At 40.8% G+C, this 124,656-nt stretch overlaps 1 protein-coding gene and 1 non-coding gene across 9 annotated transcripts; both read right to left on the bottom strand.

Moving 5' to 3' along the window:
* Positions 1-14,050: 14,050 nt before the first annotated feature.
* Positions 14,051-109,553, bottom strand: SCEL (sciellin). Of its 8 annotated transcripts, none has more exons than XM_068156862.1 (20): positions 109,353-109,553; positions 109,032-109,112; positions 76,145-76,446; positions 68,468-68,541; positions 65,460-65,577; positions 64,824-64,886; positions 64,436-64,507; positions 57,129-57,197; positions 54,371-54,436; positions 53,144-53,209; positions 51,097-51,129; positions 49,104-49,175; positions 32,062-32,121; positions 31,241-31,297; positions 29,756-29,815; positions 28,075-28,164; positions 22,305-22,379; positions 20,918-21,026; positions 17,788-17,890; positions 15,748-17,259 (listed from the first exon to the last, which is right to left on the bottom strand). In XM_068156862.1, the coding sequence occupies exons 4-20, from the start codon at positions 68,508-68,510 to the stop codon at positions 16,865-16,867; spliced, it is 1,551 nt and encodes a 516-aa protein (XP_068012963.1). In that variant the 5' UTR covers positions 68,511-68,541; positions 76,145-76,446; positions 109,032-109,112; positions 109,353-109,553; the 3' UTR covers positions 15,748-16,864. The 8 variants fall into 8 exon arrangements, with proteins under 8 accessions (XP_068013504.1, XP_068013409.1, XP_068012963.1 ...); XM_068157130.1 differs by lacking the exon at positions 109,032-109,112 and adding an exon at positions 104,550-104,626; XM_068157047.1 differs by lacking the exon at positions 109,032-109,112 and adding an exon at positions 90,873-91,006.
* Positions 64,284-64,356, bottom strand: TRNAV-UAC (transfer RNA valine (anticodon UAC)). The gene has a single exon. It is a non-coding gene; the product is annotated as a tRNA-Val (tRNA).
* Positions 109,554-124,656: the final 15,103 nt, after the last annotated feature.

The raw sequence follows: 124,656 nt of genomic DNA, 5'->3' as shown, positions 1-124,656 counted from the left end.
CACAAATAGATGCTTTGTTGGGCTTGAAGGGAACGAATTTAGCCAAAAGCAGCCGTTTGTGGAGTTGAAACGTGCTGATTGTAGGAGTTTTGATTTGTAGCAGGGAAAGTGGAGGATTGTTGAAGATAGGTTACTGGTGAAGCAAGAGAGCTGAACCAAGTGCAGCAGAGAAATACATCATTGTTTATGCTAGGAAAACCCCTGAGATCAAAGATGTCCTCGTACTGAAATTACTTCCTTTAATGATATGTGGATGGGTTTGTAACATTCAAGTCTTGAGACTTGAGGATAACATTACTTAAGGTAGTGTTTTCACATTGTCCTTCATTGATCGGTTTTGAAAGAAACCATTGCTTATGACCCTTCCTCCCACTTAGCAGGTGAGCAGAGATTCAGGGTTGCCAAGGCGCTTCTAGCTGTCACACAACTCTTGTTTTGTATATTTTGCCTAAATACAACTACAGAGGAAACTCTGAAGTCTCCTAAAGCTCTGATGTGAAATAAAGGACTTATCCCTAGGAGGCATGTAAGTTGCTTGGTCACCCACTAATAACTATGAGATGGTCACTGCCCAATTCTTGAGCAGCAGCTTTACATGGTTTCTAACGTGAGGAGGAACAGGCATGCATTCTCTGCTTAGGCCACAAGTCAACTTCAAAATCATCCAACCTGTAAGTTTTCTTTCTTGTTTATAGTGGAAACTTTTCTCTCTTGTTTATAGTGGAAACTTCTGCACATGCACGGGACAATGGCACTATTGTTTATCAGCCTTTTAGACACTTTAGCAGTGCAAGTAACAACTGGTACTACAAGAATGGCTGGAAAGGAAGATAGAGCACAGCATGAAGCATTGAATTCCAGATAATGTAACTTTTACCATTGAAGAAAACAAGTACAGCCCACAGTGTACTATGTTGGGACCAAGCAGAACTTAATCCAAAACTTCTGTTTGGTCTTCACCATCCATTTGGAAGAAGTGGGAAAATATTGAGAGTGTAGAAACTGTCTGGCTCTAATTCTGCCGTGCATTGTCAGAGTAAGTAACATAATCCTGTTTTCACTACTACAGATAACTGCAATCTTTATTCCCATGAGTAAAAGAAGGATTGAGTTTCTACATGGGGGACATGGACAGTGGCATTGAGTGCACCCTCAGCAAGTTTGCTGATGACACCAAGCTGTGTGGTGCAGCAGACACGCTGGAGGGAAGGGAGGCCATCCAGAGGGACCTTGACAGGCTGGAGAGGTGGGCACAAGCCAACCTCATGAAGTTCAGTAAGAGCAAGTGCAGGGTCCTGCATCTGGGTCGAGGCAATCCCAGGCACAAATACAGGCTGGGCAGTGACTGACTGGAAAGTAGCCCTGAGGAGAGAGACTTGGGGGTGCTGGTGGACAAAAAGCTCAACATGAGCTCTCAATGTGCTCTTGCAGCCCGCAAAGCCAATCAGATCCTGGGCTGCATCAGGAGAAGTGTGGCTAGCAGGTCGAGGGAGGTGATCCTCCCCCTCTACTCAGCCCTGGTGAGACCCCACCTGGAGTACTGCATCCAGTTCTGGAGCCCCTATTACAAGAGGGATGTGGAGGTGCTGGAACGTGTCCAGAGAAGGGCCACAAGGATGATCAGAGGGCTGGAGCACCTCTCCTATGAGGGCAGACTGAAGGAGTTGGGGCTGTTCAGTCTGCAGAAGAGAAGGCTCCGAGGTGACCTCATTGTGGCCTTCCAGTATCTGAAGGGGGCCTACAGGAAGGCTGGGGAGGGACTTCTCAGGATCTCAGGTAGTGATAGGACTAGGGGGAATGGAATGAAGCTGGAGGTGGGGAGATTCAGGCTAGATGTGAGGAGGAAGTTCTTCACCATGAGAGTGGTGAAACCTTGGAATGTGTTGTCCAGGGAGGTGGTCGAGGCCCCGTCCCTGGGGGTGTTTAAGAGCAGGCTGGATGAGGCTCTGTGCAGCCTGATCTAGTGTGGGGTGTCCCTGCCCATGTTGGAACTAGATGATCCGTGTGGTCCCTTCCAACCCTGAATGAAACTATGAAACTACATGGATAACCACAGGCAAAAGCCATACCTCTCAGGTTGTTATCCCTAATAATGGTACTAGCCTTAGTTCTTAGAAATGTATATGGTAAGATTGTAAAGAGATAGAAAGGATAATTCACAGCATATATAATATTGAGTTTATTAGACACCAGTAATAAACAATGGAAAAAAAAAAAAAGCCAAGAAGAGGTTTTTTGATAATATCAGTGCTGGAAAATGCAATGAGGCAGAGGAAATACTCAAAAGAGATTAAAAATGGAGGAATGACTTTTTCTCTTTGAAAAAGACAGCGTTATTTAGTGGGCCAACAGCAAAGCAGGAAATGGGTATCTGTTTTTTCAGACTGCCAGAACAGGAACATGGCAGTGTGGTGAGCATACTGCATCCTTAAAAATAAAATAAAATAATTAATGTAGACACAGTTTGGAGATACATCAAGAGACGTATTTGGAGACAACCTAGAGCATGTAGCATCATCTCGTAGAATTTTAAGTCACCATGGAAATGTTTGTCATCAATTATGAGTAAAAGTAGTTGAATATTTTCAGCTGCACTGTTGGTGCCACATACATAAATGCTGCATGCAGACACTTGTTTCTGAACAGTTCCTAAGAAGAAAAAGCTTAGGACTGAGCACAGTGCCCTAGGATGGCTACAAGAGCTTTTCCAGGTGTCTCAGTCCGGAGACACAGTTCTTTTAAATATTCCCGTGTTGTGAAATTAGAGGCACAAACGAGGCCAAAGTATCAACAGCTAGACTATTTATTGCATAAATAAAGTGGACATAAGAAGGGGAGAGGGAGAAAATAGAGAGGGAGAGAGAGAAGAGGAAAGGAATTATATTACCACACCCCTCAACCCCCCAAGACAGTTTGAATCTGTGGAGGAAAGGTGCTGCAGGAGATGTTGGGTTGGTACAGGAACAGTGCTGAGGTGCTGGCTGGAGAAGAGCTGTGGTCCTCTGGGCAGCCTGGGTCTGTAGAGAAAGGGTGCTGAGGCTTTGGCTGGAGAAGAGCTGTGGTCCTTTGGGCAGCCTCTTTTCTCCGGAGCAGCATTGTCCCGGCTTTCCCTTCTCAGCAGCATGGTCCGTCTCCTGTGTTCTCCTTCATCTCCTGCACTTTTCTTCTCTTAATCATCCAGTCCAGGGGACACAGTCCCCCACATTTTTCTTCTGCATTTTTCTTCTAAGTAGCCAGTAGTGGCTCCAGTCTTTTATACAGTTTTTAGTCCTTAGGTGTGTGTCCAAGTATTGTCCCTCAGGAATTCCAGGGACCAGGAAATCATCCTTAGGTAAATGTCCAGGTATCATTCCCCCAAAAATTTCTCTGTGCATTTCTGTGAGTTTGGTCAAGGAGGGTGGGGTTCTCCGCCTCCTCCATCCTCATGCAGACAAGCCCCCCACACTCATTACACATCAGGAAAACAGGTGGTGAATCCATTGTGTCACCCTTCCCAGGGTACTTGATGGGTGGAGATTATCTTGTCTCATGCATATTCCCGAAGGTGTCCTCGGTCCATTGTTGTCAGGCCAGCTGTGGCCCAGTGAGCAATGTTATCTTTGCCCCTTCCAAGAGTCGTTCCAGTGGCTCTGCGCAGCACCTATCAGCTATTGTCTGGGCAAGCAGCAAGTGATTTTATCTTTGTTGAGTCACACCAAGAGAGACAAACTTTTAGTCTCTCACACCGGGCAGTTCAGATTAGTTGATCACAGGCAGGATCAGCTCATTGCATCTAGTCTCTCCAAGATGGCCCAGAGGTTTGGTTCTTCATTAAGTGAGACTGCTTTGAGCAGTATGGGTAGAAAAGATTTTTAAACTTATGTGCACTTGAAATTCCCTGCTCACTGGCACTGTGAGACCCTGCCTTTTCTCCAGGCATCTCCTGGATAGGTGGATCTAGTAAGGGTAAAAATGTATTTCACTGTTGTATTTGTCGCTCTGTTTTAAATACACATGTAATTTCACTAATCGTGTAGAGGTGCTGGCAGGTAAGATGTGTGTTTATGAAGACTAGCTGATGAGTTGGATCATCCCAGATCTTCATCAGCTCTTTACAAAATGCAAGGAAGACTTGGTGTTTCCATGCCTTTTTTTGTTTTGTTTAAGGCGTCGATAAAATGTGTTTTAATGCCAACCCCAAGCAGCCCATGCAACCAGTTGTTCCTGGATCTGAGTAAAGCACCCTAAAGCAGTGGAGATCTACTACTGGATGGTACTTACATGGTATTTTGTAGTAGAAATTTGTGATTCCCTGTAGTTACTAATAGGTTCCCAATAAGAGAACAAAGAAGCAGGAAGTCTACAAATCCCATCTGCTCTTCTCTGATAATAAGCCTGTTGCTTTATGCTGCAATCGCTGCAGGCTGGACCTGCCTTTCAGGCAAGCCAGTAAAGAATTAATTGCAGTAATCCAGTCTGGGCTATACAAAAGATGTGTTACAATAAGGTCAGAGCATTGACAGTAAAGTCCCAAGTCTGGTGAGATTATTTTAAAGTGCAATTCCAGTCTGAAAAATTACTGTGAAAGTAGTTTTATAAAAATAGAGCCACTACTATGCCATCTAATCCAGTATTCTGTATTTAACAAAAGACCAATAGTAGCTTTGTAAGGAAAATATCTCAGAAACAATAAAAACATTGAGGGATTTTCTCCAGCTTTCAGAAATCACCAAAGTGAGACATCTGGACCATTTATTTTTGATAGCCACCAATGTGTAATAATATTACATTTGCCAAGCCCCCTTTTTAAATCATCTAAACATTAGGACTCTACAACACCCTGTAGCAATTAGCACTGCAATTTAATTATGTATTGTAAGAAAAACTACTTGCTATTATCTACTTTAAATCTGCTGCCTAGTAATTTAATTGGGTGTCCCTTAGTTCTGGTTTTCTGAGAAAGACAGAATGATTAATCATTCTCTATTCAGCTTCTCTTTGTCATTTATGACTACATAAAACTCAGTTACTTCTCTTCCGAGCTGACAAGCCCTAATTTATATAGCCTTGCCCCCAGAGAAGTCAGGCTGAACCTCTCATTGTTTCCTGTCTTCCTCCGTAATGAAAACTGAATTTTCTAACCCATTCTTTCCTTCTTATTGATAATGTTTTCTTATGTCATGGTAGCTCAGGGAAAGACTGTGACAAAAAAAAAAAAATCTTGTAAATCCAGATATACTCAGTTAAAGAAATCATCTTAACCAAAAGCATATTGGCTCCTTCAGAAACACTCACGTATTCATGAGCATACTTCACTTTAAAAAGGCTGTGTGGACTCTCCTCCAATATACTGCAGAAATCCAGATGACTCTGTCTTCTGTTGTTTATTATAATCTGTACAATTGGCTTGATAGAAAATCAGACTAACTGAAATGGAGCTCCCCAGAGCAGCTTTTATGTTTTTTCAAGAATAATGTCCCAGCTGATGCATCCAATTCATTTGGCACCAAGCCTGCAGTGAGTGACTGGGTAAATGTCTGTGAGAAGTTCGACAGTGTCATGCTTGGGCTGCTGTAGAGCTTTTGCAGAGGTACTATCTGGTCCTACCAATTTGTTATTGTTAAACTTACAATATTGCTTTACAATATTTGTACAATTAAACTCTTTCCAGAAAGTTATAGCATGGATTCTCCCTTTTCAATGTCTCTTGCAAACATTTTGACGTCCTAGCTGTTGCTAATTTCCTGCTAATTGATTTTCTTCTTTTTTTTTTTTTTTTTTTTGTTGTTTTCCTTTTTAAACTAATTAATATTAAATTGAAGTACATTGGAGTCACTATTAGAATGGATTTTCCATGGGATCAAATCCAAAACTGCATCGCTTTCTGTGAGCTCAAATGGCTCCAGAAAATCAGTGGTTATGGTATCCAAAGGTACTGTCTGTGCATTAATCTTAGGGTCTTCTGGTTTGATCCATCTGGACAGAACTACCCATGACAGCTCTAAGGTAATGGATTGTTGTTTTTTGCTTTATCAATTCCATATCAAATAACTCAGGCTTTCAAATCACAGAATCACAAAATAATAGGGGTTGGAAGGGGCCTCTGAAGATCATCTGGTCTAAGCCCTCTGCTAGCACAGTCTCACCTGTAGTAAATCACACAGGAATAAATACAGGCAGGTTTTGAATGTCTCCAGAAGCAAGAGTCCATAACCTCTGTGGGCAGCCTGTTCCAGTGCTCTGCCACCGTCAAAGTGAAGATTTTTTTCTTTTCTTATGTTAATGTGGAACCTCCTGTGTATTGCCCCTTGCCCTATCGCTGGACTCCACTGAAAAGAGTCTGCCGTCATCCTCCCCATACTAATCCAATCCCTTCCCTTCACTATAGACAGAAATCATCACTCCTAGCCTTACAAATCAGGGTGGGTTGTTTCTTGCTAATGAGTCTTCATTGAGAACAAAGACTAATTATGCTTTCAAAGAAGCTTGAACATTTGCATTGTCTCCAGTATGTAAGTGTATTGGAGAGTATAATTTGGTTCACAGAATATTACCACTAATGAATAAGAAGGAGAAGGTAGAGGGAGAGATTTGGAGTTCAAGGTTGTTAATAAATGAGCTGATCACGTTAAAGGTTTTGAGATAGGCTGTTTGAGTGTAAAATGACTGAAGTACAGCTTCTCTCCAGGAAGCTAAAAACGTGTGACACATCTTACCAGGAATCCAGATTTTACCTTGATTTGTCTTCAAGGAGCAATGGCCATCGACAGGGAAAAGTGCCTTATCTCATGATGACATTAATATACCGGTGGCTTCAACTAATTCTGTTTTGGTTTTGTGGTTTTGTTGAGGGTGGTGGGGGTGGTTGTTGCAGTATCACAGTATCACCAAGGTTGGAAGAGACCTCAAAGATCATCGAGTCCAACCTGTCACCACAGACCTCATGACTAGACCATGGCACCAACTGCCACATCCAGTCCCCTCTTGAACACCTCCAGGGACGGTGGGCACCTCCCACCTCCCTGGGCAGCCCATTCCAATGACGAATGACTCTCTCAGTGAAGAACTTTCTCCTCACCTCGAGCCTAAACTGCCCCTGGCACAGCTTGAGACTGTGTCCTCTTGTTCTGGTGCTGGTTGCTAGAGAGCTTCCTGGCTACAATCACCTTTCAGGTAGTTGTAGAGAGCAATGAGGTCACCCCTGAGCCTCCTCCTCTCCAGGCTAAACAATCCCAGCTCCCTCAGCCTCTCCTCATGGGGCTTGTGTTGGTTTGGTTGGTTGGGATTTTTTTTCCTTCTATCATGTTTAATTTTGTCTGCATACAGGTGGAGAAGCAGATTCAGGTGATTCATCAGCTTTGCAGTCAAGTGAAATAAAATGTTTACTGTCCATGTTAGCAACTCTGTCGTATGAGTAACTCAGTTTGCAAAATGTTGCTAAGTATAGGCCAACAGACTGAATGCTTTATGACACTGTAAAGTGATTTAGGAGCTACCATGTTGAAAAACTAAAGAGCAATATACTTAGCATGGGTGCTAAGTTGAAGTGTTATGCTTAGCATGTGAAAAATAAAATATTAACACGCACACACACAGCCCCCCTCAGTCCCACAGTAAATATGGTTTTTGAGAAGGCACATCAGTGTGGCACTGATGCCACAGCATGGAAAGTTTGCAGAGGGAATGGTTTCAAACATTCTTGTGGTGGAGTCACTGTCCCTGGAGGTGTTCAAAAAAGGATTGGACATGGCACTTGAAGCCATGGTTTAGTTAGTCATGAGGTGTTAGGTAATAGGTTGGACTTGATGATCTCTGAGGTCTTTTCCAACCTGGTTGATTCTATGATTTCTCCAAGTTTAGTTTGATCAGGCAAAAATCTTTGCTGAATAGCTGGAAGTGCCCATCTAACTTATTTGTGTGAATTCTATTTTCCCATTAGATGGGATCTGAAAAAAAGCCTAGTGTGCAAAAACCTATCTGTATCCCACCTGATCACAAAATATCCTGTAAGTGGCAAAGAGATCTAGAGGGAAATGTGGGTGCAGTTAGAAACCTAAATCCAAACTTGTTTTTCAGACCCTCTGTTCCATATGCTGTATAACCAGCAGAGTACTTGAGATCTTTCCTGCATTAAATCATTAGATCAGCATAAAAACCTTTGCCATTCCTCCTGCCATGCCAGGTCTCCTGAATCCAAGTAGTGATGAATCTATCAATCTTTGGGCCTCTGGGCCCCTCTGGAAGTGTGCAGTCAGTGTCAAACACACCTCCAAGACTGAAGGAGAGCTACTCCATAATCAGCCCTTTCTGGGACAGCCTGAAAACAGAAGAAATAGGTTGAGCAAAGGCACTTCTTGAGTACACTCCTTGGATCACTGACGAGTGTGTGAATTATGGGCTTACAAAAAGGGCTTACAAAACGAGGGCTTTTCCTTGTATTTGTTACAAGTCCATTATAAGAAGCAAAATCTCTCCTACCTCCACTCCCCTGTTTCGTTTATGTTCCCACTGAGGAGATACTGATTGTGAATTAGAAGGCAGGGGAGTTTTTAAACAGTTCTGGTGACCTCCAAGTTAAAAACCAGAAACAGTTCTCAAAGCATGAGTTCTCTGACTGCGTATCTGGGATGTCTTGCACGAGAGTGAAAGAGACAGAAAAATTACTGCTCCTTCCCTGCTTTCCTCCTCCAGCTTTCCACAGTTGTCTTTCATGTTAAAACTGATACTCTTGCTTCCATGGAGAATTTTGTTGTGAGAAAACTGATGTTTTGTTACAGAAGGCTTTACTATAACTTATCTGTTACTTCAGTAAATGGAATAACAGCAGTGTTCAAATGCACTATCAATTGGATAAAAAGATAGAGAAAAACAATGTTTAAATGCATTTTCAATCATATACTTCTGTAGGTTTTCCAAATATTAGTAATTTAAGTATTTGGATGTTTGAGGTTATAATGCCACAAGCACAGTTAGCTGGATTCTCATTCTTAATTCCAAGATTGGGAGAAGACTTGATGGGGTGCTTGGTGCCATGGTTTAGTTGATTAGATGGAGTTGGATGATGGGTTGGACACGATGATCTCAAAGGTCTCTTCCAGCATGGTCTGGTCTATTCTATTCTATTCTATTCTATTCTATTCTATTCTATTCTGTTCTGTTCTGTTCTGTTCTGTTCTATTGAGACACTTGAACGTGTCCAGAGAAGGGCAACAAGACTGGGGAGAGGCCTTGAACACAAGCCCTATGAGGAGAGGCTGAGGGAGCTGGGATTGTTTAGCCTGGAGAAGAGGAGGCTCAGGGGTGACCTCATTGCCCTCTACAACTACCTGAAAGGTGGTTGTAGCCAGGAAGGGGTTGGTCTCTTCTCTCTAGCAACCAGCACCAGAACAAGGGGACACAGTCTCAAGCTGCACCAGGGAGGTTTAGACTCGAGGTGAGGAGAAAGTTCTTCACCGAGCAAGTCGTTCGTCATTGGAATGGGCTGCCTGGGGAGGTGGTGGAGTCACCATCCCTGGAGGTGTTCAAGAGGGGATTGGACGTGGCACTTGGTGCCATGGTCTAGTCATGAGGTCTGTGATGACCGGTTGGACTCGATGATCCTCGATGTCTCTTCCAACCTTTGTGATACTGTGATATTCTATTCTATTCTATTCTATTCTATTCTATTCTATTCTATTCTATTCTATTCTATTCTATTCTATTCTATTCTATTCTATTCTATTCTACTCTATTCTGTTCTATTCTATCCTGTTCTATTTTAACGTGTGGTGGGTTGAAAATTCTCCCCAAACATTAAATTTGCCAGACCATCTCAGATTGGAAGCAAATGAAGCTGTATCAACAAGCAAAACTACAGTCTAAAATGAAATGCAGTGAGTATGTACAAAATATACAATATTTACAGGTATTTACAATTCATAAACAGCACAAGAACCCTCCTGGCCAAAAACCAGGGGAGATGCAACAGCTTCTCCCTTCCCTGTCCTCCCCCACCCCCCCCTACACAAAAAGGGACATGAGAAAGAGCAGAGTTGTTTTGTTAATACCAATCACAACAAATCAGTGCAGCCAAGGTCAAGCAGAAGCAAGTTAGACTCTTCCAGAGTGAAGAAGCAAAATAGAGAAAGATTGTTTTCATTACTATCTTAAGTCCATTACTCTCCAATGGAATTGTCTAGAATTATCATGATTTTACTTTTTACACCCAATAGTGATTTATTTACATTTAACTGCTTTCTGTTCAAGATCTGTGAAAAAAATTTAAAAGCATAGCCTAAAACTACCACAGAACTACATGTGAGGATAACATTATTAAAAGTTGGTCTTCATTTAGAGCAGACAGAAGCTCCTTTACCCCTCCCCAGAGAAGTGAAAGAAAAACGCTCCATGCAGGATTGAAGTGGAAATTTAAGCGGAAGCACTATTCACAACTATATACAACAGTGCAAAAACACACAAAATGCACAAATCCATAGGCACCCACAGCCCAGTTCTCCAATCTGGGCTTACCACAGAACCTTATTAGGCCAAAGCTTTCCACAAACCAGGCAAAATTCCAGGCCTCAACGCCCCAGGGCTTCCTCCTGCACTAGGCTGCATGATGCAGCCAGAGAATCATCTTGCCTGCACCAGGCCCCACTCCCCCACAAAGGGATAAGAGAGATAAGAGCCCACACATGCTGGGAGAAGAGATGGAGCAAAAGGCAGAACTGACTTTACAGTCAGTTTATATAGAAGATAAAGATGCAATATTATGAGATGGAATAACCTAATTTCCAGTGCCACCCCTCTTGGGACAGACAGACTGTCTAGTCCCCCAGGAGGACCTCTCTGTGGTGGGGCAGCTATTCCTTAACCCACAACAAAGTTCTATGGGTGGAAGTTATGACAGATTAACATTTTCTGGAATATGTATCTTACAGTCAAGTTTGAGCACTGATTTTAACAGCACCATTATTTATGGCAGCACTACTACTTTCTAAATTCGTATCCCCAGTTTTCAAAATCACCAACTCTACTTGTCCTTAATTGGCTTCTTTGCATAATATATTCACCTTTTTCTTTTCTTCTATTTCTGCTTCTTTTGGGTATTTTGACATGTGAACACTATTTTTGTTTCCCCCTCCTATTAGGAAGAATGTCTTTGAATGCCAGAAAAAAAATTTTGCCATTTCTTTCCAGAAATTATTTTACTTCTTTTTTTGTTGTTGTTCCTGAGTAGGTCATTTTGAAATGTTGATTGCCATTGTTTTGACCACAATAGCTGTATAAGCTTCCTAAACAGGTGTCTGATGACTGCATAGTAATGCCAAGACTCAGACCAGTGCGTTTGACAGGATTTTTCTCAGATACTGACTCTAACAGGACAAAACCAAACAGTTTTAAGTTTTGGCACAGGGTATGAGACTAGCTGTCAATTTATAACTGACATAGTTATAAAAACTGTGAGAAATGGTACCTTTACAAGTAGTCTGCTTGGAAAGGGGAATGAAATCTGCTTTTTTTAAAGCCAGTTATGCAGGTGCAGCAGTACCACCCAGAGGCCACTGCTGTGCTGGGCACTGCATACACAGTAGTTGCATTCCAAAACAGCTCAGAGATTGGAAAGGCAAAGAAAATACTCAGGTTTAGAAGAGATCATTACATGAAGGTATTTCTAGTACTCTCAAATGAAAAACCCCAGTCTTCCTCACCATCCTACTCCAACCAAATCTGAGTGCAGACAACTCTAATGTTGCTAGAAAGAAGCATTGTGTAAACACAGATAAACAGAGAATCATCCGAGCTACATTTAATCATGAATTCAGTCACTCAGATGAGATAAAGAAATTCCAGGATCTGTTCTTTGCTTCCAGGATTGTCTGTATGTTTTGTATTCAGCAGTCATTCCTGAAGCGACAATAGACGCACAATGAATGTGCAAGCAGTGCAACCTATTCTGTGGGCCACAAGGATCCACCCTGCATAGGTCTGGGAACACAACAAAAATGTTAATGGGAACATCTTGTTTATTCCATACACTAGCTTGTTCCACTGTGTTGTGCAACTTGGTTAAAATACAGCTACATTTGGGGAAGAAATTGAACTTGATCCACTTTCTGGGCCAGTAATCTGCTGAAAGAGAACACCACTACCACAATTTTAAAAGGTGGTAGTTAAAAGGAGATTTTTGAGGAGGTCTGATCCTAGCAGCGTGTGCCTAACACATTTTGAGAATATCTGCATGTTCATCTCCCTGACATGCAAAGAATGTTTCTAAGTCTCACTTTTACTAATGCAGGAGATTAGAGCCAAGTTGCTCAGACCAGCCAGAGCACAGTTGGCCTTTGAAGTCAGATAAGGAAATATCTCATGACTTTAAGACTTCAGTGATTCTGCATCTGTTGAGCAGATAAATGGAGTTAATTTTGTCATCATTTTCAGATTCAGCACATCAAAATCACCTAAGTATTAAGTATCTTTGTCCTTCTTTATGGAATGAAGGTTGTCTGTGCTGATACGCTGCTGTGGAGAAAAACAAGGTGTTCTGTTGCAAAAGAAGGGAGCAGAAGAGGCTACATCTCTCCCTTGTAGTTTGATCTCAACTGAACTGGAAGCTAAAACCAACTGCTGGTGTAACGGAGTAGGTATAATGAGCAGTATGCAAGTATGATCAGAAAACAAAACCAAACAGGAAAGTGAGTACTTTTCACTCTAAGCAACAGGACTCTGTTAGAATATCCAGGGGAGCCAGCAGGGAATGAGAGTTCTGACCTTTGTATATATTTTGAGTAACTAAATTAAACACATGAAATTATCCCAGCCTGATCTGCATCTCCATACCAAGGGGTAATGAACAGAATTGACCTCCTGAATAAAAGTAAAGTCCTTCTGATGTTGACCGGCTGTTTACAAGCCTAGCTAAGGAGGGTTCACCAAGTAAAGGAGAGCATGTCTTGCCATACTCACAGAGATGTTTATTTCAAGAGGATGTGGGGACAATGTTACAGGTGTTTGTCACCTTGTGCCAAGCACTGCTAGAGCGGTTGCTCAGGCTAAGTGCACTGTGAGACCCTACAGAATATATTAATACAAAAAAGCTGTTCTCGAGGCATTCCTTGTCCTTGTAAATATCAGTAGCTTTAAAGCCATCCACGAATTTAACTGCATCTGTATTATGTGCATTATTTCACTCTTTTCCTCTTATTTCTTGATTATTCCCTCTGTAGAGCTATGCCCCAGCTTTGTAAAATAAAGTATCCATTACACACTGAAAATATGGGCCTGATGAATCAAAACCCCCCACATAATTTGGTGCATCATCTCTCAGTACAGCTTTTCAGTCCAATTTAATGCTTTATGGAAGATAATGTGTTCATTAAAACAGCTGCCAGCAAACTGTTCATTCGGATTGTTCCAGGGAAGCACTAGTCAAAGACAAATAAAACACCACATGCTAATGATATGCAAAGAGGACAAAAACCCATTAAGTTTTTATACATTGGTATTGAGATGTTAATATGATTTTTTTAATGAGTACTGCCATGCCTGCTTTTACATGGTAAATATCAAGCACCATGTGGGGGGAAGATCTGAACTTTCTCTCACCATCACACTGTTTCTTTCCACCAAACTTGCAACATATAAAAAGAAAATAAATTATAAAAATGGCAAAATTACCAGGTCTGTTCAGCAAGGATGAATTAATGAGCACAGAATTATGATTTATTGTTTCTTCTTGCTACTTCTCTGTCAGCGAGCATTTAAGTAGCAGATATTTGGATCCAGACTTTGCTCCTGGGGTCTAGTGGAGTGAAATTAAATACCTCATCCTCTCAAGCACTAGGAAGCCCTGGATTCTAATGTACTGGCTTAAATGAATAGCTATCATCTTCTGTGGCAGCTGAGCCTGAGCAATAACTTGGCCTCTGAACAGGATGAAATTTGTGACCCCAGTATTAAAATGTTGCTGGTAATTTTCTCCACCTGTTTTGCAAGTGTCATTTTTTGTTTCTTGGTAAAATTTCCAGGGCAGTAATAAATATAGTTTGATTAGAATATGTGATCAGCAAGAGACATACACCAGAAAAAGTATCTATAATAACAGGTTTATTAAAGCTACTGCCATTAATTTATAAGACATTTTCATAAAATCAAGAAAAACTATCTACTGTTTCTTGGCTCCTTTGTGTATCAGTCTGAACATGTTTTAAGACAGGACAGAGAGATTACATCATTACTCAACTGCAGGCTCAATGGCTTCAAGTACACAGACATCCATACCTGCTCTATTCACTACTTGAATGTACCGACAAGGAGAGAAAGTTTGACTGGGACAGCCACTCAGCAGTCTAATATTAATCTATGGCTTTGATGCTTTTCACCTTTCTACGTTCTTGCTCAGGACCAGCAGTCTCTGAGCACTCTAATTCTGACTTGGTCCTATTCAAGATGTCCTTTCAAGAAGCGATGTAAGGGAGTAAAGTCCCTTCTGAATAACCACAATCTAAATCATCTCATGGAAGAAACTAGTAGCCAACATCCTTCTTTGTGCAGTAAACTATGGAACTATTTATTATTTTAGGCAAACAAGGCAAAATGTATTATGAGAAAGCATGAATTCTTCTTTCTGTTTTTATACTTCAGTGCAGAAACACGGTCCAAAAAGGGGAAAAAAATAAAAATTACCTTCACTGTAGTCTCAAAGGAAAGAGTTCCTCTGGCCTAATGTAGATGTCTAGAAATCTGAACTATTCACTCCAGGTAGCTTTGCAAAGCATTGGAAAGTATATTCAAAGCATGGTTCATGTCATGGTGTAATAGATGTTTGCAGTCTGACCAACTGAAACACTTCCTAAAAGTGTCTACTTCTCTATATAGTTATGAAGACAGAATAGAATAAGTAACTTGGAAGTAGGTGTCTATGCTGTAGATATTTAGGCAAGATGAATCCAGCCAAGGTGTTTAAATAGATTAATAAATTAGGAAAGATAAATACAACATAATGTCATACAAAGTTTGTGTTTCATGATTTCTTTGCAACTATTATGTGTGTACTTCATTAAGAAAATGATAATGCAATAGTTACCAGAGTTATGAACATGGAGTGGGATATTTCTAATTAAAACTCTCTATTAACTCTTGTCTAGAATCCCTCCACAGAAATAGGGATGCATTTTCCAAAATGATTTGTTCCATCTTATAGTTGTCGTTTAAGTTACTTGGGAAGAATCCTTCTCCAGAGACTGATGTCGTTCCTCAAAGTTACAGAGTGAATTCACCTCACTTTCTATGAAAACAGTAGTTTAAACTGAATAGCTGACTTTTAAATGACTAACCTGTGATGAGATTAGTCCCATTCATGCTATATAAAGATAACAGCTCTCAATATCTAAGGGGATGTGTTTTCAGTAAAGAGAATACAGCCCCTTCATGAGTGTGTGCAAGTATGTCCTGATGTTTGGAAGACGTCAATAAACTAGCAGTAGATTTCCACACAGTTTAACAGTTTCACAGATCTGATTGATATACTAAACAATATCTTGGTTTGCTTCCTGGAATGTGTGCATGAAAAGGCATCTAAATTCTCATGAAATTAATACCTTTGGGAACCATGCAGTAGGCCTTCATTTAAAGTATTTGTTCCTAGCAAAAACACTTAATAATTTTCCATAGTGGTTTGAATTAACAGGACAATTTACTTAGCTAAACACTAGTGGAACTTCTGTATCGTGCTTTCTGTATGTCAGAATTAGTAGATCCATTTTTCTGAAAGAGAAAAGATTAGTCAGAAATACCAAGTCAGTACTCTCTACATGTCACACAAGAAAACTTTAGATACATTTCTTTTTATTCTTTTTTTTCCCCAGAAAATCTACTGCAGTCAGTCTGGCAGTCTCCTCTTGTCATTTGCTGAAACAGGATATGTCAATTTATAATGCTTAATATATAGACCTTCAGTATGTCTTCTACAGTTTTATAACTGTCACAATGCCTTATTAATTTTATAGTCTTGATTTAATTGCAAAAAAATCACTCCTCCCACCAAATTTTGTAGTGACATCACACAAAATATTTTAACAAAACAAATCAATATGATTTTAGTTAACATGATCTTATCTTAGAAGTGCATAGGTAAAAAACAGCTTATCATAACATTTCATCACAGGATCACAGGGGTTGGAAGGGACCTCCAGAGATCATTTAGTCCAACCCCTCTGCCAGAGCAGGACCTTAGAATCTTATGCATCCAGATGGGTCTTGAAAGTCTCCAGAGAAGGAGACTCCACAACCTGGAGTGCCCGTTCCAGTGCTTTGTGACCCTTACAGTATAGTTCCTCATATTGAGGTGGAACCTCCTGTGCTGTAGTTTATATCCACTGCCCCTTGTCTTATCACAGGGTGCAATGGAGAAGAACCTGTCCCCTCCCTCTTGACACCCAGCCCTCAGATATTTGTAAACTTTTATTAAATCCCATCTCAGTCTTTTCTCCAGACTAAAAAGCCCCAGGTCTCTCAGCCTCTCCCCATAAGGCATGTATTTCAGTCTCTTAATAATCCTTGTAGCCCTCTGTTGGACTCTCTCAAGTAGATCCCTGTCCCTCCTGAAGTGGGGAGCCCAAAACTGGACACAGTATTCCAGGTGAGGTCTCACTAGGGCAGAGTAAGAGGGAGAGGAGAACCTCCCTCGATCTGCTGGACACACTCTTCTTAATGCACCCCAGGATCGCATTGGCCTTCTTGGCCTCAAGGACACATTGCTAACCCATGGATAATTTGTTGTCCGCCCGGACTCCCAGGTTCTTCTCCACAGGGCTGCTCTCTAGCAGATCACCTCTTAACCTGTACTGGTGCAGTTTATTATTCCTTCCCAGATGCGGCACTCTGCACTTATCCCCATTGAACCTCATGAAGTTCCTCTTTGCCCAGCTCTGCAGTCTGTCCAGGTCTCACTAAATGACTGCACAGCCTTCAGATGTAACAGCCAAGCCTCCCAGTTGGGTATCATCAACAAACTTGCTCCCCCCTCATCAATATCATTGATGAAGATGTTGAACAGCACCGGACCCAGCACTGATCCCTGGGGGACTCCACTAGTCACAGCTGTCCAGTTGGACTTCGTGCCATTAAGCACCACTCTTTGGACTCTATTTTGTAACCAGTTCTTAATCCATCTCACGGTCTGTTCTTCTATCCCACACTTCCTGAACATGCTCACAAGGATGTTATGGGAGCCATCTCTGTTTCCATTTGTCTTTATTTGGTATAAAGGTACTGATTTGTAGTATTGTGCCTTAATAACTGTCAGGAACAGAGAGGATTTAATATATAGCAACTCCTACACAAATTAATGAAACAAAACCTTTATTCTTTGCAGCCTTGCACATTTGGATACACACTGTGCTCCTCACAATAGTAAGAATGGCATTCACAGTGTATTTTAATTTAATAGATTTTGTACTTTTTCTTTATAACTAGATTAGGTGAAAATACCTCAAGAGCCCTTGTTATGAATTTCAGTAGAACAACATGGTTCTCATATGGCCTTGCAATTTATTTGTGTCCCTTTCAGGCAAGATGCCCTTGCCTTACTGCAGGTGTCTTCATTGACTGCACAAGTAGGATTCTACACTCATAGGTACTGAGTAATTATTTCATCTAAAGACTGGGGTCAGATGTCATCCTTAATCACCCAGTCTCAATGAGTGAAATACTTTGAAAATGTTTAAGAACACAGAAATAAGCAAAAGCAATAGCTGTGCTGTAATATATTGAAGTTATTGAATGAAGTTCTGCATATTGTTCAGTTCAATATATCTTGCATCTTACCTTTAACTTTGGAATAGCAAGGTTCACAATGCACAGTCTGTCTGTAGATCCAAATGCTATCTCCTGCTTTCAGATCCTCCAGTGGCCTTTTACATACTTCACACTTCACCATACAAGTAACAAGAAAAATTAAAATTAAGTGCTCCTTTAATATACATACCCAACATGCTGTCTTTAAAGAAGTAACCTCATACCAGACTAGGGGTTATAAGTACTGCAATATAATCAAATCTGAGCTCTGAATGAATAGCTTTGATGAACAGTGAAAATACAGCTTCTAAATAGGACTGCATTTTTTCTCTCTCTTTTCTACATAAGCTGTTAGTATTAAGGTACTAGTAAAAACAGACTGCTCTCTTCACCTCTTTTATGTTTCCTTGTATAAACCAGCAAAAAGATGGGCATCCTTTCAAAGCTTTGATAAGCAAGAATAGAAAGAATAGAACAAACCAGGTTGGAAGAGACCTTCAGGATCATTGCATCCAACCCATCATCCAACACCACCTAATCAACTAAACCATGCAACCAAGCACTCTATCAAGTCTCCTCCTAAACACCTCCAATGATGGTGACTCCACCACCTCCCTGGGCAACCCATTCCAATGGGCAATCACCTTCTCTATGAAGAATTTCTTCCTAACATCCAGTCTGAACCTCCCCTGGCACAGCTTGAGACTGTGTCCTCTTGTTCTGGTGCAGGTTACTTGGTAGAAGAGACCAGCCCCCACCTGGCTACAACTTCCCTTCAGGTAGTTGTAGAGAGCAATAAGGTCTGCCCTGAGACTCCTTTTCTCCAGGCTAAGCAACCCCAGCTCCCTCAGCCTCTCCTCATAGGGCTTGTATTCCAAACCCTTCACCAGCTTTGTTGCCCTTCTCTGGACACGTTCCACCAAGTCAACATCTTTCCTAAACTGAGGGGCCCAGAACTGGACACAGGACTCAAGGTGTGGCCTAACCAGTCCAGTGTACAGGGGGAGAATGACCTCCCTACTCCTGCTAGCCACACTGTTCCTGATACAGGCCAGGATGTCATTGGCCCTCTTGGCTGCCTGGGCACACTGCAGGCTCATGTTCAGCCTACCATCAACCAGTACCCCCAGGTCCCTCTCTGCCTGGTCGATCTCCAGCCACTCTGACCCCTGCCTGTAGCACTGCATGGGGTTGCTGTGGTCAAGGAAATAAGGACCTTATACTGCTGTCAGCTACATGCAAATCTCTAATGGATACAGGGCATTTGTAAGGAGCTAAATGAATATTAATGACATGAAATTGCACTACTTAGCTAAATACATAACTGCAAGCGTGAAGCACAGACCTACACTGGTTGTTTAATTTTCTGCCAGTGCTCTCATAATTGGGTGCCTATACAAAGCTTCAGCTCAATTTTGCTGGCTGGACTGGTTCCCACTTGGGAACAGGTAGCAAAAAGAATATAATCTAGAAAATAAGATAAAATACTTAACAGGTAGTTCAACCAATACTAATGTGATGCTGCAGTATATCTATCATAAGGAAATTGCATATTGTCTGGATCTTGGATCTAATCATGTTGGAATGGAATGGGATGGGATGGGATAGGATAGGATAGGATAGGATAGGATAGGATAGGATAGGATAGGATAGGATAGGATAGGATAGGATAGGATAGGATAGGATAGGATAGGATAGGATAGGATAGAACAGAACCAAACCGAACCAAACCAGGTTGGAAAAGACCTTTGAGATCATCGAGTCCAACCTATCAACCAACACTACCTAATCAACTAAACCATGGCACCAAGCGCCCCATCCAGTCTCTTTCTGAACACCTACAGTGATGGTGACTCCACCACATCCCTGGGCAGCCCATTCCAATGGCCAATCACTCTTTCCATGAAGAACTTCTTCCTAACATCCAGCCTAAAAAGGGCGCTAACCAACATCCTAAACACATAAAAAGCCCATTCCTCTTTATGTGGGATTATGTATCTGAGAAGAATGGAAACATACCAGAGATTGTATTTACTTTCAATAATTGAGGAAGTATTGCATAGTGATTTCCATGAAAATAAATAAATAAATAGCATTTCTAATGGTCACAAAGCTCAGAAAGTCCACATGAGATGAAAAGCATATATAACTTTCATAGATGTTAAGTACAATCTTACTGCTGTATTCTGCTTTGGGATACTTTCCATGCAATAATTGGGTAAAAGAACTGCTGTCATAAACAGAAGTAAAAGCTGTGCAAGACTGGGGAGAAGGATGAGCTAGGCTGATGCAGTGATTTTGCCAAGTATTGTTCATTAGAACAACAAACTCTGTGTGGAGATGCAAGCAGATTTAAGACAAATGAGGCAGAAAGAAAATAGAGTGAGTGCTGGTAGGTGTAGCCTGAGAAAAGTTTAAGAGCAAATTTTAGGCTGAGGGTTTGGAACGACAAGAAACAAAAATTTCTCATGTGCTTCCATTCTTACTGGAAACAGGAAAAGGGAAATAAAAGGTTTACATAATTTTTAATGAATAAGACTGAGGTAAAGATACCAACTTTCAACACTGTTTTATCCCACAGCAGAAACTATGCATAATATATACAGTTTAAAATCTTTCACATTAGTTGGTAAAATTATTTAACTTCTGTGGCTTAAATACTTCTTACTTATGTGTTTCAGTGTGGTTTCTGCACCAGCTATGGTTTTAGATGTCAGCTCATCAAGAACATGCACAAAACTTCATAAAATCACCAAACAAATCCAAACAGAATAAAATACTGCAATATGAAGAAAGTGTAAGCAGCATATAATTCACTATATCAGACTGGAAATCTGTATAACTGAAGGCTTATAAATGTGTGGGACATTCAGGATACATTCCAAGGCATCCTTTATCCTCCTGGTTGCAAAAGAGGAGAGGGGGAGGGAGAGTAGAGAAAGAGGGAGGGAGAAATATGGAAAGAAAGAGGAAAGAATTGTGTAGGGATAAAAGAGATTAGTATTTCCTACATTAATCTTCTCCTCTAGTGTGCAAGAATTCCTATTTTCTCATCTGGAGAAAGTATGAGGTCTAAATATTCTCTTATTATTATATGTGTAGTTCAATGCAAGCATTACCTTCAAATGATATTTCTTAGTAGCAGGTGAAATCTCCTTACCTTGAAGCAAGTTGAATGACAGCAAATCTGCAAGGCATCTAAGATCATTTTGGCATCTATGCCCAAGGGCTTCCTGCAGTATGTACATATATCTTTTCCAATTATACTCCTGTGTATAGAATGCAACATCAGCTGTCAGAAAAAGAGCTACCATTGAAATCTCAAGGAGAAAATTGATAAGCTCAGTGTGCTACATGGGAAAGAGATTTGTATACAATAAAATGGCCATAAATGGAAAAATGTTATGTATATATATTCCCTTCATTTTGGTTGACAGGTGTAATATACATGCTCCTGTGGTGGGCAAATTGCTGAGCATAATTCTCAAGTAGCAAGACTACCTTGATAGAAAGCTTGGCCTTCTTTGGTGAACTGAATTATTTCAAAGAGTAATGAGACTGTATTAAGCTGCTGAATGTCTGGGAGCATGTATACTAAATGGGGATGAAGTGGAAGGTAATGGTTTTAATGTTTTAATCACAAAATTAAATGGGTACTTGAATTTAATTATTTATTTCATTATTTAATCACTGTGGTACAGAATTCTCATCTATGTTGCTATAGTGCCTGAAAACATTTCTGATTTTCTTTGGAAAAGAAAACCATATTTTCATGGCAGTTATAGTGAGCACATGTATAGCACTGCCTACCTGATCATAGAATCAGTCAGGGTTGGAAGGGACCACAAGGATCATCTAGTTCCAATCCCCCTGCCATGGGCAGGGACACCCCACACTAGATCAGGCTGGCCAGAGCCTCATCCAGCCTGGTCTTAAACACCTCCACGGACAGGGCCTCAACCACCTCCCTGGACAACCCATTCCAGGGCTTCACCACTCTCATGAAGAGAGTGAAGAACTTCTTCCTCACATCCAGCCTGAACCTAGCCACCTCCAGCTTCACTCCATTCCCCCTAGTCCTATCACTACCTGAGATCCTGAGAAGTCCCTCCCCAGCCTTCTTGTAGGCCCCCTTCAGATACTGGAAGGCCACAATTAGGTCACCTTGGAGCCTTCTCTTCCTCCATATCTGTACTTAAAGTTGGTCATTACATTAACCATTCTCTCAAAGGAAGGAAAATCTGAAGGGTGGGCAGCTGCCTGAGGTAGAAACCTACAGAATCACAGTCAACTCTATCACTTAAAGCATTGTCGGTTGTTTCTATAGATATTTTTAAATGTCAGCTGGCGAGCCTAACATAGCATTAAGCTGCTGAACTGTGTTAATTATTTGATGGCAAGATCCCAGTGAAAGAGATCTCTATGAAATGTCATGTGATGAGCTTAATGGTGACATCCACTGTTATCTTTTTAGTCTGAACACTTGATCACTTATGCAAAATGTTTGTGTCCTTTGATTCTTGGCAATGCTGTTAATGTGTACTTACCGATCAGAAGTAGAGTAAACAGTTTTGATAGTATTTCCAGTAACATTTTCTTCATAGGCACCATAAGATGGTTTGCTGTGGAGCAGAGAGTGCAGAGCAATCACTAAACAGTACTTACTATTTTTAAAGGTTTCACTACACTGATGATAATATGCCAATTAAATTAATGTAACATGCTTGTAAAAACAAAAGCCATCGTACTTGGTGGTGAGGGGTTTTCTGTATTTTCACAACCATCAAGAAAAATATATCAAATAAAATAGCATCAATTAGAAATATAATGTCCTCAGGCTGTTGTTGAATGATTCTTCAATATTTCAAAATCAAATCCACAAGCCCATGAAGAAAACCCTACATGATGGTATTGGATTTGCCTGTGCTGATATCCGAGGCCGAACGATACGTGTCAGGAAACGGTGACACACTGCCTTCTCCTACATTTTCCCTTTCCTCCCCCTTTATTTCATTCCCTCAGAGAGCTGTCAAACAGCCAAACAAAATTGCAACATGTCCCCAGAAGTAAAGTGAGGGTCTTTATGATACAGGCTGTTCAGTCTGTGATTTGTCTTCGCTACAGTAACTGTATTGTTCCTTGTATCAGAGTAGGAAGGAACATACTGAATTTAACTATCAGGGAAATTGAATCTTCCTTTTTGTAACAGTCCCAGTTCTAGCTGCTTAACTGTCAGTTTTGATTGTATGGAAAGGAGGAGTATGTATGAGACAGCTGAAGAAGTGTTGTCATACATGTTTTGTGCATTTCTGAACTGATTTAATTATCCTATTCCTCTAAAAATTCATAAGCTGTATGGTAATTATTACTCGTTTCATTATCAATCTTGAATAATGCTTGGCAATGCTAGAAACAGTTTTTTTATAATCATTTTGTATTTGTAGAATATGTTTTTGCCAGGGCAAGTGTAACAGACGGATAACATGCATGTGGAAGGCGTTGCATAGCCCAGATACACTTTCTACATGCTTGTCTTTCATAATGTGTATATGTTGCCTTTGATTTGTAAGCAATGCCAGATATGCATTAAAACTGTGTAGTTACTGAGAAGCTCAAATGGTAAATGTTTTATTTGTGTGACTTGCTGGAACGAGTCCAGAGAAGGGCAACAAAGTTGGTGAGGGGCTTGGAACACAAGCCCTATGAGGAGAGGCTGAGGGAGCTGGGGCTGCTTAGCCTGGAGAGGAGGAGACTCAGGAGTGACCTTATTGCTCTCTACAAATACCTGAAGGGGGGTTGTAAACAGGCAGAGGTTGGTCTCTTCTCCCAGGCAGCCAGCACCAGAACAAGAGGACACAGTCTCAGGCTGCACCAGGGGAGGTTCAGGCTGGAGGTCAGGAGGAAGTTTTACACAGAGAGAGTGACTGCCCACTGGAATGGACTGCCCGGGGAGGTGGTGGATTCGCCATCACTGGAGGTGTTCAGGAGGAGACTTGACAGGGTGCTTGGTTACATGGGTTAGTTGGTTGGGTGGTGCTGGATGATAGGTTGGATTCGATGATCTTGAAGGTCTCTTCCAACCTGGTTTATTCTATTCTATTCTATTCTACATTTGTTATTTGATAGTAATGTAGCAAAGCTGGGTTTGCTCACCACAGAGAAAGTATCTCCTCTAATGAATACCCCAAAACTCCACTTACATTTCAGGCAAGATGCAAGAAAGCTTAGTAAGTAGGAAAGCAAACTGAAGCAAAACAAACTGAAGCAAAACAATCACCTTTTGAAAGAGTTTTTTGGCTATTTTTTCCCCAACCAAGCTTGACATTTGCACAACACACACCACAGAATGGAGTGTATTGATGATGCAAATGCCTAAATTTCTTGATATAGTGGAAAGTGGTATAGGAATATCACTTCTCTGTTCCAATGAAGTACGGCCCTGTCCTTCTTTTTGATGTTAAGCTTGTTCTTCCCAAATCTTCCATTTAACTCACTGTATTTAGCTGCAGAATCTGGAACTGAATCAGGCTGACATTTTAAACCATCTAGTTAAATCGGAATGGAATGGAATGGAATGGAATGGAATGGAATGGAATGGAATGGAATGGAATGGAATGGAATAGAATAGAATAGAATAGAATAGAATAGAATAGAATAGAATAGAATAGAATAGAATAGAATAGAATAGAATAGAATAGAATAGAATAGAATAGAATTAACCAGGTTGGAAAAGACCTTTGAGATCATCGAGTCCTATCATCCTACCTATCATCCAACACTATCTAATCAACTAAATCTGCTGGCCATGCTTCTTTGGATGCAGCCCAGGATGTAATTTGCCTTCTGGGCTGCAAGTGCACATTTTCAGCTCATGTCCAGCTTCTCATCCACCAGTATCCCCAAGTCCTTTTTGGCAGGTCTGCTCTCAATTTCATCATCCCCTAGCCTTTATAGATATTGAGGTTTGCCCTGACCTAGGTGCAGGACCTTGCACTTTGCCTTATTGAACCTCATGAGATCCTCAGCCCACTTCTCTAGCCTGTTGAGGTCCCTCTAGATGGCATCCTGTCCTTCACTCTTATCAACCACACCACTCAGCTTGATATCATCTTTAAAGTTGTTGAGGATGCACTCAGTCTTGCTGTCTGTATCATTGATGAAGATATTGAACAGCACTAGTTCCAATGCACATCCTAGATGGACACCACACATTACCCTTCTCCATCTGGACTTCAAGCTGTTGACCACTACCCTTTGTACACCATCATCCAACTAATTCCTTATCCACTGTGCAGACCACACATCAAATCCACATCTTTCCAGTTTAGAGTGAAGGATGTTGTGGGGGACTGTGTCAAAGACTTTACAAAACTCCAGACAGATGACATCTGTTGGTCTCCCCTTGTCTGCTGATGTAGTTACACCATCATAGAAAGCCACCAGGTTGGTCAGGCAGGACTTGCCCTTGGTGAAGCCATGCAGGCTATCTCTAATCCCCTCCCTGTCCTCCATTTCCTTTAGTATAGCCTCCAGGAAGATCAGTTGCATGGTCTTCCCAGGCACAGAAGTGAGGCTGACAGGTCAGTAAATTCCAGGGTCCTCTTTTTTACCCTTTTTAAAAATAGGTGCAATGTTTCCTTTCTTGCAGTCTCCAGGGACTTCACCTGACTGCCAGGAATTCTCAAATATCATGGAAAGTGGCTTTGCAACTCTGTCAACCAACTCCTTCAGAACTCTGCGATGCATCTCATCAGGTCCCATAGATTTATGTACATTCAGGTTCTTCAGATGGTGTTGAACTTGATCTTCCCTTACACTGGGAGGGACTTTACCCTGCTAGTCCACACCTAGTGGTCCATTGACTCAAGAGAGGGACAGACTAAGATTGCCTGTGCAGCCTGAGGCAAAAAATTTATTGAGTACCTCAGCCTTTTCATCTGTTAATACCAGATCTCCATTCTCACTCTTCAAAGGGGGCATGCTTTCTTTAACCTTTCCAGTCTGAAAGCTTGACAAGACACTAAGTTAAAACTGAGCCACAACACATCTTGAGAACTATGTATCTAATTAATTTATTCTTTCAGTTCATATCACCCACTCACTTGCTATGGTGTGACTTGTTTATACAGCAAACCACTCAACCATAAATACTTTAGAACCTGTTGCATAAATCCTCAGAGAATAACATGCAAAGACCATTGATTTAGTAAGCTTTTATGAATTAAACTGGGATTGGAGCTTCAGGCAGGGGGTACACATTTTATCAAGTGTAAGTTAACACTGTGTATGGAAACTCATTCTTTGTGTTTCAATTCTTGTATTATTCTGTATTTTAATTTTTCAAGACAATCTGACTATTACACCTCTGAAGATGTATGTCTGCAAAATGCTGCAAAACATTGGATTTTTTTTCCTGTTGAATATTCTTTTTGAGACCTGAAATTTATGCTGTTTGGATTTCCTTTTATTCTCAGATAATTTTTGTGCTTGGCCTTCAGGACCATGCAGAAGTTTCAGAACACATGAATTTCAATGACACTTCAACCTCCACCAGAACATGTATGAAAATGAGACATCAAAGACTCTGCCTCGTCCTACCCACACCAAGGCTCAGGTGTACAAAAGTTCAAGGACTGGGATACTGATGATAGTTCCCATAAAGTGATTGCTATTTCCCCTTTTCAAGTCATCAACCTCAACCCAGGCAGTTCACAACTGCTATACAGCAATATGACACCTTACTTACCAGACTATGTCTTTTAGCAATACTGTCTACATTAATCCACATAGATGGGTGGGTTGGTACTGAAGAGAGGTTTTCCTAATCCTAAAAGGTCTTTAATTCAAGAATTATACATTATATTTTTGTTGCCATAGTTCTTGAAAATACATTTTGACTCTGATGAAAAATATATGGTTTCCTCTCTGAAATTACATCTGAATACATCCCAGACCATGCTTTTAAATGAAAACCCTACCCTGCATAGCAAATGGAAAACATTGGAGATTTTTATTTTGAGCATGTTTTCTCCATATAAGAACTTTTTAATGACATATAGACATCAGTTATCCTTCTCTATCCCCAAAAGCTAGGAGATGGATAGGCTGACCCGGTGTTCAATTAGTTCTACTAAATATCCCTGCATTACATTTTTCATTGTGACAGAATGCATTCAGAGCAAGAGTACTGCAAAAGAAATAGAGTAGAATAGAATAGAATAGAATAGAATAGAATAGAATAGAATAGAATAGAATAGAATAGAATAGAATAGACCAGACCAGACCAGACCAGACCAGACCAGACCAGGTTGGAAGAGACCTTCAAGATTATGGCGTCCAACCTATCATCCAACACCACCTAATCAACTAACCCATGTAACCAAGCACCCTGTCAAGTCTCCTTCTGAACACCTCCAGTGATGGCGATTCCACCACCTCCCCGGGCAGCCCATTCCAATGGGCAATCAATCTCTCTGTGTAAAACTTCCTCCTGACCTCCAGCCTGAACTTCCCCTGGCGCAGCCTGAGACTGTGTCCTCTTGTTCTGGTGCTGGCTGCCTGGGAGAAGAGACCAACATCCGCCTGTTTACAACCCCCCTTCAGGTAGTTGTAGAGAGCAATAAGGTCACTCCTGAGTCTCCTCCTCTCCAGGCTAAGCAACCCCAGCTCCCTCAGTCTCTCCTCATAGGGCTTGTGTTCCAAGCCCCTCACCAACTTCGTTGCCCTTCTCTGGACTCCTTTCAGCAAGTCAACATCCTTCCTAAACTGAGGGGCCCAGAACTGGACACAGTACTCGAGGTGTGGCCTAACCTCTTTAAAATATCAGAAACACAGCTCTTTGGATAAGAGATGACACATGAGTTGAGATTCACCCCATAAAGCTCTAGGAACCTAACAAGGAACTTGAGTGAATAGAGTACTGTTTTCTTTACAGCCTCAGCAAGAAAGAAACTGCCTGAGAGGGTGGTGTATCTACTGTGCAGGAAATGCCTTTCCTCTTTTATTGTTTGTATATGAATTCTGGCTTAACCACTTCCCTAAATTTCATGCCTCAGCTACATCTCTAAAGCTACACAGGGTATGTCTGGTGCTCCCCATTCTGCGCACTAGAGCTGTGTGGGCTTTGCGAGCTTCTCTGTGTGTGATCCTGGAAGCAGAATTCAGAAGGGGACTGGCGTAATTCCAGGGACTGTTGTGAGGTTTCTAAACATCCCTGAAATGTCATGCATGAAGATGATTTCTCTTAATTTTTTTACTTTCTATTTTTCACAAAATGGCACTTCAGAAGTTATAGTTCTCAATTATTGTCCACAGTACCTGGCCTTTCTTTCACTGTCACTGGAGTAGTTTGTTTCTGGGAGATTATTTGGAGTCCTTGGAGGATTTTCATACGCTTGCTCAGTTATCCTAAAATAAATAAATAAATAATGAAAAAATAATACATAAATAAGTGTATATGTATATGTGTGTGTGTGTATATATATGTATATAAAAGAAACCATGCCACAAGAAAACAAACACTTTTAAGAAAGCATTTTCAGTTATGCAGCTTTCAGTTACAGTCAGAGACATAAATCTGGAAGCTTGGCCTAGAAACAGTAAGTAAGATATTTTTTTCTTTTACTTGCTGTTGTTAAATTGTTGCATGTGAAAAAGAAAGGAATCTCTGACCTATAATTTTAAGCCCTCAAGTTTGTGTTGGCAGGTATTTTCATATCAGTAACTTCATCGAACTTTAACTGAACTCTAGTTTTCTCAAAGGTCCCACTGAGGTTTTCAGCTGTGCAGTAACACCTCAGTGGTTGATAGCATTCTGCATTTTCTTAGCAGTTCTCTAAAATGTTTTGTCCTTGATTTCACTATATTCCATAATTTCCTTTTTTTTGGATATAGTACAGTTTGTTTTTCACAATGAATGGCTAAACAGATATATAGACTCTTATTTCAAAAAGCAGGATTATGATTCAAGCAAAAGAAACCATGCCTCCTGCAGCTTTCCCTGCCACAAACATGACATGCAACCATACATGAAAATAAACCTTGTCAGACACATTATAGGATTTAAGGAATATGTGCTAATAATGTTTTTCATGATTCTACAAAGCAGCTCAGAAAAAAAAGCTGCTCCTGTTTGGTTCTGCCAAAGATTATATTCTGAAACAACTTGATGACTATAAGCCTTAACGCTGGATGTTTGGGCAGCAGTTTGATTTATTTCAGTGAGCTTGCCAAAGTCTGAAGCTCTGCTAAATGAACCTTTCTCAGTGATCATTGCTGTTTTATATGCATTGCATGCTGCATGAAGCAGCACCCTCTATTGTGCTTGATTCCTAATGTGACAGGCCCCCTTTCAGAACCAAAAGAGAAACTCATTCACCACATATATTCAGTATATGCTTCTCTGGTCAGACTGTCAAGTGGAACTGCTGGGATAAAAATATTGTATATTAAAAATTAGCAAAACTGCCTATGTATACAGGTAGCTGAATTCTTCCTCTTCATTTTACATATATAATTAAATGGAAGGCTCCAAGAGATGCCATCACAAAGAGGTACCATCAGAATGGTACCTGAAAACATAATGCTAAATTAAATTTAATTGACCAGAATGGATCTTAGTTTTTGCAAATAATGAAACCTAGTAGCAGCAAAACTTTTAAAGTACGAATGTATTTACTTATATTTCTTTGAGAGGCTGACAGCTGAGTTCACAAAACACCTAGATAAGCACAAAAATATTCATGATGATCTTGTCACCAGGCATTTTCATTTACTACAGGACATTGTAAATCTGAGCCATAGCTTATTATCAAAATACATGGAGCTATATTTTTGTATTTGGTTAACCAGGCATATTATTAAAAATAATACACATATGTTCTTAGTCAACTCAGGCAAATTATGCTTGCTTTTATTAGGAATTCACATTTTCTGATACCACACTAAGCAACTCGTAATAAATTAACTCTACATTTTAGAACAAGTAGTTGAGTCTTACTGCTTTTTACTTTGGTCATCAGCAGACTTTACTTCAGAGTGATCACCAAGGTCATCATCTCTGTCAAAGTGAGAAAGACTTCAGAATTAATCTAATTATTTGATTCAACTTAAATATATTAAATGGATTAATTTTTTTTATGTTGAAGAAGACAAAAGTTACATGCATCTCACAAGTTGGATTCCTGACTATGCTAAGAATGCATCACGATTATTTCACATCCTAAGTGTTTAGTTAGTGAGACACTACAAAAGAATGACAAACTATAAGTTCATTATGGTGTTGTAGGATAATTCAGATTGGAATTCAAGGACCTTGGGAGACCATCGACAGGCGATGGCTCAGTTGGTAGTGCATTAAGACCCTTAATGGGAAGATTGTTGAGTTCAAGCCTGCAGTGGGCAGTAGTGTCCTCCCTACTCTAGTCGTGAGGTCTGTGGTGACAGGTTGGACTCGATGATCTTTGAGGTCCCTTCCAACCTTAGGAATACTAAATACTGAATACTGAATCTCTAGTGTGACCTCCTGCTCAAAGCAGGGACAGATCTGATCACATGGCTCAGGGCTTTTTCTAGTCGGGTCTTGAAAACCTCCAAGGACAGGGATGACAACCTCTCCAGGCAACCTGCTCCACTGCTGTACATTCCTCATTATACCCAGTCTGAATCTCACTTCAATTTGTGACTGCTCGGTCACATTGTGTTGTCATGTTACACGTGAAGGGTCTGCCTACATCTTCTAAACTGACTATGTCTGTATCATTTTAACTTGATAACATAATTTCATTCACTACAGGCATCAGCATCATGAGCTGAGTTGCCAAAGTGTCTTATTCGCTTTGTAGCTATAATCCAGCCCAGATCTAACAAGTGTTGTTATCTAGGGTTGTATGCACTCTCTAGGACCATATGACCACATTTATACTAGTTGCTCATAAATCACTGGCTATGAAAAAGCCAATCTCAAGTAATAACTTTCAAATATTAACATATATAATCTATAAAATATTTTATTACAAGTTTATATTAAGTAGCTTGTAATTAAAAATTACAATATCATCAGCTGAGTAATTGTTTAAGAGTTAAAATAGGCAAACTCGTTCTCATGTGAAAATGAATCATGATGCTAAGGAAAAAAGAGGATTTAAAACACTTATTTATGATTTCCCAGTTTTTGTATTTAAAGGATAATTTTTTTTGTTTGATGGAGCATTTCACATTAAAGAACTTTGATGGTTATGAACTGACTTCTTAGAGTTCCAGTAAGATAAAGTCAAGTGCTGCCTGTGTTTCTTCCACACTGAACTATTTATATTTATTAGGCTGTGTTTAATGAGGAATTTTAAAATATTAAAATTCTATGGTTTAAATAAAGAAATTATTTTGACTTCTCTAAAACATTTGCACAAAAGAACCCATTAAGACTAATATCTAATCAACCACCAAATTTTATACATATAGAGTGAAAAGATTATGACAGCCTTGCCTCTTATTTTTCTGACCAGCAGTCGTTAGTTCGGTAAAATCCTCAGGGGCTTTTCCTCTGGAAAAAAAAAAAAAAGTAAACAACTCCAACTGTCAAAATAGTCCCCCTATCTGGGAAGAAATAATAGGTAGTAAAAGAAGTAAATATATTTGTACACATACTTAAAATGAAAAAAAGTGTTAAGTTTATCCTCAAAATGTTGACCATAATAAGAAAATATACTCTGCCTACTGTAAAACAGGTGATCACTTGTCAACAGCATATATGTGCTGCTACTGTTTAGAACATCATTACTGAAGAATGATGATATTAGGTGTGACAAATATGACACAGCTCTTACTATCACAGTATCCTGGCAGTTCCTCCATCTCTGCATGCTGAAGAGCTATTTGCAGACCACAAGAAGCTTGGCCTGAAACACGCCGAACTGATGGGGTGTTCAAAATGCAAGTTCAAGCTGTTCTTTATGAATCGCTACCCTTGCTGACTGAAACACCTTGTTATACCCTCCATCCATCAGTTCTACAACATTTTGTTTAATGCCTATTCTCTAAATATATTACAAGACTTCTTTAGCAGTCTCATAGAGGAAGCATATAAGGCTTGCATGAAAGATTGCCATAGGTATTACTTGTTCAGCTGATAATGACCATGCCAGTTAATTAATCTGTATATTTATATTCATCATTCTCTATAAGGAATGTTACTTAATAATCAATAAGCATTTTACAGATTTGCAACCTTACCTTTTCGGAGATTCTCATAGTTACAAACTACTCACTACTTAGAAAAGTAGAGCCTGAGAAGCTTTGAAGACTTACTCCTTGTCGCTTGCGAAAGAACTGGGATTCACTTTGATGACATTATCAAGATCTTGCTTCCTTTAGAGACAGAAAACAGCTCAAATCACAATTAGTATAGCCAGCTGTCAATTAGTCAAATTAAATACTCACCTAAAAAATAAACTATAATTGACACATTCTTTATGAAAGGCAACATTTAATTTATTACCATTTCAAGGCATACATTGTTTTAGTAATGCAAAGGTATGCATAGACACAGCCATATGCCTGTCCTATGTACATAAGCACACACTCTTCCTGGAATAAGAGGACCAAATTATGTTTTGAAAAAAACCAACTTATATCTAAAAGTGTTGTCAAGAAAGATAATTCCTGCTGAACACGCATCATGGACAGCTTCAAAGAGTGTCTGACCACTGACATGATATGATATAACAAAAAATCTTTGCCATATAATATAATCAGCCAAGTATTCCTAATATGTGCATGAACAAGTTCTCATCTGAAAAGCAATTATGGACTAAGTCTTTCTGGCTAAATCAGTCAAAAGTCCACCAGTCTATTTAGTGGGCTATCTAAACCAGCAGTTTTAACTCTCTCTTCTCACAAGAAATTTCATGTACAAACTGAGGAATGCAGAGAACTTGTTACATTCACTGATTCTTGAACTACCATCAAACAGATGTGATGTGATTTAAGGATAGGATAGGATAGCATAGCATAGCATAGCATAGCATAGCATAGCACAGACCAGGTTGGAAGAGACCTTCAAGATCATCGTGTCCAACCCATCATCCAACACCATCTAATCAACTAAACCATGCACCCAAGCACCCTATCAAGTCTCCTCCTAAACATCTCCAATGATGGCAACTCCACCACCTCCCCGGGCAGCACATTCCAATGGGCAACCACTCTCTCTATGAAGAATTTCTTCCTGACATCCAGTCTAAACCTCCCTTGGTGCAGCTTGAGGCTGTGTCCTCTTGTTCTGGTGCTGGTTGCCTGGGAGAAGAGACCAGCCTCTGCCTGTCTAGAACCTCTGCCTGTCTACAACCTCCCTTCAGGTAGTTGCAGAGAGCAAGGTCTCCCCTGAGTCTCCTCTTCTCCAGGCTAAGCAACCCCAGCTCCCTCAGCCTCTCCTCATAGGGCTTGTGTTCCAAACCCCTCACCAACTTTGTTGCCCTTCTCTGGACTCCTTCCAGCAAGTCAACATCTTTCCTAAACTGCAGGGCCCAGGACTCAAGGCCTAACCAGTGCAGTGTACAGGGGCACAATGATTTTCCTGCTCCTGCTGGCCACACTGTTCCTGATGCAGGCCAGGATGCCATTGGCCCTCTTGGCTGCCTGGGGCACACTGCAGGCTCATGTTCAGCCTACCATCGACCAGCACCCCCAAGTCCCTCTCTGCCTGGCCTCTCTCCAGCCACTCTGACCCCTGCCTGTAGCACTGCTTGGGGTTGTTGTGACCTATGTGATGTAGGAAAAAAAATTCCTTCTTGTATTAGATTTTGTTGGTTAATCAATTTGAGGTTTCTTAACATTAAACTAATCCTAAGCATATACACACACACATATAAACATGTATATATATATTAATGTAACTTAACTATTAAAAATGCAAGGAGAGTCTACAGCCATCCAGTTAGAATTCCATGCCAGATGTGAATAAATCTACATATTATATACTTTTGCAAATTCTCTTTATATTGTTAGAGATTTCACACTTTTCAGAGTTTTCCTCCATAAGATGGAGTCTTGAGGTTGCACAAAAATAATCTGTCCTTTATGCAATGGATGTCAAATTGCTTCCAGAGTATTCCAAGGCAGCAACTCTAAAATGATTAAGTCCAATAAGACCTCAGGTAGTTACTTTGCTAACTTATATTTTTGCAATTTTTATTAAGAGAAATCTCCAGCTGTGCATGTGTTGATTTGAGCAAAATGCACATTACTATTCTTGCTTCCTGCATCCTCTATTCCTTTCTGTTCTTAGAGATATTTAAAACATGCATCTCAATCATTTTATAAAGTCTACTGAAACTTTACAATTGCAGCTACCTCAACTGTGATCTTTCTATGCTAGACAACTCTCACATATATATCAGCCTCGGTGTTGCATATTCACCCAAAACACAGAAAGCAGATCTGGGACTCCTGTCCATCCTAGCTGAAATCATGGGATTATACACAGTTTATTCAGCAGGGCAATCTGTAGCCTTTCTGATTACTTCTGCTGACTTTCACAGCGTGGAGCAACAGAAAGGCTGTCACAGTAGCAAAGCTATGCCCTGCAGGTCAGCACGCTCTTGTGTCTGATTTTCAAAGGAATATAAGCATTTGGAGAACCAAATTCCAATATGCTTTTTATGAGGCTTAGCTCAGTAAAACAGATATGTTTGAAATTATTACTCACAGTGTACCTGTATAATATTTTTTTCCACTTTTTTTTGCAATTTTCAATTTAGTATTTTGCAATAATTCCTGAGGGGTTTTCTTTCTGAATCAGATAAATTAATTGAAGACACCTAGCTATAAAAATAATCAAATACAGTACAGATAAAATATGTGCCCACCCCAAGGCCCAAATACTAGAATTTCTTTTGTGTTGATCTTTGTAATAAATGTTGAAAGAGCATAGTAAACTTTGTATCAAATACAGTGCAATTGGGTTACTGTTATAGGAATTGATTGTAGACCACTGGAAAGTTATATGACTTGTATACTTGTTCTTGTTGTAGGTAACAGTTACCTGTGAATGGGGAGGGAATAAACTCCCTCAAGATCAGCAGGAAAGATTCTGACTTTTAGATAATGATATTTTTAAGTTTTCACATGCATTTTAACAGTCTTCTCAGGTAACTTCAGATTTTCTCTAGCTTAAATTGCTCTATCCACTCTTCATAGCTTTCAGACAAAAGAAACAGAAAAAAAAGAAAAAGGAAGAAGGAAAGGGAAAGGGAAAGGGAAAGGGAAAAAGAAAGAGTTAATCTTAAATAGTAAATAGTTCAGCCTTGACCTACAGCCTATTTGAAAATCATGGGAAAAAAAAATTACAAACTTCTACTAATTTGAGAATTACTCCTTCAGAAATGTGTTTACTGGCTCATATTATCCTTGCAACTCCAGCAATAGATGAGTTAGTTCACTTCTGTAGACTTTACATCATCACGACTTCACAGCCAGCAGCATTTTTTTTACTTCTTCATACATTATTTTTAGTGCTTTGAGTATTCCAGTGCAGTGTCTGGCTTACAAGGAAGATTTTACTTTCTCTCCAAAGGGATAGTAACAAAAGTCAGTCTAGGCTGCTTGTGCACTGCTTGTCAACTACCAGCTTGATTTATATAACACCAGTACTGAAGAGTCCCAGTAAATGAACAGAAACAGTGGCAGCCGAAGCTTACAGCACAAGAATACATGCTGCTGACCTGTTCAGCTATGCTTCATGGTTCCTATGGAACAAAACTTCTGTAAAACATAACCCTCAGATATTATTATACCGGTAACACTCCTCAGACTTTCATCCTCATGACACATCTGCTTGATGTGACTGAGGCAAGTAATTGGGGCTGATGTATTGCAAGTTCTTTGCCTCGAGGTGGCTGGCTAATGCATCAGGGAGGTCATAGGAGACACAACTTCAAGCTACTGGCTGAAGCATAGTTCACATAGTTCATCGCAACTAAAGTTGAAGTTTGAGAGCTGGCATTTATAGCAGTATAAAATGTAAAGAAGGGCAAGCCTCAGGAAACAGTGGATAAGTCAAAATGTATCTGATTAGGTCCAGGGTATACTTTTGCTGATTTTTCTAATTTCTGTATTTACTTGAGTAATAGCCCACAGTGCTCACTACTGCTAATACCACTACATAACTTAGAGCCACACTGAAAGCTAGAGTGGATGTGCAATACAAAGTCTAAACCAGAATTTCACTTTACGTTTTGTTTAAGAGGTTTTAGCATGCTAAAAATCAGCAATGCTATTTATACCTTTTATAATATTTCTAAAAGAGATGTCATTAAACATTAACATGAGCCAGCAGTGTGCCCAGGTGGCCAAGAAGGGCCAATGGCATCCTGGCCTGTATCAAGAACAGTGTGGCCAGCAGGAGCAGGGAGGTCATTGTGCCCCTGTACACTGCACTGGTTAGGCCACACCTTGAGTCCTGTGTCCAGTTCTGGAGCTCTCACTTTAGGAAAGATGTTGACTTGCTGGAATGTGTCCAGCATTGGACACAAGTTGGTGAGGGGTTTGGAACACAAGCCCTATGAGGAGAGACTGAGAGAGCTGGGGTTGCTTGGCCTGGAGAGGAGGAGACTCAGGGGTGACCTTATTGCTCTCTACAACTACCTGAAGGGAGGTTGTAGACAGGCGGAGGTTGGTCTCTTCTCTCAGATAACCAGCACCAGAACAAGAGGACACAATCTCAAGCTGTGCCAGGGGAGGTTTAGGCTGGAGACTAGGAGGAAGTTCTACACAGAGAGAGTGATTGTCCATTGGAATGGGCTGCCCAGGGAGGTGGTGGAGTCGCCATCATTGGAGATGTTTAGGAGGAGACTTTATAGGGTGCTTGATTGCATGGTTTAGTTGATTAGGTGGGTCGGATGATGGGTTGGACATGATGACCTTGAAGGTCTCTTCCAACCTGGTCTGGTCTATTCTATTCTATTCTATTCTATTCTATTCTATTCTATTCTACCCTATCCTATCCTATCCTATTCTAAAATGGGGAAGAGTCTAACCTATATATTCAAACATTAAAGAAGCTCTTTGAATATCATAATACCAGATGCAGTGAAAGGCTGTTGTGGAGAAGTCTTTTCAGTTGCAAGTATACTTGTCACTTGAAAAAAAAAAAGTCCATTTTCAATGTCCAAGGCTAGCTGAACAGATTTCATACTTCTCAAATTTGTCAGCAATGTTTAAAAATACACACAGTGATGGAAAACAGCAGCAAAGAACTTCTACACAAAGCAGTTTAGACAAACTTGGTGAAATCCCTTCCAAACATGATAGGCGGTTTGTAATAGATGCTGACATTTTTCATAGGTCATTCCAAAGGATGCCATCTCTCGGCACAGTATTTTCAGAGACAGCCATTGCATCACTTTGAACATTCTGTCTAGGCTGAGTATATTTTGAAGTGGATGGGAACAAGATAGGTCAGACAGCCTAGCAGGAGAAGAAAGTATGGTTTACTCATAAATTCAAGAAGATGAAATATTTTAATACAGGCTCAGGATGAGACTGGACTTTTTTAGGAGCACCTAACTCAAGATAACAAATAAACATTTTAAAAATGTGTATAAAAAATACTTGAGTCAGAAGATTTTGTATCACATTTTGTATGAAAGGACCAATTATTGAAAAAAAAGTATTATGAGATTAAGATATGCAGACCAAGATTAGAACCTAAATGCACTTTTTTATCATCATTGAAATATGGAAGACAGCGCTATTGATTCATTGACTTTTCCCTTTATAAATGGCCACCTCCAGAGACAGGTCTATTCTGCTTTGCAGAAAAATGCTTAAAATAGCACTATGAATCTGAGAGCCCCACTCTGAAGGACAGAAAACCTATGTGCAAACAGGCCACTGTGGGCCTCATGCTATAAACTTCTTAACAATGATTTTTTCTGTTGCTTTCTGCTATTTTGCCTTTAGCTGCTTGTATGAAATAGGATTAGAAATTTGACAGCTAATGAAGAAAGGCTAGCAATATAAGAGGCTAGCAAAGAAGATAAGTAAAGTAGGTTTAAAGAAAAAAAAGCTCTCAAGGCAGACTGCATGCAAAATTTATGGCTTAGTTTAACAAGACACTCCTTTTCTGTCATATCTTGGACTCCTATGTCTCTCAGACACAAACAAGAAAGGGAAACTATTTAGGGCTTGTATGACAAGCTCTCCAGAAATTAGCAAATTTTCAAAAGCTTAATATTTCTGAATCAATATCAACAAATGAACCTTCATCCACAGAACAATTCTGTTTTCTGTTATTTTACTTTATTAATCCTAGGCATCGAATGTCTTCCATGATTTAATGTCCAAAAGACTAATGAATGTCTTCAGTAAATAATCTTTAAAAGCATAAATATGAATGTATGATATAAACACAAAGCTTGTTTTTTCCCTTTAATGCTCTGTGTTGAGGACTTGGAGAAATTGTCTACATTTTGTTTTGACTTTTAGCCTGCGTTTGATTTCTGACTCAGTTCACCTGAGATAAAGATCTAATACTTTTCAGTCCTTCTGTTCTGTGATACTCAGTGGATAATAGTTCAGTAATTCTGGTTTAACCAGTGACAAGTCAGATCACCATCAAAAAGGAAAACAAACAAATCCCATCCAGACATTCAAGCACAGCTAATAGTTTTTTGCTTTGGTTTTGTTTTAGTCTTGAAAATATTCAGGTAAAGTTTCAAAGAGCATAGAAACAGGAAACATGAACCATGACTAGAAAGATCTTTTGTGATACCATTAATTGTTGGATGAAGACATTGAAAATCCTTCAAATGTTTGTATTTGCAAATTATGAAGGCAATGAAAAAAAAAAATCAACAAAAAAAGATATTTTAGAATGTTTTATCACATTTTGCTGACTGTCTTTAGGGTGTGCCCAAATTGAAGTTGATCCTGGCATGTGTGGGAAAGAGTAAGAAATGAAATTTTAAACACATCCCAGCCACGCTCTGGAATTTAAGGTTTCAGGCAGGAGAGAAAATGATCACTACTCCCTAGTCATTCAATGAATGCTTGCTTAGCCTGTAAAAGTCTTGCTGAGCCCATTTATAGTTCCTGATGTTCCCTAATTCTGGAAAGCATTCTTGCCCTGTTACCTAGATTTTCATCATCCCTCTTTGCTGATACAAAATCAAGTCACATGATACTCAGGCACCAATATTCTAGGTGTTGTTTTATGGACCAGAAAAACTGAAGGACCACACAAATTTCAGAAGACTTGCTATAAGGTCTTTAATCAGTGAGACACTTCATGTCAAATCCCAGGATACTCAGTGAGGTTTCAGATCTGCTCACTCTGTCATCATCAGCATAATCATTTCCAATCCAGAGTCAGATTTATTAAGGGAGTCATGCACAGTATTATTCATAGTTCTCCATCTGTTTTCTGATTAAAAGCCTTGAGCAGGATTATAAAAAACTACTGCAGTGACCCCCTATTCCTAATAGATGGTATTATAAGATATATAATACTTCTTAATGTGATATCAAAGTTGTCCTTTCTTCAGCGATCCCTCCCAGATGAATACCTATAAAGCATTCTGATCAACAGCTTCTTATTCTGATGTGACAGAATATGCAGACCATGCTAACCAAGCCTGACTAAAACCTTAAGGGTATGTCTGACCTAGTCATGTCAGCACAGAGGAAGACAAAACCAACTAATTGCCAGCTGTACCTTCCAAATCTGAACTAAAAGTGACTAGAATATATTAAGTATTTCAGGTATGTCAGTGGATAACACTTCATAGGTCTGGCTGAATTTTTATCTGCCATTCATGGCTATTTTACTGCCTCTATGTTGGACCTTGTTATGCATAACTGAGAATGAATAAAGTAGTTCTTTGAGAAAAAAGGGACATTTATTCCAAAGCAGAGTGCATTTCCTTCCACATCGTGATGCTCACTTATTGGTGCCAGGAGCCCTGATTCATACCTTTCAATAACAGCTGAGGATGAGGAAACAGAAGAGGTCTGCAGTCAACTGTGAAAGCCAATTTATACTGTGCCAAAACCAGTGTAATGCTTAACCCTGAGGATTTTGGAGTTAAACACAGAGGAAGAAGCTGTTGATCAGAATGTTTTATAGGAGGTGAACTGGGAAAGAGCACTAAAAACAGAACAACTTACTCAGTTTTGTTTGGAGGATATGTATGACCCTCTAAACACTGTATTAACCTTTCAGTGAAGAATCATGGGTTTGGATCTCTTCACATAAGCTCTGCAACAGCAAATAACATATCAAAATGCAGAAAAGCTGTAAACCAGCATTCCACTGAATGCTGAATCTGTCGCAATTGAGAGGCAGAAGGTCCCTGTCACTACAAGGTGCCTTCCGCTGTTATGAAAAGAATATATCAAAAATCACTGTATTAATTTGTATTATTGAAAAACAGTTTAGAAAGTATAAAGCCAGTTCACTTTACCATAATGAAAACAAAATTGTGAGTATGCTGTGGTGAAGGCACATTATGCCCCGATACTGAATCTTGTCCCAGCATGTGGACAAGTTCCCCCTCCTCCAGGAGGAAGACAAAGCCAAGGCATTAGCCAGGTCAGCACGCACCCAGCGCCTGCAGTGCTCGTGCTGACACCAAGTATGGACGTAATCCTAGCTACACGCTTTCTATAGGATGAAGCCAGCTGTCTATGAGAGTGTCCATTGGTCAAGCCCAGCCTCGAGGAATCTATAAGTATCACCCCAGTTGGTAAACAAGTTGCCCCCTCATTCACTTTGTCTCTGTGCTTGCTCGAGAGAGCAACTCTCGAGCTGCAGCCTTTGCCATTGAGCTTATTGTTGTTAGCTTCTGTTATACATGCACACATACTGAAAGCCTCTGCATTGTGAGAAGCAGAGAGGAACCCAGCGTCGCTACAGCCAGTCGTACTGACCGGGAGAGCCCACCGTGCCACCAGAGGACTGGACCGACCCCCGAGGGTAAGATCTGCCCAGTTGCCAGGGAGAAGGGACTTGATCGATACCAAGTCCACGTATGCCTAGCCCCACTGTAGCAGAAGAGGAGCCTCCACGTGTGCTGCTCTGAGCCCTGTGAATCTCAGGGAAGACTAAAGCATTGTTCATGCCTATGCTGCACCGAACCCGGGACCACTCTGAGCGTCCTACTGCTCCTTTAAGCTCAGTAAATGAGAATCCGCCACCTAACGCAGCCGCATTCTCTCCCCGAGGCTGTTTGCGTCAGCCCCGAGAATTGCTGTGGTTGGGCCGACCCCTGTAGCTTTGCCTGCTGCCGTGTCATCTGAGCCCACCTACCGGCCACCGTCGTCCCGCCCTGCCATGCGAGCCAACTTTGAGGGCTGACCCCGACCAGGACCGATCCCGACCAGGACCGATCCCTGTTGTCTGGAGGGAATCGAATATCTTCCACGTGCTTTCCACCCACTAGCACTCAGTTCAAAGTATCCGCGTCTAGCAGAGTAAGCGCTGACGCATAGAAAGATTGTAATATTGCTGTGTATAGCCAGAAGCCGCCCGCGTCCCGCCGAGTCACCATCTAGTGGCCAAGTGGTGGAACCGCACCCTTTGTTATATAAATATAGAGATAGTCTGTCACTAGTTCAATTAAGTTATAATCATAACACTAAGCCACTTGTGGAATCTATTTCATGAATGTGCACTAGAACATGTATATAAGTTGGTGATTCATTGGTTATTAATAGTTTGATAATTAATACAAATAATATTTTCATAATTCATATTTCATATTCATATATTTAATAACCTCTTCACCACATATGCCTATTTGAGTCCTGTTTTAGTATCCTTGCTTTCAGCACTTTTTGAGTGACACAGGTATCCTTCAGAACATTTTGACATCTCCTGAAGGTCTCACTAAAAATTGAATGCAAATAAAGACAGTGCAATAGAAAACTCACACAGGAATACCTAATGTGGGAGTCATGCCTTTTAATTCTGATCATGTAAACTTCACTTCAACCTAAAATAATTCTCTAGGATGTTTCTTGTTGCTGTTGGGAGTTGCCTGTCTCTCTCCATGGGGCATATAAAGTCACCACATAATTGACCAGTGCCTCAAAATGCACCTACATGCTTTCAGTTTTATGCTCTTTGCAGCATTAGAACAATAAGTTTTATCTGTAAATGATTCGTTTAGAGACCTTACATGTTGATTTTAATTCCTTTGGTTTGGAGAATTCCAAGTTGATACCAATTTGCTCACATTAAAAAAAAAAACAAAAACAAAAACAAAAACACACACAAAAAAAAAAAGCAAATGGAGGAAACCTCTGCATCTTATTTTTTCCACTCTTCAAAATTGCCCAACGTTGATAGAGGTAGAAAAATGTGTCCTACTTAGAAGAAACATTTTGAGCACAGGTAATTAATGGACTTTAAAACTGGTAAGATATCTCAGGTCAAATAGGAATATCATTAAAGAGGGGCATAATGCAAACGTATTTACAGCATTTTCAAATTTGCTACTGTCTAGTAGGAGCAATTACAGTGAATTGTTTTATGCAGTATAGGAAAATCTTGTGCAGAACTCCTCTGTGTGTACTTTATAGATAGTGAAATGCTTAAAAGCCAAGGATATAGTATCTGTTTAAGGATGTCATAAAGATATTCTAGTTCCTCGTTTGTGATGCTTTGAAGTTGCCTCTGTCACCTATGTACATACAAACACATGGCTGAAACCTTTTCTTCAACCTAACTGTTCTTGTTGGCACACCAAAAGGACACGCTTATGGCAAAGTTTCTACAATATGTTCTGTACCTCTACAGACTAATAGTCATTCATTGGTAGCAGACAATGTCACTATGGGTGCTTTAAGACCTGAGTGAGATCTCTAGGTTCTTCTATAGCCTATGTTACTATCATCTCAAAAATATCTCCTCAAGTTTGTCCAACACAAATTCTGATCTATCTATGACAAATAAAAGATAAATATATTATTTCTACAATTTAGGAACTCTTGGAAATACGATTATTTGATTATTATGCTTTTTTTGGTGGCAATGCCTTTGTTACTGCACTGCAAATGTAGCCCAGTGTGCCAAATACAGTTACCTTCTGTATAGGCCATGCTCTAGGAAACAGCACAGTTGAATACAAGTGAGCCCCACAAGAAAACATTTTCTAGAAAGACACATCTTTACATCCTAACTAATGAAAGATTGACTAAATCTGTGTTAAACACCCTCAGGATGTTTGAAGTGGTTTAACAAGATTTCCCGCAGAACAGGGTTCTTTAAAAAATAAAGGTTTTTAAGCAGCTGCACTTAAAATGGTTGCTACAGTTCTGTAATGGAAAAGCACAGAGTGAGGATCTTGGATCTCCACTGAAATGGAAATAAAACATGAAAAGAATTTCATGAACAATGAATAAAAGACCCATTGAGTGAATCAGAAACTGTCTCTGTATGTATCCAGTGCAGTGCTCATATGCTGCTGCATTTTTAAGGTACCAAGAGGCCTGACTTGAGGGCAATCTATTATCTGAAAAATACACAATTATTAGACAGTGTGAGAGACTAAACTCCTTGTGTGACTCAACAAAGATAAAAAATCACTTGCTGCTTGCCCAGACAATAGCTGATATGTGTTGGGCAGAGCCACTGGAAGGAAGATGCAAGGATCATGTAGGAATCCTGTCTACCAATCCTGGATGCAAATCACCTTGCGATTGCATCATGAGAACACTGGACTGCAGCTGGCCTACAACAATGGCCCAAGGACCCAGCCACCATGCCTTCAGGCCACCCATCAAGTACCCTGGAAAGGGTGAGACCTAAGGATGATTTCCTGGCCCCTGAATTCCTGAGGGACAATGCTTGGACACATATCTAAGGACTAAAAACTGTATAAAAAAAAGACTTGAGCCACTACTGGCTTAGAAGGAAGAAAAACGCAGGAGAAAAACAGGGATGAAGGAAAACACAGAAGAAGGACCATGTCGCTGAGAAGGAAAAGCCCAGGACAATGCTGCTCTGGAGAAAAGAGGCCATGGAGCCTGGAAGAAGCAGACTGAACCCTCTCTTTGTGTCCTAAGTTCCGCCTGCTGCAACTCATGGAGCTGAAGAGGCTGCCCAGAGGACCACATCTCTTCTCCAGCCAAAGCCTCAGCACCCTTTCTCTACAAACCCAACATCTCCTGCAGCACCTTTCCTCCACAGACTCAAACTGTCTTGGGGTGTGGTGAGTGGTGCGGTAATAGAATTCCTTTCCTCCTCTCTCTCTCTCTCCCTCTCTATTTTCTCCCTCTCCCCTTCTTATTTCCCCTTTATTTATGTAATAAATAGTCTAGCTGTTGATATTTTGGCCTCGTTTGTGCCTCTAATTTCACAACATGGGAATATTCAAAAGAACTGAGTCTCTTTCCCTCTCTGGACTGAGACAGACAGTGATATCTTTACTTTTTCTGGATCATAGCCTACTTATGTTATCTAGAGTACTTATAGATGTCATAACTAATCATGAGATCACAGAATTACAGAATGCTGGGTTGGAAGGGGCCCCAAGGATCATCTGGTCCAACATTTCTAGGTAATTGTGTGGTTTAAATGAGGTGGCCCAGGACCATGTGGAATGTCTATTCCCATCTGTTAATCATATCCAAAAGGTGGAAGACAAAATGTCCATACATCCAGATACGATACATACTTTAATATATAGTCAGCCTGTGATGGGTTATGCCCATCCTGAAAGCGGAAGGGAAGGGGTTGTGAGAGCCCTTCTCTCCCCAGAAGGGGGTTTTCCCCCCAGGAAACTGAGTTAGTCTGTTCCACTTCCCCTCCCTGTCCAGCAAAACTGGAGGGTATGATGAGCATTTGGCCCTTTCTTGCTTCTGCCTTGCCAGGATGAAAGGACTAAGAGAGCTGCTGATGGCTTCCTAGTTCTCTGCCACGTGCTTGGGTCTGGTCTTTCTTCCTGCTGCATCTTCAAAGGACTGTTGGTTTTGTATATTTGCCTACCCATCCTTGTTCCTTACCCTTGTGAACCCTTTCTGTTACATATATATATATAGAGAGAGAGAGAGAGGGAGAGAGGGAGAGAGGGAGAGAGAGAGAGAGAGAGAGAGAGAGAGAGAGAGAGTGTCCAAATGGACTCCAAATTACTTCTTAGTAGACTTACCTCCTCCCCTTTTTTCCTTATCCCCCCCCTTTCTTTCCTATTTTTCCTTCCCTTATCTCTCCCTGTTTCTTTCCCCTTCCCTTTCTTCTCTTGATCGGGAAAGAGGAAGGGGGAGCAGAGGAGGGATTCTCAGTCTTGCCCCCATCTGAGCTCTTAAATCTTAAGGCTCAAGCCACCACACAGTGTTTTAAGATGGATCCCATGGCTAACTTGAAAACTGTGCAAAAATTGCTTTTTACATCAATGGAATCAGTGTTAGGCCTTGCACAGAACAGTACATGATGAGGCTTACACTTTTATTGAAAAGAGAGAGTATCTGACCTCCTTTTTGGGTAGCCCATTCCAAAAGATTTTCCTTCTGTTTCTGACCAGTTTGATAGAAAGACAACTGCCATATTCCACTTATTTTAATACTGAAATTAATTCATTATTCCTTTATCATCCCTATCAGAATCCTGAGAGAAAGATAATTAATCAATTAAGTATGACCTTAAAAAGCATGACCTGAAAATCCTTCCATTCTAAGTAAAAATATGGGAAATTAATAGCTGTAAGATAAGATATTGTTCTAATAAATGTCTGTGTTGCTAGAAATATTTTTCATGTCACTGTCTACTTTCTCTGTGTGATACAATCATTTTTTGCCCAAAGTGTAGTATATCTATGACATCTCAAACAGAAAAAAAAAAGGCACTTCTGCTGGCAGCTGCTGAATGTATTTTTGGTTAGTATAAATTTAACAAAAATCTCTAGCTTTGTGAAGCTAACACAGCAGCAGCAGATGGATATCTGAAGCACCAGCCACATGTAAAGGAATTATAGCAGGAGAGATGGCGGAATTTTGCCCACCAACATTACAGGCTACTTATAGTTTATATACTGACACAAATAGCTGTAGCAGCAGCAATGTTACCATAGAAACTTGTAGATCAGTAAAATATTCCTCCAGCTCTCCACCAATGGAGGGAAGGGAGTACAAAGCTTGATATGGTAATGAGAGACAGCGGGGGATGATGAATGTGAATTGATTGAGGGTGGGGATTAAGTAAGACCTTAACAAGCCTTTAGGAGTGAAGAAAGGCTTCGACTTCCCTAGTTAATACAGTGGCCTATTTAACTCTCTAAGATCTCTCACATTTGTTGACAGGAAAATGTTTCACTGAAACATTGCTATTTTTTTTCACCAGGGATTACATTGTCAGACATCTTTTGGGTGTTTCTTCTTAATTGTTCTGTGCTGGTTTTGCATACTGTGGGCTATCAGGGAGGAGAGTATGATTAAAAAGAATACAGATTATGGCTTCAGACCTCAGAAAACTGAACTTTATGAATCAAATTAAATAAAGTTAGCTAATTTCCACTAATTTTAGTGTCTACATTGTTTAGCATTTACAGGTAAAAACTAAAAAATGAGCTACTGTAATTGTCAGTACATAGTTATAAACCTCTTTCTAATACACTTACTACTTAACTGCACATTCAGGCATTTTAATCTCATTGGAGTCCAATATCTTGCATGATTATTGCTTATTTAGTGGAATTTCAGATTAAAAAAAAAAAGGCAAGCTGTGTCTTTCCCACCAGTAATTTTCTCATATTCTGTACTGTCTCTGTTTAAGGAGTTAAACAGAGTTCTTTAACCCTTCTCAAAGTAGTTACTCCACTCAAGACTGGATAGAATGGAAAGTTTAAATGAACTACATATGGAAGGAGGAAGCAGGGAATTACAGACCTGTCAGCCTGACCTCAGTGCCAGGCAAGATTATGGAACAGGTCATCTTGAGTGCAATCACACAGCACGTACAGGATGGCCAAGGGATCAGGCCCAGTCAGCATGGATTTAGGAAGGGCAGGTCCTGCCTCACCAACCTGATCTCCTTCTATGATCAGGTGCCCCACCTGGTGGATGTGGGGAAAGCTGTGGATGTAGTCTACCTGGACTTCAGCAAGGCCTTTGACACTGTCCCCCACAGCAAACTCCTGGCCAAGTTGTCAGCTCGTGGCGTGGGCAGCATCACTCTGAGCTGGGTTAGGAACTGGCTGGAGGACCAAGCCCAGAGAGTGGTGGTGAATGGTGCCACATCCAGCTGGTGGCCAGTCACTAGTGGTGTCCCCCAGGGATCAGTTCTGGGCCCCATCCTGTTCAATATCTTTATTGATGATCTGGATAAGGGCATTGAGTCCATCATCAGTACATTTGCAAATGATACCAAGTTGTGAGCAGGTGTTGATCTGTTAGAGGGTAGAAGGACTCTCCAGAGGGACCTTGACAGGCTGGACAGATGGGCAGAGTCCAAGGGCATGAGATTTAACACATCCAAGTGCCAGGTTCTGCACATTGGCCACAACAACCCCATGCAGTGCTACCAGGTTGGGGTCAGAGTGGCTGGAGAGCAGCCAGGCAGAAAGAGACCTGGGGGTGTTGGTTGATAGTAGGCTGAACATGAGCCACCAGTATGCCCATGTGGCCAAGAAGGCCAATGGCATCCTGGCCTGGATCAGGAACAGTGTGGCCAGCAGGAGCAGGGAGGTCATTGTGCCCCTGTATTCAGCACCAGTTAGGCCACACCTTGAGTCCTGTGTCCAGTTCTGGGCCCTCCGTTTAGGAAAGATGTTGACTTGCTGGAACTCCAGAGAAGGGCAACAAAGCTGGTGAGGGTTGGAGTCACCATCAGTGGAGGTGTTTAGAAAGAGACTGGATGAGGCACTTGGTGTGATGGTTTAGTTGCTAAGATGGTGTTGGGTGATAGGTTGGACTTGATCTCTAAGGTCTTTTCCAACCTGGTCTGGTCTATTCTATTCTACATTACAAGGCAAAGCATAAAAAATACACAAATCCACAATATATACTACATACCAAGAAGAAGCTTTTTGCCAGTTGTGCCTTAATACCCAGACCTAAGTGCTCTTCCACCCTCCACCCTCTTATCTTCTTCTACTAGGCCCAACCAGGCCAGGGTTGCATAGACAAAATCTGCCAAAATGCCTAAGCCCACAGATAGGCCCCAAATCCTCCCCCATACTAAAGGTAAAAGCTCACATGGGCACAGAAGTAGAGAGAAGGGAGAAAAGAGAGAAAGCTGCCCATACAGCCAGCTTATAAAGAGATAGCAGAATTATGGGATAGGATAACAATTTTACACTTTCCAGTCCATCCCTGGACCTCTCTGGTCCTTCTGGAAGACTTCTTTACGGCTCTTACAGGCATCCAGCCTCAAACCATAATGTGTATATTAGTGTATGTCATCTAACTTGTACCATGAGAATAAGTCCCTCTGTTTAAACATACCATTTATGTCAGGTAGCTGTAGAGAGCAATAAGGTAACCCCTGAGTCTCCTCCTCTCCAGGCTAAGCAACTCCACCTCCCTCAGTCTCTCCTCACAGGGCTTGTGTTCCAAATTCCTCACCAACTTTGTTGCCCTTCTCTGGACTCGTTCCAGCAAGTCAACATCCTTCCTAAACTGAGGGGCCCAAAACTGGACACAGTACTCAAGGTGCAGCCTAACCAGTGCAGTGTACAGGGGCAGAGTGACCTCCCTACTCCTGCTGGCCACACTGTTCTTGATGCAGGCCAGGATGCCATTGGCCCTCTTGGCTGCCTGGGCACACTGCAGGCTCATGTTCAGCCTACCATCGACCAGTACCCCCAGGTCCCTCTCTGCCTGGCTGCTCTCCAGCCACTCTGACCCCAGCCTGTAGCACTGCATGGGGTTGTTGTGGCCAATGTGCAGAACCCGGCACTCAAATGTATTGTTATTGGTATGTGTTGGGTTTTTACTATTTAAAATGTTAGTGCAGCAATGCACGAGTTAATTTCTTTTTCATACATAGCAGTGTGCAGATGTTGCCTCTTCCACAATTTAATGAAGACTACTACAGTTCACCTGTACAGTTCATCCATACTACTACAGTTCATCTCTTCCCAAACATTTGCAGCAACTATCAATATGCTGCTCTTTAAGATGCGGGGTAGGTAAACCAGAAAGCATACAAAAATAAAACATCTGCTATAACTTAGCAAGTCAATGAGATGGAACTCAAAGTTTGCACTTTGACACGAGTTGTTAGGACTAGACAAATGGTATTTATCACACACCATGTCCAAAAGAGCTATTAAATATGGAAATGAAACAAATTCACTTAATATCACATTTATCAATGTTTATACACGTATCTATTTGATTGTATCTGCTCATGTTACCTTGTGGTAGCTTGATTGCCCTCATCACTCTTTGATTTCTGCGGGGTCATCTGTTCTGATGATAAGGCAGCCCTGAAGGAGGAATGGTGAACACATACTTAAGGCACAAGAAGATCTTTAGAAATGCCTTATATTGTTTAAATGGGTTATCATTGTGGATATTACATTTCTTATGATTGTCACCACAATGAGCTTAGATTTTCTTTGAGAAAATTTTGGTGGGTTTTTTTTTTCTTTAAATATATTCTAGAAATATAAATAGATATGTAATGGTCTACTTCAATAGATTACTGCATTCACTCAGTCTTTTATAAAAATGTATATTCTAGGACTAGGAGTTTTGTAAGTATGGAAATAGAATAGAATAGAATAGAATAGAATAGAATAGAATAGAATAGAATAGAATAGAATAGAATAGAATAGAATAGAATAGAATAGAATAGAATAGAATAGAATAGAATAGAATAGAATAGAATAGAATAGAATAGAATAGAATAGAATAGAATAGAATAGAATAGAATAGAATAGAATAGAATAGAATAGGCCAGGCCAGGCCAGGCCAGGCCAGGCCAGGCCAGGCCAGGCCAGGCCAGGCCAGGCCAGACCAGGTTGGAAGAGACCTTCAAGATCATTGCGTCCAACCTATCACCCAACCCACCTAATCAACTAAACCATGCAACCAAGTACCACATTAAGTCTCCTCCTGAACACCTCCAATGATGGTGACTCCACCACCTCCCTGGACAGCCCATTCCAATGGGCAATCACTCTCTCTGTCTAGAACTTCTTCCTAACATCCAGCCTAAACCTCCCCTGGTGCAGCCTGAGACTGTGTCCTCTTGTTCTGCTGTTGGTTGCCTGGGAGAAGAGACCGACCTCTGCCTATCTACAACCTCCCTTGAGGTAGTTGTAGAGAGCAATAAGGTCACCCCTGAGTCTCCTCTTCTCCAGACTAAGCAACCCCAGTTCCCTCAGCCTCTCCTCATAGGGCTTGTGTTCCAAACCCCTCACCAACTTCGTTGCCCTTAACTCCCTTAGTATTAAGTGGAGCTCTTTACTTTTTTTACAAAACCAGTTTAGTAATAAAGGAACTTTAAAATACATTTCTACTACCTACTTACTAAATTTCACTTATTTAGCGAAGACCAACATTTTACTTACATAGAAAATTGCTAACTCTTAACTAACTAAGCAAGTAAAATATTGCACTTCACTGTTCTTATTTGTGTGAATAGTCAGGTTGTTCAGTGCAAGAATACTAAAATTAAAAGAAATTATAAGAAAGGGAGAAGGTGGCTGATGGAAATGAAAGTTACATCCTTTACAGAATCTTTCTATTACGGTAGCAACTAAGCCGTAACAAGTTCTACAGCTTTCTTAATTTTAAGCCATGAAATTACAGGTTGTTTAAGTAATCTTTCTGTAGTTTGGACCATGTGAGATGTACATTTAATTAATGAAATAATGACATTCATTTATTTTATGAAATCAACATTTACAGACACTCAAATATGTTTAGAGTACTCTACATCAATTCATCTTATGTCAATGGCTTCTATTGCAAGCCTTTACATGTGTACAGCTTTTTAATTTGCCACTCTTTTTCTTCACTTGGCTTGTGCTCTCCTTTTCACTCTTTCTTCAGAGCATCAATTATATATAAAGGAATATTTGCATTAGCAGTATATATATAATTGTGGGACTAAAATTGTGAAGCAGGTGTGGTTGTATTTTCTTTTTGACAGTTACAGTTGGTTTTTCAATTTGAATAAATATTCAATGAAATGTTCAAAGCTGTGGGAAAACAATTACATTTCTGCAAGGAAGGAAGTCTTCTTCATGCACTTCCATGATGCTGACTATGGAGGAACCCTCCCAGGTAAATTAAGCAGTCTTTGTATTATATGTAAATGTAAAATAGTAATCAAGTTTTGTGCACAGGTGTGTACTGGATTTCTAAATCTACTGAGGAAAAAAGGTAAGCACAACATACTTTTTTGGTGTCTCTGAAGTTTCTGAAGTGGTCCTAGAGAAAGAAAAGAGTAAACATTTCAGAAACCAAGTATCAAAATGCTAGCATCGAAGTACTTTGCAAGACTTTATATCAATCAGCAGCAATTAAATTTACTTGTCCTTCCTTCCAAGATGGTATCTTTCTTTGTTTCTTAATGTGGAACATCACATGTATAACATAAGCTAGTATAAGTTAGTGTAATACTAAGTTCTAATCATATTATTTCTATGTTAGTAAGACAATCATTCTTCAGTTAACATTCTCCAGTCAGCCACTCTGATCAATAGTGCTTAGTTTTCAACACAAAATTCGCAACCAAAACACTCGGTTACAGTGAGCTGCTTATATTCTTAACTTCAGTTACAATTTCTGTAAAGTGTGTTTAATTAGCTTGCAACTGAGGCAAAGCACTCCAGAAGTTTACGTGTCATGTTTCAGTGTAAAAGGCTACAATAGTTTCTGGGAATCAGAAAAATAAGTGAATAATAAATCTTGACTAAAACAATCCTGACCACAAACCCATGACTGCTGAAATCTCTTCCTGAGGACTGCAGAGTAATCAGCCATTGACATATGTGATGTAAAGCCACAGCTCTTTGCTTTACCCATCCTTTAATGCTCATAGTGACCTTTTAAAAGTGGATATTAACATTTATGCATAGCACTTATTTCCTGAAACTCACAAGTAAAAGGCTTTCTTTTGGTGACTACTATTAGTCATAGTAACATTTACAATTTGAAGTAGCTTTCACATCTTTAAAGCTCCTTTAAAAGATAAACAAATCAATCATTTAATGCTCATCACTGTTTAAGTAACTTCCTTTGGTGACATTGTTATATGATCCAGGAAAGATCATGAAAGCTTCAGAAAGGACATGCCTGTATTTTGATCATCTCTGAACTCTTCACTTAGAGTAGAGGAGTAAGTGGATAGTGAGTGTCAAAAAGGACATAGGATTTCCATCTTTTTGTTGGAATCTGAGCAGATGCCATATAGAGGATTCATCCTAGCCTGTGCTTTTGAAATTACCTTGATCATAGTGAAATATTAAAATGAAACCAAATAAATTCATCACAACTGGCACAGATTTAAATGTATTTAGTAAGTACTGACTTAAAAGAAAATAAACTTTAGCATCTTAAGCATCTTTTCTCTGGGTGGTATGTGTCTGAATCTTGGTCAAGCAGATGGGCAGAAGTAAATACAGAATAAGATTAAAAGTAACTGCTAAACTTGTTTTTTAGGATTAATCTTAAAGTCTTCCCGTGACATAGATTCTATAAATTCTCTAGGCAATGGTCGACCAAGGAATTATACCTAACACAATGTGTCTCTTGAGTTCTGTTTAATGTAATGTTTTTCATTGATATGCATGAGTCATGTGGAAGCTTCTCAGATTAAAACTAGGGAAGCACAAGGCCATACTGCAGCAAACAGGTGACCTAAGCAAAGAATATCATGAAAGTTCATTCACAAATATTTTAAACTATCCATATTCTGTTTTCAGATGAGGACTAAAGGAATGTTTTGTGATCTGACAGAAAGCAACTACAGCTTTAGAAATAAATATTAAACACAGATTTGCAAGTAACTTTAACATGAGCTTTTCTTCTGCTCTATTTCTTGGGCACCTTACTGAGAGATGATTAAGCAGATCGTGAGGTTTCATCCACACCATTAACTAAAAGGACCCAAGGTAAGGTTCTGTGATCAGATCAAATGGCAGCAAGCTGCACTTATGGCTAGTCTGTTCTAAGGCAGATTTGTCTGATGGAGAGCTAACTGGAACAGACCAAAGCAAACCCATGAAGAAAGCATACAAGCATTGTAGAAAAATTTGGGGAACACTCATGTAGCCTCAAGTTCCTGGCATTTCTTATATTAAGATCTTGGTCAGTGCTGGGCATCAGGCTGCAAGTATTTACTGCAGTTTTACTCATCAAAGAGTCCCTCAGAGAACTGTCTTGCTCACAAAATCAGCTCTAGCCAAGAATTAGGAAATAACTAGCAATCATCAATACTTACTGTTTGGTTTCCATTATTTCTGTCTTGGTCTTACTACTTGAAACAGGGGGAGGCATCCAAGATTGCCTGTCAGTGTTGACAAATATATTATTCAGTACGAATTTAATGCTATTGTCTGGAACAGCATACTATGAACGTTACACTGTCAGAAGTGAAGTGCTGGAAATTCTCTTAAATTACTGCTTGCAGATACTTTTTAGAGCATTGATTTTTTTTTTTCCCAGACAACTGAATGGAATTGGAAATAATATAGTCATTTTTAAAATTATTGCAAAAAATGTTGTCTCTGACTACAGGTGGTCTTTTCTACAGCCTGGGTGGTGCAACTGAGTGGATCATTCATGGGAAGGACAATCTAATAGAGTGCACAAAAGGAAGGGGGTCAAGCATCAACCCAAACCCACATTCAGGGTGGTATTTAGAGGTCACAGAAACACCACAAGCATTTTCAGGTTGTTGGGGATTTTTTTTTCTCCTCCCCTCTACCCCCAAATGTATTAATCCAGGAATTGTTTGTAAGGAAAAAACATCTGCACTACAAGTGTAAGTATTCTTTCATATCTTCAAATAGCCATAAACTTCCACCAAACAAGCACGGCTGTTAATATGAAAATGATGACATTTTCATTTTTGTTTTCATAATTCCACTAATCACAATTTTTATGCATGAAACAGAGAAGAGAAAATCACAGATGAATAGAATTTGCTGCTAAGGATACACAGAAATGTGGCTATCACCAGCACCACATTTTAGATTAAAACACACGTGTTTTATTGTTGCCCAGATAATACTGTCTGAAATCAAAATTTTAAAGCTGTCTGTGTATAATGCAGAAAATCTTGTGGTCCATGTGTAGTGCAACAATACAGAGTCAAGTTTAGTATCAGAGATTTCAGCTGATTGCAGGTACAGACAACTACAATGCTTTTAATTCAGACACTGAAAAAGCTTACACTAGCTGAGTTAGGGGCTGCAGCAAAGACGATTACTTGTGCTCTGTCCACCAGGCTCAGAAAACTGGCTGGACAGAGACAACACTGCAGCACAATACTTCCATGGAAAACATGAGGGCATGTTAAGATTAGTTCTTGAAGCTTACTGAGGAGTTAGAGCATGCTAGAGGAGAATGTTGGTAATGACTTTTTTTATGTAATTCTGGAACATTACTGAGGTTTAATAGAGTGTGATAGAACCTCTGGCAACCAAGCAAAGAGGGTCATGAATACCTTTTCTTCTTGATTGGAGAAGTTGCAGTAGTGTTTGTGCTTGCTGCATTAGGAGTCCAAGATTGTCTGTTAAGGAAACACACTTCATTAATCTTCAATAAGTGCATAATTTTCAAGGAAAACAGTAATTATAAGAAACAATATCAGAATGATTCAGCAATGGATGGCAAATAATATTTATGCTTACATATTCCAGCTGAAATTTTGGAAATACCTCAAAGGATGCAAGAGTTGAGAGACCTTAAGTGATTCTGATGCTTAGGGTGCAGATGTGATTTTACTCAACATACTAAGTAATCTCTGACCTCTTAATATTTTGGCATCTCTACCTAGACTTGTGTCTTCAACCACTAAAATATGAATATCCTTATTTTTCATAATTTGCATTTTCTTTTTCTCATTCAAGTACATCAATGCTGCTCTATTTTATTACATGCAGAAGACAGACTGAAGGAGTAGGGGCTGTTCAGTATGGAGAAGAAAAGGCTCTGAGGTGACCTAATTGTGGCCTTCCAGTATCTGAAGGGGGCCTACAGGAAGGCTGGGGAGGGACTTCTCAGGATCTCAGGTAGTGATAGGACTAGGGGGAATGCAATGAAGCTGGAGGTGGGGAGATTCAGGCTGGATGTGAGGAGGAGGTTCTTCCCCATGAGAGTGGTGAAGCCCTGGAATGGATTGTCCAGGGAGGTGGTTGGGGCACTGTCCCTGGAGGTGTTTAAGCCCAGGCTGGATGAGGCTCTGTCCAGCCTGATCTAGTGTGGGGTGTCCCTGCCCCCATGGCAGGGGGGGTTGGAACTAGATGATCCTTGTGGCCCCTTCCAACCCTGACTGATACTATGATACTATGCCTGTAAACAAAGCTGGTATTCCTGTGTACTCTTAACTATATAAATTTTAAGCCAGTGATTTTTTTTCTCATGAAGTTTATTAAAAAGTTAGTGTCTTGTCCTCTGTAATTTTTAATCTAAAGGCAATAACTGAAGAATAGAACTTTATAGATAATTTTATTGCTCTCTGGCAGGAGGAAGTACACACAATTTAAGTCTCGCTGGTAAGTCCACTTCAGAATTCATGGTAGGTCTATTAAAAAAAATCATCTCCAGACAATTACATAACATAAAATCCAATTTATATGATGTTTCATGTGTCATCATCACCATGATTTACAACTCAAGAGTACAAAACCATAAAGTAAAAGAATGACCTCATTTGGCCTTTAAATGCCAGAGGTACTCATTTGCTCTTCAAAGCAGTATCTCAGCACTTTGAAAGGTGGTATTTAATTGCTGTGCTCAGCCTTCACTAGCAACAGTACGCAGTGTCATTACTGATAGAACAGTACTAACATTGTTGAAGGCAGAAAGTCACATATCAGCCTTTTACATTTATAAGTATGAAGGCTAAGGTATTCTGACTTTTAGCTAAGGTTTTCTGACTTTTATCCAGTAAACAAAAATTTCAATTATGTAAGAGCACTAAGTTCTATAGAAAACAAATTTCCAGTGTTGTATAGTCATAGTACATAGGTTAGGAGGAAGTTTTACACAGAGAGAGTGATTGCCCATTGGAATGGGCTGCCCAAGGAGGTGGTGGAGTCACCGTCACTGGAGATGTTCAGGAGACTTGACAGGGTGCTTGGTTGCATGGTTTAATTGATTAGGTGGTGTTGGATAATAGGTTGGATACGATGATATTGAAGGTCTCTTCCAACCTGGTCTGGTCTAGTCTATTCTTATTGCTTTCTACAACTACCTGAAGGGAGGTTGTGCACAGGAAGAGGTTGGTCTCTTCACCCAGGCACCCAGCACCAGAACAAGAGGACACAGTCTCAAGCTGCGCCAGGGGAGGTTTAGGCTGGCTGTTAGGAAGAAATTCTACACAGAGAGAGAGATTGGCCATTGGAATGTGCTGCCCAGGGAGGTGGTGGAGTCACCATCATTGGAGGTGTTTAGGAGGAGACTGGATGGGGTGCTTGGTGCCATGGTTTAGTTAATTAGGTTGGACACGATGATCTTGAAGGTCTCTTCCAACCTGGTCTGGTCTATTCTATTCTGATTCTTAACAACCTCATTAATAACATGTTGAAAATTTAGTGCTAGATTATTTTAAAATAAAAATTTCTTTCAGCCTGTTTTAAGTCAAAGACTGATCTTCTTACAGAAGAAAATCTCCCCACTGCAAAAAAAATTAGTTAGCTTATTAAAAATGTAATTTTCGTGGTTTGGTATTCAAGTTTTCCATTCGTGATGTTCAAAGGCATTTTCTGTTGAAAATATTAGATAGAATTTTTTCATGTAGTCTTCCCTCAGAAATATGCCTTCTGTTTGGTAGAAATGCACACACTGCACTGTTTTCAAAACAGTGTTCTTTCTTTTTGTATATAAAATACTGCGCTGCTTAAGTAATTGCCATGCTGCATAAATCTGTAATCTAAGATGGTCTCTTTTTTTGTTTATGTGGAGAAATAGGCATCTTTAAGGAACATTCCTTTTGTTCAGATTAATTGCCCTCCAAAAGATCCTTTTTAAATCTCACTGGATATAAAGAGTCTATGATAACCTAGATAGAGATGTCTGCATTCCAGATGTCAGGTGGTGAAATGAAGCCTACCGTTAGGCCATGTGCCATGCAAATAATTTCTCTATATATTTTTGGTATGTACATGTAATCAAAAGCTATGATAATATATACTACTTAGATGATGTGTGATAAATGATACATGATTAATTACGATACACAAAGTTTCCAAAATTCATACCTGTTGCTTTGCTTATTATTCAGAGTTGGGGACTTGTTTATTTCATCATTATCACTTCTGCCTGGAATTCTGTCAGAAACACAGAAATTATTTAGAATACACACTCTAAATCTGTTTGGTTTTTTTTTTCTAATAAAGTTAAAAGATGGTTTGATTACATCAGTACTAAAAAAGCCCTAGTATCAAAATGGGTATAGAGCAGAAGCCGAATTAGTATAGATTTAGTGCATTAATATCTGAAGTCCAAATAGCTAACTGAAAAGACCAGTTTTAAAAGGCTGTGTTCAAACACTGATTGATATACCAACCCTCATTGTTGTGAAAAGCTAATTTATTACAACTCTTTTGGATTAGATCAGAATATTAGAAAGCAAGCAATGTTCAATCAAGCAGTACATAAACTATAACCTTTCCATCTCCTTCACCATCCCTTGAGATATGCAACAATCTCATTTCCTTTACAGCTTTTAGAAACCAATGTGATTTGAAAATGGTGTATGATACCTGCTAAAGCATGGTAGTGGCCTACAGGAATAGTATTTATCAAAGAAGTTAGGTTATTTCTGCCTGAAGTAGTTATATTAAGCCATGGCATTTACACTGAGAAACAATCACACGATTTTCCAAGTTCTGCGTGGATTCTCCAGTTATTACCAAAAACCTTTCTGAATTTTTCATGGAAAGCACCATGTAGCTGTTGCATCTGAAACAGTTTAAGTGCTTATTTTATTTCAACTTTCTTCCCATATATGGAATATCCTTTGATAAGAATAGGGGGACTCCAAAAAGCTCAAATATAAAGAGATGTAAGTTGAAATAGATTACAGATACTAAGATGAGAGGTTACCTTAAATACTTGGTTAAAACAGCTGAAACATATTTGGAGCTATGACTTAAAGAAATTACTCAGTTGTAGTTATCTATTAATCCTAGAACTATAATCTGATATTATACACTAGGCATTTTGTGCCCTGCTTTCAGCCAAGTATCACAGAATATTTTTGTATTTAAGGAAAAGCCTTTGAGGGAGCTCTGGGACACAATCTGCAGCAGCATGTGCTCTGTGCCTTTTTTTACATCTTAAATTTAATTGTGCAAATAACTTGTTTAATGTCACAGCCAGCCTGTGACTGTGACCAGCAGTTACAATTACTCGAAAGATCACTAGAGGTCCCACTTAGCTTGGCAGCATTACTGAAATGCAAATATCAGCATTTCTTCTGATTCACAGCTGTCCAATGAAGCAATTTCTTTTATGTTTCATTTCATGTTTTTAAAATTTCAGCACAGTGCTTTATGTTCTTTATTTGCTCATTTTGAAGATTTAAAGAGTCCATCTGGCATCCTACTCTACTGCTGCACAATGTAGCAGAAGATGTGGAAAAAGCGATAGAATAGTAAGAATAACGTTATCTTCTCCATGTACGACTTTTCAGCTTCTGATAAGCAGTGGTTGAAGAACACCCTCTGTTTGCACCCAGAATGCCATCTCCAAAAGATATCTGTGGATAAATAATCCACTTAGCCATGTAATGTTTTTCTGACATTGAAACACTTGAATGTGTCCAGAGAAGGGCAACAAGGCTGGTGAGAGGCCTCAAGCACAAGCCCTATGAGGAGAGGCTGAGGGAGCTAGGATTGCACAGCCTGGAGAAGAGGAGGCTCAGGGGAGACCTTATTGCTGTCTGCAACTACCTGAAGGGAGGTTGTAGGCAGGTGGGGGCTGGTCTCTTCTCCCAGGCAACCAGCACCAGAAAAAGAGGACACAGTCTCAAGCTGCACCAGGGGAAACTTAGGCTCGAGGTGAGGAGAAAGTTCTTCACAGAGAGTTGTTAGCCATTAGAATGGTCTGCCCAGGGAGTTGGTGGAGTCACCACGCCTGGAGGTGTTCAAGAGGGAACTGGATGTGGCACTTGGTGCCATGGTTTAGTAGTCAGTCATAAGGTCTTGAGTGACAGGTTGGACTTGATGGTTGAGGCGTTTTCCAGCCTCACTGATTATATGATTCTAATTCAAATTTCTGTCATCCACAATATCCTGTGGTACAGGCTCCAACAATTAATATATGTGCTGAGCACATTGAGGGCAAAACAAATGTTCTTCCTTTTTTCCTTTCTTTCTTCTGTTGCTTTTTATTCTTCTTTTCCCATTTTTATTTGTTGAAATCATGACCAAAAACATATATCTTCCAGTGCAACAAACAGAAAATATTCATCCCTTGCTCACTTTCTCTATATCACTCTTCCTCAAGCTGAGGGATCTTTATCTCTACATATGAAAACTATTACATCCCTGTGATCACTCTTTCTTAATGTCACTTTCATACTTATTTTTCTCTGGTTCGATTGTAGTTTCTTCACATAAGTTAAATGCTGCATGCACTGCAGCATTCTGCAGTGTTCAAGATGTGCATAACAGGTTGATGCCATGACTGAACAGTGGTTTCTGGTTTGCTCTCAGTTCCTTTTCTAGCAATTTCTACCATTCCAAATGATTAGACTATTATTAGATTATGGAATAGTTTCATTTGCTTCAGTCCCACCTTTTTAGATCTTATTGCTGTAATCGCAGTTAGGATTTATTCTTCCTGGAAGCTATTCTGAATTTAGAAGCATTTAGTGTTTGGGAAAATATCTGATTTTTAATATTTTCATACTTAATATTTAATTAGTTGTGAATAATAAGAGAGAAATAGCAGGATACATAATTTTTTTCCTCCCATCTGGAAAGGCTGCCTGTGGTCATGTGCATAATGTAATTGTTGGCTGAGTTACCACATGTAGATCAACATACCATTACGTCTGCTCCTACTGCCATCAAGCTATGGATTTTATGGAGTGTTATGTATATTCTTATGATTGCAGCCAATGGTGCATTTGCATGTAGACTGAGGGAGCTAGGTCTCTCTAGAGACTGATGGGTGACTTCATTAATGGTTATAAATACGTAAAGGGTGAGTGCTAAGAGGATGGAGCCAGGCTCTTCTCAGTGATTCCCAACAACAGGACAAGGAGCAATGGGTCGAAGGTGAGGCATAGGAAGTTCCATGGAAACATGAGGAGAGGTTTTTTTCACTGTGAGGGTGATGGAACACTGAAACAGGCTGCCCAGGAGGGTTGTGGTTTTCCAGTGTGATCTGGTATAGGTGATCCTGCTCTGGCATGGGGGTTTGACTAGACGATCTTTCAAAGTCCCTTTCAGCCCCTAACATTCTGGTTTGCAACATCTCTCCCAACTCCTTAATTCTGAAACTGATGTTCAGATTTTGTAAATACTGGGTTAGAAAAAATTCTGATCAAATAATATATTATTTGAATATGGGTATGGCAGTAATCAGGAAGCAAAATGTTGTGATATGGCTTTTAGGTATGTTTTCACTGACTCATTTACACATCTGTAATGAGGAACTCATGCAATGAAGAACTCAAAATTACACCTACATTCCTCAAACATTTGATTTTGGATTTGTTTTTCTTTAATCAGAATCTCAATGACTTTCTCATTTTGAAAACTAGCTATCAAAGAGACATTCATCCAGACAGATCTGAAGTCTTTACATTCTTGTCTTTTTGGAATATTGTAGTCATGTCCAGAAAGATGCAAAACAGAATTGGGGAAATATGTTCCAATATCTAGGCTTGAAAACAGCTAATTCCTTAAGACCTTTTGTAGAATAGAAGAATACTCAACCTGATCTAATGTGAGGAATCCCTGCCCATGGCAGGGGGTTTGGAACTATATGATCCTCAAGGTCTCTTCCAGCCCTGACAATTCTATGATTCTATTTTAGAGCATCTTAGCCAGACAAATTTTTCATGTGGACAGCATGACTTACAATAGTACTGTAAACAACTCAGAGATCTCAAAAACCAGGCTATTTGGGTCTTTCTCCACAACCATCTACTAAAAGCAATCTTTTAGTTCCTACATTCCAGGAACATGCTCCATTTCCAACACTGCCTCTTAGTTTTGAAAAGAGAAAAAAAAAAAAAGAAGAAAAAAATAAAAGTTGTTCTGCAAAGTGGTCTCTTCTAAGCTTGAAGACTTCTGTTACTATGGTTATGCTTGCCAGAAATAATTTATGAGAAAATAAGGGAATTGTAAGTGGTGGAGAACATCCTTCAGAGAGAAAGTACCACCTCATTTGACTGCAGGCTACAGAAAAAAAGAAAGGTGCTAAGAGAAAATTTATTTCCACACTTTTTTATGCCTTAGGTTGCAGGTTTGAGGAGGTGCAGAACATGTGGTTGCCCCTTACAGAACTGCCTGCTGGCAATGGGTGTGCACATATTAATCCCAAAATGGCTATATTCCACAGTGTTGAGAAGACCAGAGATGAGTGAGGGAAAATAAACAACTTGACTTCATCTTCTGTATTGTGATCATTTCAAAGCAGAACCATTATTATTAACTCATTGTATGGACATAATCTGAATTGGGTATCACAAGCTTATATTCAGACCTATAAGCCTTTCTTTGTATTCTCTGTTATCTGTTGCATATTGAGAACCCTTTATGTTAGATATTTGTGTCCATGAAAACAAAGAGTCAGTTTACAACCTAAAATAATTCAAACATCATAATATCTCAGCATAAAGCAAAAAGGCGTAGGTAAAGTAGGATAGAACAATGCTCTTCAGCAACACTGTGAAAACTGGAAATGTTCTATGACTACTAAATTAATAAACAAGGTTTCTGTGCAGGAAAATCAAGCCTTAAAAATAATTTTGAAGCCAATGAGTATGTGGATAGGAGTGACATAGCTGACACATTTTACTCTATTTTCCAAAGAGCCGCATAGAAATTTGCTTAAAGGGCTCTTAAATAAACTGATGTCCAACGTGGTAACAGAGGAGGTCCTTACATGTGTAAATAACTGCTTAAAAAGTAGGAGACAAAGGATTGGAATAAATAACAATTTTTCAGGCTGCAAGAAAGGATTGGTACAAGATTTGTGTTTTTCCATATGTTCATAAATTTTCTTGAAAAGAAGGATAGAGGTGATGTTGCTTGCCAATGAAGCTGGAGGTGGGGAGATTCAGGCTAGATGTGAGGAGGAGGTTCTTCACCATGAGAGTGTGAAACCCTGGAATGGGTTGTCCAGGGAGGTGGTCGAGGCCCCGTCCCTGGAGGTGTTTAAGAGCAGGCTGGATGAGGCTCTGGCCAGCCTGATCTAGTGTGGGGTGTCCCTGCCCATGGCAGAGGGGTTGGAACTAGATGATCCTTGTGGTCCCTTCCAACCCTGAATGATACTATGATACTAACCCATGGTAGTCTAAACAAATGCTGACTGACAAGGCTTTCAGAAGTCATTTCCTAATGTGTCAGATTTTTAAATGGCAGATGAAAGTCACTTTTCTTAGATACAAAGTAATGCCTGCCAAGAAAAAAAATTGATATCTGAACCAGCTACTATCACTCAGGAAAGAGGTCTTGAAATTGTATAGCAGTATTCAAAACAACAAATTCAATGTTATGAAGTACAAGGGAAGGAATAGCAAATTAACTATAATCTGTTGTTATACTCCTCTATATGTAACAGTGTGCCCCCATCTTAAATACCTGCATGGAGATTTGAATCCCCAAATAAAAAAGACTAATATGGAAATAGAAAAGTTACAGAGAGAAGGAGTAAGTGAATTGAAGTTATAGAATGACTTCCTCATGATGAGTGAATAAATACAGCAGAATTCACTGGCTGTAGAAGAATCAATGAAGGGGTGATATCACATAGGTCTGTAGCTTGTTCTGCTCAAGAATTCTGTGGAGAAGGTATATCTTTCATAACAATATTTTGTTGTTTCTTACAACAGAATTAAGGATCAAAATAACACACTGCTAAGATCCAAAAAGTGCACTTTTTCCATAGTGTGCATTTAAGTGTTGATGCTCATAGCCTCAGCATGTTGCAGACACAAGAAGTTAATGGAGGGTGAAATTTGAAGATGCAATGCAGAAAGAATCTGCAAACACAAGCATGGTCATGTCTTAACAGAATCCAAGTCTGAAGAGGACATTCAAGTTAAGCATCTGTATGATAAGCAAATGATTTTGATATTTGAATACGTATGAAGTGACAGCAAGGACTTGCAAAGACCTAGAAGTTTAGCATGTTGTGTTTAATTATTGGAGATAGGAGTTTAATTTGTAGTTTGAAAAACAGGAAATTGAGGAGTGGTTATCTGCATAACTTTGTCCCATTAAAAATTCACACAAAAATCATTCAGTGTCTTCTACTTAGACAATAAATAAGAAAATAAAAACCCTCACTAATTTCACAGAATGATAGAAGTGGTTGGGTTGGAGGAGACCTTTAAAATCAGACCTTTACAATTTCAGCAGACAGTGTGCCCAGAAGGCAAATCACATCCTGGACTGAAGTGTGGCCAGCAGTTCCAGCGAGGTGATTCTGCCACTTTTCTCTGCTCTAAGACCACACCTGGAGCTCTGTGTCCAGGTCTGGAGCCCTCAATATAGGAAGGACATGGACCTGATAGAGTGGGTCCACAGCAGGGCCATGAAAATTATCAGGGGGTTGGAGCACCTCTGCTACAAAGACGAGCTGAGGTTGTTCAGCCTGGAGCAGAGGAGGCTCTGGGGAGACCTAATAGCAGCCTCCCAGTACCTGAAGGGGGCCTACACTATGGATGGAGGAGGTTTAAAAGGGCCTGTAGTGATAGGACGAGGAGTAGTGGCTTCCAACTAGAAAAGAGCAGATTTAGATTGGATATTAGGAACAGGTTCTTTACTATGAGGGTGGTGGAACACTGGAACAGGTTGCCTGGGGAGGTGGTTGAGGCCCCATCCCTGGAGATAATCCGTGAGGCTTGACAGGGTTTTGGACAGCCTGATCTAGTTGAGGATGCCCCTGCTTGCTGCAGAGGGGATTGAATGAGATGACCCTCAGAGGTCTCTTCCAACCTAGATCATTCTATTATTCTATGATCATCAAATCCAACCAATTTTAGTATTCAGTATTCCTAAGGTTGGAAGAGACCTCAAAGATCATCAAGTCCAACCTGTCACCACAGACCTCATGACTAGAGTAGGGAGGACACTACTGCCCACTGCAGGCTTGAACTCATGACCTTCCCATTGAGGGTCTGATGCCATACCAACTGAGCCACCTGAGGGGGTAAAGAAACAGACCGCTGCTGGTTCCACTGGGGCTCGAACCCAGGACCTTCTGCGTGTAAAGCAGACGTGATAACCACTACACTATGGAACCACCACTCATGCTTGAATTTTTAAGACCTCTCACAGGTATGAGAATCACAAAATACAATACATACCAAAAAAAGCCCTACCTGTCCAAGGTAGTGTCAGACCTATATCGTCCAAGTACAGCTTTCTGATCTTCCTTTTCACTTGTGCCAGTGCTATAAAATAGTTCAGACATGCCACTTTGGTCACTGATTTTGTTAAACAGCTCATCACCAGTAAAATACTATTTAAGTCTCAAAAAAAAAAAAAATGCAATATACAGGATTGCAAACCCCTGAGATATCAACAAATCAAATCCAGCATCCATTGCAATGATCAACTCAATTATCAACACTGTAGTCAGATTTACAGTGGAATTACATATAGACTAAAATTAAACAAGTCAAGCACTTGCTATGAAAATAATATAATAAAAGGATAGAATTTTCTTTGAAAATATAATGTAAAAGGTGTTAAGATACTCTACCGTACCTGTGTAGGCTGTCTTGAGATTTGTATTGGTTAAGCACAGCCCTTCCGTAGTTTTCATCAGCACTTCAAGCAAAAGAAAGACAAGGGTTAGTTAGAATTTTAATTTTAAAAATAGAAGATTATTTCCTGGGAAAAGATTTCCCCCCACTGCTACTGCAACTACACCAGCTATAGATCTCTGCATTAGGTGACTCCAGACATTTCAGAGTAAGAATTTTCTCTTTCTGTGTGATGTTCATGAACCAGATAATAAGGGCCTCCTTATTATAACTCCTCAAGGTGGAGTTTATACTGTAATTCAAGTCCCAGTAAATTTCAACTGAGTCCCTCTAAAGGGACTCACCAAGACTTACTCCTGCTATTTCCTAAATATATGAAATGCAGAATTTTTCATGTAGAGTAGAAGTCTGGCTTCTCATTAAGTGTTCAGCACTCGAAAGTCCCAATGAAAGGCAGAGTCTGTGAAGTCCAGCTAAAAAGTTAATCAATATCTCATTAAGGTAAGCAAAGAGTAGTTACTTGGTTAAGTTCATGTATTTCTGGCTCATACCATTCATGAAAAAGTAGACACTTCAAGAAAATGTGCATGGCACACTGAAGTGAGTGCAGAAGACATGTATTTCATATCTTCCTCACCTTTCCTCGTCAGGCCTCTTCTTTATCCAGCTGTTATCTTGCAAAAGGGTCCGTCGTTTGTTAACATCATGAGTAGCCTGTTGTCTGCTTTTAATTGCAACAGAGGGGCTCTTTTTATCTGCAAATGGAAAGCAACAAGGCTTGGAAATTAACATATTGGATAATTTTGGAAGCCTATTAGAAAGGCTGAAATTTAAAGCAAACAAACAAACGCACAGATTGACTCTTCAGGTGTCATTTCAGCTTAGTGCACCCTGTTCCCTTAAAAAACTTGTGGCTTAATCCTTTCAGTCTTCAAGGGACTTGCAGAAGCCTAATTTACCAAATTAAATTCAGTTTCATCCCTAATAGGAAACAGCTTTGTATATTTTTGATGTAAACAAATTTCACAGATCTGATAAAGGAATTATGAAATATACACGCAAGAGTAGTTCCAGGAAAGGCAACTAAAGAATCCTGTTTCCTGGGATGTTTGTGGGTTTTGTATTTACAGATGTGTGAGAGGATGTAAATTTCAAATGAAAGCTAATGTTGAGATGATCACATGGTCTTCTACCTACTTCCAGCCCAACATGTGTGGATATTCAGGTTACTCAAAAGGGCTAGACACCCTCTGAAGCTTTTCCCCTCAGTGGCTGAAAGTAGAGAGTCTTCTTTCTAACCAGCTATCAAGTTTTGCTGAACTTTTAATAGAAGCAATACCTTTAAGATCTATATCATTGTGTCACATTTAGCTAAAACTGGAGTATGATTTCAAAGGTTATTGGGAGGGACAGACAGACATGCACACTCACATACTCTATGAATATGGGAGCTTTACCTATGAAAACAACCTAAAACATGTTTGTCTGACATTGCTGATATTTTCTATAAAGAGGAAGTAACAACATAATGTTCAGTTGACCTTTGAGACTATATATTCCTCACTGTATTAAAAAGATGATGTTTATCTCATTTGGTTTCTCTTTATGAGAACTTAGGCCCAGAAGCAAGTAAAAATATTCAATGACTACTCTCCAGTATTATCAGTTCTTTTTTTCCCACCTAAGTTTCATGTCAGCAGCCAGTTTGAGGTGAGTGGAAATATTATTGTGCCTTTTTAACGTTCCTCTTTAAAATGGCTGAAGTAGAAACTGCAGTTTTTGACCATGAAACTTGCCCTAACCTTTCCCAGACAAGAGGTGAAAAATTAACTGTGCAAAACCTTTGTCAATAGCATGTAATTAATCAAACATCAATCTGATGGCAAATACTGGGTCTCTCATGTTTTCTTTTAGACATCCCGCTAAATATCTTTATTGGTGATCTACATGAGGGTAGTCTACAACTACCTGAAGGGAGGTTGTAGCCAGGTGGGGGTTGGTCTCTTCTCCCAGGCAACCAGCACCAGAACAAGAGGACACAGTCTCAAGCTGTGCCAGGGGATGTTTAGGCTGTGTGTTAGGAAGAAGTTCTTCTTAGAAAGAATGATTGGCCATTGGAATGGGCTGCCCAGGGGCGTGGCTGTATCAATAGTCAGTAAAGGATTTGAATGGAGATGCCATAGCAAAACTTACACTTTCCCATGCTCATAAATATTTAGACATTTGTAACCTGGTACAATCATTTGTGTTGAAAAAAGGGGAAAAAAACACATTAAAAAGTTAAAAAAAAAGTTAATTTTTGAAAGCAGGAAAAATGTGATTTCAAGTATACAAATTCCAGAGATAAAATTTCTCTACAACAAGGATAACTGATGGCAGCCTAAAGGGTGGAAATGATTCCAGTATTCCTATCTTGCTAATAGTTTCAGCCAAAAATGCTTTCAGCTGTCTGCAATACGTTTTAATCTGCTCTGTACTGTCAGGCACAACCTCCTCTGAATCTTGAAGAAAAACACTTGAATGACACAAATAAAACATAAGTGTTTCTAACATATTCCAGAAGTAATCAGTGCATATCAGAAAATTAAAATTGGCCTTGCATGTATAATATTGGTGCTTCTTCCCCAACAATATTTTAGGAAAACTGTCATCACCTGCCCAAAAAACATTACTTGGATTTCACAGACATTATGGCTTTCTTAATTGCTTGGTTTAAACAAGGGTTTGAGAAATCTCCTATATTTATTTTCAAGAAACATCACAAGCAGTTTGCTAATGCATGAAGCCTTGAATTTGCTGACAACTACTCATTTCTGGTCCAATGAATTGTCTCTCAAGTTTAAATTAAAATATTAAATATAGATCTGATATAACAGTTTAGGTCACATGAGTACAAGCAGATGGAGCTCATCGCTTTCTTACCGTTCTTAACACAGTAAAGCCAAGTTGTTCTGCACCATGCCTGCGCCCAGCTTGGTCTCCTTAGGAAGGGCATGTCCCACTCAAACTAGCTCCTCATGCACTTTCACTTTTTAGAAGTACTTTTTGTATGTTTTGGGGAAATGAAATTTTCATAGTGTTTCAAATTTGCATCTGGGGATTCCTCTTCAGAGAAAGCAAACTCTACCTCTCCTCAAGGTTTGTCCCTCCACAGGAGCAAACAGTCCCATCTGATAATAATTAGCTTTAGTCTCCTGCCTCCCCCATGCTAATTTCCATCAGTTTCTCCCCATTTCTCCATAGCAAGTCAAGGAGGTGGTGTCAAGATTAATGAATGCCCGGTCTACCCACTGCCCTCCCAGCTGCCATGCTCCTGGGGGGTTTCAACAGCAACCCTAAGCCTCAGCAGAGGGAACCACCTTCTTGCACCATACTGCCTGACTCCTTCAACTCCACCACAATACACTGCCCAGTGTGGTGTTTAGGCTTCAACATGTGCCAGCAAAAGCTTTGAAACAACACTGTTGTCTGTGCTGCTGACATGGATCCTACTGTGAAATCAATAACCAGCCTGTCGCTGCTGAGTGGGGGCAGGCCCTGTGAGGGGAATGGCAGAGCAGGCATGGTGATAATTAGAAAAGAAAGAGGCTATCCTCAAACTCAAAAGTGCCCCGAGACCAGAAAATTAAGGAGACTCAGTATTACCACTCTGATTTGGTGACTGTTTTCGTATGCTGAACGTTGACATTTTGTTCGGTGCGTTGTTCTTCTATGGGAATCTAAATGAAAACATGAAAAACAAAGAAGAGTTGGTGATGAGAACAGGCATCAGTCCCAAAGACAGTTTAAGCTCATTTGCCAATATGGTCAACTCCTGACAGAAGTTTGTTCTGATAAAGCAGAATGACTTAGCACTAGCTGCAGCACTCTTCAAACTGATACTCAGGCATGACAGCAACTTTTACCTCCATGCCAATGACTATGTGTATTGTTTCCCTGTGTCTCTGTCACCCTGTCTCTTTCTCCTTTTCCTTGTTGGGAGATCCTTCCCTGAGAAAGCACAGGATGGTTAAAGCTTTCGAGGGCAAGACAGAGTAGTGAAGAATGGGGTGAGGTGATTAGCTTAATGGGAAAATGATAACAGTCTGTGGCTCAAAGCAGCACCTCGAGCACACATAGGCTCGCCCAGCTACACTGACAGGTCTCACTGCTTCAGTGGCCTGCACCTAACACAAGGGGCCAGCACAAAGGCGGTTCTTCTGCCCTGCAGCAATTCTCCAGTCACTGACTTCTTGCCTTATCTCAAGTTAGGTTAAAACCTCAACCTCCAAGACTGCTGATTTTGGAAAAAAATTATTATTTAGGAATTGGGACACTCAAAACGTTTCATGTTATGCTTTGTAACTGGATTTGGAATACTAGCTTTCCCAGAAAAGGTATCAGTCAGAGTACCATGACATGTCAACAGCAGAATACTCCACCTTAAGTGAAAAATTTTTAGAAAAGAACAGCCCTACTATTAACTTGAGTGTGGACAAAAGCGACCTTCTTTAGCCAATAGATTCCTCTTTGAAAACCAATATTTTCCAAGAAAATATTGTTAAGATTGAAAGGCCCCCAACCAGTTACAGTGGTCAGGATGCTAAAGCTCTAGAAGCATGAGAAAACAGTTTTTTGTGAGAGAAGCCCTCAGTAAAATCAGAAACATTCTGAGTTTGCTGAATGACACAGGTGACCTGGTTGGTTTTTTTCAGGCAGAGTGAGTATATTACTCACCTAAGAGTGGATTGAGATAGAGCCTGTGACTGTTTCTTTACTGCTGGGAGGTGAAGAAAATGTTGAATTTTGGCAGAAGTTTAGCAAAAATCCTACAAGTAATATTGGCAATAAAATATATAAAATTAGGAGGTGCCATAATGAGCTGAACCTTGAGCAGATTTTTCTATTCCATGTTTTTCCTGCCAGATAATTGCTAAAAAAATTACAAAGGAAAGCAGGAAACCAAAATATGGATGCGTACAAATACAGATATGTTTATAAAGATGTAAGTACAAAAATAATATTGAAATTCTAAAGTTAACATATTTCTCACCCAGCTGTGAAATTCCAGATTTTTATGAGTTTAAAATGCTGGCACATTGATTAGAAGGCTCTGATCCACACTTGTTTCCCTTAACTTTAGTTGGCGTCAAGCATGCGTTGGCACAGTATGTAGGAAACATGACTGCTGGGTTTGATTCTCACCCCATAAAAATATGCTTAAGGTTATGGTGAGTCTAATTTATCTTATAATATATTATAAAATATCTTCAAAATTGCTGAAATAAGGGTTTTAAGTAGAGATATGCTGAATTTCCTAGTGTTCAGGAAGGTTGTCAATGAGTTTTAGATAATAGTCAATCTTGCTATAAACTTTCCTGAGCTGTCACAAGATGAAAGAGGACTCTTATTTATGTTTTCATCTTGGCAACAGCTGGACATGTGATACTGTTCTTTATTTCAGTCAGTCCCAGGATAACAGGAAGCTTGACATTTCAGTGTATTTCACAAGCAGTGAGTGCTGTAACTGTTTCATCGGGAGAAGCGGCAGTAGTTTATATATGAGGCACTTGGATTTATTCTCTAATGAAGACTTTTAAAGTCATTTCCTAAGGGAAGTATATCATAGAACTTTGAAAATGAAGCCTTCTTTTGTGGAAATTAATTAATGTGATCTAGAGCTTAGAGTATCTTGTTAAAAATACAGACATTAAATATTTCTCATTAAAACTGACAGATTACTATGTATGTTTCAGGTTACACTATAGCCTTCCTTTCTGTAGATTCATGATGGAAAATTATTTCTCACAGAATGGACAAGGAAGTGTTATACACCTCTGTTAAAAATAAACAAGAAAGCCTCAAACATTTGGTGTGAAATATATACAGAATACTGCCATATTGTCCTCAAGGCTTATTTCTTACTTCCAACCTTTCAAGTTGTGTATCAAAGATTAATGCATTATAGTTTAAAATGATGCCATTGGCCCTCCTGGCTGCATGAGCCTGCAGTGTGCCCAGGCAGTCAGGAGAGCCAATGGCATCCTGGCCTGCATCAGGAACAGTGTGGCCAGCAGGAGCAGGGAGATCATTCTGCCCCTGTACACTGCACTGGTTAGGCCACACCTCGAGTACTGTGTCCAGTTCTGGGCCCCTCAGTTTAGGAAGGATGTTGACTTGCTGGAGCATGTCCAGAGAAGGGCAACAAAGTTGGTGAGGGACTTGGAACACAATCCCTATGAGGAGAGACTAAGGGAGCTGGGGTTGCCTAGCCTGGAGAAGAGGAGACTCAGGGGTGACCTTATGGCTCTCTACAACTACCTTAAGGGAGGTTTGTAGACAGGCAGAGGTTGGTCTCTTCTCCCAGGCAACCAGCACCAGAACAAGAGGACACAGTCTCAGGCTGCACCAGGGGAGGTTTAGGCTGGAGGTTAGGAGGAAGTTTTACACACAGAGAGTGATTGCCCACTGGAATGGGCTGCCCAAGGAGGTGGTGGAGTCGCCATCACTGGAGGTGTTCAGGAGGAGACTTGATAGGATGCTTGGTTGCATGGTTTAGTTGGTGTGGTGTTGGATGATATGTTGGATGCAATGATCTTGAAGGTCTCTTTCAACCTGGTTTATTCTATTCTGTGAACATGGGGGGGGAAGTCTAATTGCTATCACAGAAAGTCAAGAACCAGTGTGAGGTATAACTTTCAGAATGCTAGCAATTAAAATAATCTTGCATAAAGAGGCAGAATATAACTCATCTAACCATTTTTTTTTTCTTGTTATTCAGTGGCTTGAGCTAAATATGTGTGAATAGAATAGAATAGGTTGGAAGAGACCTTCAAATCATCGTGTCCAACCTATTATCCAACACCATCTAATCAACTAAACTATGCAACCAAGTACCCCATCAAGTCTCCTCCTGAACACCTCCAATGATGGTGACTCTACCACCTCCTTGAGCACCCCATTCCAATGGGCAATCACTCTGTGTAGAAAAGGGAGTAGACAGAAAACTAAGAGGATCACATTACTTTAGAAACCAGCTCAAAAGATCCGGAACCTTCACGTTATTCACACAAGTCAGTAAACTGCTTATCTTAAGCCCACAGTTCAAGAGAGGTCAATAAAATTGTTTTAAATTTGTAAATTAATTGTGAGACAGAGAAGTTACAGGGCTTCTGTAGTGTAGTATAGTAGTAAATTATGTTCAGATGCTCTTAATAAGATCTCAACCACTGAAGCAAAACAACTCAGCTGGAATGCAAAACAAAAACAAACAGGAATGCAGCTCCAGTGTAATTTGAATGTAAAAACAGCGTCAGGAAACTTTAAAAGAAATTCAAAACTGCCCTAGCCAGTCCAATGAACGCTTCCCAAAAAGCTTTAAGAAGCGTCAGTCCTGGATTCGGATCCTTCCCCATTTTTTGGTAGATCCAAATACAGTCTCAAAGAGATCCACATTCAGACATGTCTTCTGGGAAAGTCGAATGCCCCTCCAAGCTAATAGGAGATTATTCAGAAAGCAGCACAGACCTTCAATTATTTTTTTTTCTTATTATAAATAGACATATTCATGCCTTCATATTTCCTTTCCACCTCCTGCAGTGACTGATCAGCAAAAGACCTCAGGCCTGCCTTAAATTCTCAAAGCCAGACCTTCTAGTTTTCAGCTGATCTAAACACACCCATTCTTCCAATACAGAGCCCTTTTGCCTTACTTCTCCTGTTCTTGCTTGTAGCTTTCTACATAATTAGGCTTCACATATATACATTGTTGTATTTTATAAGAATATACAAAAATAAAACAAACATTTCCTGTAAAGATCATGTTTTCCACATCAGACTGAACAAGTTACAACCAAGAAAGTCTTTGTTCTTTGGCAGTGACTAAAATCTCATTCATAAATATCCAGTTTATGTGTTTTTTGCTCTAAATAAACATTGTTCCTTTCCACAGCTTAGAGGTACCACATATCAGGAAAGGAAATATTAGGAAAGATGTTGAGTTGCCGGAACGTGTCCAGAGAAGGGCAACAAAGCTGGTGAGGGGTTTGGAGCACAAGTCCTATGAGGAGAGGTTGAGGGAGCTGGGGTTGTGAAGCCTAGAGAAGAGGAGTCTCAGAGGAGGCCTTATTTCCATCTACAACTACCTGAAGGGAGGTTGTAGCCAGGAGGACGTTAGTCTCTTCTCCCAGGAAACCAGCACCAGAACAAGAGGACACAGTCTCAAGCTGCACCAGGGGAGGTTTAGGCTGGATGTTAGGAAGAAGTTCACCATAGAAAGAATGATTGGCCATTGGAATGGGCTGCCCAGGGAGGTGGTGGAGTCACCATCACTGGAGGTGTTTAGGAAGAGACTGGATGGGGTGCTTGGTGCCATGGTTTAGTTGATTAGATGGTGTTGGGTGATAGGTTGGACTCGATGATCTCAAAGTTCTTTTCCAACCTGGTTAATTCTATTCTATTATCACACCATATGATAAGTAATTCAGCATAGTAGATATCAAGGGAGTGTTAAGGAAAGTACTACACCTTCTTCCCATAAAAGTCAAAACCATTTGTTTTTATACTGATTTTTTTCCTATAAAGCATTGTCAGACATGAGTGCCTAAAACATCAAACTTCCTACTGTTATTAGTGAAGTGTGTGATACAAAAAGGTGTAGATGACCCACTAATTTAAAACAGAACAAAAAAAAAGGAATAATCCTTTTTCAATTTCTTGTGCATTGCTAAAGCATCCTGGATTGTAGAGAAGCTACTGAGTTTGGCATGTCAACATAAAATGCCACCTGGAACAAGAAGCTCTCTACACAGGCTCTACACAGCCACAGCTTGATGAATACTGTTCGCTACACACCCTTAAAATTCCAGCTTCTCAGAGACAACTAATATCTTATACTTTCTTCTGTCTTTATTCCCAATATGAAACTTTACAGCAAAATTATATCTTCTTGATGAACAATTAAGCTCTGAAGTAAGCGGAAAATTCAATACCTTGTGAGTGCTCAGAACTAAATTTCTCAAAATTTTAGAATTGTTCCACTAGAAATCTAGTAAAAGGTTTTTGCACATCCTTTCTGTTTTACCCCATTTGATGACTTTCATGGTGGTCCAGGAGAAGGTTTGTACAGGTAACAATTGATGAAAGAATACAATGAAGGCTTACTCCAGTTTTATTTTTTGTTTCCTCCAGTTTTTGTTTGTCTTGGTTTGGTTTTGATATTTCCCATTGGAATAGTTAATTCTATAGTACGTGGTTTGTCTTTCGTTTATATGAGTTGAATGTGGATAATATGACACTTTAAACAAAAGCACATCTGATCCTACTTAATCACCATTTCAAAGCACATCACAATATCTCCTTGCCTTGAGTTACTAACTTTTATGTCAGGTCAGCAAATCTTTTGTTTTCTCCATTATTTCTCTTGGATGAAGTAAGACCTAGAAGTGCAAGCAAGCTTCTGGGTAGATATCCGTAGTTGTTAGGTGAAATCTTTCTACTTTGGAAGTCAAAACAATTTTTGCTGTTCTCTACACCCATTGTTCCTCCCCTCAAATATCTAAAGTGCTGTGACTGGGCTGTCAGATTTGGCTACCTATACTTAGCTCTAGTAAGAATTTCACAGAATCACCAAGGTTGGAAGAGACCTCAAAGATCATCAAGTCCAACCCTTCACCACAGACCTCATGACTAAACCATGGCACCAAGTGCCATGTCCAATCCCCTCTTGAACACTTCCAGGGATGGTAACTCCACCAACTCCCTCGGCAGCCCATTCCAATTTGTATTTCTTAACACAAATTCACTTTGTGATTGCAGATAAAGGATGTTTTTCAAATCACCATCACAGCTAGAGTCACCCAAACCTGTAATATTCTTCACCTTTCCAAATTTGGTATTTTAGTCAAGCATTTGATCTCCCCAATAGTCTTAAAGGCCCATCCTGTCATGTGCAGATCTGTACGATGCTGCACTTTCTTCCCTCTAAAACGGTCACCACTACCCACTGCTGAGGCTCAAGACTGTGGGTCAGGACACAAAGAGGAAGAATGATGCTGTTGCTGACACAACACAAAACCAAGTGTGTATACAGAGCTTAACAAATGAACACTTGACTATCATTTAGTAGCATGTTTAACTTTACTTGGCAATCAGTTATTCTTTTTGTCCTTTCACTCAAAACTACATGTAAAAATAACATTTATTTTGCAGGCATCAGAGAATAACAAAACCCCCCCACAGTTTCCTAGAGATTTTTTTTTTCCCCCTCCCAAGGGTTACATATCAGAGTAATAGTCATAAAATCCATTTGTAAACTTCAGGGAAACAGTGTTTAAATGAGTAATTTTACCATATAGTTTAGGCCACAGAATTGATAACATATCTCAGACGACAGGAATAATGTGTATGTGTGTAAGAGAGGAAATGGGCAAGGTAGGAGTAGAGAACACATGAATGTATGAGAGGAATCATTCGTCTATTTGTAGCAGAAAGAGCTCTCAGAACTGGTTTTTCAGGATGTGGGCGGAGAAGATTCTGTTTTGAAAGAAATTAAGCTTCGGAACTGTCACTAATGAAAAATCAGCTGCTAACTCAGAACCCAAATGTATATGTGTTTCCAAATTAGAACTGCATGATCCATTTCAAATGGTGCTTATTTTTTTCCATTGAGTGCAGAAAGGGGGTGATAATCTTTGAAATTTTTTTAATTCAACTTGTTCCTTTCACTTTACTATATTTTTAATGAAGAACACTTCCTGTTTATACATGGGTTCCATTCATGGTACAGATAAGTTACAGTATCAAAACTTCAGTTATAATTTTAGCAAAGATAGAAATTATTTCTGGATACCTCACAAGTAATTTATTCTTAAAATCCCAACTGTTGTTATTTTTTTTTCCCCAAAAAAAACATATGCTTGCAGCAAATAAATTAGATTTTAGCACTCCTTACTTTTAGATTAAAACTCCAAGAAACAGTAAAGCAAACTGAAGAGCAAGAAATACATTAAAACAGCCATTCAGAAAAAGTGGACTGAAAGATGAGTTTGTCATGAGAGAAATAGCACTAAAATAAATTACACTTAATATAATGAATGCAATGAAGTAACTAAAATAGTATGGCCAAGACAACATTTCAGAAAGGTTCAGGGAATGTGAACACCTAAACTGAGACACTTTAGGAGCTGAGTTTTCATAGCCACCTTCTCCACAGTGCTTGAAAATTAGGTCCTTTGAACGTGCATCCTTAGTTGGACACTAAGAAATCACAGACCATATTACAGTACTGAAAATGTAGGATTTTCAAAATATGGTATATAGAAACAGAAAAGTAAGTGTCCTTACCTAGATACGGTAGAAATTAGTGTCCTAGTGTGGCTCACTGTGGTATATCAACCTGGAAGTGAGGTACAGTCAAAGCAGACGGAGAGCTTAACTGTCCTTCCCCATTCAGCTGTCTGAAAAGTCAAGAGACTTCTCCTTCAGAGGCTGAGTCACTTAAGGAGAAGGTAGGAGGTGTGGAAAAGGGTGGCACCTTGTAGAAATACCAGATCAATTAGAAGCTCTGGTGAGTTGGTATTCTGTGCTTGCTGTACTTTTCAAGTGTGGTAGGGCTGGGTTTCACAAAAGGAGGTGCTTTCACAGACCTTGAAACAGAAAAAGAAGTCATTACTCTTTGGAAACATAGACTACAGTCACTTGAATTTTTCCACAGAGAGATATATTGCAGACCTATAGGGCTGCATCTCAGCTAGAGAGTTCCAGGTATTTATGCCAATGAAAGTGAAGAAATGTTGTATTGCATTGTAGGAAAACTCTGTAGCCGCGTGTCTTGGGGAACACACACTGCAATCTGATATGCATGAAGTATGCACTGTTTGAGTATGCGGGCAGAGGCAAAAATCCACGGGGGAAAACCCTCCCACATGAGATCTTGTTGCAAGTCCCTCTGCCCCTATTTGCCTTCTCCTTTGGTACAGCCAGTAATAAACAGGAAGGAGAGGCTCTCTTCAACTTTTTTCACCCCCTTTACTAACTTCTGACTAACCTTTAGTCTTACTATCTTCTGTGAAAACTAAGAATATCTTTCAACACAAAAAACCCTGACAAAAATCAACTTAGTAAATGTCTCCTCAGCCATATTTCTATTCCTTATTTTTGCTGATGAGTGCCTCTTCATGTGCCCAGTAATTAGTAGCATGAAGTTATTGTCTAAACAATAAATATCTGATTAAATACAGCTTACAAAGTATAGCAGCAAGCAAGAAAACACCAAGTATAAACTACTAACTACCACAAGTTTCAGGATTAATTAATAAAAACAAGCAAACCTTTCTGAACCTTGCACATGCCATATTCTGTGTATCTGAAAGCAAAAAATATTTATGGCAGTCCTGGCATGTTCAGCTGCACCTAACTATATGTTTGTCTTCTGACAATCTAGAAGAAAATCTTATGAATGCATTTCTTTTCAGACATACTGTGAATTTACAGTTTTAATACACATGCCTCCCAAATGAAACAGATGTCTTTTCTTCTAAGCAATGCACAATGGGAACTACCTTTAAATAAAAATAATCTACATATACTTTGAGCTGATAGCTTTGATTTATAATCACATCTGAGACTAGGAATATCTTTTTGTTTTGGAGCACTTTTCTTTCACAATCCAGGTGCTAAATGATACTCATTTGTCATCATTTTGAATTCAAGCAGAACAGTCCTGCTTGCAAATCAGAGATAAGCTTAACCTGTCTCACAGCATTGTCTTCTTTAACCAGAATGTTTGAGAAGCACAAGTAGAGATGCAAGCAATACAGTCTGGAGAACTTAAATCAATATTTTCCAGTATTTATAACCATTAAACAGAGACAAGAAACTAGGTGGCACAGTAAGTCAATTCTGCCACCCAAAGTAAGCCCCATGCTTATCCTTGCTAAGTGTTTAGCATCTGGCATGCTGGAATAAACCCTCTACAGGAAAATACATACTTATAAGAAATTCCAGCAAACAGTACTGACCTAATCTTAAGAACAAAGCAGGCCATCTATCCTTTATTCACTGATCTGCAACAATCAATAGATTCAATGGATGATGACTTTACATATTAGCTGTGGTGATTACTTAATATTCCAAAGATGGAGAAAAAAGTCCCAAACAAACACTGATTGTTTTTCTTTCCTGATTATAGGACATCTGACTTACTGCTAGTCATCTTGTCTCATTTTCTATATGGTAATCACATACAAGTATTGTTCCTAGTGAGTAAAGAATACGTGTTGCAGCATCATTTGTCAGGAATTTAACATCTTTGGCATAAGCATACAATGAAAGTGACCTGTTATGATTTTCCATGAACAGATTTCCCACACTGAAGAAACTTAGCTTTTGGAAATTCTACAGAACTCAAACTTTGCCTCTGGATCTCAGTCAAATAAGAATCACAAATCCAGCCATTCCCATATTGCGTTAACTGTTCTGCAATAAGGTTTAGATAACAGTTTTGGTTTTATTCTTTAGTTTAAAACCATTATTTAATAGCAGGAGGGACTGAAACATAGGCAGAGTGACATTTAATTGCTCAGACTATATTACAGTTTTAGTTATGTGTCCCTTATTCCCTTTCTCACTTGCAATAAAATTCCTCAGTTGTAGCACAAACAGCATTCTGGACACAGCTTTTCCAGCAATATCAGAATAGAGCAATAGAAAAACTATAAGTGTGTTTATGCCTCTGTATTGTCCACCTGAAGGATGGCGGAAGCCAGGAAGGGGTTGGTCTCTTCTCCCAGGCAACCAGCACCAGAACAAGAGGATACAATCTCAAGTTGTGCCAGGGGAAGTTTAGGCTTGAGGTGAGGAGAAAGTTCTTCACTGAGAGAGTCGTTAGCCATTGGAATGTGCTGCCCAGGGAGGTGGTGGAGTCACCATCCCTGGAGTTGTTCAAGAGGGGATTGGATGTGGCACTCGGTGCCATGGTTTAGTCATGAGGTCTGTGGTGACAGGTTGGACTTGATGATCTTTGAGGTCTCTTCCAACCTTGGTGATTCTGTGATTGTCCACCAATAACTTCTAATCAAAGGATGTAAATATCCTAACATACTAATTCACCACATTGGGCTATGCTTTGCTACTGATTTATCAGACTTGCTTTGGAGATATCAGTAACTGATTTCATGTCTACCTATCACCATAATGTTTCTGTAATCTGCTTGTTGGGAGTTAGGTTAGTACCCTGGTTTTGCTTGCCATTCTTGCCAGGGAAAAAAGAAGAGAAACTTCTCTGAAAAACACATACAAATATAAATGACCCCTTAACTGTTATAATGGTATATAATTCCACCAAAATCATTCTGATAGCTTGATTTACATTAGCAGAATGCTTAGTCTGATGTGATTTATGAGAGAAAACAAGAAATGCCTTAGAATCCTTCCCAACTCCCTTAAAAAAATTATTAGCAAGCAATACAGACACAAGGCTGTTTAGTAATCAGAGGTCACTAGCTATTCCTGCTTAGACTGCTATCATGCTTCAGAGGCCATTTCTAGCAAACTCATTTTAAACAAGTCATCAACAATGGAATGCATCAAAAGAATTCTTAAAATGCCCCCTAAGAACCTGCCAGCAGGGGATGCTGACTTTTAAAATAGAGTAGCAATGGCAGAAAAGTGAACATACTAGTTCAGAAATGCTGTCATTTAGGTTTGAGTGACTTATTCAGGGTCATTAAAATCAACTGCATGTAACAAAGTGCACAGTGGCAATACATTATTATACTTCCCAATTTTTACCTTTCTGTGAACATAATGGTTGTGTTCTGTGTACTTAGCTTTAGCTTATACTTTTCTACAAAGTCCATGTCCCTTGACTGCTGGCAAGATGCATTTTCTTTACATTATTTTTTTGTCAATTTTTGTTGAGTTTCCATTTTTAGATGTAAACCATCCTACAAAATACTGTTCCACCTCCACATCCTAATTCAGGTTTACAGGCCATCATATAAAAACAGCATAATACAGTCTAGCACTGTTAAGCTTTTATGTAGATTTGCATGAGAGAGATGGTCATGAGCAATGACTCAGCAGGTAACCTTTTTGACAAATACCATTCAGGGACACCTCCCAAGAAGAGAGGAATACATTATTGAGTAGATTGTGTTCATACATGCAGTCCTTCAAAGGAAAGGTCCTTTAAAGCCTCAGACTTTCCAGTTAGAATTGGTAAATTCTTGTGTTCTGGATCATAAAGTGCTGATTTTATAACTGGTGTGTCCAAAAGATTTAAACCAGCCACAATACCACACAGAGGAGCTCAGCCCCAGTAAGGAGGCCCAGCCAGCACCCATGAATGATACTGGAGTAGTCATCAATGCTCTTCCTACCTAACCGGGGGGCCACTAGGCCCCCCGGCCTTTGTTGTCACCACCACCAACACCCAGTGTGCACCATGGGCACTCACCAGTGATGAGAGGAGGATCCCTCAGCCCAGATAGGCTCAGCTTGGGGCTTCTGCCTCTCCTGGGGGGGGTTAAAAAGGGGAGTGGGTGGGGAGGGCCAAGTGGCCACACCTGGGGTGGGAGGAAACTCCAGCAGAGCCCAGGTGCTCTGGGATTTGAGGAGAAAAAGGTTGAAAATGGGGCAGGTGAGGGACATTTAGGGTGACAGCTAATGATAGAACTAGGGGGAATGGAAAAAAAAATAGAAATGGGTAGATTCAGATTGGATGTTAGGAAGAAATTCTTCCCCATGAGGGTGGTGAGACACTGGAACGGGTTGTCCAGGGAGGTGGTGTGGGCCTCATCCCCTGAGTTTTTAGGGCCGGGTGGATGGGCAGTCTGGGCAGTCTGGTCTAGTGTGAGGTGTCACTGGCCATGGCAGGGGGGTTGGAACCGGATGATCCTTGAGGTCCCCTCCAACTATGTTTTAGAATCTATGATTCTAAAACAATTTTGCAGTTTAGGCTGGATGTTAGGAAGAAATTCTTCACAGAAAGAGTGATTAGCCATTGGAATGGGCTGCCTGGGGAGGTGGTGGAGTCACCATCCCTGGAAGTGTTTAAAATAAAACTGGATGAGGCACTTGGTGCCATGGTTTAGTTGATTAGATGGTATTAGGCAATAGGTTGGACTTGATGATCTTGAAGGTCTTTTCCAACCTGGTTAATTCTGTGATTCTGTAAAGACGTTGTAGCAAGTGCCATTCAATTTTTCTAGTTTCAAGATACAGATGAAAAAGCTGCATTTGTCCTACTAAATTCAACGTACCAAAGCCCAGTCTCTGGCCTGATGGCAAGTGTCACAGCATGGTTTGTGTCTGTATCACTAAATTTGCTTCCAAAAAAGGACTGTGTGGCCTCTGTCAGAAACAGTCCTGGGCTTGTACTATAGACACCCGTGCTCAAGTGTTTTTTTCAGAGATAACTACTAATTGCCAAGAGCAAAACTGTGTCAGGAAGTGTGCTTAGTAATGGCATGGATGAACACAGGAGATTGCTCAAGCTCAGGTACTAGCCCTCCTTAGTTCACTAGTATGGTACTACTCATTGGACTTGATCTTTCCAAACTTAATTGTGTTTGATGTAAGTCATGTCAAAAGACAACTAAAACTAAGCACTCTAAAACACAGATATGGGTTGGCAGTGGATGATGGCCAGCTGCCTGGCAGCATTTAGCTGGCAGACACAGCTAGATGATGTTACATTTATTTGGGAGGTGTGTTGTCCATCTGTGCCACCAGTGCATTTTTCCTGATTAAGCTTGGTCTAAGTTGACCTATATATGTAGCCAGTAGTTCTAAAAGGAGAAGAGTCATTTAGGGAAATTTCATGCAGCAAATACTTAACATAGAAAAAGGGAGGATGCTCATACATAGAGTGACACCTTCTTCTTGAAGATGACTCACAGAGGAGTGTTCCTCCCTTAACTTCCAGTCTAGACCTATGCAAAATTAGATGCTTGGGACTTCTGCCACCTCTGTGTACCAAGGCACTTTTCACTCCTGGTCAAAATAATTAACCAAGTGAATACATTGCCTATGGGTACAGCCTTACCAAGAGGAATGTATGACTCAGAACCCAGACTCAAGATGGCTGTGTAAATTTGTCAGTCAGCATTGGTGAAGGAGAAATAAAGAGCATGATTTTTATTATTTTTTTTGATGAGCAGATTGTTCTATCATTTGTCTCCCATAGGATTTTTGTAGCCTTCCCCTGAAGATTCTGGTCCTCCTGCTCCCAGACAGACTTTTCAAAATATACCAATCTACTGATTTGATGTGAGATGAAAACTCTCTTTCTCCATGGGAATCCTAGCCCAGACTAAGATGCAGGTTTTAAAGGTAGATAAGCAATGTCCTGGGCAGCTTTGCAAAGGATGACTACCAGTGGTGCCAAGCACCTGCAGTCCTTTTTTAACAACTTTGTTCCTTCCTTGGTACTCAGAAAGTCAGAAATCCTCTGCCTAATCTGCACCAAAGGCTCATCTTCAAGAACACCTATTCCTTTCAAAGGACAGGATGAGAAAGCAACAGTCTACCAATTAGAAAAGTCAAGTAGCCTATGGCTAAACTCAAGTGCAAATTCCTCCTTCTGAGAGCAGCCCATTTTTAACAGCAAACAACCTTAGCCACTGAGTTATAAGATATTTTTCATGGGAGGGGATATTATTATAAGATGTTTTCCAGGGAGGTCGTGGAGTCTCCCTCTCCAGAGATACTCAAAACTTGCCTGGATGCATTCCTGTGTAATCTGCTGTAGGTGATCCTGCTCTGGCAGGGGGGTTGGACTAGATAATCTTTCAAGGTCCCTTCCAGCCCCTGAAATTCCTTGATTCTGTGATTCTGTAATTACCACAGTTTTTCTACTTCCTTAAAGTTCAAATATTCACTGGACAATAATGCTACAGCCCTTTTACTTTGCTATACAGACATTGGTCCCACCACTGTCTAAATGAGTATTTGGACATCCTATATGTATTTACTTCACTATATATTGTAGCTTCCAGAATTTTATTACGTCACCCAACACCTCATGACTACTAGACCATGGCACCAAGTGCCATGTCCAATCCCCTCTTGAACACCTTCAGGAAGGGTGACTCCACCACCTCCCTGGGCAGACCATTCCAATGGCTAACAACCCTCTCCATGAGGAACTTTCTCCTCACCTCGAGCCTAAACTTCCCCTGGCACAACTTGAGACTGTGTCCTCTCATTCTGGTGCTGGTTGTCTGGGAGAAGAGACCAACCCCCCCCTGGCTACAACCACCTTTCAGGTAGTTGTAGACAGCAATAAGGTCTCCCCTGAGCCTCCTCTTCTCCAGGCTAAACAATCGCAGCGCCCTCAGCCTCTCCTCGTAGGGCTTGAGCTCAAGGCCTCTCCCCAGCCTTGTTGCCCTTCTCTGAACACGTTCAAGAGTCTCAATGTCCTTCTTAAATTGAGGGGCCCAGAACTGGACACAGTACTCAAGGTGTGGCATAACCAGAGCTGAGTGCAGGGGCACAATGACCTCCCTGCTCCTGCTGGCCACACTATTCTTGATGCAGACCAGGATGCCATTGGCCTTCTTGGCACTTGGGCACACTGCTGCCTCATGTTTAGCCTACTATCCACCCGTACCCCCAGGTCCCTTTCTGTTTGGGAGCTCTCCAGCCACTCTGACCCCATCCTGTAGCACTGCATGGGGTTGTTGTAGCCAATGTGCAGAACCTTAGATGTGTTAATTCTCATGCCTTTGGACTCTGCCCATCTGTCCAGTCAGTCAAGATCCCTCTGGAAAGCCCTTCTATCCTCTAACAGATCAACACCTGCTCCCAACTTGGTGTCTTCCACAAATTTACTGATGACTGACTCAATCCCCTCATTCAGATCATCAGTGAAGATACTAAACAGGATGGGGCCCAGCACTGATCCCTGGAAGATTAAAACAGGTAGAGACAAGAGTAATCTAATAATGGGTAGCAACAACTGTTGTGCAGAGACAGAACATTTAAAGCCAATTTCACTAGATTGTGTCACTGTTAAAGTGAGTAAAACATTTCAGTAAGCCTGATACGAAACACCAGAATGCACCAGGGATAATGTTGTGCTTTGTGGATTATAACGTTGTGTTTTGTGGATTATAACGTTGTGCTTTGTGGATTATCTTTGGACTGCCCATCTTACATTTCCTATTGCTATTGCAGGTTGCTATTCTCGGGGAAGACCTTCCTGTCGGTTAGCATACGATATGCAGTCTGGTTGTCTAAGCACACCTTTCTGAGTAGAGGAAGAAGCGCTATAAAACCTTTTTCATGTGCATTTTTTAAATGCTAAGGAAAGCTTCGTGACAATGCAGATGTATTTGGCATCTCATTGTTCTTGCAAAAGTTGTGGCAAGGTTCATAAACTAAAAAAGGAATTTATAAATTGCTGTAAGTAGTATGCAAAATGTATAAATCTTTCCACTGCTTCTACTTGCCACAGAAAAGGGCTTAGCACTGTCTTTTATTTTCCTTTCTAAAACTGCTTGGCAGAGAAAAATGCTAACCATAGTAGGTGCCAGCGCATTTCACAGAGATACAGAATCTTCATCAGTGGACCTGATTTTCCCCCAATTTGAATACCTCTCTACTCAGCAAATGAAAAAATATCTTGCAGAAATCCCTGAAAGTCAGATCCATAGTACGCTAAACTTGTGTGTCTTGATCTCCACCATGGCCGAGAGGTGAGAGACTTGGGGCTGCTGGTGGACAAGAAGCTCAACATGAGCTCTCAGTGTGCACTTGCAGCCTGGAAAGCAAATCAGATCCTAGGCTGCATCAGGAGAAGTGTGGCCAGCAGGTCAAGGGAGATGATTCTCCCCCTCAGTTCTGGAGAACCCCCCCCTGCAGTACTGCGTTCAGTTCTGGAGCCCCTATTACAAGAGGGATATGGACGTGCTGGAGGGATATGAACATGCTGGAGCGTGTCCAGAGAAGGGCCATGAGGATGATCAGAAGGCTGGAGCACCTTTCCTATGAGGACAGACTGAAGGAGTTGGGGCTGTTCAGTCTGGAGAAGAGAAGGCTCTGAGGTGACCTAATTGTGGCCTTCCAGTATCTGAAGGGGGCCTACAAGAAGGCTGGGGAGGGACTTGTCAGGATCTCAGGTAGTGATAGGACTAGGGGGAATGGAATAAAGCTGGAGGTGGGGAGATTCAGGCTGGATGTGAGGGGGAGGTTCCTCACCATGAGAGTGGTGAAGCCCTGGAATTAACAAAGAACATTCCTATGGGTGGCTAAAGACAATAAGAATGAAAATTATGATTAGATGTGGGGGTTTTGTTGTGGGTTTTTTTTCATTAAAGAAAATGAAAGACTTTATAATATCCTGATCACCTAAAAGCTCATTGAGAGAGCTTAGGGAAAGAACCAACAGTGCTGATCTCAGGGAAAGATGTCTTGTTAAAAGATGGCAGTGGAGGAGAAGTTAAGTGAAGGAAAGTTTCTTCCTGTTGCCTACCTGGAATTTTCTTGTAGCAATTAATGGTCATGGGCACTGTAAATATATAGGAGATACCACCATCACCTCACCTCTGTTCAGGGTGTTCTTTTTATGGAGCAGATAAGCAGATGTATCTGCCTCATAAAATGATATCTATGTGAGGAACTTCAAATTTCACTTATCTGATAAATTTGGTTTCTCTTCTTGTCCTGGTATTGTGTTTGGAATATCTGCTAGGAAGCCTTTCTTATGATGATTCTTTCTTTTACCATTTGGCTCAGATTAGTTAATTGAGAAATTCATTGTCATTTGAAAACCTATACGGAAATTTTATACCAGTTAAAAAAAAAAACCTCCAGTGAACCAAGATGCCACCTATTAAATCAAACTTTCATTTGATAGGTGGATTCCACACTGTTATTATGGGCACACATAACTGCTATGAATGCCAGCCAAATGCAGCAGATTGTGATGCTGTTCTCTATCTACAGAAAAGCTGGATATGAGCATAGGGGAAAGAAAAAAGGTAGGTTTTTCCCCATTCCTAAAATATGTTGGCTATGGTATAGTTAGCATAGAAAGGCTTCCTGTAGAACAGTTGGTAGAAAATATATTCCAAAATCAGGAACTGTAGAAATGGTCAAAGGCCAAAAATGAGAATCAGAAAGTATCCAGCTGAACTTAAAAAGGTTCAGAGAAGCACACAACAGATGACCAAAGACATACAATCACTTCTCCACACAAGGAACACAAGTCAGATAAAATCATACAGTCAGATAAAATCTAACAGTTGATAGAAAATACATTCTAAAATCAGGAAATGCAGAAATGGTCAAAGGCCTAAAATGAGAACCAGAAAGTATCCAGCTGAACTTAAAAAGGTTCAGAGAAGCACACAACAGATGACCAAAGACATACGATTGCCTCTCCACACAGGCAACACAAGTCAGATAAAATCATTTTAGTGTGTTGAAAGGGCATCTGAAAGGAGGTATAAAGTGTTCTAAAACATGACAGAGAGAGTGACTGCCCATTGGAATGGGCTGCCCGGGGAGGTGGTGAAGTCACCATCACTGGAGGTGTTCAGGAGGAGTCTTGATGGGGTGCTTGGTGCCATGGTTTAGTTGATTAGGTGGGTTGGATTGATTGATGGGTTGGACGTGATGATCTTAAGGTCTCTTCCAACCTGGTCTATTCTATTCTATTCTATTCTATTCTATTCTATTCTATGACAAACAGTATGAAAGAGTGTATTTCAATTTTTCCCCCAGTAGAAGAGATATTTGGCATCAAAATTAAGATAATAGTAAAGTTTTATTAGAATAAACCAAACCAGGTTGGAAGAGACCTTCAAGATCATCGTGTCCAACCCATCAACCAATCCAACCCACCCAAACAGCTAACCCATGGCACCAAGCACCCCGTCAAGTCTCCTTCTGAACACCTTCAATGACGGCGACTCCACCACCTCCCCGGGCAACCCATTCCATAGCGCAATCACTCTTTCTGTATAGAACTTCTTCCTAACATCCAACCTGAACCTCCCCTGGCGCAGCCTGAGACTGTGTCCTCTTGTTCTGGTACTGGGTGCCTGGGAGAAGAGACCATCATCAGCCTGTCTACAACCTCCCTTCAGGTAGTTGTAGAGAGTGATAAGGTCACCCCTAAGTCTCCTCTTCTCCAGGCTAAGCAGCCCCAGCTCCCTCAGCCTCTCCTCATAGGGCTTGTGTTCCAAACCCCTCACCAACTTTGTTGCTCTTCTCTGGACTCGTTCCAGCAAGTCAACATCCTTCCTAAACTGAGGGGCCCAGAACTGGACACAGTACTCGAGGTGTGGCCTAACCAGTGCAGTGTACAGGGGCAGAATGACCTCCCTGCTCCTGCTGGCCACACTGTTCTTGATGCAGGCCAGGATGCCATTGGCCCTCTTGGCTGCCTGGGCACACTGCAGGCTCATGTTAAGCCTACCATCAACCAGCACCCCCAGATCCCTCTCTGCCTGGCTGCTCTCTAGCCACTCTGACCCCAGCCTGTAGCACTGCATGGGGTTGTTGTGGCCAATGTGCAGAACCCGGCACTTGGATGTGTTAAATCTCATGCCGTTGGATTCTGCCCATCTGTCCAGCCTGTCCAGGTCTCTCTGCAGAGCCTCTCTACCCTCCAGCAGATCAACTCTTGCCCCCAGCTTGGTGTCGTCAGCAAATTTACTGATGATGGACTCAATGCCCTCATCCAGATCATCAATAAAGATGTTAAAGAGCACAGGGCCCAGCACTGATCCTTGGGGCACACCACTAGTGACTGGTTGCCAGCTGGATGTGGCACCATTCACCACCACTCTCTGGGCTCGGCCCTCCAGCCAGTTCCTAACCCATCGCAGTGTGCTCCCGTCCAAGCCATGGGCTGACAGCTTGGCCAGCAGTTTGCTATGGGGGACGGTGTCAAAGGCCTTGCTGAGGTCCAGGTAGACTACATCAACAGGCCTCCCCACATCCACCAGGCGGGTCACCTGATCATAGAAGGAGATCAGGTTGGTCAGGCAGGACCTGCCCTTCCTAAATCCATGCTGGCTAGGCCTGATCCCTTGGCCATCCTGTAAGTGTTGTGTTATTGAACTCAGGATGACCTGTTCCATGATCTTGCCTGGCACTGAGGTCAGGCTGACAGGCCTGTAATTCCCTGGCTCATCCAACCGGCCCTTCTTATGGATGGGCACCACGTTGGCCAGCTTCCAGTCCTCTGGGACCTCGCCAGTGAGCCAGGACTGCTGGAAAATTATGGAGAGTGGCTTGGCCAGCTCATCTGCCAGCTCTCTCAGCACCCTAGGATGAATCCCATCTGGTCCCATGGACTTGTGGGGATCCAAGCTGCTAAGGAGAGTTCCAACTACCGCCTCATGGAACATAGGGAAACTGTGCAGCTCCCTGGCTCCTTCTGCTAGCTCTGCAGACCAGCTGTCAGGAAGACGTTCTGCCCTTCTAGTAAAAATTGAGGCAAAGAAGGTGTTAAGTATCTCTGCCTTTTCCTTATCCTTGGTTACAATGTTCCCCTCCGTATCCACCAAGGAGTGGAGGTTTTCTTTCCCCTTCCTCTTACTATTAATGTATTTATAGAAGGACTTTTTGTTGTCCTTCACAGTAGAGGCCAGTTTAAGTTCCAAGTGTGCTTTTGCCTCCCTAATTCTCTTCCTACAAGACCTAGCAACATCCTTAAACATTCTGTGGGTTGCCTCCCCTCGCTTCCAAAGGTGATACACCCTCTTTTTTTCCCTCAGTTCCATTAAAAGTTCATGAACCATCCAGGCTGGCCGTCTGCCCCAGCGGCTCATCTTCTGGCACATTGGCACAGCCTGTCCCTGAGCCTTCAACAATTCTTCATTGAAGTAGGTCCAGCTCTCCTGGACCCCTTTGTTTTTAAGGGCTTTATCCCAAGGAACCCTCTGAATTAGTTCCTTGAGTAACCCAAAGTCTGCCCTCCGGAAGTCCAGAGTGGAGGTCTTCTTGCCGCCCCTCTTGGCTTGACCAAAAACCGAGAATTCAATTATCTCGTGGTCACTGGACCCCAAACACCCTCCAACCACCACATCACCCACCAGTCCTTCCCTGTTGGTGAAGAGGAGGTCAAGCATAGCCTTGCCCCTGGTAGGCTCTCGCAGCACCTGGGATAAGAAGCTGTCCTCCATGCATTCTAAAAACCTTCTAGACTGTCTCCTCTCTGCCGTGTTGAGTTCCCAGCAGATGTCAGGCAGGTTGAAGTCACCCATGAGAACAAGGTCCGGAGATCTTGAGACAGCCCTAAGCTGCCTATAGAATGCTTCGTCAACATCTTCCTCCTGGTTGGGTGGTCTATAACAGACTCCAACCAGGGTGTCTGCCCTGCTGGTCTTCCCTCTAATTCTTATCCACAAGCATTCAACCCGATCATCCCTAATCTCCATCTCAATGGCATCTAGTGTCTTTCTGATGTACAGGGCCACCCCTCCACCCCTTCTTCCTCTCCTGTCTCTCCTGAAGAGCTTGTAACCGTCAATTGCAGCACTCCAGTCGTGTGAGTCGTCCCACCACGTCTCTGTGATGGCAACTATATCATAATTTTCCTGCTGCATCAAGGCTTCCAGCTCCTCCTGTTTGTTACCCATGCTTCGTGCATTAGTGTACATGCACTTCAGCTGGGCTGCTGGTTTCACCTCCAACTCTAGCTTGTCGCCCCCAGACTCTTGTCTGAGAGGACTATTTTCAGCCCCTTCCCCCTTCGAAACTAGTTTAAAGCCCTGTCTATGAGACCCGCCAATTCCCTACCCAGGATTTTTTTATCTTTGGGGGACAGTCCGTTCTCATATACAGTGATCTTTCCCCTTCTCTGGGACAGATGTACTCTATCTGTTGCCAGCTGGCCTGGTGCAGTGGAAAGTTTCCCAATATCAAAAAACCCAAAATTCTTTTGACTGCACCAGCCTCTAAGCCACTTGTTAACTATAGCTGCTGACCTGTTCCTTACTGTATTCCCTCCTGCAGTTAAAGGTATTGATGAAAAAATTATTTGTGCCCCTGACCCCTCAACCAGGTCTCCCAGGGCCCTGAAGTCATCTTTGATAGCCCTGGGAGTTCTGGTTGCAACATCATCATTCCCTAACTGCATAACTAGTAAGGGGTAGTAGTCAGAGGGCTGTACCAGTTTAGGCAGCCTACTGGTAACATCATTAACTTGGGCTCCTGAAAAGTGTGTATGGAAGTTGTCCTTGCTGTGGGAAGCTCTGTTTCCAATAGTTTATGAAATGCAACAATTTATTTCAATACATGTATATCTGCACTTGTGTGTATGCACACTCTTATGTACATTAATACTTGTGTATGGATATGTGTGTACCCATACATAAAGTAGTGCAATGAGACACAGGACAAGCTGGCAGATGAGGAACCCACTGATGGTCACTAAATAAACAGAAACTACATCTGACTGATAAAGACTCTAACCTGCAAATTGATAGAGACTGTGAGGACACTTAGGGAAAAGCAAGTTGTATGCCATCCCTGTTCATCCACTGGTCCCTGAGCATCTGATTTTGGCCTTTGTTGGAGACAGAATATTGAGCTAAACAGACCTTTGGGCTGACCAAGATCTGTCACTCCTATGTTATGCTCCTATGGTCAAAATTTGTATAAGGCACATAACTAAAATCACATTTAAATTGTTTTCTAATTCTTTGATGTTGATGTAAACAATTAGCAATACAAATCCAGGTGATATCAAATTTTTTTGGAATGTTAATGCTTTAGGTATTAAACCAGTGTCCTCAGCAAAGGGGCTGTCATCCACCCCTCAGCTGAGAGTCATCCAGCATTGTCACTTTAGACTGACTCCTTTTTAGTTACATGACAAATATGGAGAGTATGTATATATATATATGTAAATATGGAGAAAGAATAGTGTATTTTAATCAGCATGTGTTTAAGATTCTTTCCTCACTCACCTTTGCAGTCAAATAAATTTGCTCACCTCTTCAAATAGATTAAAATAGCAAGGCAGATTTATGATATGTGTTGAAATGTTGGTGATCTGCAGGAATAAAACAGAAAATGGTACCAGAGGAGTGGCATCTTTCTTCCATGTTACCTTCCTAGCTTCTCTGGAAAAGAATTCATCAATCTCATTATCCTCCGTTATCCACAGAAGTAGAAGGATTAATAGCATTTCCAAGCATATTCCAAGGAATACATTTCAGGTGGGTGTTTCAATCACAAACATAACTGTGTGAAAGAAAAGAGAACGCATTTCCTAAATTAACACATCTGCAAGTGGGCCTTCGTGAGCTGAGGAGCTGAAGAAAGAGCTGAGCTCTCCTCTTGCCTTTACAAAATACTTGTCCTTTGATATAAACTAGCCAAGAGACTGTTACAATGATGGGGAAATTAGTACTTTTTAAACATAAAATTCTCTTTCCCTTTTAGTCCAAGTAAATTATATTCTTCTGAAGAATTGTTTTTTGAACTGTAAGTACTTTGGGAAAGAATGTTGGCAGAAATAATCTTTTACGTGAGTTTTAATGTTTAGTACCCAAAAAAAAAGTGAGTTGAAGGTTTTTTTTATTTGTTCTTGTTGCTCTTTTTAAGTGCAGTAAAAACAAGGCTGGGCTTTAAAACTGGATGGTTTCAAAGTAATCTGGGTAATATTACAAGGGAGAGAGTCAGAACAGAATTATTATAATTATCTGAATGTAACCAGAGTCTCATATCAGTTCTTGAAGTTCCAGATCCTGCCACAGTGCTATAGAAGCATACCATGAAGAACCCAGTAATTTCAACGTGGCCTGCTCTGATTCCTCATGCAGTCTGTTAGACTGAGAAAACTAAATGCCAGTTCATGTCTGAGTAAGTAATCTGAAGTCTATGCAATGAAAGGAGAAGAAAAACTGATGACTGCTATTTTCAAACACTTGTTCCCTCAGAGCTGGGTGAGAGTTTCCATCGCAGGCCCTATTTAATGAAAACCAAAAAAAGCTAGGCTACATCAAAAGCTAGGCTTCTACCTCTAAATGTGTCATTCAAGACACCCCTAGTGTAATATTTCTCTAATGTAGATGACTAAAGTAGGTCAGAGCATTGGGCTCTAAAAATTGCACTTTCTCTCTATTGTCTTGAAAGGGAGCCTAAGATGACAAGTCAGCTGTAGACATCCACACTGTAGACATCTAGAGGTGTTAGATAAATCCCATGTAATGGCAAGATTTCAAACAAATTTTTTGCTTCTTCAGAAAGCAATGACTTCTTGCCAAATTAAAAGGAAAAGGAAGCAGGCATGCAGATTTCTTTTCTCTGCCTAGCCAAAATACAAGTCACTAAGCTCATTCTACAGCTTCAGCAGTACTTCATCCATACTACATCACAATGTATCGCATTCTCAAGCAAACTGTGTGTCCTATGATGTACTGTAAAAAGCAGCTTCCCTACCACACTGTGGCTACTTACACAAGAATTATAACAAGGAAATCATAATCTTGCCATGTGGGAGTATGACCCATGGAGAAACTGAAAGGAGGGAGAAAAAAAACCCACAAAAGTCATCCTGCCTTCCTGGCTGTTCTGTCCCTTTCATTCACAGATACAACAGAATTATTCCTTCAAACTTTCTGAATTTGAACCCTCTGACAGTAAGACTTGAAATTTTGGGTTTAGCTATTTTACTTGCAAGTAACTATTCACTCTGTTTAGACAAACCAGTACAAATGAGGTTTGGCATCTTCTATAACTGTGAGCAGAACTTGTATAGTACTGTGCCTAAATCACAATCTCTGGATCTTTATCTTTTTCTTAATTTACATTTTGAAATACACAATCTTGCTCCAGAATATTTGAAACTTTAAAACTCACAGTGGTAAACTCATTTTAGCTTGAAGCAGAAAGCTCCAAGCCAGTGAGCTATGCTGTAGTTTAATTACATGGCCAGGTTGGGTGTGTGAAAATAGCCACCACACACTGGATAATAAATTGCTGGGTTTGGTTTTTCTTGATTTACAGGTTGCTAGAAGAGGTGCATGTTCCCAGGGAGTGGTGAAAAGTAGGGGTGTGTTAAACAGGTTTAAGAACATTTTAAAGAGACACTGTCAGGTTTGAGACATAGTACTTTTGGTGTACTTCCTCCTTCCTTCCAAATAACATTTTCTTGTTCTGCGGTTACAAACAGCTGAGCTGCACCCTACCTCTCTATTTAAGTGGTACCACAAAATCCAATGTAGCAGTTATAAGTCATACTGGTTGTTCTCTTTTCCTTTTATTTTTCTTTTTTTTTTTCCCCCATCAGTTAGGAAATGAAACTTCCAGAACTTTTGTTCTTCACATTCCTTGGAGAGCAAAAGTCAAATGCCATCAAGTCCAGCCAGTAAAAACTTCTGGGTTTATGTAAAAACATCTGTTTAGGACAAGCAAGGCTTGAATCAAACTATTTCTCCACTCAGAGCAGTACAGAAGTTATTTGCTAGCATCGCTGGGGCCATCATTTTAAGGTCTGAAATATCCCAGCTCAAAGTCTAGGCTGCAAGTTCCCAGGAACCTTGACAAAAATCATAGGATTTTGAACCAGAAATTTTCTTTTGAACTAGAAATTTTCTTGTGTCTCAATTTTGCATGGAAAATGGATGTACTGGGTATTTTCTCCATCTCAGTATTCTGCTGAAACTAAGGATAATTCCAATTGAAAATAAGAGCAATCTTTCTTAAATTGATTCCACAAGAAATGACTGGAACATCCTTTACAATCCCTTGCTTAGTATAGGAGAATGGAATTAGCAGAGCATAATACGTATGCAAACTTCAGCCTGACATTGTTGCAAATAATGCTGAAGTCTTTGTTTAGAAAGATTCGACCTCCTTCTCTGTGGAACATTTTTAAATCACCTTTTTTTTTTTCCACTGTAGCTGTTAGATATGTTAGATTTTGAATCTCTTCCATGGCATTATACTATAGTACTTACAGTGTTATCCAAAATTCCGTATAATGGAAACATTCAGCACCAAAAAGTCCAGTATTTAGTTATTTGAGAAAATGCACCTTTTAAATTCCCTCTCCCAAAGGTAATAAGAGAGCAATGTGACACACATAAAAATCATTGTGAGCCAGACCAAAATTTAGCTCATGGTAAGAGCAGAGTGGGGACATTACTTGCATGTTTGGATGAAGCAAAACAGATGGAGACTGAAATTTGGAGGTAGGTAGCGAAGTAAGTGAAAAGGAGCTAAAATAACAACGAAGGAGGAAAGTGTTAAAGAAAAAATGGAGGCAAGAAGAAAAAGATACTGAAGTTCAAAGATCAAGCTCATCTCAGATACTGACAATGCAAATCCTAGACCATTCTGAGAACTGTATTCTTGTATAAGAAGATCAATATTCTTTCTCTCTCTCTTTTTTTTTAAGCAATGATAGAAGTTTATATAAAAATAGAGCAACTCTCCCCAGAAGTCTTACACTTTAGTTAAATGAACAACAGGATGAGCAGTGATGTTGCATGAGAAATATGCAATGAACCATGTGTGGCATGTCAACTATTTCTTCCACGTGGCTTGTGAAGGGGACAGATTAGTATCTGAGTTATGGTGCAGAAGGAGTGAATAAAGGCAAATACACAGAATGAGGAAAGATGGCTGCTCAGCTGCAAACAAGGAAGCCAACGGATTTGAAGACAATGACCACAAGCAAGCATCCCTTGGCAATTCATGCAGAAGGACAAATTCAGTTATAGGCTCTTGATACACTTTTTCTCAGGGATTTGTAAAGTCATACTCAAACAGAGGCGTAACTACAGAGAGTACCTGTTCAGGAAACACCACAAGGATTGTCATGATTCAATATCTCTGTCACTTATCTAACTGTACAGAGTGGTGATTCAGTAAACCACTGAGGACAATAGGTTATGCAGTGAACAGTAAGGGTGTGGTTTCATTATCAGTTTAAACTGTTTTATTACCACACTCCCACCAAAAGGAACAATTCTGCTTTCCCTGTCCTGCCCTTTGCCATGCTGTCCCTCTAGTACCTTTGATTGCCTTGATCAGCTCATTAAGCTCATCCTATTTACCACAAGTCTCACAATCAAAGCATATGGCAAGATCACCCCACAGACACAGAGTGCTGTTAGGTGGGTTACATCAGCTGGGAAACCAGCCATTAAAGCTAGCATCTTAATTTAGCAACTACTAAAACAAAAAGATGGTTCACATCATCTTTGTAAATTCAGTTTCACCGTTACTAGTGACAGAGTAGCATTTTCCTTGATGCTCCCTATCTGGTAATGGAAGGGGAGTTATCTCAAGGCCTCTTAGGCCTGACTAGGCCTAATGCCAGGAGAAGAAGGGGGAAGAGAATTCTCAGATCTGGCCAGCTGAGATTAGCCTAACAGTGGAGGGGGGGAAGAGCAAGCCCTGAGGGTTTTGGGTGTACCCTCAGGTAGGGAGAAAGGGAAATGTTGGGATGCTTCTAGGTGTGCTGTGAGGGACTCAGTATGCTTTGGGATCTCCTTTGTCACTGTGCTTGTAGCTTCTGCAAACCACTCACTGCTTTTCCATTTAAACTTTCCATCACTTCTGCAATCCATTTGTTTGAGTCTCGTTTTTTTCTGCCCCAGTGGGAGGCAAGGGAGGATCTGCCTCTAACTGGGACACTTGACCTAACAGCTACAGTTTTTTAGTATAAGAGACGTAGCCCCAGAATTCCAATTGAAAAAAAACAACTGCCAACACTTAGAAAGAACTATCTATGGCCTTTCAGAATATGTCAGAAGTTTCTTAAGTATGGCATGAGCTTTACTCTCATCTGAAAATCACACCTTGCTCATATTTCTACCCTCACATATATGGGAAAAGCTAGTAAAAATGTAATCCAGTAATACGGGTATTTTGCCAGTTTTCTTCTGTATGGAAGGACATTTTCTGAGCTCAGCATTTGTTTTCATAGGAGTGATCTTTGATGTCTTTCATGCACTACTGGGAAGGTCAAAACTTGAGGATAGGATTTGAATGGCAGAAATCAATGACCTCCAAATCAGTCAACAACTTAAAAGATTAAAAGATATAGTTAAAAAAAAAAAAATAGATATGAGGAGAGGCTGAAGGAGCTGGGGTTGCTGAGCCTGCAGAAGAGGAGCCTCAGGGGAGACCTTATTGCTGTCTACAACTACCCAAAGGGAGGTTGTAGCCAGGTGGGGATTGGTCTCTTCTCCCAGGAAACCAGCATCAGAACAAGAGGACACAGTCTCAGGCTGCACCAGGGGAGGTTTAGGATGGATGTTAGGAAGAAATTCTTCATAGAAAGAGTGATTGGCCATTGGAATGGGCTGCCCAGGGAGGTGGTGGAGTCACCATCACTGGAGGTGTTTAAGAGGAAACTGGATGGGGCACTTGGTGCCATAGTTTAGTTGATTAGATGGTGTTGGGTGATAGGTTGGACTTGATGATTGTGAAGTTCTTTTCCAAACTGGTTAATTCTATTCTATTCTATTCTATTCTATTCTATTCTATTCTATTCTATTCTATTCTATTCTATGATATAGTTTTTTGTGCTTCTCCACCACTACACTTGAAGACAGACTGTAGTACTTTAGGCTGGGAGAGAGGTAATTATTTTTCATGCTAGCTCACACGCTCTCTGTTTTGGATTTGTGTTGATAACACAAGATGTTTTAGATACTGCTGAGGAGTGCTCACACAGAGTCATGGCCTTTTCTGTTTCTCACACTGCCCCACCAGCAAGTAAAACGCTGAGTAGGACACAGCTGGGACAGCTAAGAAAAGCGATATCCATATAACATCATGCTCAGCAGTAAAAGTTGGGGAAAAAGAGGGAGGGAAGACATTCAGAGTTATTTGTCTTCTCAAGTAACCATTACTACTGCTTTCCTGGCGATGGCTGACTATCTGCCTGCCAATGGGAAACAGTGGATGAATTCCTTATTTTGCTTTGCTTGTGCATGTAGCTTTAGATTACCTATTCAAAAATTTATTTCAACCCATGAGTTATCTCACTTTTACACTTCATATTCTCTCCCTCATTCCACCACAAGGGGAATGAACAAGTGATGATGTGGCATTAAGCTGCATGCTGGGGCTAACCCACAACACAGACCTTAATCAAATAATAGGAGCAATTAATGAAATCACAGAATTTATGATGTTGGAAGGGATTTGTTAGATCATGTACTTCAATGGCCCTGTTCAAGCATGAGCAGCTAGTGTAGGTTTCCCTAAATGGTGTCTGATTGCATTTTGAATATCTGCAAGGATGGAGCTCCACAAGCTCTCTGAACAATCTGTTTTCTTGACCACCCCCATAACACAAACTTCTTTTTCTTGTGTTTGGATGACATTTCATGATTTTTAATTCATATCCATTGCCTCTTTCCTGTCAGCGGGCAATACTGAAAACAGACTGTCTGCCTCTTTTGCATTCTCACATTTCATGGGCGCAAGAGTTGATCTGCTGGAGGGTAGAGAGGCTCTGCTGAGGGACCTCGACAGGCTGGACAGATGGGCAGAATCCAACAGCATGAGATTTAACACATCCAAGTGCCGAGTTCTGCACATTGGCCACAACAACCCCATGCAGAGCTACAGGCTGGGGTCAGAGTGGCTGGAGAGCAGCCAGGCAGAGAGGGACCTGGGGGTACTGGTTGATGGTAGGCTGAACATGAGCCTGCAGTGTGCCCAGGCAGCCAAGAGGGCCAATGGCATCCTGGCCTTCATCAGGAACAGTGTGGCCAGCAGGAGCAGGGAGGTCATTCTCCCCCTGTATACTGCACTGGTTAGGCCACACCTCGAGTACTGTGTCCAGTTCTGGGCCCCTCAGTTTAGGAAGGATGTTGACTTGCTGGAGCGTGTCCAGAGAAGAGCAACAAAGTTGGTGAGGGGTTTGGAACACAAGCCCTCTGAGGAAAGACTGAAGGAGCTGGGGTTGCTTAGCCTGGAGAAGAGGAGACTCAGGGGTGACCTTATCACTCTCTACAACTACCTGAAGGGAGGTTGTAGACAGGCGGATGATGATCTCTTCTCCCAGGCAGCCAGTACCAGAACAAGAGGACACAGTCTCAGGCTGCGCCAGGGGAAGTTCAGGTTGGATGTTAGGAAGAAGTCCTATACAGAAAGAGTGATTGCCCATTGGAAAGGGCTGCCCAGGGAGGTGGTGGAGTCGCCGTCATTGGAGGTGTTCAGGAGGAGACTTGATGGGGTGCTTGGTGCCATGGGTTAGCTGTTTGGGTGGGTTGGATTGGTTGATGGGTTGGACGCGATGATCTTGAAGGTCTCTTCCAACCTGGTTTGGTTTATTCTAATAAAGGTTTTTTTTATTCTAATGAGGTCCACCTGAGCCTTCTCTTCTTTTGGGTGAACGGTCCCAGCTATCTCAGCCTCTCTTCATATGAAATGTGCTCTAGTCCCTTAGTCATCTTTGTTGCCCTGTGCTGGACTTGCTCCAACAAGTCTGTATCTTTCTTGTACTGGATAGTCCAGAACTGCACACAATAATCCAGATCCAGCCTCATCAATGATAAAAAGAAGGATCACCTCTCTTGATGTGCTGGCAATGCTTTTATTAATGCAGCTGCTGACCTTTTCTTCCATGAGGGTGCATTGCTGGCTTATGGTGAACTTCTTGTCCACCTCCTGGATAACTTCCACTCCAAGAACTCTCTCAGCAAAACTACTTTCCAGCCAGTGAGCCCCCAGCATGTACCAATGAATGGGGTTATTCCTCCCCAGTTATAAGACCTAGGTTTTACCCTTGTTAAAGTTGATGAGATTTCTCTTTGCCCTGTTCTTCAGCTTGTGAAGGTCCCTCTGAATGGTAGCACAACCATCTGGCACTTCCACCAGTCAATCCCATTTCTGTGTTGTCTGTGAACCTGCTGAAAGTGCACTCTGCTACTTCATCCAGATCATTAATGAGGATGGTGAACAGAGCAATCTCCAGTGTTATTCCTGGGATACATCTCTAGTGCCTTCAACTATCTAAAAAGCATAGACCTTCCTCTTTCTTCTGTCAATTTCACTTCTCCCTAAGCTGTGTGTATGCTATATAAATTGCTGCTTCCCCAAAGGGAAGACCAAGCCAGAATTAGTAACTTTGAAAAGCAGTCCACACTCACTCTATAATTATGTGGATCCTCTCTTCATGGGACACTGCCAACCTGTTTCCTTCCTCTTTTTTTCCCATCCTTGCCACATCCCGTCTCTGACAACCATAGTAGATAGAAAAGATTAAGAGCTTCCTTGAGCTCCTCATTAAATAATGAACAAGAAGGAAGAAGGTAATCACCCATACATTGTCAACTCCATAATTATAAAGTCAATGACATGTAAACTATCTCCACTTCTGCCTTCTAATTAATTTATTGTAATTACTAACGTGTACTGATTTATTTTCATTCTTCTGTTGCAGCAGACTACAGAAAAGTTTGCAAAAAGAAATAGCACAAGCTCAAAACCTGAAATGCATACAGAAGAGGCACTTTAAATATAAATATATACTTGTATTAGAAGCAAAGGCTATGAACATAATAAACAGGCATATTATATTGCGATGATCCAACTGAGTCAAACAACATTTAATCACTTGCAGTTTTGTGTAAGTCGTAAAGGTGTTGCTCTGTGATGAACATCCAAGCTAATCTGAATACACAGGCACAGTATACCATAAAGCAGTAGTACTAAGAAAGGTAAAATGCACAACAGCTCTGATTTATTCAGCAAGGTACAGAATATGCATTCAGGCAAATACATAATCACACAGTAGAAGCAGACATCATAGACAGCGTACAGATGAAGGAAACTTCAACCACTACTTCAGATCTTTTAATTCCACAGTAAATTTCATGTTTGTAAAAAATAAATATTAGTTTACTGATCTCAGCTATAGTCATGCCCAGAATTAATGTTCCAGATTACAAGCTTTCTCTGTATTTGTCATGAGCAGTGTGCCACACAGACAGGAGGAGTCCCATCTCTGGCCTCTGGGCATCTCATGCAGAGTCTCTGAACTCAAGGTGGTCACATGTCCCTTGTATTACTTTCTCCTCAATTTGTGTTTAATGGGGTGGTCCTTAGTCAATACTTTGAAATAACAGTGGTGGACATCCACTTGTTTCTAGTTCCAGATGGACAGAGATCAGAGTAAAGGACCTGCCAGCTGGATGTAAACTTCCACTGCCCTCAGTACTTTTGTATTGACCTCTTCTAGGTGAGTGCATAAAGGGAAAGAGAATCTCAGGTGGCTCCATATTCAGGGGTTTGACTCCATGCATCAAATTTAAGTCACGCAGAGATGGCCTGACTCAGAGCTTTGCGTGCAAGTGTAAGTGCAGACACCTTGCTGCATCCTCTGGCTATGTCTGACCTTCCCTCAGCTCCTCTAGTGTTCTTGTTAAGACCTCTACAAGTTTTCTCCACAAATTCAGGAAGAAACTCAGGACTAAGGACAGATGTGAGTTCTGAAATCCTCACAAAACAATATTTAATACAAAGGGTTAGATTACTCCCTTGTAACAGATTCAGGGAAGTACTTGCTTAAATCTATCAGTAGCTAGAGATTTTCAGTACATGTGCTTAGGCATGTCCAGGTATGAATTATTGTGGGGTTTGGGCTGGGGTCTGCCCTAGGAATTCCTGCCTTTGCCTTCCAGCCTTGTGCATGCCTCCAAGTCACAGTAGCTATTACATTTTTTTATACTGGAGGAAGGTTCAGACTTCAGAACTTCTCCTATGTTTCAGAACCACTAGGTAGAATAAACAGAAAATTTACTGAAATGTATTCATTATTTCTGGCATCACAAGATGAATCTTCAGAAGGCTGCTCGAGTTGTATGAACAAATTTATTATCTTCATGCCATAGGGTGAGCATGAAGATCTTCCTGCAGATCCTTGCACCTTCCTCTGAGGCGTCTGGCTGTGGATTGTCAGAAATAAATTACTAGCTTAGTTGGTGTTTAGAATTAATCTAGTGTGTCTGTACCTCTACAATGGAAAGAATAAACCGAGTATTTAGAATAAACCAAACCAGGTTGGAAGAGACCTTCAAGATCATTGCGTCCAACCTATCGACCAATCCAACCCACCCAAACAGCTAACCCATGGCACCAAGCACCCCATCAAGTCTCCTCCTGAACACCTCCAATGACGGCGACTCCACCACCTCCTTGGGCAGCCCATTCCAACAGGCAGTCACTCTTTCTGTATAGAACTTCTTCCTAACATCCAACCTGAACCTCCCCTGGCACAGCCTGAGACTGTGTCCTCTTGTTCTGGTACTGGCTGCCTGGGAGAAGAGACCATCATCCACCTGTCTACAACCTCCCTTCAGGTAGTTGTAGAGAGTGATAAGGTCACCCCTGAGTCTCCTCTTCTCCAGGCTGAGCAACCCCAGCTCCCTCAGTCTTTCCTCATAGGGCTTGTGTTCCAAACCTCTCACCAACTTTGTTGCCCTTCTCTGGACACGTTCCAGCAAGTCAACATCCTTCCTAAACTGAGGAGCCCAGAACTGGACACAGTACTCGAGGTGTGGCCTAACCAGTGCAGTATACAGGGGCAGAATGACCTCCCTGCTCCTGCTGGCCACACTGTTCCTGATGCAGGCCAGGATGCCATTGGCCCTCTTGGCTGCCTGGGCACACTGCAGGCTCATGTTCATCCTACCATCAACCAGTACCCCCAGGTCCCTCTCTTGCTGGCTGCTCTCTAGCCACTCTGACCCCAGCCTGTAGCACTGCATGGGGTTGTTGTGGCCAATGTGCAGAACCCGGCATTTGGATGTGTTAAATCTCATGCCGTTGGACTCTGCCCATCTGTCCAGCCTGTCGAGGTCTCTCTGCAGAGCCTCTCTACCCTCCAGCAGATCAACTCCTGCCCCCAGCTTGGTGTCGTCAGCAAATTTATTGATGATGGACTCAATGTCCTCATCCTGATCATCAATAAAGATGTCAAAGAGCATGGGGCCCAGCACTGATCCTTGGGGCACACCACTAGTGACTGGCCGCCAGCTGGATGTGGCACCATTCACCACCACTCTCTGGGCTTGGTCCTCCAGCCAGTTCCTAACCCAGCTCAGAGTGCTGCTGTCCAAGCCATGGGCTGACAGCTTGGCCAGGAGTTTGCTATGGGGGACGGTGTCAAAGGCCTTGCTGAGGTCCAGGTAGACTACATCCACAGGCCTCCCCACCAGGCGGGTTGTCTGATCATAGAAGGAGATCAGGTTGGTCAGGCAGGACCTGCCCTCCCTAAATCCATGCTGGCTAGGCCTGATCCCTTGGCCATTCTGTAAGTGCTGTGCGATTGCACTCAAAATGACCTGTTCCATAATCTTGCCTAGCACTGAGGTCTGGCTGACAGGCCTATAATTCCCTGGCTTCTCCTTCCAGCCCTTCTTGTGGATGGGCATCATGTTGGCCAGCTTCCAGTCCTCTGGGACCTCTCCAGTGAGCCAGGACTGCTGGAAAAGCATTAAAACAAAATACAAAGAAGTGCCCTTTTTTCCTACCAGCCTTTGCAACTTTGTAAGTAGAAAAGTTTCAAATATTGAAGTCAGGTTGCTCCTCACTTTTAACTCTGAAACGATTGATTTAATTTTCCCCACTCTCTTTCAAAAAACAAATATTTTCATCCAGATACTCATTAATCCAAGGAATCCACAGGACAGGACAGTATATGCAAGAGGATACATAGTGCTAATTTAATTTAATGACAATCTATTAATTATTTACATAAATACAATCCTCCAAGAAAATATGTTTTTATTTAGCCAGGAGCAGTTCCTTGAAGGATGATAGAGTAAGGAGTACTACATGTATTATTATAAATAATTACTTAGAGGGGAACATACTAATTTAATTATATTAAGTAATCATGAGGCTTCCCATACCTTGAAGAAATAATTTGTCCTGCTTGCACTTGTTTATAGTTGAGATTAGATATTGGCAGCACCTTTTTTCTCCTGTTACAAAGCCTAGCCTTCCATCCCTTTGGATGGACAATCTGTCAGTTTCACTCTGTCTGTTCCATTCTGTCTGAAGTAATATAAAAACTCAAAATTACAGTCTTCCTCTGCTGAGGCAACTGCAGAGAATAAAACAGCCCCTTGCTTTACCATGATCCAAGGCAAGAGCAGCTGTTCCAAGATAGGTGGGATTTCCTCACAGACTCCACATATAGACCCCATCTTATTCAGAGATTGAACTCTGTAGTGCACAGCTACATTGTGACTGTTTGAGGCTGTCCCCTTAAGAAAAGGAGTATGGTGGTCAGATGTTTGTAAACTAAAAGACGGATCTAAACTAATTTCATTGGTACAGTGGCAGGAAGCACCTTCTGAACTGGGAGTGCAGCAGAGTATCCTGGGAATTCCTGCACTTTTCTGGTCAGTCTGTCTTCCCCCTCCTTCGGTGGCAGCAGCTCGCTGTTTCTGGGCTTTCGGCCAGACTCAGCCTTGGGAAGAGATAAGAACTTTCTAACACGTAACGGCCTAACTGCTTCTAATTAATCACTGCTCTTTTTTCTCTTTTCTCTCTTTCTAACCCTCTCTGGGGAAAGGGGGAGAGAAGGGGGAGCAGAGGTGGGGAACCCCCTCAGCAGAGGGGGGAACTCTCATTTCTGTGCTACTTTATTGTATATTTTTGTATATATTGTAAATATTGTAAATTCTGTAAATTCCCCTGCATATCCTACATTGCTTTGTAAATATACAGCATCTACTGCTTTGCTAATTCAGCTGTGAGATTTTTTTCCTTCACTTTCTGGGGGGAGGAGAAAGCATGGCCTTTCCCTTCCAACCCTACGACATACATCCACAATAATCCCATCCCTAGTCTGCATCTCCTGTCAGATAGTTTTATGACTCAAACCAAAGCAAATCTATGCTTCTGTGCAGAATGAAAAATGTATATTTCATAGGCAGGTCATTGCACCCAGAGTACTCTAGCCACATACATGTTATACCTCTTTGTAGGTATCTGCCTGGTTTAGAGCAAGCAGTTTGTTGTTTACCTCACATCCAAACTGGATGAGGAATACCCAGAGGTGGCACTCCCCTGACAAAAAACCTGAAAAGAGTCCAATGCAGTACATGTTTTCAGGGGTTGCTTAACACAGCACTCAACGTTGGGCATTTAAAAAACCCTAAAGATGCTGTAAATGTGCAATTATTAAAAAAATATGACCACAGATGGTGCAGTAGCAAGGGACCTCTCTTGTTGTATTCATTGTTTATGGCATGCTGTTTCATTTGTGATTGGTACCCTGCTTTTATCCAGGAAAAGAAGGTGGCCACAGCTGTGCCTGTCTAATAGACCAGCAGTCAGTACACTATCCCGAGTGAGGGACACTGCAGCTTCTTAGCCTGGGCTAAGGGAAAGCACAAGGGAAAAGGAGAAGCTGAAGCCTTTTTCCTAAAGAAAATGTCCAAACTACAAATTCTGAAAACAGAATCCATCTCCCTACACACCAGATGCTCTGAGAAATAGCCATCCTGTGTTTTTCGGATGGTGCCTGTGGAGCAGCTAATAGTCATTTAGCTATTCTGCACTAATTACAAGAACAAGTCAATAAACAGATTTGCAGCACCTAGATTTTGCTACAAAAATACATGAACAAAAAAATCTTAGATCTGTCAAAGTTATTGCCATACTTGTTTTACATGAAGTGCTGTGTGAGAATAGCAATTTCTCAACTTTTTGTAAGCATACACAACACAAGAGCAACTTATTTTGTCTTATAATATAAGAGATCTAAAATGTCATTTGTACTATCTTTATATCACAGACTCACAGTATCACAGAATGTTAGGGGTTGAAAAGGACTTCAAAAGATCATCTAGTCCAACTCCCCTGCCAGAGCAGGATCACCTAGAGTAATAGAATAGAATAACAGAATAAACCAGGTTGGAAGAGACCTTCAAGATCATCGCATCCAACCCATTACCAATCCAACCCACCTAAACAACTAAACCATGGCACCAAACACTCCATCAAGTCTCCCATCAAGTCTCCTCCTGAACACTTCCAATGATGGTGACTCCACCACCTCCCTGGGCAGCCCATTCCAATGGGCAATCACTCTCTCTGTATAGAATTTCTTCCTGACATCCAGCCTAAACCTCCCCTGGCGCAGCCTGAGACTGTGTCCTCTTGTTCTGGTACAGGCTGCCTGGGAGAAGATACCAAGATCCGCCTGTCTACAACCTCCCTTCAGGTAGTTGTAGAGGGCAATAAGGTCACCCCTGAGTCTCCTCTTCTCCAGGCTAAGCAACCCCAGCTCCCTCAACCTCTCCTCATAGGGCTTGTGTTCCAAACCCCTCACCAACTTTGTTGCCCTTCTCTGGACTCGTTCCAGCAAGTCAACATCCTTCCTAAACTGAGGGGCCCAGAACTGGACACAGGACTCGAGGTGTGGCCTAACCAGTGCAGTGTACAGGGGCAGAATGACCTCCCTGCTCCTGCTGGCCACACTGTTCTTGATGCAGGCCAGGATGCCATTGGCCCTCTTGGCTGCCTGGGCACACTGCAGGCTCATGTTCAGCCTACCATCGACCAGTACCCCCAGGTCCCTCTCTGCCTGGCCGCTCTCCAGCCACTCTGACCCCAGCCTGTAGCACTGCATGGGGTTGTTGCGGCTGATGTGCAGAACTCAGCACTTGGATGTGTTATAAATCTCATGCTGTTGGATTCTGCCCACCTGTCCAGCCTGTCAGGTAGGTCACAGAGGAACATGTCCAGGCAGATTTTTAATGTCTCCAGAGAAAGAGACTCCACAACCTCTCTCGGCAGCCTGTTCCAGTGTTTTGTCACCCTCACAGAAAAAAATTTTTCATTATATTCATGTGGAACCTCCTATGCTCCAGCTTGCACCCATTGACCCTTCCTCTATCATTGGACATCACTGAGAAGAGCCTGGCTCCATCCTCCTGACCCTTGCCCTTCACATATTTGCAAACATTAATGAGGTCACCTCTTGGTCTTCTCTCCAAGCTGAAGAGCCCCAGCTCTCTCAGCCTTTCCTCATTATTGTGGCTCTGCGCTGGACTCTTTCAAGCAGTTCCCTGTCCTTCTGGAACTGAGGGACCCAGAACTGGACATAATATTCCAGATGTGGACTCGCCAGGGCAGAGCAGAGGGGGAGAAGAATCCCTCTTGACCTACTATTCACTCCCCTTCTAATACATCCTTCTATCTGTCCACAAAACACCTGATAGATTTCATGAGGTAGATCCACAAGTTATATCTTCTAGCTATGCTGTATTCAGCCTCCTGGGGGAAAGAAAATATAAATAAATTCACAGCTTGAGATATATGGGGAAAGGCTTTCAAGATAAGTCCACCTCAAGACTTTCAGGGGCTTTAGATACTCCTTTTTAGACTTTATTCTGAGCCCACGCTTGCCTGTGAGAATAATGAATGCCTCTCAATGACTTGTGTGGCCCTTTTTATTTATATCCCATCATGAGTTCAGCAGAACTCACACAAGAATTACATCCACAAGAGGGATTCTAGGATTTAATTCATATAACTGATAAACAAATAACAAATCATGCAGCAAAGACTGTATTAGATATCTGAGAACCTCTAATCTGGGAGCTAGTGCAAATACCTTTAAATAAAAGAAACACTTACTATCGTACTTAATTTCTTACTATCTCCACTTACTTATTTGCAATGCAGATTGTCTGAAAACTGAAACTAATGCCGACGTGCAGTTATCGATTCGAGAATGTACTTAAAATTTAGTGCAATTTGCAGTTTGAGCACTAGGTGGAAACAGAGCAATGAAAATACGACCGATTGTCAAACCTTCAGCACAACAAATAGGAGAGCTTTCTCCAGCACACATGACTTGAAAGCCCAGAAGGGAGAAACGGCAGCTTAAATCTGCTTCATTTTATTGGGGACGTCTATCATTCTCATTTCTTGCACACAAGAACAAGAGAAAATATTCTCCTTAAACCTGATTCTTTATTATTTTTTTCCCTTGATGAATTGCTTTAAATTTTAGGATACATGTATACAGAGTGCTCAGATGTATTTCCACTGATTGTTGTTCAAGTATTTCAGTGGAAATTGGTACCTGAATAAGACACGGAGCAATTTTTCCTCTGTTGCAGTTTTGCAAAACTTTAGGTTACACATAGTTGGACTGAGCTGCTTTTGTCCGCTGTTATTCACCTGTCACAAATTGCAACAAAAAAAAAACCCAAACCAAAACAAACAAACAAAAGTGAAAACAGAAACTCATGCTTTCCTTTCACTAAGTGTGTGCTTATGCAACAAGAAAAACAAGAACAGCTAGAAAAGTCACCCTATTTTTCTTCTTTGGATAACCCTCTTCCAGGAACCGCTTTATTATAATTCTGAAGTCTTTTTAGCTCAGGAAAGAGGTTTGAAATTATATTTAGCTTTGGATGATAGCCATCTTTTATATATTGTGTTCCTTGTGGAAAACCTGGCTCTAGAAAAATCCATATGCAGAGTGCAACTGCAGCAAAAGCCTGCAGAAATAACAAGGAATGATGTAGCATTTCATTGGAAACCACAAAGCAAAACTGCCCTGCATAAAAGCAGTGCAGGTCTAAGCATGCATGTTCAGGATGGGACATCTTACTTCCAAGAAATCTTAATGTAAGACCATACATTTGAAAGGATACAGTTATGATTTATGCAGCTCAAAAGAGACTAGCCTAGTCAGCCCTCAGCCATTTCAATATTGTCTGCAGGGCTTGAAAGATCTGGGTTCTGAAGCTGGTACAGTAGCAAGGGACATCTCTAGCTTTGTTTAGAGTTCACGATATTCTGTTTCATTTGTGACTGATACCCCACTTGTATCCAGAGTGAATACATAGGAAACCACAATAGAATAGAGTTGGTAGTGCATAAGACCCTTAATGGGAAGGTTGTGAGTTCAAGCTTGCAGTGGGCAGTAGTATCCTCCCTACTCTAGTCATGAGGTCTGTGGTGACAGGTGATCTTTGAGGTCTCTTCCAACCATAGTGATACTGAATGAGTAGAATAGAATAGAATAGAATAGAATAGAATAGAATAGAATAGAATAGAATAGAATAGAATAGAATAGACCAGGTTGGAAGAGATCTTCAAGATCATCGCGTCCAACCTATCAGCTAATCCAACCCACCTAATCAACTAAACCATGCAGCCAAGCACCCTATCAAGTCTCCATCAATGTTTCCTGCAATACTTTCACATACTCGAAATTCTTCTACATTTTTTAATGAAAAAATTGGGGATCACCAGTAACTTGTTCTGTGTCATTCTGGATGTTTACCTAGGTTCCCCCTCATTACCCACCTTTTAACACAGTAAGAGGGTACATACTAGTATAGTAGGCCAGTTTTACAGTCTGTTTGAAGCTGATTTAAACTGCCCGAGGCGATTCAGTCAATTGGTTCAGATGCCAGAGCAAGTGCTCATACTGGTGGAATGCAAGTGTAAAACTCAGCTGAACTTGAAACCTGTTGAAGCTTGGGGAGTAACTAAGCCTATTGTTTCCGATCGAAGTAAATACAATCTTCTATCTAGTGGGTATTTCAGTTTAACATCTTAGATTAAATGATTTTGAGTACATTTTGCAAGCTACAATCTTATATCTAGTATTTCAGTTCAATGCCTTAGATGAAATGATTTTGAGTACATTTTGTAAACTCTGTAGGAAGAAATGCTGAGCTGACTCAAAGAGTAAATGAGTAGGTGTATAAGACATATTGTCTGCATTCCTGGAGAAAGTTTGTATTTGATGAATGAAAGGAAATTTAGAGAGGGTAAGACATAAGTACAATGATAAAGTAAAACCTTCCATTTTAGAAGAGTTTTGAAATACTCGGTGCCAGTTGCCACTGAATTAAACCTATCAGTGGGACACGGTGTATTTGCTCACGGTTGTTTAAATAAAAACAATAATAATAATAAAAACCTGTGGAAATGGAGTTTCTCATGCAGGTCTTTGGCACTTACAAGATGGTCATCCTGTTCTTTATCCTTAAGGCTATCTCTCACAGGAAAAGGCACGTGTTAAATAGCACGGAAATCTTGCAATACAATAAAACAGTGTCCGTCATCCTTCATTTAATGATTGAAAGGTAATGAATTAAAATAGCCATTTTTAAATGCAGAATGGCAACACATCTTTAAGAAACCAGATTCTTGTGTAAATTCAATATCATCTCTGCTTGAAACAGTGGCAGAAGATACTGGCATGCCTTTGATTTGTCCTGCTATTCCAGCTCTGTTAAGTATGTTATTTTACCTCAATGACACTTCTTAGTCCAGTCTAGCTACATGCCTGAAGAGTTTCCTGATGCCAGCTTAAAGAAGTCGCATATTAGTGCTGAAATGAGAAAGGAAAGAGGAGTTTTCAAGACCATCAGATCCCAGATAATACATAGCATAAGAGCAGGGAAAACGTTACATGTAAATTAAGAAGATATATAGAAAACACTGGCAGTCAAAGACAAATGTCTTGGGGTGGTGGCTTTTGTTTAGTTTTGGGGTTTCTTTTGCTTTAATTTCAAATCAATCCCCATTTCCAAGTTTCATACATAAGCTAACTGCTATAACATGGACTTACCAGTTTTGGCACTGAAGCTTGGGAGAGCTTTCCAGACGCAGACTTCCACTGCTTATAAAGCCATTGATTCATAGAGGACCCTTTACCATTTTCTACAGCTAAAATCTCCTTCCCATCAAGATTCAAGTTTCAAGTTAAAGCAGACTGAAAGTTTTCCTCTGCTGCTACCTATTCTTGCTGGTTGGCACTTGCTGTTGGTGACTGAAAGTATTACTAGGAGTGGTTTTGGCTTTGAATAGGATAGTTGTGACTCAACATGTGGGATAAATCCAGACATGCCCAGCTTTCCTCCTGCTCTGTAAACAAAGTGATCTGATAGAGAAATCTGACTTTTATGATCTTTAGATGCAATTAATATATCTGCCTGTTTTCATACTGAGTCAAATAAGCATGTGACAGAAGTTATTTTTTGAAGGATAAATTGCAATGAGTTCCTTGCCTACAATGTCAAGCATGAGTGATAGGTGTCAAGAGTGAGACCCTGGCTGCTCTAAAGCCACAAGCAAATCTCATCAGTCTCAATGGAATAACATCATTGCCCCAAGACACTGCAGATCACCTGAGAGGAGGATTCCCACAAACCTTCCTCTCCATCTTTATTGCTCCCCATGTTACTCTTCTGGCCACTTCATTGCATCTTCTGCCATCTTTCTTTCCAGTCAGTTTCCTCTATGACAAAACCCCTCATGACAAATTTCCCTGTCCTGTTTCCACAGTTTTCTCAAGCAGGTTGCTTTAATATCCTTGTTTGTTTTGGACAAGTTAAGGTCGATCTAAAAGCCTAATCTGAAATCTTTACACAGTGTAATGTTTTTCCAGGTGAATAGTTGCATTAAATCAAGAGATATTAAACCGAGTTCTTTAGAGCATATCTTTGTGCTGCACAACATAAGGATAGTAATTTGCTTTCCTGGGTTTATATCACACATGCAGTGCTACAGGCTGGGGTCAGAGTGGCTGGAGAGCAGCCAGGTAGAGAGGGACCTGGGGGTACTGGTCGATGGCAGGCTGAACATGAGCCTGCAGTGTGCCCAGGCAGCCAAGAGGGCCAATGGCATCCTGGCCTTCATCAAGAACAGTGCAGCCAGCAGGAGCAGGGAGGTCATTCTGCCCCTGTACACTGAGCACTGATTAGGCCACACCTCGAGTACTGTGTCCAGTTCTGGGCCCCTCAGTTTAGGAAGGATGTTGACTCACTGGAACATGTCCAGAGAAGGGCAACAAAGTCGGTGAGGGGTTTGGAACACAAGCCCTATGAAGAGAGTCTGAGGGAGCTAGGGTTGCTTAGCCTGGAGAGGAGGAGACTCAGGGGTGACCTTATTGCTTTCTACAACTACCTGAAGGGAAGTTGTAGACAGGCAGATGTTGGTCTCTTCTCCCAGGCAGCCTGTACCAGAACAAGAGGGCACAGTCTCAGGCTGCACCAGGGGAGGTTTAGGCTGGGGGTTAGGAAGAAATTCTACACAGAGTGATTGCCCATTGGAATGGGCTGCCCAGGGAGGTGGTGGAGTCACCATCATTGGAAGTGTTCAGGAGGAGACTTGATAGAATGCTTGGTTGCATGGTTTAGTTGATGGTGTGGTGTTGGATGATAGGTTGGACACGATGATCTTGAAGGTCTCTTCCAACCTGATCTGGTCTATTCTATTCTATTCTATTCTATTCTATTCTATTCTATTCTATTCTATTCTATTCTATTCTATTCACACATTAGAAGTCTTGGCAGTGTAAAATACCTCCTGAAGACAGACTGGATTTGAAGCAGGTGACCATCAGGATTCTGTACACATTCACTGAAGCTACTAATTGCCGCTGTGGAAATGGAATGAAATATATAACATGTTAAAAGCATTATATTCATTAGACAAACTGCTACTGCTTTTGCAACAGGTATTTTTGCTTCAAATGTATAGAAATAAGCTGGTCACAGACAGAAAAAGACATAGCCATGTCCTTTGCCGACTCTACCTAATCCTGCTATGACAAACAAACTGAGCAAACAAACATAAGCACAGTTTTCCAAACATTTGTTAAGAAAATTAAAAGACAAATGAAGACATGGAATTAAAGAAGACTGACTCTGGTGAAGTCAGGACTTCTCTGTGAGTGCTTACTTGCAACACCTGCATATCCACTAATGAATCTGTGCTTTTTTTGTTCCTGTAACATTGTAGAATCACAGTCATGAAAGAACACACTGTGAGACTTACCCTGACATCCTGTAAACACTATTGAAACCCTGTAAAGGCCTTTGAACTGCTCTCAATATTTTTTTTATATTAGAAAGTATTTTTTTAGATAGAGTGGATAATAGTATAGTGTAGTGGGCTGAGAAAGAAGGCCTAGCTTTCTCTCCCCAACAAAGAGGAAAAAAACCCACAGCTAACTCAGCTGGAGAAGCAAAGGGATGTAGCTATATTTACAAGCAATGGGAAAATGCAAGATATGTACACAATATATACAGTATTTACAATATATATACAGAAATAAACAGCAAAGACTCCCACCTCCGGACAGAGGAGGGTTCCCCCCTGTACCCCCTTCTCTCTCCCTACCTCCCTTTTTTCCAAAAGAGGGTTAGAGAGAGAAAAAGGTAGTTATTGAGAAAGAAGAATTTTAGTAGGCCTATTAGTACAGGATTAGTGCTTATCTTTATCCAAGGTCGCTCTGGCTAGGCGCCCAGAAGCAGGCAAGCTGGAAGGGAGAGGGAAAGGAACGAACAAACTGAGAAAAAATACCAGCTGCACTAAAACTTAAAGCTTGCATTCTACCAATCTACCAACGAAATTAGTTTAGAATATTTAATTGTTTTCGTTATTATTCCAAAACATTCAGCCAGAGTGTCCCAGCACTGTCCCTTTCTTAAAGGCACAGCCTCAAACGGTCAGTTGGTAGCGCATCAGACCCTCTATGGTGAGGTCGTGAGTTCGAGCCTGCAGTGGGCAGTAGTGTCCTCCCTACTCTAGTCATGAGGTCTGTGGTGACAGATTGGACTTGATGATCTTTGAGGTCTCTTCCAACCTTAGGAATACTGAATCTGAATAGGGTATCAGACATTCTGCTTTATCATGGATAACGGAAAACAGGACCTTTGCGGTAATGCTGCATCTGCAACACAATTATTTGTAGAATCTCTGTGCAGAGCATAACAAAACTTGCTCATTACTCAAGTTAGGCCACCAAACTGGCTGATCATGGAAGAATTCTCAAACAGTCCTCATATCACTTTGAATCACCCTTTAACACTGTAAAATATATTTGCCATCAGATCTTTGAGTGAACAGCTATAAAGTAACCTTTCCCTTAGTTGTCAAAAAGTTTAACAGCCCTAGAGTAAAACATAAGCATCTTAGATGCAAAGCTTCTGCTTGCAAGACAATTTTAGCAGTACAAGCCTTATCTAAAGCTCAAAGTATTTTATCTGTGTGATTTGCTTTGATTTTTGGATCCCAGTCTTCATCTTCATAATTGAAAGATGCCAAAAGTAATTCATTATGAGCTCTGTATACTCGGACATATGTATGCGTATCAAGTATTTTTCAGGTGGTTTAAACAGGCCAGTGGACTGAATGATAGTATAATAAGTGAGTCATGGATAGCTGTGGTGGTTAAGTCCTGGCCTAGGGGCCAAATGCCCACCAAAGCTGTTCTAACACTCTCCTTTTTAAATGGATAGGGGAGAGGGGAAAAAAAATAACAAAAGTCAATAATAAGATAGAAGCAATTTAATAACAATAATATGCAAAGGCAACAGACTGCACAGAAGCAAAATCAGAGACAGAGATGTTATTCTCTACTTCCCACCAGCAGGATGATGGTTGGTCTAGGGAAGCAGGGCTCTCTAAACTTGGTGGTTCCTCTAGAGGATAGATGCCATGGATGAATCCCCCGAACTTCCTTCTTTCACTTCATTTTTATATCTGAGCTGACATCATATGGCATGGAATACCCCTTTGGCCAGTCTGGGTCAGCTGACTCAGCCATGTCCCCTCCCAAGATCTTGCCCACCATTCAGTGTACTCTAGGGGCAGGGAAATGTTGGAAAGACACAGCCTGGTTACTCATTCAGCAGTAGCCAAAACACTGCTGTGTTATCAACTACTGCTGCAAAACACAGCACTAGAAGGATGCTTTGAGGAGAATTAACTCCAGCTCAGCCAAACCCAATATTATAGCATAAACTCTTATGCAACCAAATAAACCAGTATCTGCCAATAAGCAGTGGACAGTACTGAAAATACCACTTACACATTAATACACTAGGTTGACATAATAATTTCCTATCAAACTAGTTCATAACTAATGATATCATAGCATAGTTAGCATACTCGATCATAAAATCATAGTGAATAAGTAGCAGTTTTAGCAGCATTTTAATAAGACTACAGTGTCTATTTGATGTCAGTTAGTGAGGACTGTAATTCTACAAAGTGTGCACTGCTTGCAAGTCTGTGATTCTTGGATGGAAATTCAGGACATGTTAATTTTGTAACGTCAGTATGCCAGCACCCCCATCAAAACCTTTGATTCAGTGCCCCTTGCAAAATGGCAGAAGTTCAAGAACATATCAAGGAGTGAAAAACTTAAAGCACAGACAGTCACTAACAAGTACTATCATGCACTCAGAATAATTGCTACTAAAAAAAGCAGCTATCAAGCAGCATTTTAATCTTAATAACTCAGAGTAACTACAATGTATTTAGCCTCCTCTGCCATTTCTAACTGGATATACTTAAAAATGTTTTCCTTTCCAGCTGGAATGAAGGGAACTATTGAAGAACTCTTATTGACTGGTGTTTCCTCAGAGTACCCAGGACATCACAACAGACTTTCAGTTAAAAGTAGGAACGTCTTCTCTTCTGTTGTACAAAACAACAGTCTAAAAACAAGTTGGATTTTGACTGACATATCTTCTTATAGCTATTTTTAAAAATAGAAGCCAATTTGGCACATGAAAAATGGAATCTTGTCTTCCTGCACACAATATACAAAAGTGCGTGACTTGTATCTTAAGACTGCTTTGAGTTCATAGTGTTTCGTGTTAACCTATTGTACCATGTCTTCTACGACTCTAAAGAAGGCTAAACTCAAATTATAAGCATGCATACTGTAAATAAATTGAAATAGACTGCTTTTGGTCTTGAACAAAGAAATCACAAATTCAGCTGGTCCATTACAATGCAGTACAGACATGTGGTACTTCAATGCATTTACAGAAAAAAAGGAAAATTTGAATGCAGGAAGTGGGATTGTTTCTTTCATAGAAGGTAGCTCAGCAATAAATGCCTGCATCCATTCTTTGGAATTGAAATGACACATCCTAAACCATTTCAAGCCAGCGAGGGCAAGTGCCAGTCTTAAAGATGGCAAGAAATTCTTCTAACATCTGCTGTGAACAATGCTAGCCCCAGCAGCTCAGACGTTAATATAATTACTTCCAGTGTTCTCAGGGGCCATGCTCACATTTATAACCATGATAATTAAAGCTATGCATCACTCTTTGCATTACCTAAGATGCTTCTTTCCACAGGTGTGATGTTAGAGAAAATTGTCTTCAGGGGGCCTGTCACTTAGCTTCAACATACAGAGTGTCTGTAGCTGAAAGCTGCTTATTCACAACATAGCAGAGAAAAATGTCTCCTCTCCTGCTTTGCTAGTGGAGAGCCTGTAAGCTAGCAGACAAAGAAGTCAGCTGGTCACTTCAGCTTTGCAGAACTGGTGATCTCACCCTCTCCTCCCACTATTACAAAGAGCTGATACGGTTTGACTGATGGTTTTTATTTTATTACCTACTCTCTTGACATATGAGAGAAGTTAACGCCCAGTTCTTGGCTGCTTAAATTAATTTGGAATTATTGGACACAAGCCAGTTGATGATGACAGTGCTTGGGGTTTTCTTCTCCCTGTAGAAAAATGAATACATCTCTGGGCCGTTATACCAGAGCTTTTTAGCAAGGCAATAATAAATCATGTGAAGATTACTGATTCTGATGATTACTCACAAACAATGATAGAGTCTTCAAGTTCCTGAAAAGAACCAGGTGCCTAAAAACATACATTTGAATGATTTGTTATGGATTGAGAATGTTTGCCTCCTCTGTACCATTTCATGGAATGAAATAAATTAATCACCTATAGAAATATTATTTACAAGTTTTTGGTTTTGTTGTTTATTTAATAATGGAGTTTAAATTTGCCTAGCAAGAAAAGTAAAATGCTGGTTTTAAAACACTCTTTCTCACTGCCATGGAAAATAGAAACATTGACCATTGGACTGATTATCTACAGAACTAAGAAATGGATGCTGAAACAATTCACAGCAAACTCCTGGCCAAGCTATCAGCCCATGGCTTGGACAGGAGCACATTGCGTTGGGTTAGGAACTGGCTGGAGGGCCGAGCCCAGAGAGTGGTGGTGAATAGTGCCACATCCAGCTGGTGGCCAGTCAGTAGTGGTGTGCCCCAAGGATCAGTGCTGGGCCCCAGAACAAGAGGACACAGTCTCAGGCTGTGCCAGGGGAGGTTTAGGCTGGATGTTAGGAAGAAGTTCTACACAGAGAGTGATTGCTCATTAGAATGGGCTGTCCGGGGAGGTGGTGGAGTCACCATCATTGGAGGTGTTCAGGAGGAGACTTCATGGGGTACTTGGTTGCATGGTTTAGTTGATTAGGTGGCTTGGGTGATAGTTTGGACTTGATGATCTTGAAGGTCTCTTCCAACCTGGTCTATTCTATTCTACTCTATTCTATTCTATTCTCATTCCACATGCAGAAAATTTATATAATGAATTTGTGAGAGAACAAAAATGAGGAGAATATTTTCTGAACAAACTATTCCAGAGCTTGATCTACCTTGTGATTCTGCACACTGACAAACTGCTGGGGAAAAAACCCAAACCAAAACAAAAAAAAAGCCAAACACACCCACAACATTTTTTACAGTTTGGCTCTTGTATTTCTTCCTTGCTTTGTGGTGCTATATCTGACTCTGGATGTTCTGCCACTCCGGTTTTGTATTGCTTTAAACAAAAGCTGCTGCTTTGATCATCTGTAGCATGTGCCAAGATACAAGACAGATGCTGCAATAGTGCAGCTGTACACCCTCAGAAGGAAGCTTCTTGCTGTTGGACAAAAAAATTATCTCTGCACTTGATATTAAAGAAAGAATTTTCTCTTCTGTTGTTTATTCTGCTGCAGGCAAAGTGCATCTGCCTCTGGCCACATACTCATACTCAGAAGGGGAGATGTGTGATTAATGACAAGGGTTGGGGAGGAGAAGATATGGATTTTTATTCTGATATTCTGTCATCACCTAGACAAGGCCCCTTAACTGTGAGATATATTTACATATAACAGGGTGTTGGTCCATCTTACCTAGACCATCCTTTTGCCAAGAAAGCCTGGACCAGATAATCCCTGCCGTCCCCTCCAAACTGGTATTCTATGGTTCTATGATTCTTTGAGTCTATGGCTCTATAACTACTTTTACTCTTTAGTAGAGCTGATGGCAAATCTCCATTCATGAATGAATATAAATAGAAACTTTACAAAGAAAATGCAAATTCATGTTAGATTATTTACTGTTTTCAAGGGACATTCTCCAGTCACTTCCAGTCCTCATTTAGAAACAAAAGGATTTCACTGCTTATAGAGAAGAGCCTGTATGGATGTTTAGGAGGCATAACACAGCATACCTAACTTTCTTCTCAGGAGGCAGTGCCTCTAACAGGTGTCTAGCTACTTGCTAATGGCAGAGAATGTGGAAAAGGGACTGAGAAGTTCCCATCATTTTCAGAACTGGGAAAATAAAGGCAACATCACCCTCTTCCCAGCTGTCAGGAAGACAGTCCCATTTGTGCTTGATTTATCTATTTATGCATTTATTATGGATTCTCTTACTAGCTTAAGACCAGGCACTCCTTGTCTTAAAACATAGCTCCTTATTGTTAAATAAATAGGGGTAGGCTGTTAGCTCCTTCTCAGGAACCCCATCAGCCATGGTGCCTAATTTTCTTCAACTAATTTTGTTTAACCAACTGTCTCCAAGGCAAGTCTGTTAGAGAAGCAACAAGTTACAGGCAATGGGGACATGAGCCAGTGTGTGGCAGTTGACCATGGGGTCAAGGATTGGTCCCTTGCCTTCTTTTATCAGTTTACAACGTAGCCAAGGGTTAAACTATGGCCAAGGTATTGTAGTCAGCACAGGCTGAGCAGCATACTCTAACTCTGGCTCTGTGATCAGCACTGGATCACTCCAACACAAGGAAAAACTTGGAAGATATTTGAGCTTTTGCATTGCCCAAATGAAGTGGATTGCTCTGGGATGAGTCAGTTGCTGAAAGGGGAGTTTTTATTGCCAGTGAGAAGAGCACAGTGGGTTATCTGATTTTTAATATAAACTGTTTTTTTCCTCTCACACTGTATTTCTCTCCCTATGATATTTCTAAGAAAGAGTGGATGAGAGACAAGAGGAAATTTTCATCTGGAGCACAAGTTGTGGGAATTATGAATGCAAAATGACATAACTGACAGATGGCATGAAAGCAAAGAGTTATTTGGAACTGTTGTGGCTCTGCAAGTGCTGTTTAAAGGGAGATGGAAACACCAATTCACAGCAGCAGTGATTAGTAGCTTGATCTAGATGGTGATTTGCAAACAAAGACAGACAGTTTTCAAGAATGTAAAATGTACAATGAACTGCTCTACATGAAAAAGTAAAATATAGAGCAAGATATCTGTGGCAACAGTGGTTGTTGAATTAAACACACCACAACTAGCAAATGGGTACAGCTAAGTGCTAAAATAGCCAGCTTAATAGAAAGACAGACTACTACAAAATGCCTTAACTTTTAAAATTCAGTGTATGACAGAAGAAAGCAGAAGGGAAGAGAATGGAAGGGAAGGGAACGCTTTCTTTATTTTTATTTCTCCTGTCAAACTGCAGGAGCAAATAAAAAGTTTATATTACAGCTACACAGAAATTCTGCAAAACAGCTGTAACAACTGACCTCTTTTTAACAGTTTTTCCTGTGCTACAGATCTCTCTTCCATCTCTTTCTCATCCTCTACAGAGTTTCTGACATAACCATCAGGGCTGTATTAACAATTCAAAATGACTCAGTCATGCAAGATGAAACCAAACTGTCCCAAGCCATGCACAAACTTCAAATATGTACTTTTGAAAATAAGCACTAGCCCTTATTTCCTGTGACTAGATGAGTCATATCTTAAAGACAGTCTTGAAATGAGATAAACCAATGAGATAAACCAAACCAGGTTGGAAGAGACCTTCAAGATCATCGCGTCCAGCCCATCAACCAATCCAACCCACCCAAACAGCTAACCCATGGCACCAAGTACCCCATCAAGTCTCCTCCTGAAACCCTCCAATGACCTCAGTTAGGAAAACTGAGTTAGTGACAATTATTGATCCAAGCCATTCTCCTGTAAAGTATTGTCTAGGCATGATAGTTTAAATACAATCATAGATTTATAGCAGAAATTGCAGTTATTGATACACCCACTCTGCTAAGCTGTATTTTTGTACAAGTGAAATTTCTCCATCCAATGACCATGCACACAATCTCACATAAAAAGCATCAAATGAAAAAATAAGCCCATTCATTTTTTAATAAGATTTTGTCATCCTTTCTTCTAAATCTCAGAGATATTTATGTTTAAACAAGAATCAGTTGCAGTTCATCATATTCATACATTTGTAGCAGTACAATGCCATTAGTCATTCCCAGAACCATAGCCTTTAGAGATTGAAGTGACCTTTTAATGTCATCATGTCCTATCCTGATTCCTACTATCCATGGCAACAGACTCATGCCAAACACACAATTATGACTTCACTGAAAAATGTAGCAAAGGAGAAGCTGATTTTCAGTTGTAAGTTAAATTTCAAAAAGCAGAGGCTTAGCCTTTGCCATCTAAATGAAATTTATTTGCATTTCATTTGCAAGTTGCTCAGCAGTCAGGGTATTTCTGAGCACTCACCTTACTTTGGTATCTAAATAAAAAAATTATTCTTTACCTTGGGCAGAGGAGGGAACATAAAAATCACCAAGTCATGGAGAAAGCTGTGTTTGATCCAGAAGCCTTCCAAACAAAGGACAGGTTACTTATAAAGCTAGCAGGCATCTGTCTGCCTTACCCTACCAAAGAGTGAAGGCCTATGGCTTTCAGGGATGAGGGTACAGACAGGCCTGTGTCCATTTGATAAAACAGGGACTCCCATGTAAACTATTTCATACCTGTATACCTCACTCCCATGAAGGTCCAGATCAGAGTGAAGAAACATCTGCAACATGAGGAGCTGGAGCCTAGGATAAATGCAGAGGTTAACCAACATTGTGGTGTAAATGTGCTGAGATGAGCAATGAGTTCCTACTGGCAGCGTGTTTCTAGGTGCATGTATACCCAAAATACATCACTGTGTAAAGGTATTTTAGCTTAATTTAGACTTTACACTGGTGTCCATGTACCATCACATTTATGATAATTAGCCCTTCCTCAGGGGCAAGAATAATTGGCCTCAGCCAGTGCCATGCTAATACAGATCTATTGCTGGTAGGATTTAACTGTGTGTATAGAACTATTTACTGAACCACACCTGTGCATTCCAAGCACATTGCACTCCACTGAAACTCGCTTCTGAGTTTGCCTGCCCTATACATGTAACGTGGTGAAAACAATAACCAACCCTCCTTTATTTGTGATTAATGGAACTGCTGCAGCAAATTCATTTCACTCACAAGAAAAATTACACAGGAGTCTGAACTCCGCGTGTAATCACATCAAGATCATTTATCAAGAACTGAGATGTGTGACTCAGTGTCAGAGCTGGACCTCTCTCTCTAATAGCATTTAAAGGACAACTTGGAAAGAATTGAAAATGTCATAAGCATTGTGAGGGTTTAAAGCATCTCATCTCTGATATAAACCCACAGGCTCTTGCAGGCAGAGAACTGTACTAATATAGCCCTAGGTAAGAGCAAAGTGCTTAAAAATGTGCTTAGACCAAGACATGTGTGAAAGGGAAATAATTTTGTAATGAAGAAGATTCATTTCCCACAGACATTTTCAGTAATCAAACAGAAGATTGTTAGGTTTTAATTTGTCTTTATTCAGACCAATTCATACTAAAATGAGATATGTTGAATTAGATATTTTCCCTTCAAAATTATGAAACAGGAATGTGTAAGGGCTTAAGGAGTTGGCCCAGAGCTTTGTAAAATGCAGTGTTGAGAAACTGAGCATCTGTGGGTTTGTATTTCAGAGATGATGCAAGATTTCCAACCTTTAAATTACAGCTTGTGCAAGCAGAACTGTGTTACTTAACTCTAACAGATCTGCAGATGTGTCCATCTCCAAGGGGGCATTAGATTTCTGTCATTCAAAAGGCTGAGATTCAAAATAAATCAAAGAATGAATTAATTCTATCCTCTCAATCTCTAAAAGCTTTTAAACACTACTTGGAGGGATTCTAGCAGAGATAATAATAGATTTTTATATGGATACCCTTTAAAGAGTTTACAGGAAAATGAAAGAACTATTAGTCTCTGTTTTAGCAACAAGACATGATAAGGCTTTGCTTGAAGCAGTTATAGAGGAAATACCTGCCAAAGCTTAGCATAAACCTTGTCCATGTGTCACCATTTAAGGTTTCAGGGAAAAAGCCCCACAGGACAGAATGTAGATTACCCACCCCCCTCTGCCCCTCAGGGAGAAGATAGGCAAAGGAGGAAAGGGTGACACAAAAGGGCTTGCACAGAACTAGAAGTTAAGAACGTAATTTTAACAAATAATAAAAGGTATTAAAGGAAAAGGGATGTACAGGGAGATTGAGGGAAAAGATATGTACAGATACATACAAAACCAGATTTCAGATGGCAATGGATTTTCCCACAACACATGGATATAGGCCTAAAACACGTGGAAGCAGGATCAGCCATGATGAGGTTTCCAGCAGCCAGCAAACAGCTCCCCACCAGGCTGCAAGGCAAAAAGGAAGAGAGCGAAGGAACTTCTCGTCCCCTTAAATAGAGGATAAGCAGGAAAAGGGAGGGAATAACATGACCCAGTGACCCTATCTGGGGTCCTAGGGTCCACCTACCCTTAAACCACAACACCAAGGAAGAAAGTAAGGCAGGAAATTTAGAATTTATAATATTTTTTTACAATGTGAATAGGTATTTTGCTTTGACTACTGAACATAAGACATATAAAAAGCTGCATATCACTGATAACCTCTGCAGTGATACAAGGCAAAATCGCTGTTCTGTTTCAGGAGTAACGGCTGAGTTCAACGAATGGACATGACTTTATGTGTGTATAAGCACCAGGAAACACCGACTGGCATTTTCCCTTTTGACCTGATATGACAGTACCACGTTCCAACAAAAAACATTGCCCAGTCTCAGTTCAGCATAAAAACAACATTGAGGAAAATATTCTGTAGCAAACAAACAGAACTGAAAATCATTTCAATAAAAAGGAGTTGTGGGTGGAGCCAACAGCATTTCTGAAAGTCTGTTTATTCTGTGGCTTCAAATCTGACAGACCCATGATGAATTAGATAAACTATAATTAAAAATAGTGTTTGGGGTGAACTAGAAATGCTTTGGGTTTTTTTTTGTTTGGGGGGGGGTGTTTTCACACTAGGACTCAGATGACTTACATGCCTTATCACAAGATGCCAGGATGTGTCTCTGCCCTTCTTATTGCGTGTCAAAAACGTTTTAAAAAGGCCTTGAGAAAATTAGATTCAGAAATCTTCACAGCTTAATGCTGTGCAAAACTGGGTTTTTACAATTCAGGTTCACGATTTGGAGCTTGCGGTTGATAGTTTACAAGAACAAACTGCAAAGGAGAGTCAGGTTTGTATAGGGCTGAATTAGACTGCTGCCTCAGCTCCCCTAAGGACATTTCACATTTGGCTGAAAAGACCAGCATGTTAACCTGCTCTTTCTGAAATAAAGGAAATTGTATGTCTTACTTGCAAACATGTAAGGTTTTGCCATATTTTCAAAGGTGTTAGCTGAAAGAATCTTCTGAAAACGAGTCTGCAGGTTTTTTACCCCTACTGAGTAAAAATTTTCAGCCTCTCCTTCATAAAACTCTGAATCCTGAGAAATTTTTTGTTTTTCCCAAAGGGCAGGCAATAAAACCACTGTCTGTAAAATAGACAGGAGAAGGATAGTGAAGATGTGCTTTCTGAGTGGTCCCCTTCTCACTTAGACTGCTACTACCCGGGCTGGGAAAAGAGAATAGAAGATTCCCCACTAGGAGCTGCCCCATCAGCTCCAGAGGAGACCATGGATCCATAACAAGATCCAGGAATATCCTTAAAAAGGACTCCACCTGGTTATATCTATATTGACAAACTGACAGACCCTGACATTGCTCTTTTGCCATCTCTGATGTCAAACAGTTAAAACAGACACAAGCATAGTTCTGGCCCTGACCAGCTAGCAAATTCCCAAACAAACCCTCAGCACGGATCTAGATTAGAAAAGGCCAGGAACTATTTCCCAATAGGTAGCTTGAATGTGGCAAGCTTGTTTATGAGACTTCAGTAGTATGAACAAGAGTAGTCTGCGCCAGCTGGCCATCGGAGCAGGGATCCTGGCACTGCTGAATTTGTAAGTACAGGGATAGCCCTTGTGTCAGCTGTGTTCATGAGAGAAAAGCTGCTGTTTACTGCTAGGAATGAAATAAATTCAGTATGACTCCTAACACTTGTGGAAGGGTGTCGTGGATATGCCCTCAGAAATGCGCGGCAGATCCATCAACGAAAATATAAGTTTATTTATATGTGTACAAACTCTATAACGGGGTATTTACAATCACCCTTCACAGGTATCAATATTTGGTTAGTGGAACTACCTTTACAGAATGTTATGTATGGGCATTTAAATCAAAATGGTTCACAGAATTTATAATCTAAACTGAGTCAGAGAGTGGCGGGGGAGGGGTTGGTCAGTGACCGGCAACCCTCCACCCAGAGCAATATAAACGCTATCCTAACTGAAGCTCTACAAAAGGGCTTGGCTTACTCACGAGCTGAGAACTTCGTGGAGTCTTTCCTTGATAATGTTTGTAGTCCAGACAACGTGGCACGGATGTGCCGTAATAAGGAGGCAGGAAATGGCGCCGGCCGCGTGGCCGCACCGCGTGGCTCTGCTGTTCTTTCCCAGGATACAAAAGTCTCCTCGCTCAGAGCGGGGCAGTGGCAGGTCAGCAACGCTGGTTCACACGGGCTACCAGGTTTTCTCCTACGATGGATCACGCAGCGGTTGATCCCACGGAGTGCTGTCCATGGCACCGCACGCAGCTGGGTGACGGTGGCAAAAGGACCAGGAGGCCTCCCGAAGCACTGGCTGGCATGCACGCACACACAGGCTCCAACACCGAGGTGGGGGGGCTCATTTACCAAACGACCCCTATTTACCATTTGCCCCAATGAATACTGGCCCAATAAGCATCTGTTGCCAACGCAAACATTAACCAATGAACTGACACCTACCAAATATGGCCTGAGTATATGCTATACTCGGGGAAACAAACATATAGCCTGCCTCTAGTACTGCAGGGGTGAGACCACGCCCAGGTAGGCTGTTTACCTGGACTCAGTGGCGCCAGGATCCCCCCTGCTGCCTCCAGAAAGGAGGGGGAACAAAGGAGGGTTAACACATACAGAAATATATCCTACCCAAATGTTTGGGGCACAACCCTGATCATAAGCATCCTTCACTACAAAGGGCCATGAGACTTCGGTGAAAAAAACACTTTATATCCTACAGGTTAGTAAGGGCCAGTGTTGGTTTGAGTAAGCATGAAATCAGGTGGAGCAAATGGAGGTGCTGCTCTGAGGAGAGAGAGGAAACAGGTCGCCCGAGTACATTTTTGACATTTGAAAGTCCAACGATTTTTTTAATCCCTCAGTGTTTGCAGATGTGTGCAAAACTTTCAAGATTCAAGATCTTTTTGTGTGTGTCTTCCTTTACATTTTGGTCAACTATTTTCCATGGCTTTGGAAGATAATTCATATTACAGCAAGTCAAGATGAGCTCACCAAGTCATGGGGTTTTGTTAATAATTCAAAACACTGAGTGAATGCCACCGAATTTGACATTTTTTCAGACATGCTCTTGCAGTGTATCAAGGGCTAACCAAACAGAATAGAAAGGAGTAAATGTCTATCTCCTATACCATCACTCTTTAAAATCTGTTAAAATGCATTTACAATCTGTAGAAAGAATTGATCATCAAGTTCAGTAACAAAAATAAATCCTTTTA

The sequence above is a fragment of the Melanerpes formicivorus genome, unplaced genomic scaffold (assembly GCF_026170545.1).
Source record: "Melanerpes formicivorus ecotype bairdi unplaced genomic scaffold, bMelFor1.0.p_v2 SCAF_1, whole genome shotgun sequence".
Lineage (NCBI taxonomy): Eukaryota > Metazoa > Chordata > Aves > Piciformes > Picidae > Melanerpes > Melanerpes formicivorus.
Note: the sequence above shows the minus strand (reverse complement) of the source record. Positions and strands in the feature narration are given on the sequence as shown.

Bases quoted from the DNA above. Each gene is read 5' to 3' on its own strand.
- SCEL (XM_068156862.1), bottom strand. From the start codon at position 68,510: ATGTCAACGTTCAGCATACGAAAACAGTCACCAAATCAGAGTG. The intron at 22,380-28,074 runs GTACTGTGGACA...TCTGCTCCACAG, and splicing joins GACAGTGAAAGAAAGGCCAG to CAAACCATCTTATGGTGCCT. The intron at 17,891-20,917 runs GTAAGGAGATTT...TGTATGGTGAAG, and splicing joins GTCATTCAACTTGCTTCAAG to TGTGAAGTATGTAAAAGGCC.